This window comes from Carassius auratus, chromosome 5 (genome assembly GCF_003368295.1).
Source record: "Carassius auratus strain Wakin chromosome 5, ASM336829v1, whole genome shotgun sequence".
NCBI classification, from domain to species: domain Eukaryota; kingdom Metazoa; phylum Chordata; class Actinopteri; order Cypriniformes; family Cyprinidae; genus Carassius; species Carassius auratus.
In genome coordinates, this window is record NC_039247.1 from 14,312,469 (window position 1) to 14,425,301 (window position 112,833).

Genomic DNA, 112,833 nt, shown 5'->3' on the forward strand with positions numbered 1-112,833 from the left:
TGAAATCATTACATTAAATTTGTACACAATTGTGAAATTATGTACAAATGATTCAGAGATAATCCAGAGAGCATCTTGATTATTTGAAAAGCAGTTCATGTGGCAAATTAGAAATACTGCAGAATCAGAATCCGAAATATTTATTTCTCGTTTTACATCATAATGTTACTTTGATTAAAAAATTTAAAGAAGTCCCCCCCAAAAAAATCCAGATTGACTACATTTCGAGTTCCAGCTTTTTTATATGGTTTCAGACTTTTTGAAACCTAGTGTATAGAAGAAGTACTGGGTGATTTCTTAGTTTGGCCATAGGCTTCTTTTTCAAGTAAGTCTAGCAAATCCTGTCATGATTCTTCAACTGTAGGGGGCAAAAACAGAGAAGTAGGGTGAAAACCACATGGGTGGAGGCGGAGCAAAGCGGTGATGTACAGTTTGTCATTTCTTGTTGTTCCGCGGTGACCCGTGGGAGGGGGTAGTTCTCATCTCACAGACACCCACACAGATTTGACTGGGGATCACGATGTCTACGGATATATATGACTGACATGATTATGTATGAATGCATCATTTAGAAGATTTATATACACATAAACTATTACAAGTGTATTTAATGCAGGCAAAACCATGCATTTGCATAGCATGTTATGATTTAAACAATGAATGTGTCATAAATACACTTTTGATATCAACTTCCCTCCTGATATTGTTCCAGTAGTTCTTCCTCTTTTCTTTTTCCAGCAGTGTCTCGATTTCCGTTTGCTGTCATTCTTAGTCCTGACTCATCCAATACTGTATATGAGTTTTCCTTGTGACACACCACTTTTTTTTACATTTCTCAGCTAAAACTTATGATCTCACTTCTCTCTCTTTCTCGATTTCTTTCTCCCCTTTTTTCTTTCTCAACTTCTCTTTCCCTTATCCTCATTTCTCCGGATGTTTAAACTGCATTTTTTTTTTGTTAAGCTAGGTTATTATCACGACATGCACTCAAGGTGCGTGTCATGCACTCATGACATTTGGTTTGATATTGACATATTCATACGCAGTTGCTGCAGATTTGTCAGCTGTACATCCATGATGTGAACCACCTGCTGGATCGTGATTCATTGTCGTATTCAAGAAACCAGTTTGAGATGATTTGAGCTTTGCAACATGGTGCATTACCCTGCTGGAAGTAGTCATCATAAAATGATGTGTTGATAAGTTGTGTGTTCAGAGATGCCCTCCTGCATACCTCTGTTATAACGAATGGTTATTTAAGTTACTGTTGCCTTTCTATCAGCTCAAAGTCTAGCCATTCTCTTTTGACCTTTGGCATCAACAAGGCATTTTCACCCACAGAGCTGCCACTTATTTTCTCTCTTTTGGACCATTCTCTGTAAACCCTAGAGCTGGCTGTGCTTGAAAATCCAAGTAGATCAGCAGTTTCTGAAATATTCAGACTGGCCAGTCTGGCACCAACAACTATGCCACATTCAAAGTCAATTAACTCCCCTTTCTTCCTCATTTTGATGCTCGGTTTGAACTTCACATTGTCTATTTTCAAGATGTTTGATCTTGACAATGTCTACAAGCCTAAATGCATTGTGTTTCTGCCATGTCATTGTCTGATTAGATATTTGTGATGAACAGGTGTACCTGAATAACGTGACAAATGAGTGTAGCATTCTCAGCTGCAAATATTTATAAGACACTGCAGATCCTTCACCAAATAACAGTATGGCATTAGGTTTTATTGACAAATAGACTAGAGAAAAATAACAAGACTTGATTCTGGGTAATTCCTGATCCAATGCTGGAATCCTATAAGTGAGCCTAGACCACAAACTTAAGTCTGCTTAGAAGAAAACTGCCGAACTATAAGATGTTGGTGAGCACCTTCAGGCCCATTAGAGCAAAGTTTCCCAATAGTCTGATGAGGCTGTAACTTCCAGTGTGCGCACATCTACAACTCAATCGGGGGAAAGAGGCTGTTACTTTCAAATGATCCACAAGGAGGCAATGGTAGCCTAAAGCTATCACTGTAGAAGAAAGCCTTTTCTTTTGTAAATTCTTTTGGGAATGTACTGCATGGGCTAGCAGACCTCTTGCTAGAGCTTTTATATGAATTCAGTGTACATAAAAATATCCAAATACTGTATATTCATATTAAAAATGCAAACCAGAAACAAGCTCATCCTTAAACATCAAAATAAGAAAAATAATACTGAATTGAAATAGTTAACTGAAATAGTGATTGATAACCACCCATGAAAGGAAGTTGAAGTTGAAAATAAAACAAAGATTATTGGAGTATTGGAAAATGCTTTTTCACTTTCGGCCTACTTCAAAATTTCATTTTAATTCAGTGTGTTACTTGCTGTTTCTTTTACAGTTTCTGTATTGTTTGTGAAATTTACTAGCAATTACTAAGTGAAACTTGTTTCTACACCAAATGTTTCTTTTTTGTATGCCTCAAATGCTTCCAATGACAAGTTGTGTGCAGTTAATTAAAGAGAGAAAGAAAAAAAGATCATTTTAAAACATTGTTCTGTTTCTATGAATAAATTGATATTATAATAATGAAAAAAAAAATTATGTATGGAAAATGTTCTAAGGAAATGCAATAGTAAATCTGTTTCTGTCATTTTAGATTTGCGCTTAAAATGTGATTTTGATGAGATTTTTTTTTTTCTTACATGTTTTCCTTCTGGTTCATGTTCCCTTTTACCTAGAAAACAAGACTGACATCAAGCAGGGAAAGCAAATAACTAAATTTCACCAGTCACAAGCATCCCGCATTGTCCCGAGCAGAATAGAGCTCACAAAGGTGACTGCAGTTCAACATCTGGGCTCTGATAGTCACTACATCAACCACACATAGATGGTCACCTCATATTTTGATATTCATCTTAGATTCATAATGAAAAGTTTCTTTTGCTAAGGCTTTATTTTTTAAGCAAGCCAGTTTGGAATACATGTATGCTCTACATAATTCACAGTTTGTACCAAACACCAGCACAGGAATCGGAAGCACTCTGACCTTTACATTCTGAGAAAGCAAATGTATTTTTTTTAAAGATCCAGATTTCGCAACAAGCATCAGCTTAACACGCACTGCTTTTCTTTAAAACTGATCTAAGAACAATTTTCGACGATAGGATCTTTACCATCGAAACGCGAATGTCAGAACCAATTCCTGACAATCCCTGGCATAAAACAGCAATAGTGAAAGTGGCCTAACAACATTTAGGGGGATTTCTTGTGTCCTCTTTACAAGAAAACAGAATCAATGAAATATAATCGAAATTCTTGATATGCAGTTGAGTTTCTAGATATGCAGTTGGGTTTGTGCATGTCTCAGGTGTAAAAAACAACAACAACAGCTGCATGTAAATGAGAAGTTTGTCTTCGTCTTGTCCGATTTCCAATGGTGCAAAAATAAGTAAAATCACAAGAGTGACAAAACAACTGACCAAGAGCATTGTGGTCAATTTTTAAAATGTAAAAATCAGATGCAAATGCTTCTAAGTATTGCAAGTGCAGTCTTCTGCTAGTAGAACAGAATGACAAGGAAACCGAGAACGCACCAGATGGCTTTTTGTTTTCACACCTGTATAACCGACTTTTTTTTCTTTTTCCCTTGATTGAGAAGTTTAGTCGGGGCATCCTCGGTGTAATCCTCACCTTACTTGAACCAAAATCATGCGATACGACACCAACTGTCTCTGGACCAGTATGGAGCCAGCACCGCTGAGTGCCGATCAGAGGCCGGTCGGGGGGGATTGTTTGTATAAATTAAATTTTTTGACCTTGTTTGTCTTGTGAATGGTCATTTGTGCCAATTCTGTCCAGCTTTCAGAAGGTGATTTTGAAACATCTTTTGTTTGTTCCATTGCTGGATGTCCAGAGATGGAAGGGAGGGGGGCATTTATATGGGGTGCAGGGGTTATATATAAAAAGAGCAGTCTGAATGATTGTGCATGTGTCTGGACCTGAATAAAGTTAGAGAGCAATGATGCATACAGTCAAGCTGCTCTGTGTGGTTTTCTCGTGCCTTTGTGCTGTTGCCTGGGCTTCATCTGATCGCCAGCCATGTCGTAAGAGCTCTATATTTTTCTCTAATGTTACTTATATTACAATCAGATTTTGGAATCAGAATATTCTCAGAAGCTGCAGTGGATGTGAAGAAATTATACTTTTAATATTTCTCTTACAGATTCACCACCATTGATCAGCGGAACAATGAAAGTGGTGAGTGTACAAAATTTCAAAAAGATGTTTAATATTTGTATCAGGTTGCGAGTGTACGATCTGGCTCTTTTTGTTTAATACAAACACTAGTTTACAGGCATCTACAGTGAACATATTCCCTTGAAAATGCATTTTTAATTTGTTTAATTAGCCTGTGTGATAAAATATTAGTAAAATAAGGCAGTGTGGTGGAGCACAAATATTTACCATTGAAATTCTATTTGCATTTAAAACTTTTGTTACCGTAAACCTATTGCAAGCTTCAGAACTATTAAAAGCGAAATAAAAAGTTTTTTTATTGAACCTTTATACTGTTCTCTTTTGTGTCACATGCAGGTTTCAACGGGGGGTCATGACCTTGCATCTGGAGAGTTCAGTTATGACTCCAAAGCGAATAAATTTCGTTTTGTGGAGGACGCTGCTCATGCGAACAAAACTTCTCATACGGATGTGCTCGTACATTTTGAAGAGGTAGGCCTAATCAGCAAATCTGTCTCTCTATTCCTCTTCTTCTTTCAGCTTGTGATTCACAAGTTTTTGGTTTTGTAGCTTTTTTTCAGCAGTATATATTCAAGCACTTTATTTCCACACAGGGTACACTTTATGAGATAGATAGTAAAAACGAAAGTTGCAAGAAGGAGACTCTGCAGTTCCGTAAGCACCTGATGGAGATTCCACCCGATGCCACTCACGAGTCTGAGATTTACATGGGCAGCCCCTCCATCACAGAACAGGGACTCAGAGTTCGCGTGTGGAGTGGAAAGTTGCCTGAACTTCACGGTCAGTACCTGTTTTATTTGTTTGATTATTATTATTTTTATTTATTTTTTTCTAAATCATGCTTTTTGTTGTGTATCAAAATATCGTATTTATTTTTTGGTGGATTCCAATTTCCTTTTCAGCTCACTACTCTCTGTCAATCACTTCCTGTGGCTGTTTGCCGGTCTCTGGCTCCTACTATGGTGATAAGAAGGACCTTCTCTTCAGGTAGAGCAGAAAATAAATTCAAGTTTCTCTAAAAATGTTGAAGATGTCTACATTTTATTGTATCCTTCAGTTTTGCATATCAGTCATTAAACAGCTCTTTTCGGCTTCAGTTTTTTCGGGGTTGAAACAGAAGTTGATGACCTGCAAGTCTTTGTACCCCCGGCCTACTGTGAGGGGGTGGCATTTGAGGAGGCCCCAGATGACCACAGCTTCTTTGACCTGTTCCACGATTGAAAAGAACATAAGATGATCTACAAAAGGTCAAAGATGGCTGCATACAATAATAAAAAGAGCATTTAAATAAAAACTATTCCCTGTATCCATTTTTCTTTCTTCAGAAAATGTCTGCAGTTTCTTTCTTACTATCTTTTTTTGTGTGTCTTTTGCAACTTGTTTCTTCACTGAAGTCAATAAAGCTGAGCTTTCACTGAAATCCATTTTTGATGTTTGTTTGAAAAAAAAAATTCACAAATCTGTGTGGACAACAGAGGTGCTAAGAAAATCAGCAATACTACAATAAAACTTAATGATCATTGAACAAAGTGAAAAGTCACTAAAAATTCTTATTTCCAGGAAAAGATAACTTAATAAATTTTTAAAAAAGAGTTTTATGTGCAATACTGGGACAATATTTTCATACCATGTTATTGAACAGCTAGTTCATGCTACTAAAATGATAAACGAAGGTGGACTGAATAAATTATAAATGCACAATGATGAATGGAAAATGAACTGCATTTCTTTACTTACTTGTTGTTTAGTGCTACAATAGCTTTTGTTTGGTTGTTTCAACCAGAAATACTCACTTATGCATAAGCGATGTAAATGGGATGGCAGGGTCAGTGTCACAGACAGAAAGAAAGAGAGTAAAGGGAAGCTTGTGAAAGTTGCATGGAGCCTCCATCTGACATTTCTGCACTGTTTGAGGTTTACCTAACCAGCACTTCTGTCTCTCTGCAAAGTTAGGGAAATTTCCCAACTTCAGTGGTTAGAGACACGAATAATTATTTTTTTCCACTTCTTATTTTTGTGTTCTTTAGTGTAGTGTGGTGGAGTAAGAAAGAAAGAATGTCCGTGTCATATGGTTACTTTAAGAGAATCCCACAGGAAGTAGTAGATGGAGAGTATTGCGATGAAAAAAACCCATTGTTTTCTTTCTGCTGTCTGTCCAGGAGCGCACATGAAAATATATTATTATTAAACAACATAATTATCATTATTACTATGCTAGTTGACTAGCCTAGAGATTAGGTTAAGGTTTAGGCATATGCCTCTCACTTTATTGCTGTCTTTATTTGATAACAGACTTGTCATACGTCTTTTTTCATTGTGTCATAAAATCACACGTCAGTATAGCCTAAATTTAATGGAGGCTATGAACGTCAAGCTTAAAACGTTTTAATACTTTTTAATAAAAAAGATTTGGACGACTGTATCAATTTGACTTAAGACTGAATTACGGTTTCTACAATTCCCTCAGATGATGATGTTGTTGTTATTGGTTGCACGAAACCCTGCCCACCGGAACTAGAGGTGCACTTGACACATACTGTACATTTCATCGCAACAATGGCAATAGCACGCGTTGCTACCGAATATGTGTTTTCTGATTTTTTGTTGAAAGAGCCGAGCGATTCTAAGTATAAAGGCGTGCGGCTGGAACTGGCAACAGACAAACTGGTCTGTTTTATCGCGGTTGGGCTTCCTTTGTTATTCATCTCACTCGCCTTTGCACAAGAAGTCTCTGTGGGTCAGTAAAAGCATTTTATAACCGCTACAAAAAATTGCGGGGAAAAAAAAGTCAACAGTGTTTATTCTGAAACGTCTGATTGAGATGAGAGGCTCAAACGTGTGGGTTCATGTTCTTATGATAAACATGAAGCGCATCTCTCGGAAATCTTACTGATTTCAACAGGAAGGCTACCAATTGTTGAAAGACACTCGCTAAATCGACATTTACTCCATTGTATTTGTAGGGTGTTTTGTAATATTTCGTTACAGATGGAAGAAAGTGTTTTAAAACAACTTATTACTTGGACAAAGACCAGCGTCAGTTTCTAGGCTAATCGGTTTTGCGTTTAAATCCTGAATGGGCGCGTCACTGCTGAGGAGGACGCGCCAGGAGCGATGTGCGCGTTCACAAAACAAAACACAATGAGGCACATGCAGCAGTTTATAAGCATGCGAAGTGGCGACCTGTTATTTTGCAGGATAAATGCACTTATTTTAAAGTTTTAAATAATTATTGCTTGCCTCAAGCATTGTAACCATTATATCTTTTGTTTATTTTTATTTCACCCAACATAGTTGAGGGCTTCTTATCGGTGTTGGTATAGGCCTAATGAGTCGAAGCCTGGTCGATGGCAGAAATAACACACTTTTTCAGTCATATCTAAACCAGAGTGTTATGCTTGGCAAAGTTCTGTCATCTTGAGACAGGAGTGTAATTGTCTTGATTGTATTGAGTTCGGAAATCTGTTAGGTTCTAGGTTGTTGGTTAAAAGTTGCAACACTATCTATTACTAGCCATACAAGATGGATGTAGTCGCGGTAATGGGGTCTGTTAGTTTTTAATAAATTATATTTTAATAAATGTTAACTGTTTTAATTCATATAAAAATTCTTAATTTTATTATAATATTAGAATTATAAATTTAAGATGTGCTTTTATTTGCCATTAATTGGATTAATATAATTTATATTTCAAGTGTTGCAATTACCATAATGAAAATGATTGTAACACTCTGATTTGTAAGTTTACTCCAAAAAATAAAATAAATAAAATGTACTCACTCTCATGTCATTCCAAATCTGACTTTAATTTATCTGCAGAATTGTTCTGTTTTTTTTCATACAACGGAGCTCCAATATTCTTCAGTTAATCTTCTTTTGTGCTACTTTCAGCAATACTTCACAAACATTAAGAAACAGTAGGTAGATTAGTAGCCTGTAAATTATGAAGGAAGCAATTGTCTTCCCACTTGTTCCTCTAGTTTTGATGAATTTAAGATGAGTGTTTATAAAAGACGTTTATAAAATAGACATAATTAACACAAAGCACACCATGATAATGCACTTACCTTAATATCACATCGCAGGAATATCGATTGCTCATAACAGAGAAGCAAAAACACCTTGTATTTTTGTATTAAGTAATTGAGCATTTTTGGGATGAGATTAATAATATAAGTTCCATTACCTAGCTCTTTTTATGTTTTAATGTAAAAAAAACTCAAGTTCTTGTGTAATGTCCACTCTCTTAGGTTCTCAGATCACATGTTTTCCCCCAACTAATTTCACACTGAGGCAGGCTGCATATGTGGACTCCTTCTGCTGGGCTGCAATAGAGCATCACCCTACAGAAAATGGGGCAGATAGCACCCCTCTTTATCTACACAAGGTAGAATATAGTGAACAACAATGACATATCAAAAGATGTTCTTTGTTGCTTTGTTACTGTCTTATTCTCTGTCTCTTTACCTGCAGTTCTTTCCTTATATCCTTCTGCTGGTTGCCATCCTCATGTATATTCCTGCTCTCTTCTGGCGCTTCACGGCTGCCCCTTCCCTATCCTCTGACCTCAGTTTTATCATGGAGGAACTCGACCGTTGCTACAACCGTGCAATCCGCCTCGCCAAGAGCCTCACATCCAAACAAGACAAGGACATTGCAGAAGACCCACACAGGTGAAGTGCACTGAACATCTTCACAAATCTCACAATGATGGCAACCTGAAGTTTAAATCGTGAGAAATACAATGTTCGATTCTCATAGGGTGCTTCTAAAACTGCTTCTAAAAGTCATTATCAACACTGTACATTAAAAAACCAAAAGCTTTAATTCATTCAGAATATTTAAATATTCCAAAAAGTCGGTTTGCTTACAGATCAACTTTGTTCCAGACTGAGACAAAAAAAAATCAGTATCAGTAAATATATTTGTAAAGTTTTTATAGAAGTATCTTACCCTTATGAAAAAGGAGTTTATTCAAGTGTGCTATTAGTATACTTCTTAACTAAAAATAGGAAAGTATACTTTCAGTCAACTTTTTATGGACTTCTCAGAAATGCCCTTTAAGCACTTCTCAAAAATATAAATAAAATTGCATTTAAGTATACTGGACTTATACTTAAAAAAGTTTAAATATATTTGAGCTATACTTGCTCCGGGAATCATTGTTTTCATTGTTATAAGGCAGGGGGCGCTATCACACATCTTCTGTAACAGAAACAATTCATAGTCTTTTTTCAGCTTTTTGTTCAAACTGTTGTTTATTTATTTTTATTTATAAAACTTGACCACATTCAAGTGTTTACAAAAAAAGAATGCATGATGCTAAAATAATATGCTTTTGTTTAAAAGCAGTTAAACTGTTCTTTCTTTTGATGTATGTATGTTCAGATAGCCTATTCATGTAACAAAGTATATAATAAATTAATACCTAAATAGGGACATAGTAGTATACGTAAAGTATAATGTAAAGTTCACTTAAAGAAAGAGTGGAAAATTCAAAAGAACTGCATTTATTTGAAATATAAATCTATTGTAACATTAAAAAAATGTTTTTTCTGTCACTTTTAATCAATTTAAATCATCATTGCTGAATCAAATCATTTTCCAGTTTGAATGCTTGTGAACAACTAACTTCTTTGCTATTTAAGCTTCCTTTCTATTTCCTTTCCTTCCTCACTCATAACACGAGTATTAAAATATCCTTAATATTCCTGATTCTGCTGTCTAAACCTTAATCTTAAACCCCCTATTCTCTCTCTTTCTCTCTCTCTCAGTGGTCTTGAAATGACTGAAGCTTGTTTTAAGTACCCTCTTGTAGAGCAGTATTTAAAGACAAAGCGTTCATCGTGGGCTTTGGCTGCAAAGTATCTGCTTTGTCGGGTTTTAACATTCCTCACTTTACTGCTGGCCTGCTTTTATCTGACCTACTACATCTTTTGGGTTTCACCTAGTGATCAATTCTCCTGTAACCTGCGCAGAGGTGTGTGCCAGATAGTGTTTCATAGTGTGATAGTGTTTGATAGACTTGAGAAATGAATATTAACATGTGGCAATGTTTTTTTTTCTTCTGAACTGTGTTTGTGTTTTTCTCCAGGTATATTAGTAAATGAGAGTGCGGTGCCAGATGCAGTTCAATGTAAGCTGGTGGCAGTGGGTGTTTTCCGCCTGCTAAGTTGCATGAATCTGGTGGTGTATTTACTTTTAGTACCAGCCGTGGTTTACACTGCCTTCCAACCTGCACGCCAGCACCAGCGTGCTCAGTTCCTCCGTCCATACCACCTACTGCCTGCGTTCGGTCACGTGCTGGATTTGCAGCCTACCACTCGCCGTTATGATGACCTCAGCATCTACCTGCTGTTCTTGGAGGAAAACCTGAGTGAGCTTAAGAGCTACAAATGTTTACAGGTTTGTGCATGTGTGCATTTGAATTTTATGCATCTGTTTTATATTTTTGTCAGAGTGTCGAGTTCTTAATACATTGTTGTATCTGGTGAAAATGCACTAGTATCTCATTCCCAGAACTTAAAGCTGGTGTCAGTGAGCGAAGACTAATACATTTGTTTGTGGTTTGTGTACGAAGGTGTTGGAGCTGCTGTCAGAGGGAGGGGAAGCAGCATTTGACACCATGTGTCTCCTCAGGACACTAGGACAAGTGAGGACTGACATGGTGGACAGAAAACAAGCTCAAACTGTAAAGGGTAATGCAGAGAAAGAAATCGCTGAAATAAAGGGTAAGTGTAACATCAGTAAAGTGAAAATAAGACACACAATATTGTTAAAGGATAAGTTCACTTTCCAATTAAAATTCCCTGATAATTTACCCATCCCAATGTCATCCAAGATGGTTACGTCTTTCTTTCTTCAGTCGAAAAGAAATTACGTTTTTTTTATTAAATCATTCCAGGATTATTCTCCTTATAGTGGACTTCAACGGCTACCAAATGGTTGAAGGTCAAGATTATCCCAGACAAGGAATAAGGGTCTTATCTAACAAAATGATTGGTACGTTTCTAAAAAAATAAAAAAATGTATATGTATATGCTTTATAAACAAAAATGCTCAACAATGCCCTATGATGCAATGCCCGTCAATGACTTCACGTAATACAAATCATGTTGAAAAGGTCATGCGTGACGTAGGCGGAAGTAAAGAGTCAGTGTTTACAAGTCGAACATGCAACGACTAAGTCAAACGGTCTACAAAAAAGTTAGCTCCTCCTTTTTTTGTAAATGGTGTAAATTATCAGGAATTTTTATTTTTGAAAGTGAACTAATCCTTTAAGTCACAGTTACTTGCATTTACTTCACAATTAATTTGCCCTTTTTTGGTATAATTTACTGCTTATATTATGTTGGCTTATTAAAAGTGTAAAATAAATCTGTCATATTTGTGAATCCAATGAAATACAGCTTTGAAAAAAATATTTTAAGTCCAAATGTGGATTTTATGTTTCTTAGATGAAGATAATGAACACACTAATGTCATGTTCTTTTTGTGGGGAGGTAGAAAAACAAATAAAGCATGCAGGTAAATATGTGTCTTGTTGAATCAACTGTTGCTATATCAGCTTGTATGAATGTGTTTTATCTCTAGATGCCACTTCTGTTCTGCTGGATGATGGAGTACAGATGGAAAAAAGTTGCAGCTGTGTGAAAGACGTAAGACACAGGGTGGTCTAACATATAACAAAGTCAAATCAAATGAGTTTACATGTATTTTGAATATAAAGGAAATGTAAGATTACATAATGCTTGAATATAACACTTTACTAATTCACTAACTGCAGAACTGAGCTTTTTATGCCTTTATATTTTTAAATAACTTTAAGTTATTCATGAGGTTGATGAATGTTAAGTCCCTATTGTATGCATTATGAAAACAATGATACAAAATATGCTCTGGGGCGACCTTTGTGGGTACAGTGATGTTGCAACAATGAATCTAAATAATAATTAATATGCTAATGTTAGAATACTAACAACTAACTTCTGCCAATGTTGCTTCTTGGTAACAAACCATTTAAGCAATTCCTCTTAACATAATAATAATTTCAATAATTATAGAATGATTGCATGGTGAGTAATGTGAACAAAAAGTCATCAAAATTTTCTCTTCATTATAAACCATCCATTGCTAATCTTATATGGATCATGTACTCACAAAATGAAGAAATTTGGTGCAGAAAAGATGGTGTTTCCCTGAGGCAACATCATAGTTAAGATAGAAAGGATGTGTTCATTGTAATCTAAATGATTGGAAATTATTTTTTGTGTGCAAACCAAGATTAATTAGGCTCTATTTCTAGAGGTAGTGATGCACTGCCTATGCAAAAGCAATAATCAAATATACAAACTATTATGTATGATATGTATAATTATATTTCACTGTTTTTATGTTAAATATTTTGCAGTTTTATATTTATTTGATACAGACAGTATTGTGTCAGAGATTATTATTTTGTAGCTCTAATTGTAATGTTTTTGTTTTATGTTTTCTAACCTTAAAGGGGGTCATCGGGTGCCCATTATTATATGGATGCCCATAAGTTTATATGATTTTTTTAGAGTCTTAATTAAAAGTCTATAACATTCTTTGGCTAAAATTTCTCAAAAGTAGTGTAGAAAACACCATTTTTACCCGGTCAAAATCAGCTCTGTTTTCAGCACGCAGTTCTAGTCCATGTTGCTTTAAATGCTAATGAGCTCTGCTGACCCCGCCCCTCTCTTCTGTGAAAAACCGTTATACTCACTTCTTCTGTAGATGAAGCTGGATCACGAATGATTCACCTGGACATAAATGCAGATAGGCAGATCGGGGATCGGTGCATCTCTTTCAAAATGAAAGTAATGTTAATCCTCTGGGTCTTCAGCGGCTCAGATGTCGGGAGTATGAGGACTGTTATGTACATTATTACATCCAACAACACAACATCTCAATCGCTTAATCTGAGACATTCTTGTCTTCCCCTGCACCTGAGTCGACACATGGACAGCTCTCCACTCACTCAGGGCTGGTCTTGAGGTAATATGGACCTGTCAATCAACTATTGTGGGAGGGGCCAGTGCAGAACTACCTCATTCTTTTTATCATTATAGGGTGGATCTGTGAACACACTTCCAACACACAGACAACAACAAAAGTGAATTTTGCATCCGATGACCTCTTTAAATCCTTCAGAGATGTTAAACTGCATGTCTTTAGAGGTGATCTCTTTAAACATGGTGCTTGTAACCCTAATAAAAGATTTTAATGGACTCCATTCAGGGATGTACAATACAGGCTTGTAATGTAATAAAACCACTACATTTCCCCCATGCATCTGTATTTTTCTCTGTTTTTATGGATTTATATACTATATATGCCAAAAGTCATGAAGTTAAGCACTTCTGATATACAGCACTGTGCCAAAGTCGTGGGCCACTAGTATTTTCACCAACAAAAAAAGCTTTTAAGTCAGTTATTTCTGTTTTGCTGTAGTGAGTCAGTAGGAAATATCAGTTTACATTTCCAAACATTATTTTTGCCATTAGATGTAATAATAAAGTGAGATTTTTGTTTGCACAAGGAGTCTGACAGCAGCCAGTGCTCTGCACAGAGATCTGATCTCACCATCATCAGTCTGTCTTGAATAACATGAAGAAACAGAACAAACAGAGACAGACTCAATCCAGAAGAACTGTGGCAATGTCTCCAAAACGCTTCAAGAAACCTGCTAAGCTGCAGTATTCTGCAAAGTTTTAGACATTTGTGCAAAAATGCTGTAAAGTGAGGATGCCTTCAAAAATAATGCCATAAATAGATTTTATTAATTAATATCTATTAACTAAATAAAATCAACATTTGGTGTGAACATATTATGCGTTAAAAAAACTTTTGTCCTAGTTGCACTTGTGCATTGTTTTTCAGGTAGCTTTGCAGGTAGGTTTCTTGAAATGTCTTGGAGACAATGCTACAGTTCTTCTGGATTGAGTCTGTCTCAGTTTGATCTGTTTCTTCATGTTATTCAAGACAGACTGATGATGGTGAGATCAGATCTTTGTGTGGAGCACTGGCTGCTGTCAGACTCCTTGTGCAAACAAAATCTCACTAGATTATTACAATTAATGGCAAAAATAATGTTATGTGAACTGATATTTCCTATTGACACACTACAGCAAAAGATAGAAATAACTGACTTAAAACTATTTTTTGTTGGCGAAAATACTAGCGGCCTACGGCTTTTGACCAGCACTGTATTTCAGTAAACCAGCTTCACATTCTCATTACTGCTAAATATCAAATATTGTTGCAGTTTTATTGCTAAGCTCCAGAAAATCAGTAATGAGGTTCTATGACAGTTAGAGACTTGAAAAACAACGAAACAGGATTAAAAAAAGAGTAAACTCTGAAACAAAGAATCATTTAGGCAAAAAGTTATTCTTCCGGCTGATAAGGTTCTTAATAGAACTGTTGCCACATGAACCAAGAACCATTAAAGAACTGCTTTTTTTACATTGGAGAATAGAGGGTAGAACAATATGAAAGTGTGTGGTAATTTACCATAAAATCTTTCAAAACATGGCCATTATATACATTATAAATAATTACACACAAATCTTCATTGCTAGAAAATGTCACAGAGAGGACGTCACAAACATTACTAATGTCTAATGAGACATCTAATCCCATTTTCTGACGAGTGAGATGGAGACACTCTGCTGTTTGTCTCACAAGCTTTACAAAAAAAGCTACCAGCTGTCACCTTCTAGCAGATCCACGATCAGGTCATTCTGTGTAAACTTCTGTCCTCAACAGCTATTAACAATTAACCAAAACCCACTTGAGATTGTCAGCACAGACTACTAGACCTGCGTGAGCACCAGAATGTGTTTGTCTTTCGTGAGCATAGTAGCACTCAGGAGTTAATGTGAATTGGTTGGACAAACACAGCTAATGTGGCACGTGTAATGGGACAGTCACTTAAAAGTGTCAAAGTGTGTTTGCGCACAAGATTTGTTTTCCGCTGATTCAGGCAAAGACTGCACAACCCACCTAAAAACACATGTATAAAAATGAGAAGCACACGCTGTCTGTCCCAAACGTTCGCTCGTCTACCATCTCTACCGTTCCTTGTCCTCTGCTTCAAGAACAGGTAAGTAAACAGCAGAATGGGAATTCAACATATAATGCTATTGCAACTGATGTAGATGTATACATATTTGATCAGTAAAAGTGCATACATCTGTCTTTCTGTCAGCGTGACCATGGCAGTTTGGATCCAGGCTGGTGCTCTGTTGTTTCTTTTGGCCGTCTCCGGTGTGAACGCTAACGCAGGGGCGCCGCAGCACCTGTGTGGATCTCATCTGGTCGATGCCCTCTACCTGGTCTGTGGGCCAACAGGCTTCTTCTATAACCCCAAGAGAGATGTTGACCCTCTTCTGGGTAAGGAAGGCTGTGTTTCTATTAGATGAGCTTTGAAGAATAGTACCTTGATATGGGAAGAGATGCAAGGATACTAATAATACTCTGGAGACTGCAAAGATATTCAACCTATCCTGTAATTAATGTATTGAGTATTTTGTAATGTACACATGTCTGTTTAATTCACCCCTTTAATGCATAATGAAGATGACTTATATGCTGATTTGGTGCTCAAGTAACATTTCTTATTATCATCAATGTTGGAGTGAGTTGTGCTGCTTAATATTTTTGTGTAAACTGTTATACATTTTTCAAGATTCTCTGATAAATAGAAAGTAAAAAAATGCCTTTATTGTAACTTCTGATAAATTTCATGCATAGGCTACTTGCCGAATAAAAATATTAATTTATTTTTTGAAAGGTAGTGTATGTGTATAAAATACTGTATATATATATATATATGTGTGTGTGTGTGTGTGTGTGTGTGTGTGTGTGTGTGTGTGTGTGTGTGTGTGTGTGTGTGTGTGTGTAAAACAACTTAAAAAGTGCATTTATAGTATCTCATAGACATGACATTTTGGGGAGAATTCAAAAAGATTTGAACCCCATGTGGCAATGAATGAGGGTCTGATCTTATTGCTTGCATTTTTTCTTTATCCAACTGGATGGGGAACTTCAAAAATGAGAAACTATTACATGTTTTACACTAATACAATACTAGACTAATGTCAGGATTTTCTCTATTGTTGTATTTTTCCAGGTTTCCTTCCTCCAAAATCTGCCCAGGAAACTGAGGTGGCTGACTTTGCATTTAAAGATCACGCAGAGCTGATAAGGAAGAGAGGCATTGTAGAGCAGTGTTGCCACAAACCCTGCAGTATCTTCGAGCTGCAGAATTACTGTAACTAAAAGAACATGTCCTGTGACAACCGCCAATGACTTCACCACCTGTTTGCACACAGGTATCAGCCTTAATGCTCTTGATTTGTTTTTCATAGAAAATAAAATGTTATCAAATGAATGCTGTTGTTTTTGTATCATTACATTGCCATTTTAAATAAGGCATTTAGAATTTCCAGTAATTTAAAAGAAAACAATTCAGTTTTATTTGACAAGTTGTGAACATTAAGATAAACAGGGAATAAATTACATTAAGTCAGCCCCATCTGAGTTCTCCTGATTGAATTCAGACTGTGCTCAGATTCCGAGACTTTTGGTTCCTTGACTAAACCTTGAAACCTCGAACCTCTAGAGTGGAGTCTGAGTCAAGTCTTACAGCCTGACCAGCCAAACCATGGGTTAGTCCATCATAACAGACATCATGAAAGACTTGAGGATACAGAAACAAAACAGCTTGTTTAATTCTGAGTCAGAGATGTGGAAATACTCATAAAAATTTGATTTTGATGCAACTTTGACTTATACTGAATATGGCTTCGTAAATAGTGGAGCAGTTGCAAGATTGTGACATCCTGTTTCAAGTGATATAATGTAGTATAGTTTATTTTTAATCATTCTAAGGTTGATATTGGTCAAATTTCTATGTAACAACATCCCTCTAAATGTTGTGGGATAATACATCAAATTTCCAAAGTTTCCAAAAACTATCTACTTAAAAAAAAAAAAAAACAGTCACAGATTTTTATACTTTTACTTCTGAATATATATTGTATAGCTTTGTTTGTGATGATTATAAATCTTAAAGATAGCTAAGGTTTGGATAATCAGAGACATCAGTTTTCATGACCTCTTTGTAATACTGAGTGAGTTTAAAGATATACAGTGACATCATTCATTTAGATAGACAAAATATCATTCAAAAGTTATATTTAATATAACCAGTATTAATGCGACAACATTCAATCTACTGATTTAGCACGTCACTCAGCATCTAAAGGAAACTCAATGAGAAACACAACAAATTGACAACATCATACATGTACCAAAATTGATTTATTGTTCACTCTCACTTTTTTAAAAAGCCATCCTGACCCTCCTTCATCACAGGATCATTTCGCTGTTTTTTCCCCCCATCATAATTAAATACATATTTTTAATCAGACTCATATTCTGAAATATTGAAACCAGCAAAATCCTCCCTGTATAGATCTTCTGTCATGCACGTTACTATATTAGCCTAATACCATTAAAAAGGAAAGAAAGAAAGAAAGAAAGAAAGAAAGAAAGAAAGAAAGAGACTAAGCACCAATATTTTTTATCTTTTGTTCATACATGAAAGAAACAGGTTCAGTTACTGTCGACTAAAAGGCAGTGTTTTGCACTTCTAACACACAACCAGACAACCACTACAGTGATTCTGAGAAGTCCTTCATTTGAGTGGGACAAACGATACCATGTGAGCCACAAAAAAAGGCCACAACCTTTTTTCTCTCAAACCTTTTTAAAAGCATAACATAAATGCTGTTTCTTTCCAACATGAAAGGAAATAAGCCAACTACTCGCAGCAGAAATAGCTGCGCTGCTAATTTATAGAAACTAAAGGCACCAGGAAGAATGAAACAAAAATGGTAGGCGAGGGTGCAAGTGGTCAAGAGTCTAGACGCTTCTCCCACAAAATAGCCCACATCCAAAAATTAAATAGCCATGTACAGGTTTTCTCTTTAATTTACATTTGCAGGCATGTAACTGGGCTGAGATTTTGGAGAAAAAAATTCACGCTCTCCTTTATTTATAAAAAATACCTGCAGATCAACGTATGACCACAAGAGGGAAGCAGAACATTCATTTACAAAGAGCAAGAGTTATTAAATTATTAAGGACTGACCCTTGCTTGATAGAAGTTGAATTCAGACAACACATCTGATTTCGGTCAGATTCTTTCTGATTACATTTTTTTTTTTTTTTGAAAACTTAAAAGTATTATCAAATATTCTGTAAAGCAGTGATCCTCAAATCTGGCTCGCGAGATCCACTTTCCTGCGAAGTTTAGCTCTAACCCTAATCAAACACGCATGAGTGTGCTAATCAGTGTCTTCAGGATCATTAGAAAATCACAGGCAGGTGTGTTTAATTAGAGTCGGAGCTAAACTCTGCAGGAAACTGGATCTCGCGAGCCAGATTTGAGGACCACAGCTGTAAAGGCTTTTTAAATCAATCACTGTGATTAGTTCATGTTAAAATTACAATATTTAAAGTGTTTTTCACGTGAGTCTATATTAAAAATTATCATGAAATACATAGTTTCAAAGTTTCAGAGCAGAATTGTCGCATGCAACCCATAATTCTCTTTTAGCAGTTTCTAAGTAAAGTTTATTAGTAAATTCAGCAGGTCATATGTTGTGAAAACTTTCACACATTTTGATTGTTTTTATCACTCCTAATGTTGCACCATCACAACCGATCAGGGCTGCTTCCTTTTTTTCTTTTTTGCCAGTATTCCATACTCTGGCTTTAACACAATGCAACAACAGACAGAGAATAAACAAGTTCTCACGCAGTCTTACAGGATAAAAAAAAAAAAAAAGTGAAATCAAACTTGTTCTACTTCTACAAACACTTCTACTTAACAGAACATTTTGTGGCATTCTTAAAGAGCCTCAAACCTTTAACAATTATGTTAACCATCACAGTTACCCATCATTTTCTTGACTAATCACATTAGCATGAAGAGGAATTGCATTCTTACAAGTATATCAACATCTGGATGAGTTTTCAAGCAGTTCAATGGAAATCTCGACAACAACGGAAAATATTACACTTCAAGTAAAGTTGGGATTCTTTGAGTTTGTTCAGCCTGGTAGAAAAGCAGCAGATACACACAGAATGAAGAGGATCGTGAATGAAAGCATTGTCTTATTAAAGATTTGCAATATTTGTCCAGTATTTGAGTTAAATCTGATTTACTCATCCCCAACCCATCATCAGAATATGTACAACTGGTGTTGAACCCTCATCAGCCACATTGCACTACTTTGGTACTTCAGCTTTTCTACCTTGGCTGGATAGAAATAGGAAGTGACATTTCAAGCAAAATACATTTAGGAATAATTTCCTTCACATCAGAAGCTTCGTGGTTTAAGAGAAAAAATAAGGTAATATACATCCAATCTACACATTCAATAAATCATTGTATCTTTGTACATCATGGATTTGTCCAGAAGAGTTTGGACAGAACTTGGAAATGGCAGAAGCAGAAGAGACAAACCGCGTCATTCCAATCCAGTCACAGGGAGAAAACAATAATAAAAAAAGGTGATTTAAGGTCCATGTTAGTCAAAATTCAGGCTGTACAAGAGGTCCAAAAACATACTAGTAGAGGACAAAAAGACATCCTAATGAATGTAGAATGATCAAGGGTGAACTGGAGGCCAGGATTAGGCTTAATCTGTGTGACCTCTCTACATTCACCTTGAAAAGGTCCATTGATCTTTTAAACCTGACGGCAAAAATGGGAACCAATCATTATTCAGTGTTGCAGTTCATAATACAGGTCTATATAAAAAAGACAAAAAAGTGCTTTTAATTATTATAAAGTAAAAACAATCGAGTTCGTAAAACAGTCAAACTGGGCATCAGTAAAAGGCCTTCAACATGTATTTTCTTTTTTAAACTTGAGTCCAAACTTAAGGTGCGAGGGTTTTGAGTTGCTGATTCAGAGTCTAATGTTTAAGGGTCAGAGTAAATCTGCAGTCTCAGTGATCCTGAGCCCCACACCAGTGCTATTAGAAGTGCATTCCCTAAAACCACATGATGCCGCTGCCATTTAAATCCCAGCCTTCAAAGAAAGGGCACGTATGCTCCCATTAGGTGAATTTATGAGCAAAGATCCACAGGAGACACTCGGCAAAGCAAATCCTCATCAACATCACCTTCTATCCTATCAGGTGTCAGAGCTTAAAGTCTTTAAAACAAGGAACAAAAACATTTAAAGTTCATATAACTTAAAAAGAAAACACAACAACCAGGCAAAGTGGTGAATATGGTTGCAGCTAAAGTGAATTCATTTATCTTCAAATAAAGATAAAAAGAGAAACAGAAAGAGAAAAGTGAAGTTAATTCTATTTTTCTCCCAAAATGACTTTAGGATGAAAGGCTGAACAGCAGTAAGTGCTTCATGGTTTTCATGACTATAGCATTCTCTGTACCACAGATCCATTTAGAGACATAAAGAGAGAGAGAGCAGGTACTCTTGGAAAATGAAATGTAACTGCCTTCTAATGAAAGAAAAAAAAAAAAAAAAACAGGAAATATTTTGTAAAACCATTTGTATCTTTCATGGTTTGAATATCTGTATTCTCTCTCTAGAATAACACCACCCCCTACTGTAATAAACTACAACGAAGGGCAGCGCTGACATGGTGATTGCAGTCTTTGTTGGTTACACACTTTAAAAAGAATTTTTAAGAGTTCATAAGTGCACAGACCTTTTTGAGTGATATGCGTTAATAACTGTAGATTAGGGTGCTCAGTCCTATAAAGAGTTTAGATTACAGACAGCTGAACCAGATAGTCAAGATTTTGTGGAACATTAAAAATGATTGATGTGTTAGAACAGGTTGGAACTAAATCCTGCAGGAAGGTGGATTTCCAGGAGCAGGACGGAGCATCCATGATGTGAGTACGGAGAGCTCAGATCATTTTTTTTTTTACATACAACATTGACCTGAACAAAGCTACATGTTTTAGAGGCATTTAAATGTTTGTGCAGAGCATGTATGTAGATGTGTAAGCATGCATTGCAAGTATTTGTGTGCAAGCCTTTGTGTGTATATTTCACTAAATAACGAACCACATGATTTTCCCATCTCACAGTGGTTCTGTAGGGGCCGTGTGTGGACTCTGGGGAGGAGACTGCGGCGGGGACTGCAGAAGTGGGGTGAAATGTGGGGTCGGGGGGTAATAAGGGCTGGCTGTGGGGGATGGGGGCAATCCGGAGGGCACAAGTGGCCCTGTGGGTCCAAAAGGGCCAGTGGGTGACTCAGCAGGAGGGTGGTTGTAAAAGAAGAAAGCACACTGATGGATGAATGTCTCGATGATTGTCTGGTAGGTGCGCGTGGCTGTCAGGGCATCCATTGAGGTGAAGACTGGTCGCATCAGTGTTGGCCAGAAACAGATGGAGAGATTCTCGCTGGTCATTAAGTTGACTCTGTTCCACTGACTAACTCTGAGAAAAAGAAACAGAGATATATGATTTACGGTCTCTTCCTTTTAACTGATCTGGAATAGTTAGCAACTGCAGGTGGTTTCCAAACGTACTTGTTTAGATGGCTCATTACATATTTGAAGACATCAAAATTTTCCCTGGGAAATCGTCTTAACACATCCTTCATTGTGTGAAGCCTCTGTTCTCTATCATTAATTTCTGTGCACACAAAAATTTAAAACTTGATTATTCCACAGGCTTAGACAGGCACAGTGTTATGGATTAAATAACACCTAATTTTCCTTCTTCTGCATGCAACGCTTTATTATTTTAGAATTCAAGAGGATGCATCTACATTATTCAATTGTTCACAGATGTACTTAAAGAACGTTAAGGGAAATCTTACTGAAAGCTTCCACCAGCTCCTCCTGTAAGCTGTAGGGAACCAGAGGCTCAGGCAGCTCAGAGAAGAAACTTTTCATTGCTCCCGCAACTGTGTTCACAGTGAAGTCCTTCTCCACAAGGTCCAAATTGTGGTCTAAAACAAATTAATAATTAATAAGTGAACAAAGTGAATCAAGGAAGAACAAGAGCAGTGCAGTTTATCCATCAATATGTTTGTGTGTGTGGAAATAACAAAATACAATACATTTTACATTAAAAGCTTGTACATACTGTCAACATACTGACATACTTAGAACTGTACTTATAAAGTATACTCAAGTACAGGTGCTGGTCATATAATAATACGATCAAAAAGTTGATTTATTTAATTAATTACATTCAAAAAGTGAAACTTGTATATTTGTATATATATGACCAAAATCTTAGATCATGATATGAGTAATTCTATTTCACAGTAACGATATAGATCACAGTTATTTTTGCTTTACATAAGGTTATGAAATCAAAATAGTTGATACCATAGAAATTTCACAATTCTTGCCACCAGTGTCACTAATGCTAGCCTAAAAAAATATATATGAATTCACTGAAGACAAATAAACAATCAGTTATAAAATAATAAGAAACCGATTACAAGCAATACAAAAAAATAAAAAATTATAGAACAGATAAATAAGAAATGTTACATACATTGTATAATCAAATGTATAAAAAAACACTGCATATTCTTCACTATAGGAAGTTAAATATACTGTATATAAATCCAATATACTGTTTGATGGGTTTTCTTTTTCAGCTGTTTGCAAAGATAGGTTTTTTGACACTATCAAGTGTGTGTATTGAACCGTTGAAGACCTTTAAAGCGGCAAAATAACTCAATAATATTCAATACTCTCATGCGCTAAGCAAAGACAAAATTAGGTGTTTGTCTTCACGTGCACACACCTCTCTGACAGCGCTCAGAAACAGCCAAGACAGCACACACATACAGCAACATTAACCAAGTGTACATACACAGCAGTGAACACACACAAACTGTGAACACACCCGGAGCAGTTTTTGCTGCAGTGCCCGGGGAGCAGTTGGGGGTTCGGTGCCTTGCTCAAGGGCACCTCAGTCGTGGTACTGCTGGCCCGAGACTCGAACCCACAACCCTAGGATTTGGAGTCAAACTCTCTAACCACTAGGGTTGACTTCCCTCAAAAGGTTGCAGTCTGCAAGTTTACAGTTTAAAGTAGTTTCAATGTTAAATTTGCTAACATGTTTTAACAAGATTTGCATGTTACTAGCATGTTTCTAGCATGATTAGCATGTTACAAGCATGCAATTATGTTACTAGCATGGTATTGGCATTTTGTTAGTATGATTAACAAGTTACTAATATGTTGTTATCATGATTAGCATGTCCCTACCATGTTACTAGCATGTTTTTAACATGATTAGAAATTTTTCTAGCATGATAAGCAAGCTACTTCAGTTGATTCAGTAAAAAAAAAAAAAAACAGCTTTGGAGACCAACTTGGCCTGCTAAAATATTGGCACAAACCACTTTAAAATCAGCTTGGGAGACCAGTCAAAGCTGTCAATCAGCTAAGGTTGGTTTTAGCTGTTTTTCAGTAGGGAGTTGTTAAGCTTTGCTATTGCAATAGACAGCTTAAATATACTAGAAGTCTTATTGTATAAAAATTTTCACCCCCTCAATGAAAGTATATGGGATTTTAGGTGGATTTGATAGTCAGGTTTACGAAAACCGTAAGGCGGATCAGTTAGAAACGATATAGCAACCAGAGTCAGATGAGTGAAGGTCTGACCTGAGTTTGGTGGTTGTAGCTTTAAAGGTCTAGGAGGAGATACATTTTAAAATTTGGTCGAAGAAGCAGCTGTTTAAATAGGATTTCAGTAAATTTGTTCTCAAGCCAACTCAATTTAATAAGTATTAGTTAATTAATATTGTGGTATATTACATATATTAGACTCAATAGTGTCTGATTTTGCAAAATTGTGTAAATTAAAATATTACCTATAAAGCCACAGAAGATATGATGTGGGTCTCCATACAAAAAAAAACTGTGTATTGTGTGTTGCTGTTGTAAAGTTACAGAGCTGCAGTTGTGCTGCTGGGGTTGTGAGTTATACAACAGCTGTGGTGCTGTGCTGCTTTTTGGGGGATGGGTAGGGGTGTTAAATACACACTTTTTTGGTCAACTCACTTGTTTCATTTCTATATGTTTGTAACATTCTAAAAGCTCTTTATTCCTAAGATACTTTAAGTTGGTCAGTGTATTCAGTAGGTGTCATGCAAGTTGCTTCAGAGGCATAAGGTATTGCAAGTATTACACACAACAGTGCATGGACATAAAAAAAATAATAATAACTTTTGGTACTTAATTACTTTTTAAAGCAAGTACTTCTGTACTTTTACTTAGTGAAAATCTGTCTTTACAACTTTCACTTGTAATGGAGTAATATTTGACCAGCAAGTAATGGATTTCTATACTTTGTCCACCATCAACATCTTAAAATCGCTTGTTTTTAAACTGCAATGCTAAAAAACACATGCAATCAGTACGTTTTCACAACCATGTAGCACATGTGAGCATATAACCGCAATAGAGACGACAGTCCAAAATTACACATTTCTACTGGTTAATAATGTCTACTTGTATATCACCCACCTCTACTGCCAACATGCACTTAAACATAATTTATGTAACAATACGTGCCCCAACACCATAAGGCAATCCTCCATCATACTGTAACCCCACATTAATTTTTTTAATTCTTCTGAACTTACCCTGTTCAAACTGTCTCTGTATGCTCTCTATCTCCGACTTATTCCCACTTACCCTGTAGATACCCTCTGTTGTCAAACCTAAGAGAGAGAGAGTTTTTTTTTAATAAGATAGTTCAAGGTACATCTTTCTATTACTCATTTTAAGCATTTTAAGACTTAAGTACTTATCACTTCCAGAGTACTTTTTAAAGTGTCAAAGATCATTTTACAAACTGCTCCTACATACAGGTCTATATTTCTTTGTTTGCGTCTATTAAAAATGCCAAAAAAATAAAAAGTTCTTAAATTCATATTAATATGGTTCTACAAACTTCATTGTCAGACCACAACTGAAAAAAATTTAACTATGTGCAAAACTATGCTGTGGTGTGATTTATGACAGCTACAGGCCATTAAGCATCTAATTTTAACTGGATACTGTGATAATGATAAGCTTGTATGGTTCCCTAAGTACAACTCTTATGGGGTGAGTGTGATGGTGAAACAGCAGCAGCAAATGTACCTGTGGCTTCAATATAACGAATACACTTGTCAATGAAAACAGGAATAGGTCGTTCAAGGGAAACAACATTCACCAGAGGCACTGCAAAGTAGTTACTTTCCAAAGGCTTAGAGATAGAATGACGAGGCTTTGGTCTTGTTTTCTGCCAAACAGCAAGACAAATAATGATTATTTGACAATTATTCAAGACAATTAGCGTTGTTTTGAGTCAAATAAAAGCAATTAAATTAAATATCATAATGTTAAAAACAGATGAGCATACTTTTTAATAGCCATGTAAAATAAGTAAATAAATAAATCTTACTTTGCCTGGTCGGCGAAGACTTTTTAGTATGTTCCTCTTTTTAGGATCTTCTCCTTCACTGAGTATCTCTGCCTTCAGCCCTGACACATCGTCATCTTTTGACCTTGAGAGTGTGCCAATCTCATCATCACTACCTATAGAAAAACTAGTGCGGAAACTGCTGAACTTTCCCAGACGTTTGGAACGATCACGGTACAGCCGTGGCTTCACCTTTGCTGCAGAGAACTTGCGACGTCTCTCTAATGAGCTGCCATCCCCTTCACTGTCTGAACCATTGCCTCCTCCATTAGAGTGGATCCGATTGGAATTGCGGATGGTAATAATTTTGCCCTGTGTGCTGTCATGTGGCACAGAATATATGCTATCCTCATAGCTGGGGCGTGGTTTAGAGACAGCATCCATTGGCTCAGCATAGTCCGAAGGATCATAATCTCCTCCTAGAGGCCACGTCACATTGGATGTAAGGGAACGCCGATGATTGACTGTATCCACATACGGATTCAAATTTGGTTTTCTAAGGTCAAATGTGACACTAGGTTTGGGTCTTACTTGAGGAGGAACTTTATTATTTAGCTTGCTCTCAAAGGTGCTAAGGTCAGAGATCACAGAGAATGTATCACCTGAGTCCAGGTCAGGCATTTTAAATCCACTATGTGAGGTGAGTGTTCCATCATGGTAAGGCGGGGAAGCTTCCATGTCTTCCTCAGAATCTAACAGCATTGTGACAGGGCTTGGGGAGCCACAGTGTGGTGAATACACATTCTCATTTGTGCTACTGGCTTCTGCAACATTTTCATACATATGACTGGCCTCAACAATAGTCCTCTTTTCTAATACCTCTGTGAAAAATTGTTCCAACAGGTCTAGTTTGTGTAGTCCTCCAACAACTCCTCCAGGGCCACAGAAAATACTGCAAAACCGTCCCTCAAGTTCACGGGCCAGTTCTTCACCTTGGACTAACAACCCATGAGCAGACTCAGAGTCCAGAAGCTCAGTCCGAGTTTCCCCCACTGCAAGCAGCTGAACAGGGACAATGTCTTGAACCTCACATAAAAAGGCACACAGGGTTTCAAAAGAAGCCTTGCGGCTAGCAGAGTATACAGCGATGTAGCCATGCACCAGCCGACTCTTACGAGTGGCAAAAGAAGCATGGTATGACATTAGAGACAGTTCAATTGTATGCTTGTGACCACCAATTATTTTTTCTAGCAGCACCGAAGTGCCACTTGTCTGAGGAGAGGTTGGCTTGCAATGCTGTGGAAGCAGGAATGGTGCGAGAAGTTGATCAATGTCATAGGAGTCTCCACACATTAGGCACATGACAATACGCAATTCAGCCTCCGGACTCTGATCCTGCTGTAACTCTCGAATACATGGGGGCAGCGGAGGTGCAGGTGGAGAACAGCTTTTAAATGTAGAAGTTCTCCTTGTTTCAAGAAGAACCTTCAAGACCTGATTGATCTGCTTTTCATTCACATTTCGGCCATAGCCAGTGCCAGGGGAGGCAGGTTCCAGGTAGTTACACTGCAGTTTTATAGCTACCTGCTGACCTTGTGAGATTAACGCTTGAGCAGTCTCACCACCAATGTCACCCAGTCCTCCAACACCTCTTTTGGTTACTAATAAGAGTGACAGGGGAAGCTGAGCCATTTGGTTGTCCCTTCTGCCAAACGTGGACTCTCGCAACTTCTCAATACTTTCTACAACATATGACAAGGACTCTTTAGAATTGTACAAACACAGGCATCCGTGGGGAGTAAATGTAGATGTATTAAATGAATTAACAGGAAGTCTAACATTACCCTCAATTGGCCGAAGGACAAGTTCATACATTCTACCTTCAAGCATATAATGATCATCATTGGTACACAATGCCCGAATCTCATTGGCTAATTCTCTAGCAAGACCATCCTTGCCCAGTATAACAAGATTGATCCTTTCTACCTTTCCATCAAAAACATTGGACTTTCCAAAAGAAGAGTATTGTGAAGGGAAGTATGAAGCTAGTATTTGCTCAATTTTGTTGTCAACACAGTGTGGACAGTTCGGACATGTTTCCTTTGTAGGGTGATACACAAAATGGATGTGTTTCAGCACTAAAGCATCCCTTTCAGCTTGTAACTTCTGAAGGGCCTTGAAGCGTTGTTCTTCACCTAACACATCTTGAATTGCTCCCATCTTCTCTTTACTAGGTTTGGCATCTACCTCAAGTTCATAGAAGAGCTCAGAGTACTCCAGCAGAAGCTCCTGAAAATCCTCTTTTGCCCTGTCTATGATTGCTTTTTGGTGCTGGTTATAAATGTCCAAATATTCTGGCTCCTCAAGCCACTGGTAGAAGTCTTCATTCATGATGAAGCTTCTTGCCTCCTCCCAAGGTTTGCCAGGTGTAACAAAAGGTGAAGATGCTAATTTTGCTTTAAACTCATGGCGAATCTGGGCTCGCTTGCATTCATTGCGCAAGTGTTCAAGGTGTGCATCAAAGATTATTTCAGCAGCTGTGGTGTCTAGAACATCAAAGGGGATACGTTCATCCTCCATATTGTCAAGATGTGGCGTGTCCTCCCATGGTGCATCATCCAGTACCACAAACCAATGATCAAAGTCTTTTTTAGATTCAAGGACCTTCTGGACCCCAGACCAGCTCAAATGCTCAATTTCATCCAACTCAGAAACTAAGCTACTCAAGGCGAGAGGAAGAGCGCTCAAGTATGCTTTACGACGCCTTTCAATGTGTTCCTGTTTTAGCCGGTGAATATGCTGTTGAAATAGCTTCTTAGCCTTACATGTACCTTCTAAAAATACATACTCCTTGTATTCAGGAGAAGTCTGCATTCGTCGGCTAATGTTGGGCCATGTTTCATTGTGATTGTTCACAATGTGGTTTACTAACCACTCATAGCGGTCTTTTGCAGAAGCAATTAGTTGACTCTGGTGTTTCAATGCCTCAAAGTAAGGTATGATCTTGGGCTTACCTCTTCCCTTATCAATGAGCTGTATCATGGTAAGGAAAGCCAAATCAACGTTGACGTTGGACCGTGCCGACGTCTCAACAACCTGCAAGTTCTTTTTTGTAATGGCAAAGGTATGAGAGTCCTTGATGTATCGCTCCACTCCCTCATCACACTTAGTGAGAACTAGCACAATAGGCTTTTTTGTCTTGCTTAAGTGATTGTACAAGTTGGTGACATATTTCATTTGATCATCAAAGTTGCGGTTCATACCACGACTGACATCAACACAGAGCAGAAAGCCATCCACCTGCAATTTGCCTTCGGGCATTTGCTTCTGTTCAAAGTCTTGCTCGAGTCCCAACTGATCAGTGCAAAAGTACATGAGTTTTTCAGCAGAAGCCAGTTTGGTGGAGGCAGCTCTTTTGATGTAGGGCTGTAATGCTGTGCTGCGATGAGGCTGGAATGTCTGGTCATCAATGAATTCGGTCTGCTCAACCACATGCATCCTGCAGTCTGCACCATCTTCCAAAACTCTCCCCACCTCTCCCCAGAACAGGAAATGGTCATTGTTGACAACCCGGCCACCAAAGTCACTGGTACTTAGCACAGAAGTGTGATCAAGATGGAAGTCGTCTGCACTAGGACGGACAAAGCGGTTACAAAGGCATGATTTACCAACTCCACATTGCCCTTTCTCTTTCTCAGTTCCCGACAGGCCAACAACAACGAGGTTGTAGATAGGCATTCGGGATTCTTGCTTTTTAGCCATCATCATCGTACACAGGCATTCATCTTGCCATGCCCCAAAGGTTGACAGAGGCAGACTCTTAAAAATGTGTCCATAAAATATTGATGTCAGGGGCCCGTATTTGATTTACAATTGAGGTTTTTCTTCTGTTGTTTCAATCATACTTTCATGTCAAGAAAACTGCTTGTATGTTCTGCCCATATTAGAGGGTACTAATCAGAGTTAAGAGAGGAGACATGAAGGAGGCAGAAGCAGGAATTGGGGCTAGCCTAAATGAGAAAGGGAGGGAGAAAGAACAAACCAATGATCAGCAAAATTACGTGCTTTGTTTGCCCAAAAGGCAAATTTAAAACAAACTACTTTATGAATTCCCACATATACTATAGTTAGAATTGTTAACTTCACAATGCTTCACAATCATAATTCACAATCTATTTACACATGGTTTCATGATGTACTTTGAATTTAAACATACTGCTCGACAATTTCTGGTTATTTTTATTTAGTTTTTGAGAGCTGCCAAATTTCCAAAACACATGCATACAGTATGTGGGTTGGCCATTTAATAATGCAATAAATAAGTGCAATAAATAAGCAATAATTAACAATAATTCCAGCATGTAATGAATCCACCTTAGCTAGTGCTGCACTTAAAAAACTTCCTTAGTATATTTGCCCAAATTAATTATTCTGTTGTCTGAACTTGTCACTTCACATTTCAAAGTTCAAGTAAATGTTAACATACTATAAACAAATAATATACCAAAATACCAAGGCTCCCAAATACTTACAGCAAACACCATATTAATGACAACTTTTACTACATTTCATTATCTGAATAAAATGTCTCTTGTGCTCGCCAGTTCAACTCTCAATTCCTAATTGTTGACAGGGTGTTACTAGGTAGTTTCTAGTCATTCTGTGTGGTTAGGACTGGAGCTTTCAAGCTTCAGAAATTATAAAAACAATCATAAGTGGCCGATGTGATGGACTATGTCCCATGTCTTCTAAAGCAATAATAATATTTTTATTTGAAAAACAGACCGAAAAGTAGGATGCTGGGCTACTTTCATGTTTTTTTTTTTTTGTTGTTGTTTTTTTCATTCTATAGCTTAACAGCCATAGTCCTCATTCACTTTCATTATACTAAAAAGAGTGGGCAGAATATTTTTATATTCACCTAGTCATTTCCACAAATACAAAAGTTCTCATGGAATTTTCATTTTTTGGTGAACTAATTGCTATCTAAAAGGCATTGTCACATACTATATGTAGTTGATGTATTAATATTCATACTATACATTAGACAACTACATGGATGACATTTCAATCTGTAATCATTAACTGAACTTGCTAAAAAAAAAATAATAATAATATGAAACAAGATTACTTTGACAACAGTTGTTTCCACTTTGCAACAAAACACAAATGCACATATTTAGGCCACTGCATTGTTATAAATAAGAGAAGAATGCAGAATAGAGTATTAAAAATAACTTTATTCATTTCTCTTAATTCATGCTGTAACAAATACAAAATAATAATAATAATACATTTTTAATTATTAGTTGCTATTCAAAATGGTATTCTTGAGCTGTTCCTGGACATTTCACTCAGCATGCATATTACTCCTGCTAATTTGAAAAATATTTTAGTGGTACAGTACCACACACAGGAAATGATCTGCTGGTGAATCCTGATGCGATATCTAGTGTTGTAGACTTAAAAACTCAAATACAGACCCTGTGTGGCTACAGAGCTCAAACTATGTGATCCCCAGGCGGGTCAGGTGCAGTGCAAGTGGGTGCTAGTGACAATGCTGTTTGATAGATTCTACATAATATCAGAGTCTTCCAGCTGCTTAGACTCACCTTCAACTGACACACCAAGACACAACCTGATGATCTGAATTGCTGTAGGCCATTGTGTTGTTAAACACTGAGCCAAATATATGGCTTGAACATACATAAAACACTGTTGTGGTCGAATGTGCATAACAAAATAAAGACATCTCATGGCACACTTCACTTCACTTCAAAAGCCCATAGGCCCAGTAAAGCTCAAGCAAGAAAACTAGGTAATGCGGATGTCATGGTTCAAAACTGGTTCATATAAGCGTCTCAGCTATCTGTGTGGTGCTTCAACAGAGATTACACACTCAACTCTCCGTGACGTTTCCTCACGTATTTAAATCAGAGTATGAAGTTATAATAAATTAGTGCAACTCGTCTACTTTACATTTCGTTGGTGTGTTCTCCAAATTAAGTATTGCGTTACATAGCAACTAACCAGGTGCACATCACGTGTGAGAATAATGTGCCAATTTAAAACATTCTGAGATTATAAAAGCACAAGATAATCCGTTTTCAATGCAACCAAGGCGCTGCCTGCACAACAGACTGCACTCATTTGTATTTGTACACAGTTTATCTTTACTTCACTTCTTGATTAAAGATATTCTATTTATAAGTTTCTTAAACGGCTGAAAACTTGTTTTAATGAAACACCGTTGGTAATACACACATAGGCTACGTACCAGTGCCTTTCTCCGTCCTCCCTTTCGCTTCTCGAGCCCTCTTCCCTCGTCCAGGCCAGAGCGAGAGGGCTTACAACCGGCTTGGTCAATATTGTTGGAGAACAGAAAGAAAGGAAAACAAAAGACTACGTAAAAAGCCGAGGACATTAAATTCCGTGGGGACTGTTTGATTGTGTCTTGACAGACTTGCAGTTTCCAAGGGATATTTTAGTCAGGCGCAACTTACTGATCTCGTGTTCGCATAGAAACGGCTGTGAAAATCCACCGACGGCTAACGTTAAACATATCCATTCCAAACAAAGAAATGTCCTTTCTTGGAGGCCAGTCGTTTCCGTGCAGAAAATGACTTGTTTTAATCTCGGCCTAAGCACGCTGGATTTGATCAATTATAATACCCTTTGTTGTGGCCATTAAATGCTGATTTCACCGTGTGCACACAGCATGCAGCGATGCCTTTACAGTGAGACACAACATCCAGTTTATCATATCCAAGTCACGAGCAATCTGGACAACGCATGTATTTAAATGTTAAGATATAATTGTGCGTGAGGGTGTGTGGTTGTCCAAACCTCCCTTTAATGGCGGTTCCTCCGCCCGAACCCAACTGTGAGTCTGCCCTATTTCGCTCTCCTTTTTTGAGGATAAAAGAGGGTTACTGAGACAGCCGAGACTCGCCCAGTGGCGCATGGACAACAGCACAGCGCTGAGCCAATTACAAGAGTCGAGCTCGTGCGCGCGCACGCGGACGCAGGCCCGACCTAAAGGCGAAGCAGCATCTTTTCAAAGACAGTGATTGATGTCGTTGCAGATGATTTTGATCGTATATATACAGTTATAAAAGTAATTGTGTGAAGCAGTATCTTAAAATATAAGGTGTCTGGGTGTAGCACATACTCTGAACCATTTCCACTTTTAAGTTATCAATATTTTTTTTACACACCATTTTCTTCCAATCTTCATTTTACGTGTAAAATTATAACGCGATTTCACAGAAAATACAATTTGGAGTTTTATTTTATTGTGAGAGTATACATAGATATTGTGAATGAAAATGAACAATATATCAGGAAAACAAGAAAACCTTCACTGTACACTGAGACCACAAGTGACCATGAAACCTGCAGAAAACGGAGCAAGAGAACTGGAATTTAGATTTCTGAATATACGGGAAACTTGTCTATCAACATTCTTTTAATAGCCTATACATTTACGTGTTGTGAATCTGTAATTCATTCAGAATTTCTGAGATAAGAAAGTAAGAAAGATGATGACCTTTTCTTTTCTTGATAGACAGTCATGATATTTATTTTATAAAACATGATGAAATGCTTTCTAGAAATATGCTTGCTTGCTAAAAGTGTAACACTGTATGTTAATGCATTTGCATGCTCACAGTGAAGGTTAATGAAGGAGAGGTCAACGACCACCACTGTTTTTAACCCTAGAAGAAACCAAGAGGTAAGAGACGTAGAATGTTTTTTTTTTTTCTTTTATTGCATGGATATTGTATGTGCCTTATTTAGCAGATGCCTTGTTTCCACAGTTGAACTTTTTGCCTGCCAGAAAAGAAGATAACATTTGATTATACAAGGAAAGAAATGGTGTGTGGGTGCATTTCTGTGTTTGCTGGTATTTTTATTTTAATATAAGCAGAGAGGACATGCTGTTTAATTGCATTAATCTAGACATACTCACTGAATATGATAGCCATACCCAAACAGAACAAAACAGCTGCAAAGATCAGCCCACCTCTTCTGATAAACTCATAATCTGGCATAAGCGTGCACACAGATAGTTACAAACAAGATATCCACAGAAATGTTTCTAAAAAAAACTTTGTGTTAATGTAAAGCACAATTTTAGCTTTCGTTTACTGGTTGTTAAGAGCAGGACTTTTACTTAGTTTGAGATATTTAAAATAAGATATAAGAAATAAGATGCAAACAAATATACAACATTCACTTTTTCAACATCATTTTAATTTGAAGGAGTATAAGATAATCTTACCATAGGTGAAATCAGCATCTGAATACTCAGGTATTTCTTTAAAAAGAACACATAGAGGGTATAATGTTAAATATAAACCTAGTGTAAATATGATTTTTATCTTGTCTAATACATGTCTCAATTTGTTAAATAGTCCAACCAAAACAGTTTGTTTCCAACATTCTTTAAAATATCTTATTTTATGGTCAGCAATCATACAGGTTTGTAACAACATGAGGGTGTTTATGATGAGATTTTTTTTTTTTTTGGGGGGTGAACATTCTGTTTAAGTTGTGTGATATATAATCAACTATCAAACTATCAAAAGTTGAATCAAACTTACCCACTCCCATTGTTAGAGGTGGTGAAGGATCTCAGAGTAGAAAGAGTTGAAAATTCCACAACTGTGATATATGTGTGTGAGCGTACGAGTCAGAGAGGAGTTTGAGTGTTTGCACGGAACACCTTAAACTCTCTGATGCTGGAACTGTAATTGGTGGAGCAAATGACAAATCAGTGAGAGCTACAGGGATGGAAAAAGAGTGTGTGCTTAGCGAATAATGACCTTCAAGTCCTTCGCTTTGACCTGTTTTATCCCATAAACCTCAAAACATGTGCATAGACACAAGCCTTTGGGCAATTTCTTAATATCTAACCATTGAGCAGTGAAGTACCCTTACAGTGCGTTGATAAGGTCAGTTTAACTTGAGAAACAAGCAGACCATGAGAGGCAGATTTCATCTTTGAAGGCCAGATATAAGATATACAAATGCAAATTATGTACACAAATTTGGTAATGTATACTTTTTATGTTAATCCGTTTAAATTTATATGAATAAATTACATTGAGATTTCAGAAGAATTCTAAACTGTTTGTTTATCTGTTAGTTCTATTTCAGTGGGTGGTTAAAAATTAATCTGTCATTTTTTAACGAACACATAAAGAAGTGTAGAACAAATACATAACTAATCACTTTAGTTTTGTACGGGAGTATGTAATCTAACAGATTGCTTCTGTTTACTCTTGTTTTCAAATAAATACAAATGGAAAATAGTGTTCACGTAAAGATCAGGTTTGAAAGTTCTCACTCTCTCATTTTAAAAAGATATAACAGAAAATCTATTGGCTTGTACAAAGGGACCAAGTGGTGTATTCTTTTAAAGTTAATGATTCTTACCAAGTTGAAAGATCCTACCAACTTTCACAGTTTAGACGGAAAGGAAATTGTCTTCAAGAACAGTATTACAGTTTAGTAGAAATCTAAAGTAAAACCATCGCAGCCTGCTGCTTTATTCTCAGAGTGAAAGAGACTTCAATATGACAATATGCTGCTCCACTTTATTCAGTTCAAAATATTATTGGAAATCTTTACATGTAACATGCATTGCTAGGAAACATTAGTTCCTCCTCAATAGTAGACCTGCTCAGGACATATAATACACAATATACAGTGCTTTCAGAGAGAATTGTACAGCTTTAATTTTCTGGTATTTTGTTCCAGATAGATACAGTAATGTATTGCATGTTTTTATTCAAGAACGTAACATCTTTACACATACATTTACAAAAGGAATAAAGACTTGTCGGATCTTCATGATTAAATAATGAATTAATTTTTTTTACAGGTACATATATATATTTATTTACTGCAAACGTGCATGCTACTGTGTACTGTCACAATATATATATATATATATATATATATATATATATATATATATATATATATATATATATATATATATTGGTACATAAAAATGTTTACACGGCAGAGTAGAACATGATGATTTGTTCTTCATTGTTGTAGAAGGTCACGGTCGCTGTTGCTGTAATTAAGGAAACCGAGAGAGAAAGAAAAAAAAGATAGAAAAATGTAATGATTAAGGGACTGTACATGAAATATAAGTATTTTAACTCATGATGAATTCAAAGTGTTTTTTTATTATTATTTTATTTTAAGTTTTTTTCATGTGAAAATGCAAAAGTGTGTTTACCTGCATCTTGCCATATATCCACATTAAAAGTTGCCCAACATTACTGTAGACCCCTGGACGGTTCCGCCTTCCACAGCCATCGCCCCAACTTGTTACGCCTGTGAGATACCATTTGTCATCAACTTTACACACCAGTGGACCCCCACTGTCGCCCTGGAGAGAGAGAGTGAGATTAAAACAGAAGAAATAATTCTGAATGAACTTAGAAAAGCGCATTAAAAACAGTACAAAGTTCAAACTGCAATATAATATTGTACCGAGAGGTGGCAGTATATGTAAGCTTTTGAATATGAGAACGTGTCCAACCTGGCAGGAGTCTTTCCCTCCCCTAAGATCTCCTGCACACTGCATTTGCTCAGTGATACGTCCGCCGTAAACAGTATTTGATTTACACACAGCTGAGTCTATCAGGTCTACTGCGACCTCCATCAAATAAGTGGAGATACTATCTGCGCAACACACGTGGAGAAAGACCAGTATTATAAATGCATAAATCAATACATTCAAACTCTAACCACAAAATACATACTCATACATACCTGCCCCTTCAAAGGTAAGTCCAAAACCTGTGGTCCAGCACTGTTTCCCAGCAGGAAACATCTGGCCAAACACAGGCAGGCAGACAGGCTGTATATTACCTAACCGTATGTACAAAACATGTCAGTGATTAGATGAACCTCTTTGATTTTTATATTTATGCTAATTTAGACAGTGCTGTGTATGGTTAATAGCTACAGTTATGTCAGTTAAACTATGGTTTCCATAAAGGTTATGTATTATACATTGTATGCACTTGAGTACTTATGTATTAAGTACAATTGTGGATTCATAATTCTGTGTAAATGTACAAACTTACTTGCAGGTTTACTGAGTTTTAGCAAGGCAATATCATTGTTTTTTGTCGTTGAGTCATAATTCTCATGTAAAATGATTTGTTTTACATAATATGGGCTGGGAAGCTGGAGCTGGGACACCAAACCAATATACACTTTCCAGTTAGGCAACTGAGAGCTGGATGTTCCTCTAAGAAAGGGGGAAATTCAATCATCTGTTCATCCATCCATGCTTTTTGTATATTATTTGCTAATTTTCTCATTTATCTTAATTATAATTTTAGACTAGTCATTAAATCTTCTGTCAGTCTATGTAATGTAATGTATACTGACTTGGGGAAGCAGTGAGCAGCAGTAATGATGAAGTCTGGAGCCACTAGAGTTCCTCCACATGTGTGATCCCCTTGGAAATGCAGACTGGCCTGCCACGGCCACTGACCGTCAGCAGCCACTTTCCCCCCTACGATCCTCGATACTGATGGCTGTCCACACTCTAAACAGAGAAAGAATAGGAGAGAGTGTGGAAGGAAGAGAGTGTTTAGACTTAGATAGCATTATCATTCAGCAATAACATGTAGCAGTCGTGTAGGGTACTCACTGCTGCACTGCAGGGACACAGTCTTCTGACCAGGACAGGATGCACTACAGTTAAATCAACATTGTTACACACGTGATAGAAACAAAAAGAGCATTTTCAGTTGTGATGTTTCTGTTTATAAATATACCGAATCATTAGACATATTCATAATTTTTAAATATTTAAATGAATGAATTTAAATTGAATGAATTAAAAATACAAAACCCAATGTGGTGGCAATTCGTAACAATTTAATGTTTTGCTGGCTACTTCATATGAATTTGTATGACCTCGATTGTTTTACTTTTGTTGTTTCTGCTTATTCCCCACTGAAGATTAGGTTTACCTTATTAGCAAATTAGCAAATATATATATATATAATTTATATATAAATATATATATATATAATTTATATATAAATATATATATATATAATTTATATATAAATATATATATATATAATTTATATATAAATATATATATATATATATATATATATAATTTTTTTTTTTTTATAAGACAAATCTTAAAAATTAACATATAGAATTAGCTACACATTCACTGATAGCTATAGCTCCATGCTTTTGTTGGAGTGATTTTGTTTCTGTAGGTTAATTTATTTTTCTGCTTTCTGTGTTTGCAAATTATACACATTTCTATTTTTTACCTCATATTAACACTCCCTTGAATGGTATTTGTAAACTGACTGTTCAAACTTTGAAAGGTGGATGAGCTGGTTTGCAAGACATCATCTTTATAACTCCTGCAAAGCACACAAACCGAAACACACATGCATACATTTCATACAGATATTCTTAATATTGTTTCTTAATAATGTTTGTGATTCAATGCCATGACAGCTTTCATTACTAGTTTCAGTTTAAAATATAAAGTAATAATATACATATTGTATATAAATATTGTAATATAAATAGAAGAGTTAAAAAAATGTTTTTATAGAAATTCCAAAAACGAAATATTTCAGGTCTCAGGAATAATGTGTGTTTGTGTGTGTATATTATACTTACTGTCTGAAACCAAGCTGTTGGCAGGTTTGGTCTGCTACAGTTTTATTCCAGCCCTGTGCACAGACGGGAAGAAAGCTTTTGGTCTTAGAGGTCATGACCTGCAGTTCATTTGCTGTACCGAACCTCACTATAAAAACAAAGTCAAATCATTATATCATTTCCAACTGAAAGAAGGTTTCATTATTGACATGTGATTGACACTGACCACAGCGAGATTCATCACTGCCTTGAGAACAGTCTCTCTTCCCATCACAGTTGACTGATAAAGGGGGGCATGTGTCTGTCTCTGTTTCTTTCTCTGACAGAGCCCACAGTGATGGCCCATAACGCACTGTGCAGGAGTTGAAAAAAATTGAGTTAAAATTGTACCTGTAAAAAGCTATTCTTTGTGTCAATATTATTACATACTTTAAAATATATGCTCACCTCCCAGCCAGACGGCAATCACAACCAGAACAACTATTACAACAGTACCACCTGACCCGCCATAGCAATACCTTTTGTTCATATTTGTATTGTTTGAAGGAATTTGACTTCTCTGTGTCGGGACTGCAGAAAAGGAAACAACAATGACTACTGACACAAATAAACAAATGATAAAAAATATTTAATACAGATATAAAGATTTAAAATATTTAATTACGATCCCTCAATTTATTTTAATGAACGTGTTTTAATATTACTTGTCTGTACAACACAAGGAGCAGGTGTTTGATGTACTGGCTGAGCTATGTAGTACGGGTGGTCTTGGGTGGCTGACGATGTCTGAAGACTTGGATATGAAGGAGGAGGCGTGTTGTGATTCACCACAGAATCATATGAGGGAGGAGACTCAGCCTGTATTCATAAAATAAGTGCAAGATATTTGTAAGTCTATATTTCTATACATACTGTTCGCTCTCATCTTTCATCAAATTAAGTTCACATTAAACATTATAGCTATATTATAAGTATATATATTACCAGGTTTTGTTGTCATAAGTTATACACAGTTATAATTTAAACATATATTCATTCATCTGAATTTCTCTCTGGATGCAACATAACCACCTCCTCACCAGCAGAGGGGGCAATTATTGGTAAGTTGAACTATTCTCTCAAATAAATTCCCCTAAAAGTTTTTGGAACCTTGTTTAAAAATTGTAATACTGATCTTTGGTACATTTGAATGTGTCTGTGATGCAAATTTGGACATGGGGATTACCATGTGAGACACGAACTTGCTGATACACATCAGTTTACACGCAAGTATTTGACTGCATTGGGATTTGGTAGCTGGTCAAACCAACATTCCCTTTACTTTTTTTAGTCCTGTCTGACCTTATGCGTGATCCAATGAACCTCTTTTTCCATATTCAAATAAGTGTTTAAAAGTGCCCATACGCACACCTGTACAGACATACATATATTGCATTTATAAAAACAAGCAAGATGTTGCATGGAGTTGACAGAGTAATTCAGACATCTCAGTCTGGTCTCCTAGCTACTTAGATGCATTATATTCATAGGTGCATTGTTTCTATTGAATTTGTTGTACTGTTTTGATGAAATGAAAGCAGAATTAGGCATATTTCACACTGCACATAATGTGTAAATAAAGTTGCAATCCATCTGTAACAGCAGGCTTCAGCACTATACAAAGAAAAAGTGATTTCTGGTATACTACTCTGAGTATTTGTTTAACATTACCTGTTATAAACTGGGTTTCAAATACACAAAAGCAGCATAGATAGCACCTGTATTTATTTTGGTTTCCATATTAACAGTTTACAGTATGCACTCCCGCATACAGAAGGGTAACAGAAACACAGACATACGTGCTTATTTTTTTCTTTTCTCGATGCGAACCAAACAAAAAATACTTTTGTTATTTTTTAATAATTTTTAATATTTTTTTTAGCTTAGTAAACCAATTTATGAAAACGGTCTTGAGATACAGACTTTTATGAAACAACATAAAATACTAAAGTGAAAAAGATCAGTGATTCAGATTGGATGTAAGTTACAGTGACAGGCTTTGATAGTAAGTCTGACCAAATCCAGATCATTTAAGCTGTTTATCTGTCCTCCACATTTAGATTTCACACAAAAAGTAATACTTTTGTAATAATTCTCAATGACCAATTTCTACTAAACAATGCTGTGATACACTATTTTTCACCAGGATTAATCGGTGAGGTTCAGAACCTGCCCTTCCTTCTTATGGCATGTTGCAGATCTTATTCTCTCTTTAACAGCATCCAGTTGGAACATGTTTTACGTATTCTACACTGAATGATTCACTCAGTCGCATGTTATCTCTCTGTTTTTTTATAGTTCTGTTTCTTTTTTATAACCAAATAATCTTACTAATTCTAATAATACATTCTAAGTTAGTTAATTATTATTAGGTATCTAAGTTAACTATTAGGACACAATAAGATAACTGTAATGTTACACACAAGCTGATCACTAAGAGAAACAGAATTATAGGAATCATAAAGTGAGACGTATTACATTCACAGTAATATAAAATTTAAAAAAAAAAAAAATAAAAAAAATTTGAAATAAAAAACAACCAAAAAAAAAAAAAACTGTTGTTTTAAACCCAGCCACAAAAATAACTAATAAATAAATATATCAATATTTATATGTTTGTTATATACCAGTATACCCATATTTGAGAACATTTTGTTCAGTATTACAGTATTCATACCTGTCCTTGCTCCATAGGTGAGTATCCGTATTAAAAGATCAGAAAAACTCCACCTGTACTTTAGCTATGATTTATTTTCTGTCATGCACCTGTTAGTGACGCAGTACAACAATTACATCATCAGAGCAGGACAATCTCAGCCAGTAGTAACTCATTTCTTCTTATTCTCTCTCTCTCTCTTACACCTGTTGAACTGGTTTAACAAGCACCATTTTAAACTGAGTTTCTCAACAACATGTCCATAGAAACACTGTAATGCAGATAAGTAAATAGAGAACATAACTGTCCATGAACTGCTTTTAACATAAAAGGTACAATAGAAATGCCACAGTGGAAACTTGGTGTTTATTTCATGTCATTGTACTGTTATTCTCCATCACATACGTATGTTTACACAAAGATCACATTTCCCCCAGTAAATCACAAAATTTAAGAATAAAGGCAAGATAATCTGAGTGCTGAATATATTAAGATTGACAATGCAAAAATATTAGTAATCACAGATTGATTCATGAGTAATGGACACACATGAGTCACAGACAAAACACAATCACATTTATACATATCTAATAAAAAATGTTCAGCAATTATAGGTGTGTGTCTTACGTATCAAAACATTGGTATTTGGTATTACATAACATTGATTCAGCAAGGTGTGTATATTAGATGACAAACAAAACCAACTCCTGTCATTCATGAAAGAATTCTTCTCTACTGCTGACAAAGTATCTTCATCTGAACTTATTATATATATTAAAAAAAAAAGTATTTTAAGAATTTGAGAATTAAATTGAAACCTATTTTGAAATCAAAGGCTGAATTCATAATTCCATTAGCATGCTACTCCTATTTCTGCTGTAAATTATAGTATGCTATCCACATATGACAGAACCATATGCTGTTCTGAATTCAGCCAAAGTCTCATCAAAACCTGCCTCCAACTGATTAGTTAATGCAGATCAGCTGATGTTAGGTGATAACTAGGGAGTCCCTAAACACTGCTATTGTCTCGTGAGCTGCTAGTCCTGATTCACTAATTAAAACTGTAGGATACTAATACCAGTCTGATCACAAATATAAACCAGTTTGTAATATATTTAGCCGTAGAAAATGATTAGTATTAGTGAAGTCTCACACAGTTAAAGAAAGGACAACGTGTCTATTGAATTACAGGACCAGTAAAATCCACTGATTTGGCTAGATTTCTAGTTTCTCATGGCCCTAAAGCTGAGACGAAGGCGAGAATTAAGCACACCGAGGACTGAGGAGAGCAGAGCACGCTGGAGATTGACCATTATTACCGTGTGCTGTGTGCTAGTCATCCTAGCAACCTTGATAGTGGGGTTGTACTTTAGTAAGAATCTTTTGCAATGTATTCTCCTTTTCTGCCATCTTTCACTTTCTTCATTGTAATGCTTATCACTTTGACAACTGTTTTTATCGCTTTGAACACTAAATATAAAACCCTCTCCATGAAAATTCAGTTTGTTGTTTATTTGGTTACTTTCCAGCCATTAAGATGCTGAATACCAAGTTTTTTTTCTGCTCTGGCTCGCTGAAGTTCATTTCAATAGAAAAGGTATGTGATAGAAAGGCTGACTGTCCAGGCCGTGAGGATGAAATCACATGTATATCCAAACTGCAGACCAATGACACACATCCAGGTGATTATGCGCATTTATACTCTTAAAATAAAGGTTTCAAAAGGTTTTTTCCCCGCATTGCAATGGCATAGAAGATAATTTTGGGTTTCCTAAAGAACCGTTTAATCTGTAGTTTTTAATGGAACTCTTTTGTTCTTTCTTAAAAATTGTGTGATCAGATCTTGTGCTTTTTTATTATTATTTTTTTTTATTTTTTATTTTTTTTAAATTATAATTTATTTAACCTTTCTCTACTTTAGAGAACCCTTTTGTAAAATGGAAAAGTGTCACTGATGTTAAAAGTTGATGCCATGAAGAATTTCTATTTTTACACCCCTTTTTGAGAGATTTGTCTACCACTTTATTTTTTCCCCCTGGTCTTGCTTAAAGTATAATAAAGATGAATTTGGAGGCGAACATGTGATTGCTCTATATTTACTTATGTAGTGAGACTGATGGGGGAGAGACTGGTCCTGCAGGTGTTTAATAAGGGTGGATGGAGAACAGTGTGTGCTGATAACTGGAGGACAAAGCACACAAGGTTAATCTGTCAACAACTGGGCTATACAGCGTAAGCAGAGCACACACTGTACAATGGTTCACAACCAATGACCACTGGTAAACTAGGCTCTAAAGACACTTAAGTGCTGTTATGTAACTAAGAAATCGGAGTACCTTTCCATTGATTGCCGCAGTCTTTATTCAGAAAATATTCCACTACAGGAGTCCACGAAGTACACGAGTCCTGGTGAAGAGTCTGCTTTTCAACTCTCACAATGCATTTGCTACAGTCAGCAATGACTCAACACACTCTGACATCCAGCGTTTGTTCTCAGTCAGGTAAGATACACTTACTATGAGGTCATGTTTATTATTTTTTTCATATTCTCCACATAAAATGATCATAGCATTTACATATAGAAACAATGATGTGCTCTCTCACAGTGACCGATGTCTCTCTGGCTCAGTGGTGTCTGTGTCCTGCTCAGGTAAAACTGAGATGTGTGTGTGTGTGTGTGTGTTCAATTCAGCTGGAATCTGAATTTTTAATTGGCCACAGTGCACAGCGTTAAACAGGAATAACAGGAAGTGAGATTTAATAAGTTTAAATTAATGGGCTTTTTTTTTTTTTTTTTAAACGAGACCTAAACAGTTTAGATCTAAAAAGTTGTTGACAGACTTTCCTTTTTGAGTTTATTTTTTATTCACTTTCAATTCTACTTTTTATTTTCTAATGTAAATGCTAGTTCCAGTTTGCTTTTTTCTTTCAGGAGTTAAGCGTACTAAATGTCTTTATGTGCCTGATTCTTAACGTGTCCCCTGTGTTGATGCAGACTGTGGAGAGGTGGTGGGAGAGGACCGTATTGTTGGTGGGGTGGACACCGAAATTGAACACTGGCCGTGGCAGGTTAGCCTTCAGTGGAACCACCAGCATGTTTGTGGAGGAGCATTACTGTCCCTGCGCTGGATCATATCAGCTGCTCACTGTTTTACAGGGCAAGTCATTCAGAAGTGTAAGATGTGTTCTAGAACAGAATTTTAGTCAAAAGCATTTTGACTTTATTCAGTCTTTCCTCTTAAATTCAGTTAACTAATGAAATGTCTCAAATGGGTAAAACTAAACCACCTGCTTTTGAATAAAATTCCTCTTTACAATAAGAAAACCCATTTTTACTTGTTTAAATGTAATGACTATTGGTCAGTTGGTTCACTTGGATGTTTTGTGACTTGCTGCATCTCTTTCTCCCACACACACACACACACACACACACACTCTTAGCCAGACACAAGAGCTGCGGCGATGGACCGTGGTTTTGGGTCAGACCCAAGTGGTGGCTTCCAGGGGTGTCAGCGTAGAGAAGATTGTAGTCCACAGTTACTACAGCCGCTTGAGTAATGACTATGATATCGCCATGCTAAAACTCACCCGGCCCGTCACTGTTGGGGGTACAGTATATCATTTATCCATTCTGATTAGCTAGAGTTTTAAAATTATGATTATATAAAGTGCTTTATGTAAAAGGGAAATTTTAAGTTGGAGTCCCGCTGCAACAACTACAACTTTTATCATTTTTTTTTTTCTCATTTTCCCTCCTTTGCTGCTAGATTGATATTTTAGATGCTTTATGAAACCCCTTGTAAGCCCCAATCAAAGGTGGTTCATAACGCGCTCCAAAAAAAAAAAAAAAAGGCCCATAACATATGGCATATTGTAAAACAAATGAGGATCACTTACGGTATGCTCTGGTTATTTTTAACTTAATTCTTTTGAGAAGCCTCATTGTGTCACTACTCAAGCATCCCAGTACTCTAAAGCAGTAGTGTCAGTGGTTTGTAAGGTTTTTCATAGAACAAAAGGCCCAACTCAATATAATTGGCTATTGTTATTTTCGGTCTATCCTTAGAATCGATCTTGCCAGTTTGTTTACCCCCACACCAGCTGTCTGTGAAGGAGATGCTTGTGGTTACTGGATGGGGATTGTTAAAGGAGAAAGGTAAGAGGAAGGGGATTTGTGACTTTATAGATAAATGGTAACTCAAATAAGGCAGGACTGTAAACATCTACCTTTTAAATCAACAATCCTCTTTTGATTCAGTTTCTCCCTCAACCTTTATATTGTTCTGTCTCTGGCTTTTCCTCGTTCTCATTTTATGCAGGTGAGCTGCCCTCTGTGCTGCAGAAAGCTTCAGTGCCACTGATTGACCGGTCCGAGTGTTCCAAGCCCTCTGTTTATGGTTCTGCCATAACTCCCAGAATGCTTTGTGCTGGATTCCTTGAAGGAAACATTGATGCGTGTCAGGTAACAACAACAAATGAAAAATCAAACATAGGCTCCCCTCCAGAAGAGTGAGTGTGTGAGAGATGGAGGGATGGAGTGTACATATATACACACACACATATGTCTCTTGAATCCAGAAAATAAAAAGCAATTTCAAAATCGTATGATCACTTTTAAAGTGTTCTTTCTGTTTCAGGGGGACAGTGGGGGTCCACTAGTGTACCCGGCATCTCGTTGGAAGTTAATGGGTATAGTGAGTTGGGGAGTGGGCTGTGCACGGAATGGAAAACCTGGAGTTTACACTGATGTTAGTCAATTTCTCAGCTGGATCTACACCGTAATGAAGGTATGTTTCATATGATCATGCACATTAATAAATAAGAAAGGAAAATATATTGTCAGACTGAATGTAATGTTTCAGGGACCTCCATGAGAAGGTGAACCATGGAGACATCACTTCATGCTTTTGTGACACGAGGAAAAGCAACAGATCACCTCAGTGTTACTACAGAAATATGTTCTGGAATCTAGTTCAAGTTTATAATTATTCTGATGACTATTTTAACATGTATTATGTCATGTATTTTTTCCAGTCAGTACTGTATGCTCTTTTATAAAGCTATTAAAGTATTCTGTATTTTAATTTTTCTAACCAAAAGCTTTTAGAAAGATAAATAAAATAAAGCTCTCACTTGATTCATTTACCAGTCCCGCACACATCACAACCTTTATTTTATCCAAAACAATTTATTTTAGTTGCTGCTTATAATAAAGAAATGTAGGCATTACTGTGAAGTCCAATGGGTATAACATGCCTGCACACTGGCTTAAGGAAACAATGGAATCAAGAATTCTGGATTCTAGGCTGATTGGACCATCTAGTACAGCATGTCTTTTACAGAGAGCGATGTCAAACAATGTCTACTGTCTGTAGATCTGGATTGAGGTAAATTCCAAGTTAGTCATTTTCCAAACGTAACTCCTCCAAGGTGTTGTTCCTTCTGACTCCGTGGACCGTAATCCTTGAGAGCCTCTCTTCTCTTTGACTTTTTCATTTAGTTTCAACAGTCCGGTGTAGCTCCGTGTTCGTAAACAATCTGAATGTATCTGATCCAGGTTGGTTTTATTTTTTTACATTGCTGTAGTGGTACCCCGATACACTGTGCAGTTTGCATGCAAATTACTGTAAAAACAATTTACAGAAGTTGCACACAGAGTTTTATTCAAAAGCAACACGTTTGTGTGTAGCAATTTAAGATACTTTACCAGCCATCTGAGTGAGTTAAATTATAAACTGAAATTCAAACCAGCAATCCACACTTTATTTGGTTTCTCCCACATTCCCTATTCTTGCTTTGTGTCTGGCATTTCCTCATTCTAGTTTTCCACAGGTGAGCTGCCCTCAACATTGCAGTAAGCTTCACTTAAGTGTGAACAGACACACACCATCAAGTTGTGTTTTTGGCTACATGAAATTGGTGTTTGTGAGGTCTCGGGCGGAAATTTACTTCAGATTCCAATAGAAAAACATGAGATATATTTACAGACAAATACAGCTCTTTAGGAAAAACATTCACATCAGATAATGGTGGACATTTTATATTAGTCTGTGGTTTGGTTGTAAAAGGAATTAGGCCATGACTACCGCAAAGCATGACAAATACTACAACCAAAACTGGTGCAGTATGTTAATTAAATAGTGCATTAATAAAATGAAGACCGCAAGAAGGATAATATAAATTAGAAGATCTAAGATCCTAAAGCCCAATTTCAAAAAGACTGTCTAACTTTTTCAGCAAACAACCTGAAAAATCCTTGACTCTTCCAAAATCTTAACGTAAAATGCAGAAATATTAAGTGTAAATTTAGCACAACACTATGATGAAAATATCTGAATAAGAGGTAGAAGTGCTTTGAAAATGAATGAATGTACCGTTCCAACATTTCTCTCATTAAAAGAAGCTGAAGAGTTGTATGAATCACTCTGAATGTGTATTGCTTTACTGATCTGTGCGCCATCACACACACAAAAAAACCCACCTGAGCATCAATGACATTATATAACAACTGTTTGTTAAAGTGACCCTTTAACAAACCGAATTACAATCACTTAAAACTACAACCGTGCAATGTTAAATAAAATCTGTGTTTCCAAATGAATAAAAAAATATATAAACCTAAATGCTGTTTCGATAGACAATTAGTGATATTACACATGGAGAGGAAAGCTCCTGGATATAATGTATAGTATAAACTGCTTATAGATTTTTCAGGTCCAAATACAATATTAATTTACCAGATTTCTCCTAGACTGTTTTTTGCGCTATAAGTCTAATTAACAAATCCACAATCTGAGTTTACAAATCTAGACTAGACTACTGTAGACTAGACTAGACCTCTGACTAGTTTATCTGGAGTTTACTCCTTTTGGCACTGAATACAAGCCAAGCTGCAGAGACCGAAGTCTCAAAACAAGCAGCTTTTTTCAGGGAAGACTTACGTGTATTTTGTTACCTACATAAACCAAGATTCTTGGTTGAAATATATCTCACTAAATAATAGTTTACTAAAAGAGGTAACCTATCTTTTTAAATGACAGGATAATCTGCTGTTGGTCATTTATAGTTGACATTTTGTACAGCACCTCTGTAGTTTTATTAACAGACTATTGGTACATTATCTATTTATTAATGTTATTTCATATCTAACTGAATGAGCAGACCTCACCAGACTTAATTGACATCACCCCCTTCTTTGGTATCCTCTGAATTCCCCTAAATCCTTCAAATGAAAGTTTGAAATGCTTATTAGCTAAACTTCTGAAAATCTGAGACCTATATCATGTCTCAATTATTACATCTATATTAACATGATATATACTGTTATCATTTATTTAGCTGATTAGCATGGCTCTATAATGATGAGTTTATTGCCTTTAAATATTACATTTTCATTATGTCATAGGGTAAGTTGCATGGTTTTCAGGTATGAATTTTTTTTTTTTTTTTTTTTTTTTGTATTCATATTTTAGCATGGAAAGCTGATGCTAATTATGTTCATTAAATGACAAATTTCTCTCAGTATATAAAAATGCATTACATACAATGTTTCTACTGTTCTAGTCAGCCACGCACCCCTAAAACTTCTGGCATTTAACATGCTATAATGCATTGGAAATTATTTGAAGCAGCATTTTCAGTGTTTCATTCAGGGTTTTCTCTAAGAGGTTAAGGATTTCTACAGATTGTCAAGTATCATTCATTAGCTTGTATTTACTAACTGTTTGGTAGCTTTTGCAATTTTGCAGCATTTTCTATTATATATTTTTTTCCTTTCTTTCTTTTTTTGCATTGTAATGTACTGCATTGATTCAGTCATCCTCGCCAAAAGGTGGCAACAGAAGCATTAACAGGCACCTGTGTTTCATTTTCAAGCAAAAACAGTAATGAGGTTTATTTTAAACTGGACTCAAGACTGTTTAAGACCTAAATCTCCCTCTCTGTAGTTCTGCTGATTTAGTTGTTGTTGTTTTTTAGATACTGCATTAAAACATGCAGTTTGATTAATCAGCTAAGAGAGTCTGTCTCTATGATTAGAACAATACAAATCACTAGGGTCCCACTAAAAATGTCTAGAACATATATTTTTCAAAGTCAATGGCCATTTGACAAACAGGTCTAAAAAAATTTTTAACACAAGAAACCTGTACTCCTTTCACATATTATAGTCAGGCACCTACTGTACATGTGAGGGCATAGGCTCTTCAAAAGTTTTGCAGTCCAGTTCAATTGACTAAATGAATAGCATAGCTCCATTTATCCCTGTCTCAAACATTGTTGAAGAAAATATTTCATTTTTCTATCATTTTAAGTACAGCCCACAGATTCAGTGTGGGCCAAGAAACTAAAATGCACGAGGCTGCATGTGTGGTGCATATTTAAACGCATATAAAAATTTAATATACAGTATGCAGGAATACCTTATGCCCCTCTTTTTATTCATATCCGTGTTTATGTATCGACCAAAAATAAGTGATGTGGACATCATCCTTGGAAAGGTTATGAATTAAAATCTTTCACATTTGTTTAATACTATCATTGCTTGCTCTCTCTCTCTCTCTCTCTCTCTCTCTCTCTCTCTCTATATATATATATATATATATATATATATATATATAAGTATAGCATTTGTAAACACGGATGTAAATTAACAGAGAGGGCACAGCTTGATGGCTGATCCATGTTTTCACTTGCATGTGTGACTCTGTTTGGTTGCACACTGTCATGCTTTTTTTGGTGTAGATTTGGAGCCCGACAGACCCCCGTTCTCTGTGTTATCAATCCCTGAGGAGGTGACAAGGCACTCCTTACTGAAAAAACATAGGAAGAAAGGCACAGAATTAGACGGAGATCATGTATATATGGTTTATATATTATTTATACTACTTGTAATTTATTTTTGTCAAGCAGTCGCATGGTCCAAATCTGGAAAAGGGTACAGGAAGTCTTAATGTTTAGTCTAATATATACTTATGTGTACATCCTACAAGTTGCCATGAACTCACTTTTTTTCCTCAATCCTTGCGAGAATGAACAGAGTGAAGTTCTTTAGCAGCATGAAGGCCATTAACAAAGCGATGAATCCACCAACACAGGAAGCAATGATGATGGTGAGTGTGTTATCAACCTCACTTACTGAGAATGGGATACAACCGGGAATACCACAAAAAGGGAATGAGAGAAGAGAAAAAGGCATATAGAGATATTTCAATAATGACCTTGGAATGTGATGTTCATCTATCATTCTCTCTCTGTAACCTCCTCTCTCACCACCCTGCAACACTTACGTTCCTCTACTACATGTAGAGTGAAAATGGCGCTGTGATTCTTGCCCTTCTCTTTGGGGTTTTTGCCAAAGCAGATGTAGACGCCTGCATCCTCAAATGTTATATTCCAAAGCAGGATGGAGATGTTATTTCCTTTACTGGAGCCAACATATTCCACCCTCTCACGGTAAATGTTTACTTTATTTGGTTCCACATTATCCGTTGGAATTACAGAATCAGCCATCTGATTGGGAAAGAGAGCTGTCAGTTATTAATTTTGAACTGGGCATCTGTACAGTACAACTAACACTGGCTCTTTTTTGCCTTTGAGACTAACAATACTGTAGTTCACATGTAGGCTATATCTTAAATGTCAAACCATTTTACAATATCCTTAACTCAGACTGTTCTCTTTGACTTTGAAGTCTGTAGTGATGATGTATCTTTGTTACCATCTTTGAAACTTGAAAGACTACACAGAATATGACACTGAGAAACAATATCAAGTCAATGGAATGATTTGGAAGAACCGCTGCACTTCAACTTCAAGTGCCCTTGAAAGCATACAAAACCAGCTCAAGAGAAAGGGCTTCTATTTATATTTCCATCCAATCAATGTTAGACTTCGCAACGTTGCCTTAAGTAAATGAAAGCTGAATACAATGTGAAAAGTGTCCTGCTACATGGTGAGGTATAATTGAATACTTTAGGTAAAGAATAATTCACACTGAGCAGTTAATTATCACACAAATAAACATCGAGGACGTGTGAAGGGGTTTAGCCTATTGACAGTTTTCTGTCACGTGACCGGCTCGAAGACCTGGAGGACAAAACATCCATAGAACTTCAGCACAAGCCTATCAATTTTTCCAGCTGTTTCACAACCACGAATACTTAGATCACCTCTCAAAAGAATAAAACAAAGGTATGTGAACAAAATGCAAATGCATATCATTCGCCCTGGGCAATATTTCAATCATTAAGCATTGCAACAAACGTTGTAAAAACACTTAAAGTGCCTTATTCTATTTAAAACAGTAATCTTAAAATATCAAATACACTATATTAATGATAAATAGTTTTCATAGGCAAGCAGATGAGGTCGGTATGTGAACGCAATCCACTTAATGTTTTTTTTTTAAATCTGTAAATAACTGGCGCTCAGTGGAGCAGAGCTTAATTTTGCCCTCCAGTTGGGCGTTCCTGTGAGTGTGACGTCACGTGAAAACTGAATGAACACATTTTGTAGCCTATTACCCAAAAGTACGAAAAAGTCTACCACAACATATAAAACAATCGGCAGTGACAAGGCGAACATTGCATCTAAACTGTAAATATACTGAACTCCTCTGCTTTAAGGTCAGCGTAACTACAATCGATAAGTGAGAGACACAGGATGGCGCCAGCTGCGTTTGTATAACAGCGAGCGCGAGGCCGACACGAGATTTCGAATGTCTGACCACTGGATGGCGCGAACATTCGACCGTCAATGTAAAGCAGTTAACGTGACTTGGAATTGTACCATAATAATATTTTTATGTATGTTAGTGGATTAATCCGACTATCCCATAACTGAATATCTGTTACCTTCTGCATGGTGCCATTATTATTGAACTCCCATTTGAAGTAGAGGTTAGTGATTCCAATACAGCTGGCATAGGTGCAGGGCAGAAGGACTGTGCTGCCGTTCACTGCATCCAGAAATGGAACCTTACCAGTAGACATCTCCAGAGCATGAACACAACACATGCCTGAAATAAGAAGAAAAAAGCAGATGAAGATGGAAAACATGAAATGTAGTCATGCAGTGACACTATAAAAACCTCAAGAGAGAGACGCAAATCTATCAAAAGGTCATTAAGATCAATGGCAAACTGACATATGCACAAACACATATATTTAAATAAATCATGCATAAAACTTTCTGAGACTTTATAGTGCCAATAAATATTATTGGTCAAGTATGAAACCTCTCAATAACCCGCAAACAACTCATTAGTTTTCAGTCATGGTTTAGAAAGTTTCAACCAAATGCATTAATATACTGAACAATTAGATAACTTAATTAAAATAATAAAAGTAAAAATGCAACTAAATTAATACATAATCAAAATAAATTAATAATGTTGATAAACCAAATAAATGATGGAAATAGTACATATAATAATACATAATAATATTTAAATATGTAAAGTGTAGTTTAGAAAGGTTCGTATAACAGCTTTCACATGTGGTTTTTATGTGGTTTTACAGAGATACAGAGATACATTTTTAGTCATCTATATTTAACTTTTTCTGTTCTGTGTGTTTACTATTACTTTTAGTGTCTTCTATTACTGTGAAATGTGTAAGAGGCATAATTTAATGAGTGAATTAATTATATACATATTTTCTTGTTTCATTATGAGGAACGACTATTCATGGTACATGCACTGTATCAGTTTGAATGCAGTTCTGCAAGCTAACAGTGAAACTGTGTGTCTGGATATTAAAAGTTCATATAAAACATCTATAACTGTAACTATAAATGTATATATTGTACACTTTTTACATACTGTATGTACCATTATAGATGAGAAATAAGCAGGCTATTGGGTTAGCTTCCATGGACACCTGGGCTCTCTGACGTCAAGTGTCCAGAAGTTTGCTTGGCATGCAATATGACAGAATAAACATGTGCCGGTGTGAGAGGACTGAGTTCACACAGCTGTGTAACTTGAGACGTCGCATAAGCAATGAAGAGGTCCTATACTAATCAACTGGACCCTTTCATGAGAAGTATTTTAAACTAGGAAACAAATTATTGTGAAAACACTGTGACCTCAATGTTGATTTAATCAACATGCTTCCCGTCAAGTTCTCTAAGAGAATTTGTGCTTCGGTTACAGAAACGTAGCCTGCCGCTTTACCCCAGAGAAACATTTAATTGAATAAATATTGATGAGGAATCAATCTCATGAGACTTAATGATTCTAGGTAACAAATCTCCCAAAATAATCTAGGAGAAACTAGACATAAACTAGAGTTTTTTTTATTTACTATAAAATACAGCACTACTGTGTTAAATGAATGAAGATAAAATACTTTACTTAGATGCCCAGATACTTTGAAACATATATATAATGAACGTGTTCCTTTGGCTCAGTGGTAGAGCATTGCGTTAGCAGCACAAAAAGTCATGGATTCGATTCCCAGGGAACACACATACTGGTAAAAATAGCCTCAATGCACTGTAAGTTGCTTTGGATAAAAGTATCTGCTAAATGCATAAATGGAAATGAAAAACATTTGAAAGAGTCTTAAGCAAAGTTTGTAATAATTTCTAGATACTAGATAGTACTTGATGCGAGAGCCTATTTAATGGGATCTTCAGTCCTTTGTTTTCTGTGATTAACTCAGCACCAGTCTGTGATACTCCCTTTTACCAGCCATGAAACAAAACTCTTTACATTAGATCTCATCTGGCATTAGTCTGTGGTAGTCCAAAGTATGTTCTGTAGAGCAGCATGGGATGCCTGTTCACAGCTCTCGCTCATATAAATCTCTTTCACTTACTCACAGCCAAAATATAACTGACAAAAATGTTTTAAACTTGCAAACTAAAAGCAAGCTCCTCAGAGCATTGTCATCCCATATTCAAGTACAAATACAGTGTGAAATGCAAGGCCCAACTTAAATGCTAAAACACTTTGCTCAAAGAAATAAATGTGAACATTTTAACATAATCAGAAAGAAAGTCTTGAGTCAGACATATGATACGAAATGAAAGAGCAAATTATAACTCTGACCACAGTTTCCTGAGAGTAGTTCCGTTAAATATGTCTCAGAAATCTGAGCCACTAAACTAATGCTGACATCAACACTTTATTCTACAGCAGCTCTGCATTGCAACATTAGGAGCTGGATCTGTGTGTGTGTGTGTCTGTGTTTAGGACACCAGAGAACTGCATAGATTTTCAAGCTCACTGATTCAATATGAATTTTCTGTATGAAATATTAGTACAGTACAGACTTGGTACTTGCAGTAAACAACTCTGACAAGAACAGGAATTCATCTGGTCTGTTGTATTTAAAAAAAACATAATAGTTGTCAACAGTTTGTTTTCATGAGAGGAGGTAGAGGAAAGTCTTACCAATGATGAGTGTGAGCAAAAGAGAGGATACAGTTCTTTCTGAGGGCACTCCTCCCAGACGACCTCTGCTCTGTGTCTTCATCATGCACTTCACTTTCTTCTCCCTTGTTTTTGTCACGTGCACCTGCCTTCCTCAGCAGCTCACGTCCAGTTTTGTCAGTTTCCCAGAATTCTTTGTTCCTCAAGATGCAGCCTTGATGGCAAAGGCTCCTGTACACTTCTCAGCAATTGAGCACTAGATCAATCTGAGCCTGCAGATCCTAACATCAAAGATAAGATACCTCCTGTTAAAAGCCTGTCCAGTTCTCAGGAGATCTGGAAGCACAGGGATCTGCCCAGCTGGGAAAATTAAGTTGCTAGAATTCCATCTGGCTTTGTTTATTTGGTTGTTTGGTTACCCTCTAACCTGTGGAAAAGGGAAGTTTTGAATAGTACTTATTGAACTTGATTCAATATAATACAATATAAGAGAAAAGTATTCTACTATTATCTATTATCTATCTGTGTGCTAAGGATTGCAGTGTACTCAGAACAGTGAACTATTTTAAACTTAAAAAAACACTCATATATGGCAAAGGACCTTGTCTAATTAAGAATAGGGGTTAGAAATTGGTACCTGATGTTATTAATCACCCTTCAGGAGTTCATATATGGTAAAAGATGCCTTGTCTAAAAAACAAAGATGTTACATGTAACAAGATTCTGGAGTTTTCTTTTACAAACCATAACTCACTTTATATGGTTAATAAAGTTAATCTGGCTTCAAAATCTCTTCAGAGCAATTTATTTTGATCAGAAAAATTCTACAACAGAGGCCAGCAAGACTTATACAAAGTACAAACAGAGACATAAAACACAAACTCCATACCCACATTAACTTTAACTTTATCTGTTCAAATGTCTACAAGAGAGGTCAGCTGACAGAATATACTTCAGTCAGCAAGTTTCAAAGCAGTTTACTGTAAGCTGGTTTGGATGTAAGTGTCTACAGAATACATGCAAATTAATAAATATACAAAACATGTGTTTATAAATAAATATATATATTTCTTAATATATCAACAAAATTATTTATAAATTGTTTACATGCATATATACATATACACATACATGCAATTGTTTCTGCTAAATGCATATATATATATATATATATATATATATATATATATATATATATATATATATATATATATATATATAATAAAATATACTAATAAAATAGATTAATGTATAATATATAAAAATATCAATAACTAGTAACTAGTTTTATTAAACATTTTTATAATTGCATTATTATTTTAATAAATGTATTGATGTACAGTGTATTTATTAAGTTGGTCCAATTTGATCTAAACTGGCAATACTACTACTAATATATAATAATATCAATAACTAGTAACTAGTTTTATTAAACATTTTTATTATTTTATTATTTTTTTAATAAATGTATATGTAAATGTATATTAAATGTATATAAATTAACTTAATAAATACATTTCTTACTATGAAAAACCAAACGAAATGCTTGCAAATGACTCAAGCTGCATGTTTTTGTGTCTGGTTGAGTCAGTGTGTGTGTGTGTGTGTGTGTGTGTGTGTGTGTGTGTGTGTGCCGTACCTCTGTTAAGCAGGTAAATCTGTGTGTCCTGTTTAGAGAAGCAGAGGGCATCAGTCCACAGAATATGTTTCACACAAATACGCAGTGCTTTGGTCTCAGCACTTCTCAGACACACACACGGACACCCTCTGACACACACACATACACACACTCCCACCGACGCACCTTTTGAGGGACACGCGCAATCCAGCTGGTAAAACAGAAGCGAAGCGCACTGAAGCACTGGAGGTCTGGAGACAACTGCAGCTAGTCTGTTCAACAGCCCCCCCCCCTCTCTCTCTCTGAAAAATCAGCTAAATTCTGGCTCACACTCAACTTTTCCCGTCCTTGGATGACTGCCTCCCTTCTTTCCTCTCGCCCCTTCTATCCCTGCCCCTTTCCTCCCTCCTCCTCCCTCTCTCTGAGCTGTAAATGTGGGTTCAGGTTGTAAGGTGGTGTTATTTGGGGTCCAGAGTCTCTTCTGCATTGCAGTTTTTAGAGAGGCAATAGGGAGTACAGTTCCAGAAACAAACATGAGGGGTCCGTCAGCTCCACAACTGCTGGGATACACATCAGTTTGTTTGACTCATAACAACAAGCGTAACATGTGTCACTGTCCCACATTGAGGAAGACACATAAATGAATATTAGCAGACTGTACATGTGTGTGTATGTGTGTGTTCAACTGCAAATAGACAGACTTTGAATATGTGTCTATGTCCCTCCCTCACATATATATCCATGATAGATTGGCAGAACTGAGTTTCCTATGACTCTGCATTTGTCAAGCCCATCCCTTCTGGTTTTGTTAATAGGCTGCACCAAGTAGTGTCAGGTTTTCCTGGATCAAGGCAATTGTCATCTGAAACCCAGAGACTTTCTGCGTTTGGGAATTTGTGTGACTCCTGGTAATCGATGTACAATGGGGGCGAAAAGCTGCATTTATATATTTGCTGGTGAATAATTGGAATAAGAATCTATGATGAATAGACATTGGTTTTCCTTGGTTGAGAAATCTTCTACCACTATGTGCATTTATTTTTTTATTTGATTGTTTTTAATAAAAATATTATTTGCAAACAGTTTGAAGTAATTACATTACAGTAAATTGTAACTTTCTTTTTTTTATTTCCATAAATTCTTTACTTATTCCTTTAAATAATTTTAAGGAGTTGATGTAGCTGGTATTATGCAGTAGAAACTGATTTGTCTTGTCGCCTGCTTTTCTTATTGCCCCATCTTATCTAGCTCTAGATACTGCTGTTCTTAAACTGCATCCTCTTTTCTCAAAACAGGCCATTGTTTAAGCTCCTCCATTGATGACTGCAAACCACATATAGGATATCTCACATAAGGGATAGTTAAAAAAAAAAAATCAGTCATAATTTATTCACTTTTATGTCATTCAAGTCTGTGGAATACTTGCTAATGTTGCTAGCCAAAAGGTTTCTTTTTGGTGGCCTATCCTGCCAAGCAGTGTCTTTGGAGGGGAACAGCATATAATTACAAGTAGTACTGAATAAAATAGAAATTAAATTTAAATTTATGCATTTAGCGGACACTTTTATCCAAAGCAACTTACAGTGCATTTAGGCTTTACATTTTTTCCTATCATGTGTTCCCGGGGAATCGAACCACCAACATTGCGCTTGATAACGCAATGCTCTACCAATTAAGCTACAGGAACACTATAATAATATAAGTATATAATAATATAATAAATAAATAAGTACTGAATAATATTAACAAACAGCATGGGGGTTCATTTTTTTTGGGAGGGGGATTTATTGCATGTAATAATCTATAATTTACTGTTATTACCATATTAAGTACATGTAACGTGTAATGGACAAAAATTGTTACCACATTTTTTTTAATTACATTTTTTGGTCACACTTTAGTTTGATGACATGTTCTCACTATTAAGTAAGTCCTAATTTGCTTCTTATTGATAGTAATGTAGTTGTTAAGCAGACATGGGGTAGGATTAATGTTTTAACCAATTTTAAACATAGCTTTGCCTTCATATATGCATGCTGCAAATATGCAAATCATTTTAAACTATGACAAATAAATCCCAAAAAATTTAATATTCTCTCAAATACAATGAGCTCATAAAACAACACAATGATTATATATATATATATATATATATATATATATATATATATATATATATATATATATATATATATATATATATATATATCAATATCAATATATCATTATCAAAATGCAGTTTTTGACAGTATTGTGTGTCACACCAAAGGTCACATTAAGTATCCATATACAGTATCGACAAGTGTGGCATCAAAAATGTCCATACTGATAACATCAGTTTAAGATGGGACAGTGCAGGAATGTGTGTGTGTATGTGTGTGTGTGTGGGATGAGGGCTGCAGTTTGAAGTTCTAAGCTCCGTTTTGAGGTTGCTCTGTCCCGGTGATGTGCTGCAATGAATGTGGCAAGGTTTTTTTTCTGCTTTTTGGACCAGTTCCCACCAATGCTGCATTTCTTTCTCATCAGACACACACACACACACACACAGAGAGCGGTGTCCTCTGCTGGTGCAGCAAAGAGTCTAGCAGGGGACAAGCCTCTTTCAGTACTCTCAGTATACTGCAGTGAGTGGGCAAACACACACACACACACACACACACACTCACTCACGTATGTACAGGAAGTCAGGTTCTCTATTTGGTTGAAACAATTGAAAATCTATAAACTCAATTATTTCTTTTAAATCTAGAACTCGGAGGTCCCTCATCCATCTTAGTACCACACACACACACACACACACACACAGAGAGAGTTAGAGATAAAGAGAGAGAGAAGAACACAGCATGTTCTTATAATGAACAGGCTGAGCCTGACCACCTGAGATCAATGTAATGTAACACAAGCAGTGATCTACTGTGTCTTGTCACTAAAAACACATGCATGTAATCTATATTTTCTCAGTGAGCTAAGTGTCCCTATAATAATAAATACACGTGCATGTTCTTATTACAGCTATATTTAACAATGGAGCCTGTGCAATGTTTGTCCATTTGAGGGAGAAGGATCCTTGTCTGTTCATTGTATTAAATGAAAGACTAACTCATGTTATCACTATTTTATGACAGAATTATACTGCCACCAGAGGGTGCTTTTTTTAACCACAAACAAATGTATTTATGCATACAGTATACACACACACACATCTACAGTATATCTATATATTAATTTTGATATACACATCTATCTATCTATCTTTACACACACACTGGGGCGCTGTAAAGGGGGGGTAAACGATGACGATTCTCGGGGCCCATGACTAAGAGGGGGCCCCGAGAAGCCCCCAATAAAATTGTGGTGCTAAAAAAAAAATATTTGATAGTAAAAATTATTAACTTTAAATTATTGTATTTGCTGTTTCCTGGTGTCAAAAAATTTATTTGTTTAGGAAACACAAACGTTTTGACAAACGCTTTGTACATGAGGCCCTAGGTCTCTACAGCAGCGCCCCTGCACACACACACACACATACCAGGTTTTTCAGCCTGGTTCTCAAAAGATAGCCTGGAGATTTGGTTTGGTCCTCACACTGTACATAGTGTGACCCATTAAATATAACTATAAAAAATAAATCAATAATAGTAATAACATTAATTTTTTTAATATATAATATGAACAAAATAATAAAGTGTTGTAATATGAATCTATTAAGAACTAGCAGAAGACACTAAACAGTTTTAAATCCCTTTTACACTCAGTTACAATTCTATGACATTAGCGATGTAATTTACACTATTTACTTTAATGAATTTTAATGAGAAACAACGAGAAACAGGTGAATAAAGACTGACAGTCAATGTTTAATATTTAGAAATTATTATTTCTAGACATGCAAAGCATTTTTGCTCATTTATGTGGGCCGTCCCAAGCATGGCTGCAATGTGTTCATTGTCAAACTCTAAAATCTGATTATTTTTGACTTGTATATTTTTTTCATCCAATCAGATGCAGTCATCTGGTCATGTTACAACGTGCCCCTCAGATGTTAAAATGTACTCCACCTACATTGTCACATTTCACTTCCATTTTTTAAGGGTAAATAAAGATAAAAGTATACACTGTAATTATTTAACAAAGCGACATATTTGTACCAGACAAGCTCTTCCGCTACCATTTAAGTGCACCCCTGTATGTGTATGTATATATGTATATGTATGTGTGTGTGTGTGTGTGTGTGTGTGTGTGTGTGTGTGTGTGTGTATATAAATACATACACATACATACAGTATATAACACACACACACACCTCACTTTCTCTCTATATACATATAACTATATAACAACCACAGTGTTCATTTGCAGATAAATTGTTTAATACTTGTTTAGAAACAGTATACTAGTCATAAAATTGAAACTGAAAAACTAAAATTATTAAATTTAATTTAATTAAAGCACAACCAAAACTAGGATAGCTAAATTAAAGATTGAATTTATTCCTAGGAAGATAAGTCCAATATAAACTGGCATACAATCACACTCAGTGGGGTAGGTGTTAGAAAAAAACTAAAAGTTGTATTTTTATTGATTTTGGAACAAGCTTCATATCAATATTTCAAAGAGAACATAACATTCACACACACACACACACAAAAATTGTAAAATGTACAAAACCCCTTGGAATTATAAGGTTCTTATTTGACATTTTTTTCAGTTTAATTATTCATATTCTGTGACAAACTATTTACATTATGTGACAGATTTTGTAATGTTGTGAACATTTTGGGACCTTTTATTTAAAAAAAAAAAAAGGTTCTCTACACAGTCGAATGGAATACAAAAACATTTGAAGCTTAATATCTCAGAATGAAGCTAGAACCTTATAATTCTAAGGGGACAACTTGTAAAAAGATCAAAACTAATTTGAAATGAAGAGAGATTTACAGTATTTCATTTCAAAGTAGGTTTAAAGGATACATTTATTCACTTGAAATATTTTCTAAAGAGCAAAATCCTAATCGCAGCACTGATGAACAAAGAATCCCAGAACACTGAAGATTTGAGGTTTATACAGTAAGATAGGCAGTACAAAGAACAATAAAGGTCCAAATATTAAATTTGTTCATTTTTTTTCATGCAGTTTCTATTTCATCCATTCATTCTATACATATTTAGAAAAGTTCTTACTGAATTTAGAAATCATATTGCTATTTTAAAAGGATAGTTTTTTTTTTTTTTTTGCACGTTTGTGAACCACATTTAATGTACGTACAGAAACACACCTAAACACAGATGCAGACCATATTCATGACTGTACAAACTGCCATAAGGCAGTGCAACAGACAAACTCAGAATACAAAATGACAACATTTCTCAATCATTCTTATTGGCAGCAACAGTCGATAAAGTCAGAATATATATACACAAAAACTTCTCATATCTTCTTAAGAATATAAATGATAGATTATCTTATTTTATGTATAAAAAGGTACCTCACCTTAAGCTTTCATACATAAAAAGTAAAATAAGACATTCTTTTTAATGATAACTAAAAACATATCTCTGTAAAATTATTAGTAGAAAAAAGTAAGCTTCTATGTGCCATTTAGATACTCTGTTATATCATATAATTAGAAAATCCTGTGTAAAAATGTCTTATGTGTCACTAGTATTGGAAATGGGTTAGTCCAGACAGAAAACTAACAGCACAGACTCGCTAAAACCCTGAGTCAGGCATCCTCTCTCACAGCACCTGATCCTTGGATCCGTGGTTCTCCATCTCAATCTCCGTGTCATTGCCCCGTCTCCGGAAAACCCGTACAACAATATAAATGATGAGGATCAGGAGAATGACACCAATGCATCCACCCACAGCTATCGCCAGTATTCCAATTTCAGAGAATGAAACTGTAGGAAGAAAAGAGATAGCATTCTTAAAGCTTCACTGCCTTATTGGATGTTTATTTTATACTTTATGTTCTTATTAAGCTACTATTATTATTTTTATTAACCACTACTGGAATCTTATTGTATTGCTTTTTCCTATCACAGTGTTTATTGTATTTACTGATGATTTGGAAATACTGCATAAAATAAGTATGTTTATAAACAGGGGCAGACTCAACCAATAAGCGAGGTAAGCAGCCACTTAGGGCCCCATCTTATATTGGCGAAACATTTGGGCAAACGCTCCAGTGTTTATTTGTGTTCTGCAGAGTGTCAGCACTCAAAAGTCAGAGTTTTTGTCAAGTGCTGAATTCTGCAAGCTCACCAATCCTCTCATTAATTATAACAACATGGCGTGTACAGAAGACTGAATGTGCAGTGCAGACAGCTTCACTGATTAACAGAACGTCATGAGATCATGAATTACAGCTTTTAGTGATTGTAGAGGGAGCACTCTTTGTGCAGTTTCTAGACTGTATGATCCTGTCTGACTGTCTCGGAATCAATATATTAACCTCAGAGAAGAAAGGATCATGTTTCATGTGCCTTTCCTATGCGCACTGACGCGAACTGCTGCACACTCATACAAATGCATGAATGAGACAACAGGAGATTTACACTTCATAATAGATTACATTTTCAGTTTATTGGCAAACCCTACGGTGTGCCTTAAGAACACTTGGAATATGGAATAAGTTGCATGGGATCATTTTATGACATTTGAATCCTTTTTGTAAAAAGTACAATAATTTTGTACAATAATTTTTTAAAGGGTTCATATGATGCTTTTTTAAAGATCATTATTTTGTGTATTTGGTGTAACAGAATATGTTGAGATGCTTTAATGTTCAAAAAACACATTCTTTTTTCAAATACTGTACATTAGTGTAGGTCCTCTATGCCCCGCCTCTCTCAAACCTGTTGTTTTCTACAAAGCCCCGCCTTCCGAAAAGCGTAGTCTGCTCTGATTGGCCAGCTGACCCAGTGCATTGTGATTGGCCGAACAGAACAAGCACTCGTTGGAAATGTAACACCCCATATTTTTCAAGAGATAATTACCGGTCAAATATTCAACTATTTGTGCACAGCCCTACTATCAACTGAAATAAAGAAGGATGAGAAAATCTGTCCAAGAAACAGATTGTGAACCTTTATCAGAGAATGACCAGTACACTGAATATCAGTCTCTATTGTTTATCTTACACGCTTGTTGTCTGTACCATAACACTCTCAGAGAAGACTGTCTGCTATTCTAGCCCAGTTGATTAGATACTTCTGTCCTTCAGCTGCTGGGATCAAAGAAAGAACACAATATCCTGCTCATTCAACCTTCACCGTACGTACGGGGTTTAGAAGGGCGAGTAAATGATTTTACAAACAGGTGTCGCAGCATCTGCTCTTACCTTTTTGAACGACTCTGAGGCTGATCTCGCCTGCAAAGCCCTGGAAGTCAGGCGGATTTTGGACTTGGCAGATGTAGGTACCATTAAAGTTGAACTGCACATTCTTCAGCGTGATGGATGCATCACCCTTCATTACATTACCCGACCATACAGCATGATCCTTAAATGTGCCAAATTCCGGGGGATATGCCTGTCCTTTGTAATGAAAAAACTGTGACAGAGTAAAAGAAAGAGAGCAAAATGTTCATTGTAAGACAAATAAGAAAGACTATGATGACCCACTAAAATGAGTTTTGAATTGGGGTTTTAAAAAAAGTGAAAGGAATGAGAGAAATTAAGGGGGCAGAAGGAAAATTGAAGACTTTTGAAATAAGTGTTTTAAGAGTGCGTTTCCTGTAAACAGCCTCATTTCACCCAATAGTAAATAAAGACTTTCAGATACATTAACTCACCGATTCTTCTCCAGTCTTTCCAAGTCCTCGGAAGGTCCAGGATACAGAGACACTGTTTTCAGAGAGCGGATGGGTAGATTTAAATGTACATTTGAGCCGTACATCTGTCCCATTGACTGCCTCCAACTCTGGGGACGTAAGCACCTCAATTCCCTTCACCTGATGTACACCTGCAAACCATGGATTAACATGTTACTTAGAGAAGCGAGTGACACAAACAGCTCTTTGCAACAACATTTACATTCTCTCACCCTAAACTTGGCTCTAAAATGTACATTCTCTGTGGCCTTCAACCATACATTGAAAGAGAGAACCCTAATATTTTAATAATTGGACATAGAACATAAGAAGTTCATGACAGATATATACAGATACATGTCGTGGACACATTCAATTCATAACTCTCCTGTCAGATCTGATCTAATTTACAGTTAGTCATCAGAATATTGCAATCAGATATTACATAGCAAAACCACTTACATGAAAGTCACAACCATTAGGCCAATTTATTCTATTAACACTGTATGTAGAATTGTGAAAAGCAGATGACAACACCTGCATCTAAATATCTACATGAATTACATTCTCTAGTACTGTATATGTCATATTTTACAATCATGTTAAATCCCAACCTTTACACAATAGGTGTAAAAAATATTATTCAGTGCAATCTTTTTGGTGTTTAACTTTTAAAACAGCTAGTTGATTTCCAGTCCTTCCAGCGAACAATTAGTCACAACAATCTGAACCATTCAAAACAATTTTTACAGTAAAACATGTTGGCAATAATGAATCAGCACCCTATCATACAGCATCATTCAGTCACATGGAACTATAGCTGAACTGAGGTGTCCTGCACTAAATACCCTCAACATATTATTAAGCATTAAAGTAAAGTTTTCACGGACCCTCCTGTGATCGGTGTGTTTAATTCTGCTTAAACTCAGACTGCAGCCGTTCCAGCCATTAAATGTGTTTCTACTCAATGCATTAGTAGGCCTACCTTAAAAGGATATTTTTTAATACACTGACTGAGAGTTGTATACTTGCATTTCATTTTAGATTTTTTTTTTCATTAAAAATACATTCCATTATCTTCCAATTGTTTCTACCTAGTTGTATTTAGCTATACCGTTAATCTTTCTCACTACACCTGTTATCCACTTCAAGCTGCTGTAATGCCTGCATTAACCCCCTGAGGATCAATCTAATCTTGAATAATCTTATTTTATGAACGGCACTACAGTGTAAATCTGATTAGCGTCTGATAAGTGTCGCAGAAAAAAATACATATATAAATGACTAGTGATCAAACCATAGTAGCTTGTTAAAGATTTACGTAACTCCGAGAACTAGGCTAGCTACCTAAAGTATAATGTGACCACAGCGGTCTCAAATCGCCAAAAGTAGAAAGCAAATAATCGTCCTAACGACACAAGTAATGACTCATTAAATTAAATATTGTTATATGTTATGTTAATCAAACATTTTCTATTTTTTCCGAAATCAAAGGTGGATCCAGGAAGTAGGAAACTCACCTGGCAAGACAAGCGCACATAGCGCAGGGAACAGGTAGATCCAGACTCGACTCATGGGGAAATTCTGGAGGAGCTGTCAGAGCTGCTTTAAATTGTACTAGACTACTGTTGACTATATATCTGCCAGCTTAATGTATTTACACTAAGATCTAAGTATTAGTTGAACATCGGCACTCCTGAGAACAGCGGCCATGCTAAACATTTCAGACCAGTTGCTCTTCTCTGTGAATGAAGAGGAGGAGTTTTAAAGACGTCAACAGAAACCAGTCTGGCTAAAGGTAGTCTATGACTGCACGAGTCTCCCACAAGATCTAACGATACTTTCTTTTGTGTATCCAGTGCATGTCACTGCATGTTTCTCATAATGTATGTTTCTACAACATCCATTCTACTCGAAAAAGATCATTTACAGTTTCCTTTCCTACAGGGACTTGAAGGTTCGCATTGACTTTACATAGGTCTATAATAACGTAATTAAATATAACGAAAATATTTTGTCTAATTTGTCTGTACAGAAATGTGCAATCACAGAAAGAACATTGAAATCAGGTGTGACATTCTAATTATTATTATTATTTTTTGCTCTGCTGCCATCTTGTGGAATAGAGAAAAATTGCAGCCTTCGAGTGACGTCATTAATAAACTTAAATTATTCAACCTTTTAATCTCGTTCTAATGAATACTGTAAATTGATCTGTCATTTTCTTGTGCATGTACTGACTTTGTAACAACCAGACAAATTTTTTTGTTCATATTTACATTTTATAATGATTGTATATGTGTGTGTGTGTGGTGTGTGGTGTGTGGTGTGTTTATTTGTATAATAATGAGATTTCGGAGCAAAAAGACGTCCTCAAAGTGCACTTTTTTTTAAATTAAACTAAAAGTCCCTTTTACTTCGGCTATTCAAGTTTAAACTATCAATCAGACGGCAGTTACGTGGTAGTTGTGGACAAGATTGTGCAAGTTGTTCAGCAAATTATGAATTATATTTTTATTTATTTTTATTTTATTTTATATTTAATTTAAAGGCCTTAGAAATCCACGTATCAAATATGATACAGCTTTACCGGGTAGCAATGTTGTTGTATATCGAACTGTTCTGTGATAGGCTACTGATCCTCGCCTATATTTTTGATTAGGCGGGACAGCGCTGAATGGGAAGTGCGTGACGAAGGCTGTTGGCGGAAGTGAGGCTTCCAGTAAAGCGCGAGGGCGGGGCGCAGTGAAGAGGTGGTTGGCTGGATGCTATTTGGTTTACATAACCAAAACGTTTACTGTGATTCATTGAAAAGGCCTCGCGTTGTATTCTCACATATTTAAAACATCCAACATTATTTCTGCTGTGTAGCCTGAGTCAGTTAAGGTTGTATAGTGTGTTCTAAGGGAGATCTGGAAAAGCAAAGTCGAGGTGCGCGGCAGCAGAAACACTCATCTGCATCTTTCCCGGACAGACAGTCTGTGGACTGAGGGACCCTGCCCTGCTCTGCTGCACACCAGCAGCTCACTCACTGTAGACGGGATTTGCAGACACGGTAGCCAGGTTAGTCAAAAGGAGGCGTGCATAAAGATGGACGTGATGAGCTGAACAACATGATTGCGGTAGAGTTGGTTTCATATTCACATATTCGGAGTTCTGCTCTCAATTACTGTTTGCAGAATGGATCGTTTGAGTAAATTATTAATATTGCCAAGTGCCATCAGCCACTTGTTTGATTGATTAATTTGTTTGAGATTAACTCTCAGTTGATTAACCCAGACCTTGCTTGCTTGAGGTATATTGGTTCCAAAATCGCGCCTGGGAGTAAATTAATTTAACTCAGAGTAAGTTACACAGACGGCTTAGGACTGTGCGATTGCATTATTTGTAGCTAATTGTAAAACATGTTGATAACAGTAACATTTATGTGATTTGTATGTTCTGTTCCCTTTTTAATGAGGCAGGTTTTAACAAAAACGTACATTAAAACAAATGCAAAATATGTCATTAATTACTAACCCTCGTGTCGTTTCCAAACCTGTAAGACCTTTGTTCATCTTCAGAACACAAATTAAGATATTTTTCATGTAATCTGAGAGCTCTCTGACCCTCCCATAGACAGCAAGGGTCCTTACACAATCAAGGTCCAGAAAACATAGCAAGGAGATCAGTAAAATAATAGATTTTACAAGACTTTTGGATGAAGCACCATACCAGGTCTTATAACACAATACAACACTGACCTGTAGTTTGTTCAGTAGGCTACAAGGAAGACATTCCAGTTTGTTCTGAATATCTTGTAAAATTTATTGAGTGCTGTATGGTGTAGGTTATAACAAAGTCAGCAGAACTCGACAGATAAGACAATTCCCTAAGTGTGAGATGTAGTATGTCTTTTAGAGGGTGTTTGATAATGATAGAGTTATTTGGGTGAATCTGTGTATAGGCTTAGAAGATATTGAAATTTCAATGTGCAGTAAGTGCAACTTAGAGAGGTTAGTTTTATTCTATTTTGTACATAAGGACTGTAATGTTTTTTATTATTATTAGAAACATTTTACATTATTGAAACCTTAATGTTGTCTCGTTAAAAATTCATGGATACTTAAACAAGTATTTCAATGCATTTGAATGCAGCGAAGCCACACATTCAGCACCACATGTATGGACAGCGACATGTCATACAAACACACAAAAGTCTTTATAAAACATCACCAAATATATCTGAGGTCAAAGTTTTATTTGTAGTATATCCAGTTAGATGTGTAAAACATTACAAGTGATTTAAAAGAATCTGTTCAGCCATATAAAATGTATTGAGCTCAGTATGATACCTCATTACAAAGTTAGATGAACTCCTTATATAGATGTAACGATTCAATTCAGTTTATGATACTGAATTCATGATACGATTTTTTTTTTGTTTTACGGTAAAACAGAAATGTCAAATAACAAAACTAAATTTTAATTTTAAAACAGCATGAAACAGAAACAGCAGACGGACCGAATGAGACGCTGTCTAACAGTTTTCCTGTAGCTTAATTGTCACAAATATTTGTGCGCTATGAAGCGCAAGGTTGGGGGTTCGATTCCCCGGGAACACATGATATGTAAAAATTGATATCCTGAATGCACTGTAAGTCGCTGCGGCTGCTAAATGCATCAATTTAATTTAATATAATTTAACAGCAGGTGGTGCTTTTGGAACCTCCTCAATACAGCGTTTCCTTGATTACCGCTGTAAACAAAGCAGCACAGCGGAGATGGGTGATACCCACTGATCTATATATATAACTATATTATAGATCAGTGGTGATACCACTTATTTTTTCAATATAATACCAATACTTTTAAAGGCCAGTATCGTCGATATCCGTACTACTAAACTGATCTCTCAAATTTTGAACATCTGAACGCTCTGTTTGAATAGATGTGGCAGATTGTAGACCTGGAAGTAAATGCTCACTGCTATGATTGACTACAATATGTTTGACAGCTACATCTTTCACAGATGGAAGCTGCAGTGATTTGGGTTAAAAACACGTAAATACATCTCAATTTACTAAGTAAACAAAGGACCAAGTTCTTGATGACACTTACAGAACTTGATTAAGAAATAAAGTTCATCCATTCTTTCTTAATGTTTGCATCAGAGGGAAGGCAATGCAACTGTTTTCCACACCGTGGCACAGAACAGCGTCTTGTCTTCTGAGCCAGCTTTATCGTTTGGTTTCTTTGTAGAGTTGGGGGGTATTCTAGAAAGCAAGATTAAATTACCGTCACAAATAGCCTGAACTCTTGATTGATTAACCCAGAGCTTGCTTATTTGAGGTACGTTGGTTCAAATAAACGAGTCAAGTTCTTTCATCTCCGACTACACGGACGGCTTAGGACTGTGCGATTGCATTATTTGCAGCTGATTGTAAAACATTTTGATTATAGTAATTAATTAATATTAGCAGTTTTTCATCCACCGTTGGGAAGCTATTGAGAGAGAGAAAAAAAAAAAAGATTGTCTGAATATGAAACCAACTTTACTGCAGTCAATAACGTGACCATCCCTGTCAGTAGCAGTCATTAAAGAACAATATGAAGCGCTAATCTTTATTAGCGTTAATCTTTGTTAGCGTTTATGTTGTTGAATTGATATGTGTGCTGCTTTGCATGCTGCCTTTTCAAACAATTCTATTTTGCTCTGAGTGAATATTATTGATAGATGCATTACTAAATTTCGACTCCCTAAAATCTGAACTAGTCAACAGCTGCCATTCATGTCCATTACGTCACCACGTCCGCTCATCAGTCGTGTCGTTTTGTGTCACCTGTGTTTGTGTTGTAGAGAATGAGCACGGAGGAGAATCCCGCTGCTGAACCTGCGCCTGTGATCGACGTGCAGGGAGACGGACGCTGGATGTCACAGGTGTGCGCTCCATTGGGGAAGACTGTATAAATGTGTGCTTGTAACAGCTCAGAGTTGTGCAAATATTTTCATAGCACCTAGCTCTGCTTAAGGATTAGTGTATAACATGCTTGGAGTTGTCCTATATTTTGGCAGCATAACCGGTTTGTGCAGGAGTGCAAGGATGCAGAGCCTGATGTTCTGTTTGTGGGGGACTCAATGGTGCAGCTAATGCAGCAGTATGAGGTGATTGTTACCTTGTTAATTAGTCAGTCCATCAAAGGAGAGCCATGTGTAGACCCAGCTCTCTGGAATACTTCATTCTGATAGTTGTTGCATGGCATTCAGTGGTCAGATATTTTTGAATAGTGACTGTTGTCCAGGGCAGCACTGTGAATTTCTGAATTTCATGTTCATTTATTGATTGGTAAATAATATCCATATAATACATTGGAAATATAGTATAGCAGTAATGACATTTAAAGCCAGTCTTACCTTTCCAAAATGAAAATGGCTCCGTCTCTTTATTTTATTTTATTTTATTTTATTTATTTATTTTTACTTATGCTTTGTTAAATGTGCACCTGATAATGTTTTGTGCATGTTGTAGGTTATTAATAATCATTGTTTAATAGTTTTTCATATAAATGTCCATAATTGGTTTACATTGGTTACATTTAGTTTACGATGCGTATTTGTACTGGTTTCAGGTGTGGAGGGAAGTGTTCTCTCCTCTCCATGCCCTGAACTTTGGGATTGGTGGAGACACAACATGTAATGTGCTGTGGAGACTACAGAATGGAGAACTGGAGAACATCAGACCCAGAGTGAGGAAGAGTTTTTTTTTTTTATAATTATTATTCTAATAGCTTTAAAAAAATTTGCCATAAAGCAAAATGTGTGTTCACAGCTGGAACGGAATCCTCATTTGTTTTCCACAGGTGGTGGTTTTATGGGTAGGAACCAATAATCATGAGCACACTGCGGACCAAGTTGCAGGAGGAATACTGGCCATTGCAAAGTTAGTTCTGTCTCGCCTCCCCAAGTCCAAAATGATTGTTTTGGTGAGTTACCTTAATCACAATTTCTGTATATTGATATGAAATTATGTGTTCTAATTAATGTGTATACATAGTATCAACTCTGAGGCAGTTCATTTATTTGTTTGAAGCTGATTGCTGTCGTAATTCCTGTCATTCAGGGCCTGTTGCCAAGGGGAGAGTTTCCTAACCCCCTGAGAGAGAAAAATGCAGCAGTGAATAATCTACTTCGCGCATCTCTACCTCAACTCGGCCCCGTTCAATTTATTGATGTGGGAGGTAGTTTTGTCCACTCAGATGGGGCTATTTCGTCTCGAGACATGTTTGACTTCCTGCATCTGACTGCCAGTGCATACAGGACCATATCAATGACTCTTCATGAGCTGCTGCTTCAAATGTTGGAGGAAATGCCTCAGGAGAGGCGGGCACTGCTGGTCTAGGAAGGGCCACTGCATTGGTCAATCACTGAAGAGGCAGGGTTAAGAATTGTGTGCTATTCAGAATGTACCTAAAATACTTTATTTAGCAAGACTAAGAAAAGTACAAAAAGAACAGCCAGGTAAAAGGTGATGTAGGACAGTGGCCAATGTTATATGATCAGTAGATTGTGTATATGTATCTAAGATGCATAATAGACAACAGAATATGAAAGAAGAAATATTTGTGACAAGAAATATTCTTTCTTAGGACCATTGCTTTGCAGTGGGACCAGAATCTCTTCAAAATTCCATTGTCACAGTCTGAACAACCTTTAGTACTGTAGTAGCACTTAATCTGCCATCTCATCCGTGCCTTCATACATGCACTCGGTCACACAGTGGTGTTATGATGACGGCAACATGATTCACTTCATGCAAGTGAAACCATGCTTTTGAAATATGTACTGTATGTTTTGCTCCCATTTTAAGATCTTTGGCACAGAGGCATCTAAAACCTCCTTTTTCTCTTTTGCCCTTTCCCAATAACACAACTATGATATATTGGAGGAAGACTGGACACCATGTCATACCTTGTGTTTGTGAGTTTGGGTTTGAAAAAGCACCTCTTAAGCATCTAATGCACAACCGTGAGATTTTCAGTGTTAATATTTATCACAATTGCATCCATGTTTTTGTGTATGTGTCCATGCGCTCTATTAAGTATTATGTGGAGAGGTAAGTGTGAGTATGGGAGAGCCAGTGGGCAAGAAGTGATATATAAAGTTATATATATATATATATATTATATATGTATATAGAATCTGTTAGTATTAATGTACTCTGTGCAAAGTACTTTCCGGTGCTGGTGTATGTGAATGTTTTTGTGTTTGAGTGTAAGAGATCAACCATCTATAACTATTTGTATAGCCCACAATGCGTGCACTGTTACTGTGGCACAACTGCCACATGCTTCAGATCCAAGCATTACAATAAATCAGCAGAGATCGAACCTCATGTGTACACTTTATTTCACATGCTGTGTGGGATTTTTCCTTTTACATATTATTTGTACTGTACTTACATGATGCTTTTAAACTAATCCAGTGAATCTGCATTTATGCAATAATCAGGCTCTAAATCAGTCTTAACTCTAAAGTGTTTCTACATTCACATTCAATTAGTTGTTTTGAAAAAGTCTGCTTGAATTTTTTTTTCTCTCAAATACAGGATTATTATATCATAGTGCATTGTATAACACGAAAAGGCATGGGAGGAGCCTCATGCTGGAGGCAAATATAATTCTGTATCAGTCATGGTTATGAGACTTGTACTCCAAATCTCCTCCAGAAAATACAAATCTAGTAAAACTCATTCAGCCTGTAGAGGGAGACATGAGTTATGACTACTAGAGATTGAGGCCTCTGCGGAGCAAAAGTGGGCGTTTCTGATGTTGTGTCTGTTTTCAGACTGATGCGTGTTTCTAAATGATGCAATGAAAATGATCCCCCTTACCTGACTACTGTACCTGTACTGTAAATCTACCGTCACAAATTATGTGAGCCGATTGGGTAACATGGTCGAAAATGTCCTGATCTGGTAACGCCCATTACTGTCCTGCAGAGGCCTATTATTGACCTACTGTGGAATCATGTAGATGATTTTTTATCATTTATTAAGAAATGCAATAAGCCTCCAACATGGAAACCTCTAATAAGTGAACAAACATCACTATAATTCATAGGTAGGCAGGCCTTTTTATGAATGAATCCTCTGTACCCAAAACTAATGCTATTTCTGTTAGTTGGGTTAATATCACAAGGGAATCAACTGAATCTTATACTGATTTGAAAACATTGATAAATGGTATCATTTTTACTATCGAGTGTCATCAGAACTAACACTGCCCAAAATCTTATACTATAAATGTTAAATGCAAACCAGTTCACAAATACTACAAGACAATGACATGTTCTGTGTCAGTGTCATTGTTATGGGGTCATTTATGACAGGTATCAATACAAATGGCATGAGAGAGTGATAAGTTAATGCTGATGATGACACAAGCTCATATGGAGCTCTGTTGCTGATACAGACAGTCAGTTAGATAACCTTGTCCTCTGTATATTACCATATAGTGCCAATAACCCACTGGCCCTCTCTGTATGACTGCCAATTTGAGACGAGGACTGTAAAGTCTATTGCCAAGTACAAGACAAACATCATGTATTATAACATCAGGTTACTGTTTGTCTTTAAAGAGAGTGCATAAACAAAGATGTACACTTTTAACCTCTGTACTTATGGTCTGTTTTATTGGACAATCTTGTTCACATTTCATGAACACTAAACTGAAATGTCCTCAGTTTTCAGTCAAAATGCCACTCAGCATTAGCCAATAAAGTTGACTTTTGCTTGAGAATGTGAACAGTTGAGTAAATCAAGGGACAAAGATAACTGATTGATCAATGACCCCTGACTGGTTGTTTGGTTGGCAGTTGATAAAATGGGATTTGGAGCAGAAGGAGGTAGAGATCAAGGTTTGGTACACGTTGCTAAATGTTTTCATAGCTTTGCCATTACTCTACCAGTTTATGACAGTGAGATGCAATCACAGGGATGATTACAACAAACTGCTTAATCACAAACCAATAAATGCAACATACACAGCGCCATAAAACTAAAAATGTTGCTATATCTTTCTTTTTGTTGATGAATTGAAACACCTAGATTACGTTTTAGAAATCAGAGTTTCTTGCTTCTAATATTTGTCCCAGGAATCATTGCTTAGATGCAGCTAAACGTCTCATTAAATTGCTAGGCTGTTGCACTTTTATTCGCAGAGATTTCACAAATGTAAATTACAGTAATATATGAAGAAAATACTTCAGAAATGGCCATTAAAATATTTTCTGTGACAGAAATATTATCATTGGATATTTACAAGTAATCTGCGTTTGGTGAGACGGACAGGGAACGTGCATTCACGTATCTGCAGATATCTAAAAGGAATTTCTGATTGCACTTAACCTTTGAACCTCTGATGTGTCAGAGGACAGGGTTCCAGCTCCACATGCACTGATCCTGCTCTATATAAGACCTTTGCCTCTGCTGTCCGTCCTCGAACATTCAGAGCAGTACCACTCAGGTAAGAGCTCAAACCAGCAGGAGAGGAGCAATGGATCAAGAGAATATCAGAGTCAATCTTGATCTAACTGTGTTATAATCAATGTTCTCTGTTTCAGAGCTTAACCATGAAATTCGTGGCTCTTGCACTGACCATCCTCTTGACTGTGGGTAAGGACAGTTTTTTCTATAGTAATTTAAACTGACTTTATGTTTAACCAATTAAAAACGAATTATTTTTTTGATGCTTTGTTTTTCATGGTGACTATATGACCACCTATGGTTCTTAACAGTTCAAAAGTAGACTTCACTGTGCTCCCTGAGGCCTTTTGGTTTCTGAAGCTTTTCCTGCGTTTCTTCTCAGGTTCCCAGGCCCGTTTCCTGCAGGCTGATGCTCCCTCCCAGCTGGAGCACTACAAGGCAGCAGCCTTGGTGTACCTGACCGAGGTCAAGGATCAGGCTCAGAAGGCCCTCGACAGTTTGGACGGAACTGAATATCAGCAATACAAGTGAGAGCCACACCTTATCATAATGACCTCTACATTTTCATGTCTCCGTTGCACTTTTGTCTTGATCTTCTTCCCTTCACAGTTCAATAATTCTCAAAATAGAGTAACAGGTCACACTTCAGTGTCTCAGCATTTAAAGTCAAGTCTCAGATATTTATAACAATACAGATTACATATTAATAAAAAGGAAATTACCAGTCTTAAATGCATCAGTTACTAAACAAAATGTAACATCAGCTTTAAAGGAGATCTACAGAAGACAATGGTATTATTGTTATTCTGCTCAATTTAGTTCAGTGTTGTTTCAATTCAGTTTGATACCCGTCAATGCTGCAAATTAAGCAGCTATACATGAAGGCAATGTTATCATTATTCAGCTCAAGGCAGAGTATTGTTGATTCAGTTGATTCAGGTGTAAATTTTGTGTCCAGTTATAGTGTTAAATCACTAATATTACTGTATTAACATTAATTTAGCAACCGAGAAAGCCAAAGGCAAAAGACAAGAACCAATAAACCAGAACTTCATGTGATAGTAGTGAGAGAAAAAAAAAACTTGGGGAGAACCCAATCTTAGTTTGGCAGCCAGTTTTCTTCTGGCCTTAATGACCAAGCACAGTGTGATTTATGATTCCAGACTTTCACCTGAAATTGTTTGTGTCTGAGTTTACCAAATTTAAGCTCTTTTCTCCTCAGGGTACAACTTTCCGAGAGCCTGACTAAGCTCCAAGAATATGCCCAGTCTTCTTCCCAGACTCTGACTCCCTACGCTGAGACCATCTCTAGCCAGCTCCTGGAGAACACCAAGCAGCTGCGCGAGCGTGTCATGACTGACGTCGAGGACCTCCGATCCAAGCTGGAGCCTCACCGCGCCGAGCTGTACGAGGTCCTGCAGAAGCACTTTGACGAGTACCGTGAAAAGCTGGAGCCCGTCTTCCAGGAGTACGCCGCCCTGAACCGCGAAAATGCCGAGAAGATGCGTACCAAGCTGCAGCCCCTGTTGGATGAGATGAGGCAGAAAGTCGAGACCAACATTGAGGAGACCAAGTCTAAGCTTGTGCCGATGGTCGAGGCTGTACGCACTAAGCTGACTGAGCAACTGGAGGAGCTGAGATCCATGGCTGCCCCCTATGCTGAGGAATATAAGGAACAGCTGGTGAAGGCTGTTGAGGATGCCAGAGAGAAGCTCGCCCCACACACCGAGGACCTCCAGACACGCATGGAGCCCTACATGGAGAATGTGAGGGCCCGGCTTGCACAGGTGTATGAAACCATCTCCAAAGCCATCCAGTCATAAAAATACACAAGGACTTTGCACACGCAGATCCTCAGATCTGAAGAACAGTCTTTGTGTTGGGTGACAGGAGTGTAGATGCAAGGGTTGTGTTATGAATGTTTATGATGTTTAAGTTAAATCATTTTTGATGAATAAAAAAAAAAAATGCAAACAAATAAAATGCAAAAAAAAAAAAAAACGGTCTTCATGTCAGTGTTTTCTTCTATTCTGCAACAACATGGTATGTCACAATACAGTTTTATTATTTAACAACATTATTTATTTAAAATCTTATAAAAAAAAAAAAAAAAGAGTCACTATCAATGATTACAAAAAGTCAATTTATTTTTCCCTCTTTAATGTATAAAGCTCTCCACATAAAGGCCTTTGCTGATCCTTAATTTAATTAAATACAGATATAATGAATATAACTGCAGTCTGCAACAGTTAGGTACCAGTTAGGTACAGTTGTTCATCACTTGGAAAAGTTTTAAAAGAAACATTTTATTTTGTTTTGGAATCTGTATGTATGCTACATGACATTTATAAAAGCATACATAATGAGGATTATACTTCAGGGCACATTTGACAATCTTTGGAATAACACTGAATACGGAATACTTTTTTGACGATTTCCACTGATCTGCAAAGTAACATCAAGAAGTATAACAACATATTATCCTCATAATAATAATTAACTCTGACTAGGAATTGAACAATATATCTCTTACATTAATCAGAATTACCAAAGAATAACAAAAATCTAATTCACAAGTGTCCTGATAACTATTTATATGACCATTCCACTTAATGTTTTTTTGCATGTTCAGCTATGAGTGTGTGTTCTCTCCTGAAGTCAGACCTCATTTGGATGGGCAGAAAGGACAGGAGTTATTCTTGCTGGTCTTGAGCCAAACGCTAACACACTAAAGAAAAGGAGAGAAAATATCTATTATTAGAACACACAGACAAGGCAAATAATGTGCCTTAAATGTATTTTAGAAATGTTACACACTCACTTCTTTGTGAATGGTATGGGAGCAGTTGGTGTTGTACTGGCTTCCAGCATCCACAGGATTCTGACACATCAGACAAAATTTCCGGGTAGAGGGCTGAGAGAAACAGAGAAAAAGAGTGTGTGTTTATTTGGTTAAATAAAAAATACATACGTTCAAATACATTCAAATAATCTGAATACGGTTTTTCCTGGTTGGTTGGTAGATATACTTTAGGAAATAATATGCAGTAAACTGTACTGTAAAAATAGTAGGTTTTTGAAATGAGATTATAAAACAGCAATAATATTTATGTTAATCTGTTATTTATGTTTCAATATTCCCCAAATATTTAATAATCTCTAATGTAGGGTTATTTGTTAACCTCTTCTTCTTCTTTTTTTTCTTATTTAAACTAATAGTATGCATCCTGAATTAGGCATGTTAGTTTTACCTCAGTCTCAATCTCCTTACCAAAAGGACAACTTCAATCAAAAAGTGACACAGCTCCCACACTCCCCTATAGTTCAGAGTATTTTGTTAAATGTGATTTAAGAAAAGGGATTTAAAGTTGAATGCTACCTGTGGGGGTCTTGTGTGGAAGACCTGAGCCACTGGGGGACGGAAATGATGCAACATGGGATGCGGCGGCTGGGCTACAGGACGCTGAATCGGACCAACCGAAACAGGAAAGGCTCTTGCTCCAGATGGAGGTGCTATAGGACCTGGTGGCTACAACAGTGATAAAGTTATAAATGATATGACCAATGCACAGAATGAAAGCAACAATAATGAGAAGTGAGATGAGAAGTGTTTGGTCTCACTGGTTTTTGGTTCTGCGCAAGTCTCTGTGCAACCTGCTGAGTAAGATCATCAATGGACATGCCAGCCATAGTACCGCGCTCACTCTTAATTTGCTGTAGAACACGCGTCAACTGATCTCTAAAGCAGACAGAAACAGAGAGATCCATTTCAAAAAGCTATCAACAAACTGTGTCTACGAAAGACAACACAATAAATAAAAATTATACTAACGCATAAAGAAAATTCTAGGAAGGAAACAAGCTGATCAAATAACTATGTGAGCTCAGTACCTTGTGCATTGTGGAAAATGTGAGCCCAGTCTCTCCAGTAACTTGTCCAGTTTTCCTGCGGGCGCAGGATTGGAGGGGAGGGGCTGGGGGGAGGAGTTACGTGTAGCTGTGGATGGCATGAATGTTTGGGGAAGGCGCACTGCAGTTTGGGGTTGAAAACTGGCTCCATGATTATTTGGTAATACAACAAAGCTGCCTGCTAAGGCAGCTGACGGTGCATGGGAGACACCTGGAACACCTGCATGTGTCTGTGAGGCTGGCGTGACGGGTGCATGGGATGAGGTTTGAGGCAGGCAGATGGTCTGCATGGGTATTTGAGGGGCAGATGCGTGAGCTGTCAAGGGAACATAAATGTTTGGGATGTGTGCGGACTGTGGACCTACAGTGATGGGTAGGTAAGGTGTGTTTTGAGGAGATGGGGCAGAAAGTGGTGGTGTGGCTCTTTGGGGTGGTGTGATCGAGGAGTGGAGCTGTGTGGGAACTATGGGAGGAGAAGTTGTGGAAGTCGGCGGACCACTACTGAAAACAGGATGGGACGCAGGATTCTGAAGTGGACTCATTATCATCTCCAACTTCAGAAGAAAGAAAATAAATAACACACACACAAAAAAATACATTACTAACAGTAGTCTAAACTTGAACAACGCAAAATAATTATAAAATGAAAGACCTAATTATATCCCTAGAGTCACATTCACAAAACATGAATGTGTCTAGTAGGCCATGTTTCAAAACAACCACTTTAAAACTGCCAGTCTACTAACTCTTTACCACATTATCAATTTTACAATAGCACTACATACGCTATATAACTGTAATAATAGTTTACAAAATGACTGTGTATTTTTGAGTAAATAAATGCTTTGTGAAAATGAGACTTTCAAAACAAAATAGGATTTGGACAGTAGTGTACCTCCAACCCTAGGCCATATATGAATAAACGGACACTCACTGTAGGCACTGGTGGAAGTGACGGGAGCGGGACTGAAGGCAAACTGTCCAACTGTTCACCTCTTTGCAGGAGCTGATGGTTTTCATTAAACTTATTCTGTAAAAGAAAGATAGAGTGAAAGAAGCTGCCATTTCCCCTCAGCTGTAATCCACCTATATTAGCTCCTCTCCTCACCTTAATTCCCACCAGACTGCTGCGGACCATCGCTATATTCTGCTCCCACTGCCGCTGGTGCTGGTGGTTCTGGGAAGGATTCAATCTGTCCAGAATGAGCACAAATCCAAAAGGAATTAATTCACCTTTATGCATTCAACCCTATTGCACATGCATCCCTCTCTACAGATATTAATTCACACACATTACCTGAGAAAGTTCAGATATTTTTCAGCATCTGCAATCCAGTCCTCCACTTGAGAAAGCATAAGCTCTTTCTGCATCTCTAAAGCCGCTATCTGCTCACACAGGCACATACACAAATACACAGTCAGACAGTGCATGATCCATTACACGGTCTGTGAGATCTCTAGAAGATGGATGCTGAAGGTGAAGGTGCAACACTGACCTCATCTTGAAGAACGGTCTGACTGGCTTGCTCTGCCTGTCTGCAGAGTGTCTCCATTTCCACCCTCAGGTCAGCTATTTCCTGCTCCCAGGACAGCCTGTCACACACACAAGCACAAAAACAGATAAACACACATACAGAGACATTGTAGGTATTTCTTCTGCTATCAACTGATTTTTTTTTTTTTTTACTTCTCTTGACTCTGTTCCTCAATCAGCATCTTGAGTTTCTTTTCTGTGTCCTCCAGCTCCTGAGCCAATCTAAAACATACACAAATCTTCAGCAAGGATGCATAAATGTGATCAAAAGTGACCAAAAGACATTTATAATGTTACAAAAAGTATAAATATATATATTTTTTAAATGCTGTTCTTTTGAAGTTTCTATTCAAAGAATTCTGAAATAAATCTATCAGTTTCCACACAAAAATATTAAGTAGCACAAATATTTTCAACAGTGATATTAAGAAATGTTTCATGAGCATTCTTAAAACATTAACATTCTTAAAATAAAAAATTGTTAAAATGTACTAACAATATTACTGTTTTATAGCATTTTTGATAATACATAATTGCAGTCTTGGTGAGAATGAGATTTTTTACAAACTTTTGAATGGTTGTGTATAGTCTGCCCCAAGCAGACAGCTGGATATGATAATATTTAATGATAGTTTACCTTGTTTTCTCCTCTTCCATTCGCTCTTTCTCTGCAGTAAGCTCTTGCCGTTTTACCATGAAGTTTTTTCGTGTTGTCTTGCCACTATTCAGCTCCAATTTAACTTGCAAAGACTCAATTTTTTCAATAAAACCCTATACAAATAATAAAAAAACACTGCATTTCAACAATGAAAATGAGGTAAGACCAGTAAAAACCAGACAAACATGATTATTTATAACTTCTTAGGCAATGGTAATGTAAAAAAGGTGAAAAGCACTGCTATTCAAATGTGTATATGTGTACAGTAAGTGTCAGAACCTCTACAGACTGTATATAGTGACATTTTTTATGTACAGATGTGATATTGAACCTGGTACTGATGATTTCTGTCATCTTTGGTCTTTTCCAGACTGCGGACATGGAGGTTGTGCTCCTCCTGCTCCGCTGCATGCTGTTTCTTAAGAGCCTCATACTGCTCCCTCAGCTCGATACTGCAGTCTTCTAAAGCACGCTAAAGAAACAGAAAGAGAGAAAGTAAGTAAGGAAATTAATACATATGAGTCTGAAAGTCTGAGACTATTCGGAAAAACATAAAATTATTATTCCAAGAAAATAAAGAGAGGAGTTTTAGGGCTTAAAAAAAGTTGTGACATAAAAAAAAATGAAGAAATATTTACTTAAATAAATGACTGATTTAATTACCAAATTTGTTGCATTGTTTATTTAAACTTCATTGCACAAATAGATGTTCTTGATTCCAGTGAAACAGCATGCTCTTTGGAACAGTCAGTTCATGTAAATGTATTAACATTAGCTGTACTGATATTATATAATGAAACGATCTGTATTCAAATACAATTAGAAAAACACAAAAAAGAAGCATTTTCACAAGTGTTCATAGACATTAGAACCCCCACTGTACATAAATTAACAATTACCAACACATCCTGCAACATATTATAAACACCACAAATGCAAAAAGTAAAATAAAAAAGGTTTTCAAGGCTGTTTTTTTTTCCCAAAGAATAATTTAAAAAACAAATATTTTTGCTACAAATCTCTCGAAAGAACAATAACAAGGTTATTGTGCAAGGCTAAAGTCACACACACAAATAAATATTGGTCACACAAACCTGTAACAAATTTCAAGTTTTTCCCAATTTATGAGCATTTCAATGACAACTTCAAATGTCCTTACTGTACATCATGACTCACTATATTTTTGAGGATATTTTCACAAACGTGATGCTCACTAATGTAGCTTGTACACAGTAGGGCTGGGATAAACGATTATTTTTTAAACTATTAATCTAGCGATTATTTTTTCAGACCGATTCGATTTAGATTATCTCCCATTTAATTACCTACTAACAATTTATACATGTTGATTTACATATCTGAATGAAAAAAACATGAATTCCTTAACATTGCAATATATGTCTATTGCTCTTAAAATTACAAAATAAAAGACTGACTAAGAATGCATTACTTTGCACTTGTACAGAGATAGCATTCGATAAAACCTTGAAGCCTTGAAAACACAGCTTACTGAAACAAGCTTACTGAACACATAGGGCCTAGCTTACTGAAAAAAAAGTTCTTCTTTCAGATGAAAATAACAACTTGATGTTGAGCATTCAATAAAAAAGTTCACCCAAAATACTTGTTTAGAGCAATTGAAAGAATACAGTAACCAATGTAAACTTTAGGGCTTTAAGCTAATACAGAGAGTGCTTTTCCAAAAAAAAAAAATTAATAGTGGGAGCCAGCAGCCTGTCATGGAGAGAAAAAAGTTTTCTGAATGCTCCACGTGAAACTTTGGCGTTCCGCCCTTTTTCTATCGTGAAATATTTTGGTTAATATGCAGGAGGGAGAGAGGGAGAGAGGGAGCAAGACAGCGCTCGTGTAGTTTGAAGACTGTGCATGCGCGAGCGCGCGTGAAACTTTGGTGTTTCGCCCTTTTTCTATCGTGTTTAATGATTTTGATGAATATGCACAAGAAATATAGCTCAACGAAGAAGACTTTTTTTTGACAAAGGTCGGAACTCCTGTTATGATGTAGAGTTTTGAGGTGCACTCTTGCCATAAATTAATCTATTACTTTTCCTACATAATATTTAACAAAAAAAAAGATTGGTAAAATATCTATTTAGGAGTCTTAGGCCTTTCCAATGATATATAGTTTGTCATGATTAGATTAGGATTTAATTGTATCTATTCTATTCTTTAAAAAAAATCTAACTACCTTAGCGTCTACTAAATGACTACATGTACATGTAATTGTAATATAGTGGAGTACATGTAGGCATCCTGTATACGGTGAAGGTTAACCGGTTAAGAGGGTTTCCCTCATGGCCAGCTGTTTTTTGGTCCATAATGTGACTGCATGAACAGATTTCTATCCCAACACTGTGATGATAACCAGAACACACAAACACTTGCCAACACACAAAACCTGGAGTAAGGTACTGAAATCTTACCATGTCTGATTCCCAGTCCTCATTTGTGTTTGTAGATCTTTCATCGGTGCAGTCCTCTGTCTATGGTTGGAGACAACAACCCAACTACATTAAACTACATGTGTATGAGCACTTCTGTGAAATGTGTCATTAGGAGGTTCTATAGACCTGTACGGTTTGGCTCTGTGTTTCTCTGCTGGGGATATAAGTGCTATAGTTTAGTGCTTCAGCATACTGATTAAATACTGTTGGGACGCTGCCCTCAGGGGACCAGGGCCCAGCTGAAGGGCCCCATGGTGACGGGTCCGGTGGAATCACTGCACAAACGGGCGCCCTGTCAAAAGAACGAGAACAGCCATGTTGCTGAATCATTTTAAGAAGAAACACTTTAAAAGTCTGCCTTAAGCCGTTTTGTACTCACTGAAGTATGTCTTCATTTAAAGCCGAGCTCCACTCCGTCTGTTTTTCACTTTCCATTGACAGGCAATCTCTGGATCTGATACAATATTGAGATTTAAAACCTAAACGGCATTATTTTCATGAACGCGTCTTAATGTATACCGACGATACAATGGTTTTACATCATTCGCTCAGTGTAACACGAGCGCCAAAAACAGTTAACGAAAGAGTACAGAAATTAAACCAAAACTTACACTAAACATTCAAGAGATAATAGTCTTGTGGCCAAATGACTTACAGTATACTCAGTGTATACGCTATGTATTCTATATAAACTAAATTAATAATTATATTTTCAACTAAACGAAAAGCACAGACAACTGGCGCAACTTTCATGACGTCATCTAAACCTGTTTTACTTCCGGGACGTCACGTGACGTCTCAGGGATGCTTCTTCTTCTTTAGTTTTTTGGCGCATAACAGTCTAAATTTATAGCGCCACCTACAGTACATTGATATCACGTTAGCTATGATCATGAAAATGTCCCTATTAGATTCCTAGGTCATGCTTCTTCCTATTATTCTTTTGGCGTTTTATTTTGCTTGCAAATCAAACGATAGGTGCATTCCTGCCACCCAAAGGGCTGGAGTTTGGAACGTTTACGCAATCTGTGAACCTATAAATCACATTAAATAGACCTACTATTCCTAAATATCTCATTAATGTAGCTATTATATTTTTTATGATGATTCAATCCATTATCCAGCAGTGTTTTAAGTGTAAGATTTCCTATCCCCATTTCTCTTAATTACAGGGCTCTCAAGTTTTGAACTGAGTTCAGAGTGAGATTTTGCCCGCGGTCGCGATGGCGGCAGGGGTTTGATGGGGACGGGTGTCTGATCTCATAAATGACACATATTCTTACAAATAAAATAATATTTATTTAATTCAGCATTTATTTGTGTGTGTGTGTGTGAGAGAGAGAGAGAGAAAAAATGGTCAGTGCTGTTTATAGTAGGTGTTGGTAGCTGGTTTTGAGGCCAGGGGTTGGTGGCTCCCATTTGAATCACTGTGGTTCCAGGCCAGCCATTTTTCACAGTTCCATCAAGTGCTAAACTGTTCCTGGTTTAGGTCTTGTTTAATCCCACCATGGAGAAAACCCTCTCAGCATAGGTATTTGAATGAGCAAGCACTAACACTAATGCAGCTATTTTAGAAAGCCTCCCTGCTTATGTCCCTCACACCTTGATGGACACAGGAGTTATCTTGTCTGCAGACTAAGCACCAGTAAAAAGAGCTGGTGGTTCCCATTGTGATGAATGGTGATCGGGTTGACCACTCCTTCTTAAAGGAACACCTACATGTGGCTGCTCTACACTCTAAAAACTGCTGGGTTGAAAACAACCCAATTTGGGTTATTTTGACAACCCAGCGCTGGGTCAAAAAGGGACGAACCCAGCGCTGGGTTATTTTAACCCAACCAGTTGGGTTATCATATTTAACCCAGCCTGCTGGGTTGCCTTTTTTATGGTTTAAAATGACTATATTGCAGGGTTTCAAAAACCAGAGCGGGTGTTTTTTTATCACTGTATTTCAGAAGGAAAACTACTGTATTTGGAAAATGTTCGATATCATTTCGCATGTGCTTGATAAGGCAGCGTTTGTGAGCTCAGCACCGCTCTGCAGCCGTTACCGGAGAAACCTACCTCTCCCGCTCTTAGCGCCTCCTGCTGGCAGAAAATAAACTCGCAGTGTAGCCATGTGGGGAAACGATGCATTTCTACGTTAAAATTAACCCAAATTGAGCTAGGCATTAAACCTACAAATGTTGTTCATTTTAAATATCACTTTTACACACAAATAATAATTATCAAAAGGAAACTATTTATTAAAAACAAGAGAAAAGTCAAAAAGTAACATGTTAGAAGAATTGCAGAAAAGGATGGCATTAACAGCTACAGAGTTCATAAAGCATTGAACATTTGATGAATATAACTTAAGATCAAATTGGACTTTGTTCAATTGTATATATTGTATAAAAATATACGAAAACATACAATAAATTTACAATTAGTTAGGTTTTTTTCCAACTATTCTGGCATGACAGTACACAAATAAATCACAACATTAACTTTGATATTATAACATTTAACAGACGCGTGTGTGTGTGTGAAAGAATGTGAGCAGGTGTATGAATGACAGAGTGTATACTCTTCTACTAAACAACACAGAAAAAGCATTTAACTTTTTTTTTTAACAAATTATACACTTACAGTTTGTTTCATAGTCCATTAATACAGATCATGCATCACGGTCAATTTTCATGATCTCTTTAGCATAACTGATGTTATCATGAAGAAACCCCATCAGCACAGCATGTGACATCTTCTACATCATCCAGGGCAGCGTCCTTCTTTAAAACCACCGCTGTTTAGGGGAAAGAAGATTCTCCTCTCTGACCAGGATTCATCCCAGTCACCGCCTGTTCTTCATCAGTGCCCTAAGAGAAACACATTTGAAAAAATTAAACATTTAATTAAACTATCCATTTTCAGGTAGAGGTGTATTCACATCCGTAAGGATAGGTAAATAATCGGTTAAAGTTTCAACACTTTGTGTGGTTGTTTAATGTCTGTCTATCACAGCTCTCATGAAGTCTATAATGGCAGCACTAGTGTGAGGGCAGGTGATATTGTTTGAATTAATATCGCTTTCAGAAAGCTTCTTTACTGAAACATTAAAACAGTCATGACATTCACATACCTCACAAATGTTCATGTACGTGGAGGGCTGCTCTTCAAACCGTTAGTTCACAAAATAATTAAAATGTTCATAATTTACTCTCCCCATGTTTTTCCACACATACAAAATCTGCTAATTTTTTGGAAAACGTATGAATATATTTAATATTCTCTTTTTGTGTCCTCCATTGCTGGTCTGGGAGACCAGTATTTTATTTTGAACATACATGTTTGCTATCATATAATTTAAGATGTATTCATATATAAATATCAGAATTTACTTCTACAATAACTCTATATTTACGAAGCTTGAAAATACTGATTATCTAAACTATAAATGGATTAACAAATATTATGAGAAAACTAAAAATATATTAATTTATGTTGTAAAGACAGACAAAAGTCTTATAGGTTTGGAATGACTTGAGGGCAAGTAAATGATTTTTTGTGTGAACTTTACCCCTAAGAGCGAAGACCAAGAATAATGACTCTCCAAATCAGACAAGACAACTCCAAACTTGGTTTGATTTCTGCAATAAAAAACACAGACATCAATGGTCTTAATGAAATGAGCACGTAATCACACTGTTGTTGCATCAAAATGTGAAGTAAACTGGCAGGAGACAACAGAAAAATTTATTTTCTAAAAATAACTTACATAAAATCTCAAAGGAATGATGCTCTCCCATGTCTCTTGCTTTTAACATCTACAAAAACAAAAAACAAACATTCTTTTACTCTTAGTAAAACACAACAACAACTGATAACATGAAATTATGAAGTTTACTTGCCTTAAACGATCTTTCCCTCTCTTCAGAAGAAGCTGAGAAAACCACCTCCTCACACAAGCAGACTTAACTCCAGTTAGTTTGAGTTCTGCAAAGAGGGACATCAATGGTTTCAATAAAATATTAACATATACATACATATATATACACACATACAGACAGACATACATACATATATATATATATATATATAAAATCACACTGTTTTTGCATCAAAATGTGAAGTTAACAGGCAGGACACAACATAAACATTAATTTTCTAAAAAAAAAAAAGTAGTAATAACTTACATCAGTCTCAAAATAATGAAGTTATCTTGTCTCTGGATTGCAACATCTAAAAAAACACACACATTATTTTAGTCTTAGTAAAAATAAAGATAACTTGATGTTATTCTGAAGTTTACTCTCCTTAAACCGTCTGTCCCTCTCTTCAGAAGAACACCTCCTCCTCATCCTAACACAGGTCTGTGACTCCTCACACAAACAGCTTCTGTGTCTTTAACTCTCAGCGCGAGGACAATGAAGACACAAGCTTGACAAGTCTGAAATATTACATGTAAAACATACTTTTAACAGTTACCACTTCAACAGCCTCAAAATAATTATGCTAGTCTTTACCAGTGTTGGGTAAGTTACCCAAAAAAAGTAATCCACTACAAATTACTAATTACTGCTCTAAAATTGTAATTTGATTACATTACTGATTACTGCAAGTAAAAAGTAATCAGATTACTAATTACTTTACTTTCAAGTTACTTTGAAAACCTATTAAACCTACAAGGAAAAAAACTACAAAAAGTGAAACTCAGTTCTTTCCATAATTTAATATTGACTGAAAAATATTACAGAAATATGAAAACTTGAATTAAAGATCCAATGCATTTCTATAACTTAACATTCTTAACATAAACTTGCCTAACAATGAAAACTGTAGTCTTTTTAAATGTATATACAGTATGTCTTAACTACATATGGGCTGTCGTTCCATGGAAGCTTCTATTATTACAAGTCCAGATGTCTGCGGTTGTGGAGACGTATTCCAAACGATCGAATGTTTTTTTTTAGTTCATACTCCATATCCGTATAGGGCTGTCACTTTTCGTTCGAAAATCGATTGCACAATCGATCGGACCAACCAAAAAAAGTTTCAAAAAATGAAAATAGGGAATCGATTTTGACCAAACTATTAATTTTACATTTACATTTTACAATTTTAATTAAACAATTACACAAATATAGATGTAAAAAAAACTCGTGTTGGGGCTTAATTTATATCATCTAAACGCGGGTTCGGGCTTGCGCACCGGTTTGTGAGGTAAATTAATATTAATTGATAGGTAAATCGATTAGCGCGAGAAAGATGTGAAATGGATGCTGAGTAGGTGTAACGGAGGCTTGCCTCTGGCGAAAATAGGTTTTGGTTGCACCACCAACTAAAGCAAAGTTCTGAGGTGTGGAAAAGTTTTGACCATGCTTATAATGAGAATGATGAGTGAATAATGACGCACCATCAGTGAGCGCAGGAACGCGCTGAAGACATCTACAGTGGATTCATTCATTTTCCTCCACAAAAACATGTTGACCTAGCCTAATCTCTGTGAGTAAAGGTTTTTCAAATGATAACTATATATTCATTAAGGCTTAAATGCATAATGTGTACAGAGTATTTACGCTAATGTTCGCATTATTCTTTTATTAAATGTCATCTGATATGAGAAGCAAACCCGGCGGAGCCTTTATCTTAATTTCGTTATTGCCAAATACCATATCTTAATTTAATCTGTTAAAAAAGATCGTTTTTATTGGTGCGTTGGTTTATTTATAGGCTAAATGAGTCTATGTCTATTTAGAGTGCTGAGATACGATGTTACAGAGGACTTATTTTATTTCTTTATTCCAACTTCCAAGTGGTCTACGTTAGTTATGAATAAATTATGTTAAAACATGTATAAATGACTCATTGTTGACAAAAGGCAAAAGAGCTGTGTGTGTATGCGCACATCTGAATGTCGGGCTGCGCTCCACACTGGTTCGGGGTTTAAAAGGCTGTCAATCAAAATGTACTTCGGGCTCGGGCCGAAACCTGTCGAGCTTCGGTCCTGTCAGGCCTAACTTTTAAGGCCCGATTACAGCTCTAAGGCCAATAAATAAGAAATATTGCTGACTTGTGCGTTTGCGCTCTCGTTCGTCCGATATGTGGCGTTGAAAAAGGAAACCTGTCCAGAAGTTACCTTCCCTCCCGATCTTAAACAAAAATCTCCGTCCATTTTAGCAGCACGAGTTCTCCAGTAATTCATTAAAGCGCATGCTCAATAACTGATGCAGCCGCCCCAAAACGTGATTAGAAATGCATTTAAATTTATTTACTTTAATATTTTTTCGTAGTACTAATACATTTGTAACGCAAGTAACTTAATTTTATTGACATCAGTAACTGTAATCAAATTACATTTATTTTAAATGTAATGAGTTACATTACTGCGTTACCACGAAAAGTAATTAGAATACAGTAACGCGTTACTTTGTAACGCGTTATACCCAACTCTGGTCTTTACTACACAATGCCGTTTCCTTTAGGAGACAAACATACATTCAGTTTAACCGCGAAAAAAAAGACAAATTCACATGAACGTAACCGTGACCATAACCGTCTGTTAACGCCTCAAAAAGTACAGATAATGTAAAATCTTATGTAAATATGACAAAATACATTCACAGACGTTATATTAAAAGTACATCCTCCGTTCAGTACCGTTCCATGAGGCAGTTAAGACCTCCGTGTCTGAGGCGAAAACCGCGTCCGTTTTTTTTTTAAATATATATATATATAACGTTAAGCTCCTTTGTTTCCGCCTTTCATAAAACCTTCCGCCTTTCATAAAACCTTCCGCCTTTCATACAACCGGGTAAACAATAAAAGATAACTTTACATTTTGAATATTTACTTACCATAGTCTTTCACTCGCTTCTCGCTTCTATCACGCTGAGAAAATGGCGGCTGCTCGCACTGGAGACGTACGATCTTGACGTGACGTGCGTGCTCTCCTTCACGTCCGCGTCCTCAACCCAGACCCGCTCAAGTAGGTATCGCTGCAGCCCGGAGACCTCCAAGTGGGAGGAGCTTTTGCCGCAAGTGGGCTGGACTTCACGGAGAGCTCCAAGTGGGAGGAACTTTTGCCGCTAGTGGGCGGGACTTATACAAATGGGCGGGGTTTAAGCGGAAGTTTCACATTGGGTCATTGCCGGGGTGCGCGCGAATGAGGATGGCATAAAGTAGCGATACTAATGAAAAACAGATTTATTGTTTTTTATTGTAGTTTAAATTTTATTAACAAGAGGTTATATCATTTTGTGACAACTGCAAACATTCAAGTATATTAAATTATATTAATTTTATAATTATATCAGTATCAAGAAAATGAATGAGTAATTTAGAGCAATAAAATGTTTATTGTATGTGAATGTTTTTCTTTAATGCAAGTTTGAAATCTGAGGGAGAATTATATTGTTTAGATTGTTACAACCCCCTTGGCTCTAGGTGAAACAACATTACAAAAGGCCACACGTGGAAGTACATTTTACAAATAAACAATTAATTTAAAAAAAAGAAAAAAAAAAATCTAAATAGTAATACAAGAGTTAATAATAATAACAAAAAAACATTCCAAGACGTACCAAAGTCCAATTTAAGACTCATTTCCCCATCTCCTTTTTATAACCAACTCAATCACAGGTAACGCTCCAAACCATTAAAAATTCAAGTTTTATTTGTTATATGACATGCAAAAAGCAGTGAAATGTAGGTCTGGCATACTCTTTTTAGACTGTGCAAAAAAAAAAAAAAAAAGAGAAAATTAAATACAAATAATGAAACAACAGGAACAAAATACAAAGTTTTTTTTTTGGAGATAATTAAATACAAATAATGAAATATACACAATATACTGTATTAAACTTCTACACAGATGATTTGTAGAGATGCTACACAGAAACTGCTACACAGATGATGTGCAGAGATGTAAACAATGTGCAGTGAGGATGAAATGCCTAGTTAGGTTGTCAAAAAAGCGCAGTGTGCAGAGAGTTATTGTAGCCCTAAACAACCAGTGTATAAAGTGCAGTGTGTTTAATGTCCATGTTTAGTAGTCTGATAACATGAGGGAAGAAACTCCTCCTTAGCCTCTCCGTCTTTGCCATCAGACTGCAGAAGCGTCTGCCTGACTGTAGCAGATGGGTTGGTGGGGTCTTTAAGGATCTTAACAGCCCTAGATTTACAGCTCCTGGTTTGGATGTCTTGCAGAGAGGGGAGAGATGTTCTGGACATGTGCTCTGCTACTCTTTGCAGGGCATTTGAAGGTATTTGAAGATGCTTACTCTCTTCACTGTGGTCCCGTTAATGATGATTGGGGTAGATCCGCTGCTGCCTCAAATAGAAAAGAGTTATTGTAAAATATTATTACAATTTACAATATGAATGTTTCTACTGCATTTCTGAACAAATAAATGAAGCATCAGACTTCAAAACCATAACAAAATCTTTCCAACCCCAAACAGTCCTCTAGAACAGATATTTAAGGAATCTGAGGTTTTAACCTGCTTGATTTTTATCAGCATTTGAACACTTTGCAGCTGCTTTCACTCCAAGTCTATGGATTATATTTTTACTGAAATGAAGTGTCATTAGTCACTAAACATTCAGTCCAATGACATCCTAAAATAATTCACTGTTGACAAGTTAACATTAACTAAAGTACAATGCACATAAATGTGCACATAAATGTGCATTGTACTTTAGTTACTGTTGACAAGTTAACATTAACTAAAGTACAATGCCCATTTATGTGAGACGTCCACAGAATGTAATGTAATTTACATTCCAACATTTGTCATTTAGGACAGTCTCTGACCATACCCCTGGAGCAATTTTAGGGACAAGCGCTGTTGCAAATGTCCACCTTTAAAGTATGAACATAATTTATCCACACAAAGACCCACATACACACACACATTAGTCAAAAATCTTCAGAAAAAATAAATTACACATCTTGATGCATAAAGAACAAAAAAAAGTTTACAGGAAAGTGATCCTTTGGGTAAGCAGATCACCGAAATGTAACTTTTGGCCACCCAGACTTGAACTTTCTGTAACACAAAGTTTACACATAATGTTTTTGTTTGTTTGTGTTTCCTACAATGACAAAATTAATTCTACACCTGTTGATATGTAATGCATGGAGGTGGACACTGCAGTTATCCTCATATATCCACTGTTATGATTATTAAATTGAAAAATAAATTTGGTAATTAAACCAAATGTTTCAATTGCATTACATTATTTGGATTAACGTTACACATAAAAATAGATAACATTTAAAAATTGTTTTGAAACAATGACCAGCTTTGTTAAAGTCAAGCATTATCAGTTAGGAGTTTTAACTAAGACTCATTCTTATGGAACACTGTACTAAATCTATTAATAGTTATTGATCGCTTAAATATCAGTGCAGTTATAATACATAGGCCTGCATATTTTACGTAACGTTAGTAACAATACCTGCTTAGTCTTCAGTGTCCGTAATCTGCAGCGTAAATCCTATATGTATTGCAGAAAAGGGTAACAGACACAATAAAGATGTAATTTATCTGTGCTGCTAATGCTGTCTTAACGTGCTTTCGGAATAATCGTAAATATGAGTTTTGAAGGTAAAAAAAATTGCACATGAATGTCCTCCCATTTTCAAACTTCAATGCAATGAGCTTGTAATCATGATTTAACTACGTAAAGACTAAAACATCAACCGCCAAGATACTGCACTTTTTCGCAACTTGTAATACGTTGTACAAGTAGACTTACCCCTTCAAACTCCTCTTTCTTGATGCTGAAAAGCCTTGGGAAATTGACGTTGTCTTTTTTTTTTTTTTTTGTAGGGAGGGGGGGATTAGCAGCGTGCATTAACCCCATGACATTAAATAAACCAATCAAAAGGCTCTGGAGGTTTGTACAGCCCACTTGGAGCTGAAGTCCCACCCATTTGGAGCTGACCCGCCCATTTGGAGCTGGCTCCGACCTCCGTTTATACCTATCTCGACCCGCTGGGTTAAAACATTTTTTTTTTAAACCTTATTTTCAACCCAAACTTGGGTTAAAACACCCCAAAGTCCTATCCAACGGCCTCAACCCAGCAGTTGGGTTGAAAAAACAACCCAGCGTTTTTTAGAGTGTACATAACCCTCTCTTTTTCCCTGTTTCCAGTGGGTTCTCCACTGTTTCCTCTATGGTCCTCCACAGTCTCTTCCATGCACCCATCCTCTTCTGGCACCCTAACTCCCTCCCCTACTGTATTCTCCACAGCCTCCTCCTCTGACCTAGCCACCTTTTTAGGGAGCTGGGCCCGCATTCATAAAGATTCTAAGAATCCTCTCAGAAAACTCTTAATTTAGCTTAAAAACTTTTACGTAGGAGTCTTAGCTTAAAAGCGATTCGGGACCGATCTGAGAGCAACTCTGAGTAAGGAAAAGACAAAAACGTTTATCTTAGTGAGGAGGCGGGGTTGAACCGGTTGCTATGTATGACACAATCTTTTGAAGACTCTGATTGGCTGGTTGTCCAAGAAGGAAAAAAAAGAGTGATTTTAAGTATAGGGTCTATTCTAATCCTCACTTTAAATTTACATGCGTAATTTTTCCTATTTGACCGTTCTCTCTCTCTCTCTCTCTCTCTCTCACACACACACACACACACACACACACATTATATGTGTGTATATGAATTCTATTTTTTTATTTACCATGCTTTTAATTTCCTATAAGGTATTTGATTGGCTTAGAATGATAAAAATTGTTCCACTCTTTCCAGTTACAGTGATTGCTGTCCTATTTAAGTGGCGGTTTGAGTGTTGGTTTTAATGTATCAAACATGGAATCAAAGCCAAGAAGAGCGAGAAAGCCAAACTGGACAGAGGAACAGTGTTTACTGTTAGCCCAGTTAATGGATGAACACAAGGCCATTCTTAAAGGAAAATTCAGACACAGCAAGGGACAAGAAGCAGACATGGGACAAACTATTAACGGTTCATTCCCCCTGCTTGTGCGCACCTAAGCCTGCTATATTCATAAATGCAGTTTTTTGAGCTTGCAAGGTGGGAATGTCCAGTGGAAACGAAATGAACTGCGACACAATAAGATGTTCTGAAAGTGCTGTAATTGTTTGTGTGATCACTCTGCTTACAGAAGGTTGTGACAGACCCAAATCATCACTATTGCATTGTTGCATGTTCCCAGTTGCCAAATATTGTAATGTAGTGATTACTTTAATTTATATATTAAATTATATTATATTAAATTATTATATAATCTATACCGTCTTATTAACTCATTGTCATCCATTGTCTGCAACACATTTCTTCTGCCTCTTCATCTTTCTGCCATTTTCTCCTCTGCTAAAGAAACTCTTAAGCCTCTTAAAAGTCCTCGTCTGTGCTCATAACAAATTTTACCTTAAGACCTCTTTTAAGGGATAAGATGCTTTCTGAATTACTTTTTTCTTTACTAGGATTTTTTTCTTTAATTTTAAAAGTAAACGCCCACATTTCTAAGAATTTTCTTAGAATTTTGTCACTAGGAACTACTTTTTGCATTAAGATTCTTTATGAATACGGGCCCAGATCTTTTAGAACAAAGCATGAAAGATTGCTCCTTTGCCTCTTCCCTGACATCTTTGAAATAGACGAATGCAATAATCAATATTATACATTGGATAAAATATAATGAAATAGCCTAGGCAAAACGTTTTGAAAATGGGGACCAGGATGAGGTGCAGTAAAAATAAAAGGAAAGAATTTTTTTTTTTTTTTTTTAACTATTATGGATACTGCCATACAAGTATTATGGATAGGCCTATTATAGAAGTCTCTTATATAAAACTGTCAGAGTAGCCCCGCATCCTCTTCAACGTGTAACTTTGGCAATAAAAAAATAATAGTGGGCTAATAATAAGCACAAAAGCTACGGCCGACCACGTATAATGGCCAAAATTGCGTGCGTGTCGGGGTCATAATAACCATCAGACCAAAACATATCTTAGACTGTTTTTAAAAAATGTTAAATTAATATATTGATAAAAAAAAACATATAGTGAAAATCTGTGTCATTGTCTTGCAGTGGCGGCTCCAGACAATTTTGATTGGGGGGGCAATGGGGGGGTCCTGGTCTTTTCAAGGGGGGTCTCATGAAAACCAACAAAAAATACAGTGGACATGGCTAATAACTGCATATTTCTGCTACTAAACAACAAAAACACCTTTGCAATGTAAACAAATGACAGGCTACATTTGTTATTCATATCCTTCACACTGCACTTTCATGTCAGGTATATTATGCATTTTTATTGACATTGATATTTTTACATTTATTTCCAGATAGATATTATTGAGTTTACAGGCTAAAGTGGTCTTGCTGTTGTAAACACTGTTGCTTTTGCAGAAAAAATATTTGCATCACATTTAAAATATAATTATATTTTAATTCATTTCTGAATTGTTTTTATTTTTATAATGATAATTCAGAGAATGAGAAAATCTGAATAAGCCTTACCAGTGTTGTGATAATTATTTTTACGTGTTAAAAATAAATAAGTACTGTAATATAATAAAAGTTTATTCAAATAACATAAAAAAGACCAGACCCCTCGATGCCTGTGAAACTTTTCTCCCTCAAACAGCACGCTAGTGTTACTTCTACACTACAGGCTACACACAGCAATATAAACAACGTATCTGCATGTTTTCACATCACATCGTTCTTGTAAAATAATAATAAGTAAATAAACACCAAAATCACTTCGCTGAGAATGAAACACCACTTACCAGCTGCCACGATGTTGAAAATATCCTCTAGCAATTAAAAAATGCGCGTGTAGCATGAGGAATCTTCCCGGTTGGATGAGGTCGTAGTCAGGTGAACTGTCATCATGCTGGTCATTTTATTTACGGCTAAATTATTATTAATAAATTGTACTAATATTATGATTGGGCGTGGGCAGGCATTCACAAAAGTTTATGTTATTACAAAAAAAAAAATGAGGAAATTTTGCTTTGACAAAAGGGCACTTAAGGGGCAAAGGAGCAGGTGCTCAAGTGAACCGGTTCTTTCGGACAATTCGATCAAATAAACCAGATGAAAAAAAAAATGGTTCACCGGTTCTTTTGCGCTCGATGTAATGCCGTCATTGGCGATGATTGCCCTTCATTCAAGCCTTTGGTTTACCCGCGCTTATAACATTAGCAAAGAATCAGTTCAGAATCAATCACCAAAAGAATCAGTTCGGTTCAGATGCGCTCTGTGTCAGTCTGCTTCGCGCTGAATCACGCATGCGCAGTTATCATCAGCTCATCGGTTCTCGAATCGGACGCGTCCGACAGAAACGGTTCTCGGTTCAGTGTATGAATAAATGTCGAAATAATTATTATTTATTATTGTTCTGCGTAGTTTGAAGAGAAACATTTTTGGATCTTTATCCCGATTATATATATTTTTTTAATCAGGAAGAGGCTGGGGGGTCAAATGGGGGGTCAAGGCATTTTTTGGCAGGGTCTTGAGACCCCCCAAGACCCCCCCTGGCGCCGCCGGTGTTGTCTTGACAAGTCTGTAACCGTAACGTTACCTACTTCAGCGAGCGTCTGGATCTGTGTTGCACACGAGCCTGTAAAAATCTTACCCGGATACAGCAATGCTATTTTCTGATTGGCTGATCGGTAGCTATATTTTTTTTATTCGATTAGCAGGTGCGTGTCAGGGCCTTCGGGGAACTCACTTGATTCCTCTACGTTACCTGTTTCACTGTTTAAAAAAATAGCGCCGCAACTTGGTGGGCGTTGTCCTCGTAATGTCTCTGCGTGAGAAATACAAGGTGTGGCGTGTGAGCGTGTGAACGGGTTGAAATGCGTGAGTCTCACGCCCAATGCGTGAGACTTGAGAGCCCTGTAATTATTTCAACAGCTGTGCTCTTTCTCTTTCGTAAGCAGTCGCCCTACAATACATTAGTACATGCTCAACAGTTTCTGCTGACTTACACTACAATTCCCAGACTCAACTCATGTTTGTTCATTCTATATAGATAATTATTTAATAATGTATTGCTGTGTGCCCAAAATGTAGTCTGGTAATGACTGTAATTAACAGAAAATTTTTCATTTGATCTTCCTCTTCCCTCCATTTCTAAAGTTTTTGCCATTTTTAATAGCTATTCTGATTTAGCTATTCTATCCATTATGCCACATATATTTTTTTTTTAAATTAATGTCACCTGGCAGCCCAATCCACCCCCGGTAGACATCTTAAGATATTTTTCACTTTTTGCATTTGTCAACTATTTTCTGAATGCACACTGCAAATGCCAGTTTTGTGTCAAAACATGCCTCTACATATATTATCACAGTTCCTTGTTTTAAAGGTTTGTCGTATAATCTTACCCTAGGACACACTCTCTTTTTTTGAGAAACAAATAACCTGTGGTTTTGACACTTATATCAGAAATCAGCCCATTTCTTAACTCATTGTTTGCACTCTGCATACTTTTAACTACAAACAGAACATTCCTCAACTCCTGCTCAACTCCTGCACCAAACTGTTCAGCCTCACAACTGTTTAACAGAACACCATGAAAGAAAGTGTTTTTACTATTTGCTGTGAATGTTCTTATCTCAGCCATCATCCTCATCATTGTGGGCCTAAATTGTAAGTATCATGGCACAGCATATGAAATTTATTGAGGCACTAAATACTAATCTAGAAAACAAATTTCAGTAAAATAATTTAAATGGATAGTTCACCCAAAAATCAAAATGATTATAAATGATTAATAATTTGGATTTTTGGGTGAACTATCCCTTTAATGTTTCTGAATACGTTTTCTCCACAGACTGTCAGACTGACAGAAACACAACCAATAAAAGTTTTTTATTTACATTTTTGCTTAATGGTGTAAAAAAAATTCATCATCTTTAGAGCTAAACCAGAAAAATTTACAAACTTGTGGTTTTGCTTTAAAACTGTCTTGCAGATGACACTCACAAAACTAATACAGACCAATTTCTGAACCACAGTGACTGCAGCACGGCTGAGAACTTCTGTTTTGAGAGGAACGCCAGTCTGGCCATTTTAACTGAGCATAACAAGGTACAGCAGCTATTCTGTGAACACATTGCTGATTGTTTGTGTGTAAATGGGCAGGTCTGGTTGATGTCCAGAACTAATGGAAAGCATTTTTTGGTCTCAAGAGCCTCATCAAATGGATCTGGAGACATTGCTATTCCATCAGTGGTAATGCAGTTGAAATGTACGTATTCATTTTCAAATTTTGTTTTCGTATTTGTGAAATATTTTTCTGAACAATTATTCCAAATTAGATGGCTGAAAAAGCTGGTTGTGCTTCAGGTTAATGAAGATCGTGAGTGTGGCATCATGACCGATGATGTTGACATAGATCATAGTGAAGGAGTTGTGTGTGAGAGGAGAGTGAATCCCATAGGCTGATATTTTGCAGACTTCTTTTGAAGCTGAATGTATGTACTGGCCAGCTCCTTGGCCCAAAATTCAGCTTTCAGACAGCATGCATGTTGAACTTCATTTATTTTCTTTATTATTATTATTATTATTATATACATTCAGGTCTTATACTGCTTTATTTAATTTGAAAATACTAGACAGAATAAATGCATTGCAGAGGTTGTCCTCATTTGAGGCTTTCAATTACATTCTTAAAAAAGCAATCACTTTCCATTATTTTTGTTTTAAGAACATCTGATGAATGTGCGTCAGGCAAAATGAATCAGGCAGATCTTTTGCTATGTCTGTTTATTAAATAAATTCAGCAAATTTCTTCTGATCACTTGGTTTCCAGTGGGGGCAGGGGAGGAATTTAACGATGTCTGCTGAGGGGGAAACTGCAAATCTTTCCCTGCATCTGCCTCTTGGTTGGCAGAAGAGTGAGAAACCCCGCTGTCTCTGCTGTTACAGACGATGACAACAATTATCAAGAATACACAGATGTATTACAGATGTGTAGATAAGATTTGTTGTTATTCTAATTTTTTGAGTCTACCCATAGGCTCCAGCACCCCCACCCCCTACACAGAACAAGCAGTTTGGAGAATGGATGATAAATCTACTCAGTCTTAAATCTTCATACATTGCTGTGATGATGTTAAGTGTTTGTGCCTGTTACTCTAGGAAGCCACAGGATGGCACAGTGTTAAGTGTAATGTGTATGACAATGTGCTGGCCAGATTTATTGCTATTTATTGCTATTAATGGTGGAAGCATTGACTCTTTAGGCACATGCAAGCTAAAAGTAACAGTGAAAGACAAAGTGTATCAGCTACTGTTCTCTGTTGTTGCTGAGGAACTGGAGTCCCTGCTAGGTGACAAAGCCTGAGAGCTTGAATCTTGTCAAAATGGTGCACCACATCAACCAGGAAAGTTCAGCTGTGACTACAAGTAATTCTGTGGATGTCATAGTGCAGAGCTTTACAGATGTTTTCAAAGGCTTTCATGTTTTACCTTTTCTTTTCAAGATTCAGCTGAAGGAAAATGCACAGCCTGTAGTGCATCCTGCACGTTGAGCTCCACTCAAAGATCATCTAAAGAAAGAATTAGACAGGATGACCACATTAAGAGTTATCAGAAGAATAGAAGAACCAACTGACTGGGGGAACTCTATGGTGTGTGTCAAGAAAAAGAGGGAGACTTAAGAGTGTGCATGGATTCTAAACATCTGAATGACAACATAAAGCATGATCTCAAAAAACAAAATGGGAGGAAATAATGAATGAAATGTCAGGTGCCAAGTATTTCACAAAGCTTGATGCAAGGATTTTGGCAGATATGTTTGGATGAGGAGTGCAAAAAGTTCTGTAACTTCAACACTCCATTTGGTAGATATTCTTTCCTCAGACCTACCATTTGGAATGGTTTCTGCTTTCAAAAATCTCCCATAGAGTGATGGAAAACATTACTGAAGGACTTGAAGGAGTCAGAGCATATATTGATGACATCATCATTTGGGGTTCTTCACTTCAAGAGCACAACAACATACTGACCAAAGTGCTGCAGAAAATCAGATGGAGTGGACTGAAACTAAACAAAAATAAATTTCAGTTTGGTGTGCAAGAACTTGTATTTCTTGGGGACAAACTGTTAACTCAAGGGATACAGCCAAACAGCGAGAAGATCAATGCCACTCTAGAAATGAAAAGTATCTGATCCCTGACTGATTCTGAGTATCGATATGCACAAAATAAGAAAGAGTGCTTTAGATTAGTCTTTGGCCTCGACAATTTTCATAACTACGTATATTGTCTTCCCACCTTTATGCAGAAACTGACCATTGTCCATTAATTGCATTAATAAAGAAGAGTCTGAATGAAATGTCACCAAGGATTCAAAGGCTAATGATGAAATTGGCCTTTATGATAAAAAGGCCTTTATTAACACCCCTCACCACATAGAGTAGATTTATGATGGATGGATGCAGTTTTTTGGCCTTCAAAAACAGGGGCACCATTCACTCCCATTATACGGAGTAAATCATGGGCTAATTTTCATTTTTGGGTGAACTGTTCCTTTAAGATGAATAAAGACAGGGATAGTTCACCCGAAATGAAAATTAGCCCATGATTTACTCACCTTCAAGCCATCCTAAGTGTATATGGCATTCTTCTTTCAGATGAATAAAGTCAGAGTTATATTAAATAATATCCAGACTAATCCATGCTTTATAATGGGAGTGGATGGTAACCCAAAATTTGAAGTCCAAAAAATTGCACCCATCTATTATAAAAAAAGTTAATACGGCTCTGGGGGGTTAATAAAGGCCTTTTGAAGCAAAGTGATGTGTTTGTGTAAGAAAAATATCCATATTTACAACTTTATAAACCTTAATATCTAGCTTCTGCTAAGTATTGTAAGTTTTCGCGAGAGAGTGGCGTCCAGCGGTAGACATACATTTACATTATATTTAGTAATTTAGCTAATGATTTTATCTAAAACTACTTACAATTGAGGTTAGCTTAAGGCAGTGCACATCGTGAGGATTTTTTTATTATATATAATAAAGAAAAAAAACAGATAGAATAGAAAAAGAATAGAGCAAGCTAGTGTTAGAGGCATTTTTTGCTTTTGTATAATAAAAAAAGCAACAAAATACAAAAAGATTAGAGAAGCTATGGGTTTTTAATCATTTACTAATTTACAGTTAGTAAATATGGTAAATAGCGTGCAAGTCTAAAAGGGGCAAGTTTTTTTTCTTTCTAAAGAATAGAATTAGAATGAGAGTGCTAGAGTCAGAGAGTCAAATAACAATGGAAGATATTTTAGCCAATTCATTGAATTTCAGTCAGAGTTGTGCGACACTCATCATTTACAAATACCATAGGAAAAAATGTATCTCACCTGTAGCAAAAAGTCTGTGACTTCTCTTATAAAATGCCATTCGGTGTGAACAAAATAGTCTGATCCAAAAGTATTGCTTAGTGTAAAACATGTTGGAGATTAGCTGACAGGCTGTTGATTCATCAAATTATTGCTTTTTAAAATGTTATTGAAAACCTTGAAGGCAGACAACCTCTTATCTGTTACTTTTGGAGACAATACAATTATAGTTACAGAAAAGAGTTTTGCCTTTTTGTCCTGTTCTATTTAATAAATTCTTATGATCACTTGGTTTCAGGTCTCCTGCTCTTCCCCTTCATCTGCCCCTTAGCTGCAGAAGAGTTATTTCTTGACTGACTGAATTTTAGACAATAGATTTATAGCGTTAATTTATAATCTCAATGGGAAAAAAAAGTGTCCCAGTTTACATTAATACAGAGAGAGAGAGAGAGAGAGAGAGAGAGATTGGCAACAAAGACTAGATATTCTATAACACAAGGCTGAAACAAAGGAAATAACACAAGTTACAACAAGTAAACCTCGTATAGTTCTATGTGGCTTATAAATAATAATAATAATAATAATAATAATAAAAAGATCTAAAATTAAAACGGATTGTATCAACTAGACTGACTGCTTTATGCAAACATCTGACAGAAATGAGTCTTTACATTATATTGCGCACACAGTTTTCTCGGGATCTAGCGCCCCCTTCCTGTTATGTTTTGAAGTGTTGAACTGTTTTAACCGTTGTTGTAACACAGTGTTTCTATGTATTTACAGAGCACGTTTACTGATCAAAAGAAACTGAACAGACCATTATTCAGGTGGGCTATATCAAAGACATATACTTAACTTACATCTTTGTCCAAACTCAAATTGAAAACTGAACAAAAAAGATTTTTGTTCTTTCATACGGATTTGCATATAAACAATAGTCTGGCGGCGTTAAATATCAAACAGTTATCAGCAGTTTATAAGTTTGTATATATATCTTGTTTCACTGAGCATATGCAAATTTGTCAAAACGCAGTTCATGAGCATGTGTTACTTACTCCGTGTAGGGATGAAATCCGGAGATACTCTGTCACTGTGGCTGAACTCCAATATTTTCATCGTGTTTGTGGTGTTGCTGTTGCTCCTCCTGCTGCTCGTCTTTGCTGTGTGTTGGCTCATAAGGCGAAATAACACACAGAAGCCCGCAAAGTAAGCCTACTAAAACATACACACGGGTCACACGACACAGTTAAGTTTACCATAAACACATTATCAGAACCATGTACATCAAGGGCGCTCATTCCTGTTCCTGAGGATCCACTTTCCAGTTTTAGTCTTGATCAGTGGCATACTGCACATAAGTGAAGCAGTTGTTAGTTTACAATAAATTTGTAACTTAAACTCAAATGAATGTTTTATGATGATTAATTTATTTGACAAATAATTTTGTATTGTAGTGTCAGGGGAGTTCTGCATTCATTTTTGTGGGGCAGGAGTGAATGTGGGAAGCATGACCGTCACGACTGTTTACGACTTATGACTTTTATAGGGGCCTAATGGTTAGAGAGTCGGACTCCCAATCGAAGGGTTGTGAGTTCGAGTCTTGGGCCGGCAGGAATTGTGGGTGAGGGGAGTGCATGTACAGTGCTCTGTCCCCCTTCAATACCATGACTTAGGTGCCCTTGAGCAAGGCATTGAACCCCCAACTGCTCAAAGGGCGCCGCAGCATAAAGGGCTGCCCACTGCTCTGGGTGTGTGTTCACACTACTCTGTGTGTGTGCACTTCGGATCAGAGCATATATGTGTGTGTGCACTTAAATGCAGAGCACAAATTCTGAGTATGGGTCACCATACTTGGCTGAATGTCACTTCACTCATTCACTTTGTTTAATTTATATTTTCCTTTTTATTCGAAATATTCCCAAACATGTTAACTATATCATGAAATATCTCCATTCTCAATTACGTGTAAATAAATGCATTTAGCACCTTTATAGATTATGTTAGTTGATGGCTAATGGGCGATGGGCAAAGTAGCCTAATAGTGTAATATATTAATTATGCAAAAAAAAAAAAAAAACTTTTTACTTGGGTGTTGCTATAAAATATCTTTCATACGACTGACTTTGTATTTATGTGCATTTAATAAAAACATTGTAAGTTACTAATTATAACACTTTCATAGTACAGAAATAGAGGAGAGAACATTTACATTATCAAAATAAAATCACTATTGACTTCAGTCTATAGTACTTCAGGGTTCAAACAATCTCAAAAACTTCCATTACAATCACTCAAGCTGTTTTATAGTGTGAATCTTACTTATGCACACCTGCACTCTGTTGTTTCTGATGAGTAAAAAATCGCCAGAGAACAGAAATCAATCAGTCAGTGTGCACTGAAAAAAAAAAACACAGGCGTTTCAGAGATGACTCATCTGAATGCCTCTGATTGGTTATTGCATTCATAAGCGCAACAGAATCATGCATGATTGGATTTATTGCGCAGCTCTGTAAAAACGCGTCTGCCTCTTCTGTCCCTGCGCTAGTCAGCGGAGCGAAAGATTTGATTTTAGCAGCTGGTGATGTGTTACTTTTTCCATTACTGCCACCCACAGGACATACTGCGCATTGAACCCAAAATTGTTTGGTTTGATATGATTCCAAGTTTAGCAGTAGCCACTCACTGCAGAACACAAGTCAAGATCCATGAGGCATGATTGAATCCACATCTAGGGGGTGGAGATTGGTAGGTTTAGGTGTGGAGATGGGTGTTTTTATCAGGGTTGATCAGGGGGTGGAGACGGTTAGGTTTAGCTATATGTAAGGTAGGAGGAGTTACATATGGATCCAGTTACGCCCCCTGGATCTTGTGTTCTGCAGTGAGGACTATCTCAAATTTAGGGACCGGAGGGGGGACCAAACTTGGACACAGGGGCACTTTTAATATGTTAATGCATTAAGCCGCATTAAGCGTATGATAATGTAAAAATGCGCACTTCATGTGGTAACATCTAAATTAATTTAATAAAAAAAAAAAAAAAAAAGCTGAAACATTTAATATTAGGTTACATTAACAAAACGAATTTACGATGGTTTTTGACAACACACGTGCTGCAAATGCTAACAACACCACCAAATACTGAAATGCTCAGAGATGTAAAAGTAATTATCCAGCTTACATAACTCTTCACAGTACAGTGATTGTGCATTTGATTAATATTATTGAACAAGCCAAGTAATCATATGTTCATATGATCATAATGCTTAAACAAATAAAACTGTATACACCTTTCAGAATACACACTTAAGAGTGTCATGCCTATTTCCATGTTTTCCTCACGTAATTACCTTTTATTCTGCACTTTCTTTCTCCCGCTCTTACACTGTAAAAAATTGTGCCGTTAAATAACAGTAATTTACTGGCAGCAGGGGTGCCAGTAAAGTACTGTTAATTTACAGCTCTCAACCATTAATTTACCACTCTTAATTTTTTTTACAGTATTTTACCGTAAATTTTACCATGGAAATTAACTCCACTCCCACTGCTTCAAACAGTTCGAGTTTAAAAACTAGCATTCCTACGATGTTAGTACTATGAACTTCTTTCATTTGAGTCCACTGAGAAGAAATATTTCTTAATATAAAACTGCAAACACTTAATGTGTAATATAGTAAAGTAACTAAATGCATGACGTTTACTCAAATCACTGCAGCTCACACGTATGTGCTGATATACTTAACACAGAGATCACCACTGTATCAGGAGAATCAAAATTTACTGTCTTTTTATAAAGCAGCAAAAGATCAGAATTTGTAACTTATCATTGACTGAAACACAGGCTCTACTCTCCAGCACAATGGTGAACAACAAAACTAATTTAAACTAACAGATATCTCTTGTGCAACAAACATTAATACAGTTGAGTTCTGTATTTACTCTCATTATGACTTTGCATAAATTATTTTGTATGGATGTTCACAAATGTTTTAGTTAAATTATTTTTTTTTTTTAATTTGGTAAATCTGACATTTACATTTTACAGTGTATTACTGTTTTTCCTTGACTTAACGGCAACAAACTGTAGAAAAACACTTTTTTTTGCTGATAACCATTAATTTACGGCAACAGATTGTAGAAAGCAGGGGTGCCAGTAAATAACTGTTTTTCTACAGTTTGTTTCCTGTAAATTAATTACAGTTTATTACTTTTAAATTATTTCATGCTGTTTTTTCTTCATCTTAAATATTTAACCCTTTAAACCCCACAACAAAATCCTCAGTTTTAAATGAACACTTATAATGTGTGCACACTACAGAGTGTTTGAGTAACACTGAATTAGTGAGATAATTAATGAGATAATTCTTGATTACTTGATTATTGAGCATTAGTGATGAACACCTGCTATTTAAAAACAGAATCACCAAATGAAAGAGAAACACAAGAACTACAAATGACTTCAGCCACAGCCTTGAATTCATCAAATCTCTCAAGATCTGATTAAACAACTCCTAAATCACTTTCACCAGATTCACATAACTAACCAGACTGACTTTATGTCTGTCAGATGTGTACAGAAGATCTTATTGAGAGAAAAATAGGTTTAGGTGTTTTTTTTTCACCACCATGATGGAGATCAGTGTTAACTTTAGTTGCGCTCTTGAACGTGACTTTTCAACAACTAAGGTTTTTTTTTACATGTTGTAACAATGCATCTTTGGAACTTATGGCAAAAAAAAAAAAAAAAAAATCAATGGAAGAAATAAATCTGGTATTGTTGTTTATAGATTGACAAGAACAAACACTCTATTATTTCTGATCCAGTCCTGTGTCCCTTCTCTTATTGATACTACAGCAAAATAAGAGACACTGCTGAGCCTTAAGTTATGAAAAACTGTTTTCAAAATTTAACTCATTAAAAAAAACCTTTGCTGAAATTTAGACAGAAACATCAAGAATCAGCGTATGAATCACAACAATGATGACATTCCACAAAATAAATAAACAGATAAGTTCAGAACTTCACAAAACATGCTACTAAAACTTAAGACAAAAGCAAAATTATAAGCACATGAGAATTCAAGAAAATAAGAGAACAATTCAGGGGCATAATTTATTCATGCTGCAATGCATGCTGGGAGTCATGGATGAGTTTTATCCTGTGCTGGTACCCAGCATGCATTGCATCACGAACCTTTTGATTGTCACCATTGTTGAGATTCATATGCTGATTGTTGATGTCTCTCTTTGAGTGTTGTGGACACCGCTGCCAATATATTAAAACTCAAACTGTCATTAAATCCATATGTTTTTGTTATCACATTACTGTTCCATCTTATAAAATTGAAGAAACAAAAAATGTGCAATTCACTGGCATATTTAAACACCACAAAATAATATTTGATTACTATAGCAACACTTTAAGTTAGTCTAGATAATGCTTGACAGAAACAGCTATAATCACTTGGCTATCAGTATTAACGTTGCTGTAACAGATGTACCATAAAGATACAAATACAGCAATGAAACATAATCTAAAGTACAAAAGTCAAGGGTCAGAAGCCCAACTAAAGGAAACACTGATCTCCACAATGGTGACGCTAAACAAAACTAACATTATCATCTAAATCCCTGTAATTCTCAATAAGATATTTTCATCTCTGATCTCTGATCTGATGAAATAAAGTCAGTCTGGTTAGTAATGAGTGAAGTTGGTAAAGCTGTTTGTTGATTGTTTAAATCTTCAGTTGATTTCATCTAAGGCTGTGGCTGAAGTCAGTTGTATTTCATGTGTTTGTCTTGTTATGTTTTTTTTTCTTCAGTGATTCTACTCATTAACAGCAGCTGTTGATCAGTGTCTGAATTCACTCTTTAGTGTTCATTGTCTCTATCAGGTGGACTATATTAGTAAACTCATGTAGGGAATAGTGAATGAGGGTGTAGGGTGTGATTTGAAACACAGCCACTGAGTGTCGAATTTGAACGTTGTTAATTTACGATATATAGCAGCAGGCTACCTTCTCGAAAATGATGAATATTACCCAGAATGCACTGTTTTAATGAAAAACTGTATGTTACTGTCAAAATTTGGCCGTTTTTTACAGCAAATTTTAACAGTGTAAAACACACATACAGTACGGACTCACAGTCCAGAGCACGCGCGAATCAAGAGCTTTGTGCATAAAGCAGATTTGCAACTGAAAATCTGCATGTCATTTCTCAGCATTCAGGTATAATGGCGCTGTTCTTGAAGCAGTTGATGCTGCTGATGAGAGACGCATAGAATCAGATTATTCACACATGCTTAAAATCTTTCTCTCTCTCTCTCTCTCTCTCTCAATTTGCATATTAAATGCTCAAGTCTCCATTAGTATCCTAAAATAAATTAAAATTTTGCAATCAGTAACAGGATTCTGCAGTTGAGAACACTGTAATGATTTCCATGTTTTCTAATGTTTGTTTGCTGTTTTTGGGTGGTAAATATTAATATTAATAATAAGTTGTTAAGTTGTTTCAAATTCCACTGCGTGTCTTGCGTTTCTCAAACCAAAAATTAATTCTTTATGATTTGTGAATGTTTTTTTAGGATGTCCTGCGATGGGGGCAACAGGGTGTCTGTCTGGTAAACAGATGTATTGGTGTCCTGAAGATCTAAATTAGCTATACTTCAGATATATTTGCAGGAATGTACTGTAGTTGTCCAGGAGCAGGATTGAGCATCCCTGCTGTACATTATGCCTTCTTACATTATGATTGATCTCTCTCTCCCTATTTCTCAAGGAAAATGGCCGAAATAGAGATTATTCCAGTTGATGGCACACACGTTGAGAACCCACCCAGATTTACCCTAAAGATAGTAACTGAGCAGACACATGCAACAGAGCTCGTGGAGATGTTTACTCGTAGAGGTCACTCTATTGAGGTTCCAGACTGCAGTACTAACTCTGCTTTTACGGAAGATGACGACAACGATCAGGATTACACAGATGCATTGCACAATATATAAATCTTTATTAGGATATTTTTAAATCACAATATTTTGTTCACTTCAAAAAGTACAGAACTATAAGCAAGTGAATTTGATATTATTTTAATGATTATTAAACAAACTTTATCATACGAGGAATAAAATGAATCATGCAGGACAGCATTTGTACATATTGGAAGTAAATTGCAGTACTTTGCTGCATGTTTGAGTGGAGTGGCATAGCCGACATATGCAACAATTTTGCTAGTTTTGTCAATAGCGAGGTAGCCATCTCCACTTCAGTCTTACTGTATCACAGTTGCACATTGGGTCTGCTGATTGGAAATATGAACAATGCATGCACTGCAGATTAAAATGAATTAAATATACAATTTTGTCAGAGGAAAAATGTGCAACAAAAACACTGACAGAAACAGAAAGACAAAATAACAATTATTTGATACATGAGTCTACTCATGCTCCAGCATCCTTGCAATCCTACACAAGAAAAGCAGTCTGGATAACAGAGGATTAATCTACTGTAAAAACTTCATACATACAGGGGTTGGACAATGTGAACCCCCATTATTATAGGGGTTAGTGTAATAATAATAGCCTAATATTGTTTAGGCTGCCAAGAAAAACAGATGTTGCATTATCTTTTATTTATCTTTCATTGTCTATCTCTCTAGGTTGTATATCAGTGTAGTATCACTTGTGTTCAGCAGGGTTTAGTACAAGCTGTGGGTGAAATGGGTCATGGGTGACCTGTTAGACTTCCAAAAATGGCAAATCATGGGAGCCTGTTTAGCAGAAGCATCTGTAACCTTTTGTAGTTTTAAGAAGAATATTCTTTATGATCATGACTGCATGCACAAAACATGACAAGACTTCATCTACAACTATCAGTGAAGAACAAAAGTGAATGACATCTACAGTCACACACTAAGTACTGTGTGTCTAAACCATACAGAACCACTGCAGCAAATTGACATCGAATTAAAAATTTCACCCTTAAGAAAAAAAAAGACCACAGAGAACTTTACAAAGCCAACAACCATGAAATAACTCAAAGTGCTAAAACTTTCTTCAAAATGCAAACAATGTGGTGTCTTGATCATAAAACCTAGACGAGTGGAGCACCAAAGATGAACTTCAACATCTGCCCTGACTTCAATCACCTGACTTTAAAATGATAAATTCCAGTGTTGGAGAAAACAGTGAGAAACCGACTCCCTGAAGCAATGTTTTTCTGATAAGGAGAATATTGTGGTGTTCTGATTCAACTGAGTCTATACAAAGGTTGTATGAATCTTATCTAGGAAGGCTGGAAGCTGTATTAAGACAAATGGTGGTAAAACACCTTAATATAGAAATATTGCCTATTTCCTATAATCACATAATTTTGTCCAAACCCTGTAGGGATGTAAAAGCTCTACTGTAGAGCACCTCTGTAGAGCATCTATAACTAGAACATGACAAAGTGAGCCTGCAAAGCTTTTAATTGGTTATCAATATGCATACACTATCAAATAAATTTGGGTTATTCAGGAGTGACACTGGTAAGACCATGAAATACGTGTAAAAAATGAAAATGAAACAACTGATTCATCCACTATTTCTTTTCCCAGTGCATCCGTGCAGAAGTTGAACTGGAAGTTTGTCAGGATTTGGTATGGGATCCTTTTTGTTTACCACGTTCTTCCTGAAGATAAAACAAAAAAACAAAAACAGTTATCTAACATATGATATGATATTATTCAGCATAATAAATTGATTGAATAACTTACTTTCTTTGGCCGTTTCTTGTCGTAAAAAAAACAATAAAAAAAAACAGAAATGTTGTTATTAGAATGTTTATCAAAATGTCCAAATGTATGGTGTATTTAAGTTCTTGAATCTTAAAACTCACAACAATTCTTACAAACACACACACATTAGTGCAAGGCCCCGCATAAACATGCATGTGAGGAAAAAGTTATACACTTGTAAAAAAAAAAAAAAAAAAATGCTGATGAAATTATAACGTACCATCAATTTCAGCCACTTTATAACATCTTCACAAGCTTTATCATTTCTTTTACATTTTAATAATCCTTTGTCCTCATAGAACAGACAGTCCACTGTACATGTGTTCTCTCTCATCACAAATGTACTGCTGTTTGACACAACAGCCTCAGGGTCAAATGTGTGATGAAGCACCACTAAAATTACTGGCTTATAGTCTACAGAGTGTAAGAAAGAGAAGATGATTGTGAGATACCCATTATATGTAACATATTATATATTTCAGATTTTTATATTTTTTATTATTAGGAATCTAATGCAATATATTCTATAAGCCATTTCTTACGTTCAATCTTACTGAGAGCAGCATCAATGTCAGTTCCAGTGCGAGAAACAACTGGGAAGAAAACTAGGTCAACATCACTGGACTTATTTCTAGACTTATCTGCATTTCTCAACTTGATTGTCAAATTCAATTTTGTCTTAGCCTTAAGACGGTTCTTGAATGCGTTAGCAATGTTTCTGACACTGTCAGGTGCGTCAATGGAATATTTAACTGCAAAGAAAAGGTTAATGAAACACATACAGGTTAGGCCTAGTCAGTTGAGAAACACTGAAACCTCTTCAGAGGTTTCTGTGAGGTTTAATAGCTTGAAGCTTCTTCAAAATATTATTACAAATCATAAATTAAACATGATAGGTAGCAAAATAGGCATATGACAGATAGTTGTGAGACAACCTAAAATCTTACCGATATGCACTAAAATCTATAATAATATCTAAATGCTACTTTCAACCAAAAACAAACGGCTATGTTGAATACTATTTTAGACCATATTACAAGAAGGCTGAATATTCAGTCATCATTTACTGACTTTCATGTTGTTCCAATTCAAACTTCTTCTCTGGATCATAATAACAATCATTCACTTTCACTGTATTGGTACAATTCTTCCTGAAGACTTTCTGTGCTTCACAAACGAAAGAAGCCTAAGTCATTAAAGTCAGATTTATGTACGTATGCTATGTATGTATATCTGACCTGCCCATTTAGGGTACAGATTACGTTCATTAGGTTAAGATTGCGAATAATGACTCACTGCAATAGAATGAACTATGTTTTGTAATTTAGCCAATGTTTTGACTTACACGATTTCCTCATAGCGAATTCTGAAGTGGAGGGATGAAATATATTAACTGCAAAAAGAACATTAGAGAGTAATTAAAACAAAACAGTTACATGACAGCTACATAGAGTTGCTTTTAAAAGCCTGTGACAAGCTATCATCACGAGCTACATACCTGTTTGTATTCAAATTATTATCGTCTGCAAACCTCATTAAATTTATCTTACCTTGTTTGTCTCGTTAAATATTGCTATTCATAGAAATCTTGAAGGGCGAAATTTATGTTTGACCACCATGAACGCTTAACAAAAAAAAAAGGCGTATGGTTTGAAATGGCAAAATGTGAAAGTGAAAGCAGCTTTTAACCTGCGTCACACGTGACAGAACTAGCCAGATCAAGTCACGATAAGAATCCACGATGTAGGTGACTTTGTTTCTTCAGCAGAACACAAAAGAAGATTTTTAACACAATCCATTGCAGTCTATCAGTCTTACAATGGAAGTGGATAGGAATCATGGCTAAAACAAACTTTAAAAAAATAATAAATAAATCCTGCGGCTTGTGACGATGATGTGTAAGGACACAAACCAATCGGTCTGTGCAAGCAAATGAACAGTATATATTTAATATATATATTATAGTCCATAGTCAACCGGTGTGAAGGTGTTATCTTTCTGAAATGATCTGCAGCGCTGAGCTCTCTATATAAAATACAACTCTACTTTGCATGGAGTATTTATCAAAATCAGTTATACAATACATAACATAAACACAGATCAAAATTAAAATAAAGTCTTAGCATTTTTGTTTGTGGAAAGGTTTCGTACGTAAAGTGATGAACTACATCTGTCGTTATTATAACATGCCATGTCTGCTGAAATGTTAGTAGTAATTTTGATCCAACTGTTTTATTATTTATAATTCCGCTTTTCTAAATTTTCATCTTCAAGACTGTTAGTTTGTGTATTTTTGGGCTATTGAAGATTTTTTTTATGCCATTTACATAGTTACGCCACTAGGTGATAACAAGTAACTTTGTGTGAGTTATTAGAAAAAAAAAATAAGCCAATACATTCAGCAACAGTGGTACTTTCCGGAACAAACCTCTATATTCTGTATTACATTTAGTTTAAAAGATGTATACTAATAGCACACTTGAATAAACTTATTTTTAGTAAGGGTAGCCTATGGCCTGATAATTCAATTTTCAATAAAATGTGTGTAATTATAAATTAATAATTAACCTAAATAGGGACATAGTACACTTAAATTATGATCTAAAGTTCACTTAAAGAAAACTTAAGTATACGTAAAGTATAAAACTACTAAACTAGAAGTTTACTGAGACTATACTTCAAAGCCTACAAAGCATTTAACTAGTAAACTAGTATTCCTATAAGTTCACTTTTAGTATAATTGGAGTACAAACTACAAACATAGAGGTAAACTAGTTGTGTACTCAGAGTTTGCTACTGTTATACTTAAAGTATACTTTTATATACTAGAAAGTGGG

At 36.3% G+C, this 112,833-nt stretch overlaps 12 protein-coding genes and 1 long non-coding RNA gene across 23 annotated transcripts; 6 read left to right on the plus strand and 7 right to left on the minus strand.

The window, feature by feature from the left end:
* Window positions 1-3,943: 3,943 nt before the first annotated feature.
* On the plus strand, window positions 3,944-5,653 carry epd (ependymin). The gene is made up of 6 exons (XM_026249637.1): window positions 3,944-4,079; window positions 4,199-4,233; window positions 4,570-4,704; window positions 4,827-5,013; window positions 5,136-5,220; window positions 5,331-5,653. Exons 1-6 carry the CDS (start codon window positions 3,995-3,997, stop codon window positions 5,452-5,454), a joined length of 651 nt encoding a protein of 216 aa, XP_026105422.1. The 5' UTR covers window positions 3,944-3,994; the 3' UTR covers window positions 5,455-5,653.
* A 1,101-nt stretch (window positions 5,654-6,754) lies between these two features.
* panx1b (pannexin 1b) lies at window positions 6,755-13,641 on the plus strand. Of its 4 annotated transcripts, none has more exons than XM_026249558.1 (7): window positions 6,755-6,970; window positions 8,484-8,620; window positions 8,707-8,906; window positions 10,008-10,213; window positions 10,328-10,638; window positions 10,814-10,964; window positions 11,827-13,641. In XM_026249558.1, exons 1-7 carry the CDS (start codon window positions 6,790-6,792, stop codon window positions 11,910-11,912), a joined length of 1,272 nt encoding a protein of 423 aa, XP_026105343.1. In that variant the 5' UTR covers window positions 6,755-6,789; the 3' UTR covers window positions 11,913-13,641. The 4 variants fall into 4 exon arrangements, with proteins under 4 accessions (XP_026105343.1, XP_026105344.1, XP_026105341.1 ...); XM_026249559.1 differs by having other exon boundaries at window positions 10,814-10,931; XM_026249556.1 differs by lacking the exon at window positions 11,827-13,641 and having other exon boundaries at window positions 10,814-11,820.
* Window positions 13,642-14,876: 1,235 nt separating this feature from the next.
* Window positions 14,877-16,654, plus strand: LOC113077182 (insulin). The gene is made up of 3 exons (XM_026249645.1): window positions 14,877-15,364; window positions 15,470-15,654; window positions 16,394-16,654. Exons 1-3 carry the CDS (start codon window positions 15,285-15,287, stop codon window positions 16,540-16,542), a joined length of 414 nt encoding a protein of 137 aa, XP_026105430.1. The 5' UTR covers window positions 14,877-15,284; the 3' UTR covers window positions 16,543-16,654.
* Window positions 16,655-18,675: 2,021 nt separating this feature from the next.
* LOC113076896 (rho GTPase-activating protein 35-like) lies at window positions 18,676-32,731 on the minus strand. Its single transcript, XM_026249511.1, has 7 exons — window positions 31,977-32,731; window positions 25,742-29,709; window positions 25,438-25,579; window positions 24,936-25,013; window positions 22,143-22,274; window positions 21,850-21,955; window positions 18,676-21,757 (listed from the first exon to the last, which is right to left on the minus strand). The coding sequence occupies exons 2-7, from the start codon at window positions 29,465-29,467 to the stop codon at window positions 21,400-21,402; spliced, it is 4,542 nt and encodes a 1,513-aa protein (XP_026105296.1). The 5' UTR covers window positions 29,468-29,709; window positions 31,977-32,731; the 3' UTR covers window positions 18,676-21,399.
* Window positions 32,732-32,974: 243 nt separating this feature from the next.
* LOC113077195 (sodium/potassium-transporting ATPase subunit gamma-like) lies at window positions 32,975-34,471 on the minus strand. The gene is made up of 4 exons (XM_026249653.1): window positions 34,306-34,471; window positions 33,984-34,019; window positions 33,672-33,746; window positions 32,975-33,532 (listed from the first exon to the last, which is right to left on the minus strand). Exons 1-4 carry the CDS (start codon window positions 34,313-34,315, stop codon window positions 33,492-33,494), a joined length of 162 nt encoding a protein of 53 aa, XP_026105438.1. The 5' UTR covers window positions 34,316-34,471; the 3' UTR covers window positions 32,975-33,491.
* A 1,230-nt stretch (window positions 34,472-35,701) lies between these two features.
* Window positions 35,702-41,204, minus strand: LOC113076992 (transmembrane protease serine 13-like). The gene is made up of 13 exons (XM_026249555.1): window positions 41,091-41,204; window positions 39,079-39,232; window positions 38,822-38,944; window positions 38,601-38,726; window positions 38,396-38,522; window positions 38,035-38,130; window positions 37,389-37,432; window positions 37,124-37,283; window positions 36,814-36,980; window positions 36,497-36,595; window positions 36,264-36,406; window positions 35,958-36,110; window positions 35,702-35,789 (listed from the first exon to the last, which is right to left on the minus strand). Exons 1-13 carry the CDS (start codon window positions 41,103-41,105, stop codon window positions 35,775-35,777), a joined length of 1,422 nt encoding a protein of 473 aa, XP_026105340.1. The 5' UTR covers window positions 41,106-41,204; the 3' UTR covers window positions 35,702-35,774.
* An 883-nt stretch (window positions 41,205-42,087) lies between these two features.
* Window positions 42,088-48,503, plus strand: LOC113077054 (transmembrane protease serine 4-like). Its single transcript, XM_026249560.1, has 11 exons — window positions 42,088-42,444; window positions 42,602-42,754; window positions 43,181-43,304; window positions 43,457-43,573; window positions 43,679-43,722; window positions 44,068-44,230; window positions 44,514-44,680; window positions 45,139-45,228; window positions 45,392-45,534; window positions 45,710-45,859; window positions 45,935-48,503. The coding sequence occupies exons 1-11, from the start codon at window positions 42,306-42,308 to the stop codon at window positions 45,944-45,946; spliced, it is 1,302 nt and encodes a 433-aa protein (XP_026105345.1). The 5' UTR covers window positions 42,088-42,305; the 3' UTR covers window positions 45,947-48,503.
* Window positions 48,504-49,715: 1,212 nt separating this feature from the next.
* LOC113069141 (sodium channel subunit beta-4-like) lies at window positions 49,716-56,343 on the minus strand. Of its 5 annotated transcripts, XM_026242152.1 has the most exons (8): window positions 56,255-56,343; window positions 56,090-56,117; window positions 55,088-55,140; window positions 54,472-54,877; window positions 51,926-52,089; window positions 50,360-50,582; window positions 50,078-50,207; window positions 49,716-49,882 (listed from the first exon to the last, which is right to left on the minus strand). In XM_026242152.1, exons 4-8 carry the CDS (start codon window positions 54,554-54,556, stop codon window positions 49,795-49,797), a joined length of 690 nt encoding a protein of 229 aa, XP_026097937.1. In that variant the 5' UTR covers window positions 54,557-54,877; window positions 55,088-55,140; window positions 56,090-56,117; window positions 56,255-56,343; the 3' UTR covers window positions 49,716-49,794. The 5 variants fall into 5 exon arrangements, with proteins under 5 accessions (XP_026097937.1, XP_026097962.1, XP_026097952.1 ...); XM_026242177.1 differs by lacking the exon at window positions 55,088-55,140 and having other exon boundaries at window positions 54,472-54,731; XM_026242167.1 differs by lacking the exon at window positions 55,088-55,140.
* A 4,274-nt stretch (window positions 56,344-60,617) lies between these two features.
* LOC113077218 (myelin protein zero-like protein 2) lies at window positions 60,618-65,673 on the minus strand. The gene is made up of 4 exons (XM_026249670.1): window positions 65,402-65,673; window positions 63,864-64,033; window positions 63,412-63,622; window positions 60,618-61,969 (listed from the first exon to the last, which is right to left on the minus strand). Exons 1-4 carry the CDS (start codon window positions 65,454-65,456, stop codon window positions 61,806-61,808), a joined length of 600 nt encoding a protein of 199 aa, XP_026105455.1. The 5' UTR covers window positions 65,457-65,673; the 3' UTR covers window positions 60,618-61,805.
* A 910-nt stretch (window positions 65,674-66,583) lies between these two features.
* LOC113077229 (platelet-activating factor acetylhydrolase IB subunit beta-like) lies at window positions 66,584-72,248 on the plus strand. Of its 2 annotated transcripts, none has more exons than XM_026249677.1 (6): window positions 66,584-67,003; window positions 69,721-69,801; window positions 69,937-70,026; window positions 70,491-70,607; window positions 70,722-70,844; window positions 70,982-72,248. In XM_026249677.1, the coding sequence occupies exons 1-6, from the start codon at window positions 66,995-66,997 to the stop codon at window positions 71,258-71,260; spliced, it is 699 nt and encodes a 232-aa protein (XP_026105462.1). In that variant the 5' UTR covers window positions 66,584-66,994; the 3' UTR covers window positions 71,261-72,248. The 2 variants fall into 2 exon arrangements, with proteins under 2 accessions (XP_026105462.1, XP_026105467.1); XM_026249682.1 differs by having other exon boundaries at window positions 66,584-66,944.
* Window positions 72,249-74,287: 2,039 nt separating this feature from the next.
* Window positions 74,288-76,334, plus strand: LOC113077258 (apolipoprotein A-I). The gene is made up of 4 exons (XM_026249702.1): window positions 74,288-74,384; window positions 74,482-74,533; window positions 74,727-74,871; window positions 75,567-76,334. The coding sequence occupies exons 2-4, from the start codon at window positions 74,491-74,493 to the stop codon at window positions 76,165-76,167; spliced, it is 789 nt and encodes a 262-aa protein (XP_026105487.1). The 5' UTR covers window positions 74,288-74,384; window positions 74,482-74,490; the 3' UTR covers window positions 76,168-76,334.
* Window positions 76,335-76,473: 139 nt separating this feature from the next.
* Window positions 76,474-83,682, minus strand: LOC113077244 (RING finger protein 214-like). 2 transcript variants are annotated; one of them, XM_026249699.1, is made up of 16 exons: window positions 83,519-83,682; window positions 83,287-83,361; window positions 83,034-83,199; window positions 82,887-82,946; window positions 80,777-80,917; window positions 80,425-80,558; window positions 79,941-80,009; window positions 79,750-79,846; window positions 79,551-79,639; window positions 79,362-79,446; window positions 79,188-79,283; window positions 78,236-78,807; window positions 77,966-78,083; window positions 77,724-77,873; window positions 77,166-77,258; window positions 76,474-77,072 (listed from the first exon to the last, which is right to left on the minus strand). In XM_026249699.1, the coding sequence occupies exons 2-16, from the start codon at window positions 83,340-83,342 to the stop codon at window positions 77,010-77,012; spliced, it is 1,989 nt and encodes a 662-aa protein (XP_026105484.1). In that variant the 5' UTR covers window positions 83,343-83,361; window positions 83,519-83,682; the 3' UTR covers window positions 76,474-77,009. The 2 variants fall into 2 exon arrangements, with proteins under 2 accessions (XP_026105484.1, XP_026105479.1); XM_026249694.1 differs by having other exon boundaries at window positions 83,287-83,682.
* Window positions 83,683-98,482: 14,800 nt separating this feature from the next.
* Window positions 98,483-102,364, minus strand: LOC113077299 (uncharacterized). 2 transcript variants are annotated; one of them, XR_003281291.1, is made up of 4 exons: window positions 102,277-102,336; window positions 99,752-99,928; window positions 99,353-99,432; window positions 98,483-98,800 (listed from the first exon to the last, which is right to left on the minus strand). It is a non-coding gene; the product is annotated as an uncharacterized LOC113077299 (long non-coding RNA). The 2 variants fall into 2 exon arrangements; XR_003281294.1 differs by lacking the exon at window positions 99,752-99,928 and having other exon boundaries at window positions 102,277-102,364.
* Between the last annotated feature and the right edge of the window lie 10,469 nt (window positions 102,365-112,833).

Coding starts and splice junctions, on each gene's coding strand:
- LOC113077195 (XM_026249653.1), bottom strand. Junction 33,747..33,983: donor AGATGCTGATTTCACCTATG/GTAAGATTATCT, acceptor CGCTTATGCCAG/ATTATGAGTTTATCAGAAGA. Junction 33,533..33,671: donor GGGTATGGCTATCATATTCA/GTGAGTATGTCT, acceptor CTTTTCTGGCAG/GCAAAAAGTTCAACTGTGGA.
- LOC113077244 (XM_026249699.1), bottom strand. CDS start 83,342: ATGGAAAGTGAAAAACAGACGGAGTGGAGCTCGGCTTTAAATGAAGAC. Junction 80,559..80,776: donor ACAGAAATCATCAGTACCAG/GTTCAATATCAC, acceptor TTATTTGTATAG/GGTTTTATTGAAAAAATTGA. Junction 78,084..78,235: donor CATTTTCCACAATGCACAAG/GTACTGAGCTCA, acceptor TGTCTGCTTTAG/AGATCAGTTGACGCGTGTTC.
- LOC113077229 (XM_026249677.1), top strand. Junction 70,027..70,490: donor AGCTAATGCAGCAGTATGAG/GTGATTGTTACC, acceptor TACTGGTTTCAG/GTGTGGAGGGAAGTGTTCTC. Junction 70,845..70,981: donor AGTCCAAAATGATTGTTTTG/GTGAGTTACCTT, acceptor CCTGTCATTCAG/GGCCTGTTGCCAAGGGGAGA.
- LOC113077218 (XM_026249670.1), bottom strand. CDS start 65,456: ATGAGTCGAGTCTGGATCTACCTGTTCCCTGCGCTATGTGCGCTTGTC. Junction 64,034..65,401: donor ATGTGCGCTTGTCTTGCCAG/GTGAGTTTCCTA, acceptor CATGGTTTGCAG/GTGTACATCAGGTGAAGGGA. Junction 61,970..63,411: donor CCTCAGAGTCGTTCAAAAAG/GTAAGAGCAGAT, acceptor TTCTTCCTACAG/TTTCATTCTCTGAAATTGGA.
- LOC113069141 (XM_026242177.1), bottom strand. CDS start 54,556: ATGATGAAGACACAGAGCAGAGGTCGTCTGGGAGGAGTGCCCTCAGAA. Junction 50,583..51,925: donor ATAATGGCACCATGCAGAAG/GTAACAGATATT, acceptor TTTCCCAATCAG/ATGGCTGATTCTGTAATTCC. Junction 50,208..50,359: donor TCTACATGTAGTAGAGGAAC/GTAAGTGTTGCA, acceptor TCCCATTCTCAG/TAAGTGAGGTTGATAACACA.
- LOC113077182 (XM_026249645.1), top strand. CDS start 15,285: ATGAGAAGCACACGCTGTCTGTCCCAAACGTTCGCTCGTCTACCATCT. Junction 15,365..15,469: donor GTCCTCTGCTTCAAGAACAG/GTAAGTAAACAG, acceptor TCTTTCTGTCAG/CGTGACCATGGCAGTTTGGA. Junction 15,655..16,393: donor AGATGTTGACCCTCTTCTGG/GTAAGGAAGGCT, acceptor GTATTTTTCCAG/GTTTCCTTCCTCCAAAATCT.
- LOC113076896 (XM_026249511.1), bottom strand. CDS start 29,467: ATGATGATGGCTAAAAAGCAAGAATCCCGAATGCCTATCTACAACCTC. Junction 22,275..24,935: donor ACAGAGACAGTTTGAACAGG/GTAAGTTCAGAA, acceptor AATTTGTTTTAG/ACCACAATTTGGACCTTGTG. Junction 21,758..21,849: donor GTAATGAGCCATCTAAACAA/GTACGTTTGGAA, acceptor TCTTTTTCTCAG/AGTTAGTCAGTGGAACAGAG.
- LOC113077054 (XM_026249560.1), top strand. CDS start 42,306: ATGGCCCTAAAGCTGAGACGAAGGCGAGAATTAAGCACACCGAGGACT. Junction 42,755..43,180: donor GACCAATGACACACATCCAG/GTGATTATGCGC, acceptor TTACTTATGTAG/TGAGACTGATGGGGGAGAGA. Junction 43,574..43,678: donor CAGCGTTTGTTCTCAGTCAG/GTAAGATACACT, acceptor GCTCTCTCACAG/TGACCGATGTCTCTCTGGCT.
- panx1b (XM_026249556.1), top strand. CDS start 6,790: ATGGCAATAGCACGCGTTGCTACCGAATATGTGTTTTCTGATTTTTTG. Junction 6,971..8,483: donor TGCACAAGAAGTCTCTGTGG/GTCAGTAAAAGC, acceptor CCACTCTCTTAG/GTTCTCAGATCACATGTTTT. Junction 10,214..10,327: donor CTCCTGTAACCTGCGCAGAG/GTGTGTGCCAGA, acceptor GTTTTTCTCCAG/GTATATTAGTAAATGAGAGT.
- LOC113077258 (XM_026249702.1), top strand. CDS start 74,491: ATGAAATTCGTGGCTCTTGCACTGACCATCCTCTTGACTGTGG. Junction 74,534..74,726: donor GACCATCCTCTTGACTGTGG/GTAAGGACAGTT, acceptor GTTTCTTCTCAG/GTTCCCAGGCCCGTTTCCTG. Junction 74,872..75,566: donor ACTGAATATCAGCAATACAA/GTGAGAGCCACA, acceptor TTTTCTCCTCAG/GGTACAACTTTCCGAGAGCC.
- LOC113076992 (XM_026249555.1), bottom strand. Junction 38,131..38,395: donor CAACAGCTTGGTTTCAGACA/GTAAGTATAATA, acceptor TGTGCTTTGCAG/GAGTTATAAAGATGATGTCT. Junction 36,981..37,123: donor GCTGCTCACTGCTTCCCCAA/GTCAGTATACAT, acceptor CCCCTTTCTTAG/AGGAACATCCAGCTCTCAGT.
- epd (XM_026249637.1), top strand. CDS start 3,995: ATGATGCATACAGTCAAGCTGCTCTGTGTGGTTTTCTCGTGCCTTTGT. Junction 4,080..4,198: donor ATCTGATCGCCAGCCATGTC/GTAAGAGCTCTA, acceptor TTTCTCTTACAG/ATTCACCACCATTGATCAGC. Junction 4,234..4,569: donor TCAGCGGAACAATGAAAGTG/GTGAGTGTACAA, acceptor TGTCACATGCAG/GTTTCAACGGGGGGTCATGA.